Source organism: Molothrus ater, chromosome 6 (assembly GCF_012460135.2).
Source record: "Molothrus ater isolate BHLD 08-10-18 breed brown headed cowbird chromosome 6, BPBGC_Mater_1.1, whole genome shotgun sequence".
Taxonomy (NCBI): domain Eukaryota; kingdom Metazoa; phylum Chordata; class Aves; order Passeriformes; family Icteridae; genus Molothrus; species Molothrus ater.
The window spans coordinates 35875235-35978428 of NC_050483.2; the positions used below are offsets into that span (position 1 = coordinate 35875235).

At 37.5% G+C, this 103194-nt stretch overlaps 2 protein-coding genes across 6 annotated transcripts; one reads left to right on the top strand and one right to left on the bottom strand.

The window, feature by feature from the left end:
* Window positions 1-2580: 2580 nt before the first annotated feature.
* DTD2 (D-aminoacyl-tRNA deacylase 2) lies at window positions 2581-10130 on the bottom strand. Of its 5 annotated transcripts, none has more exons than XM_036385122.2 (4): window positions 10018-10092; window positions 9465-9546; window positions 4857-4926; window positions 2581-2932 (listed from the first exon to the last, which is right to left on the bottom strand). In XM_036385122.2, the coding sequence occupies exons 2-4, from the start codon at window positions 9474-9476 to the stop codon at window positions 2607-2609; spliced, it is 408 nt and encodes a 135-aa protein (XP_036241015.1). In that variant the 5' UTR covers window positions 9477-9546; window positions 10018-10092; the 3' UTR covers window positions 2581-2606. The 5 variants fall into 5 exon arrangements, with proteins under 5 accessions (XP_036241015.1, XP_036241014.1, XP_036241012.1 ...); XM_036385121.2 differs by having other exon boundaries at window positions 9976-10031; XM_036385119.2 differs by lacking the exon at window positions 9465-9546 and having other exon boundaries at window positions 10018-10130.
* Window positions 10131-23499: 13369 nt separating this feature from the next.
* NUBPL (NUBP iron-sulfur cluster assembly factor, mitochondrial) lies at window positions 23500-102713 on the top strand. Its single transcript, XM_054515234.1, is given in 12 exon segments — window positions 23500-23551; window positions 23554-23636; window positions 24487-24634; window positions 27210-27244; window positions 37985-38075; window positions 49730-49769; window positions 49860-49950; window positions 71180-71273; window positions 81985-82070; window positions 87567-87687; window positions 91638-91720; window positions 100241-102713. Coding segments are annotated over 12 exon segments (987 nt in total). The 3' UTR covers window positions 100304-102713.
* Window positions 102714-103194: the final 481 nt, after the last annotated feature.

A 103194-nucleotide genomic window follows, 5' to 3' on the forward strand; every position in this document is an offset into this window, starting at 1 on the left:
CACACATGCTCAGCTTCAACACACTGGGTGTGTGCACTGCAAACAAGGTCACAAAAACCTGATATTGCAAATTCCTGCCTGGCTGTTGAATTGGAGACATAACAGCATAAGGACAACTCCTCACTTTATAGGTTATTTCAAGGAAGTGCGGAATAGTAAGCATCTTCTAATGGACATTCTCTACGTATAGAAAGACATTCTCTAAGTATAGAACAGGATAATTATATGAGGTTTTGTCTAGTCATACTACAAAAACTATTTAAAGCAGAGTCAGGTCATCTGTTTAAAGCATATATTCATGGTTGAAGGGAATAAGCACTTGGCTTAGAAAAAGTAATTTTAATCAATTTTTTTATCAGTAGGGTCCAGCAGGTTATTCAGAAGTGGCTTCCTTCAGTAAATGGATTGTGAATCAATAGTAAATATAAATAAAGCAGTACAAAGGGAACAGCATTCAACAAGCTGCCAATACCTGGAGCAGAGGATGGCAGAAATCAGTATTCCAAAATGGATACACAAATAAATCAGAAATGGGCAGATAATACATAAATATCCACCTTTTTACAAAAATTTCAGAGTTCTGTCTGGCCCTAAGAACCACTGAAATGTACATTAGTTTTTATCTGCTTTATATGACAGACTGCTATGAGATAGAGTTTGGTTTGAAGTCTTTTTTTCACTAAACATTTTCAAGCTTATCCCTCTTAGAAACCTTAGAGTTCTTTAAATATAATTAATTGCCAGGCTGCCAAAGATCTTTCTGGAGACAGGAGGTAAATTAAAAGCTGCAGACTTTGTATTATGCCTCAAAGAATCAATTCTCAAGAAACACTAAATACCCACAATTCCTGTAAGGTCTGTGAAAAGTGGCATTACTCAGCACTTTTTAGAATTTGACCTCCAACAGAAAGAGGAATTACAATGTTTTTTCAAGCACGCAGATCATAATGAATTTGTATTAGTTATTTGCATCAGGACAATATTATTTAAATCTTGCTAGTAGGAACTTTGAACATGACTCATACTGTGTCTATGATAACTGTTAATTATTAATGAATAAATATGTCATGTGGGTCCTAATAGCTAATATTTCCAGGCCATTTGTGTAAATGGTTGTTTTCAACTGCAACAATGTCAGTTGCCAGGAATTCAATATCCCTATTTATTTAATAATTATTAAGCATATATTATGCTAACCTGAAAAAAAAATCATTACTCTCTTATCAAAACTGTAAGTTACTTATCTGTTTAGAAATGTGATTCTCATGGCATAGTTTGAGCCTACAGATTATACATTCAATGTCTTGTACAAAATGAAGATAAGGACAGAGCATTTGTAACTACTGGCCTACAATTTAGGATTGTCCAAGCTACCATACACACTAACCATAAGGTTTTACATTTCTTCCAGAGTAATTTTTTATTCAAATGGCAATTCTGGATAATTGCTGCAAACCATATAAATGTCTGATATCACTTTGAACCCTTCTGAACCATAATGCTGCATTAAAAAGAGAAACTTGATTCACAGGATGAACACATTTGTATCAGTTTTGAATTTGCCACATTTTAATATAGCTGTTCTGTTCTTACTGCTTTTCCAGACAGAATTTCTCATGATATCTTCTTAGCACCATCTGTTAATAATGTTTATAAAAGAACTGCATAGGGGGTCAGCTGGGAAGGGAGCCCCAAATGTACCAACACTGCCTATAAAAGGAAAGCTAGTCTCTGCCTAGCAGCTTCAATGGACAAAAAGCTGGAAGGAAGCAATGGGGGCAGAGGGAACAATGAAATGGCAATGTACATTGTACCATCTTTACTTTTGTTTTCATTTGAATGTTTCTGTTCTTTTCCTGAGGCTCTGTTATGAAAGAATTGAGTAGACAGCAAGACCACAGTAACAAGGACATAGACCAAGCTATAGCAGGCAGCCTATCACAACACATCAGAGATTTCAGAATGCAAACTTCAAGCAAGCAATTCAGTGATACTGCTGGTTTCTAGATGTGCCTCACTTATTCTTCCCTGCAAAGCCCATGATCAGTCCTGTACTGCCTTAAGTCTCCCATCCTTACACACTCCAGTTGAGGGGGGTGGACTTTCTTATTTAGTACTTACTCTCTAAGAGGCTAAAATTCGGTGAATTTGTTTTCAATATATTAGTTAGTTAGAAAGCATTGTCATTTTATAGATAGAAAACATAAAGGTAAAAATGGATGTAAGTACATCTAAGGTATTCTTTTTTATCTATAAACCACTTCTTCAAGCTATACATGTAATATTTTTTTCCTTATCTTTTAGTAAAAAATTATTGTATTATCCCAGTTTTGTTGATAAACATTTTGAATTATTGGGTCAATATTAACAAATATTTTAACCACACCTCAGATGTGTATGAGCAAAAAACACATACTCATTATAGCAAAGGAGTCTCAGGCATCCTGCTATTCAATAGTATTGGCAAAACCAGTATAGATGAGTGAAAGCCTTTTTTAAACTATCTCCCAAGGCAATCAAGCACTTTAATGCTTAGGAGAAAAAAAAAACCAAACCAAAACAAACAAAAGACACCAGTACTGTATTTGGGATACAATTTATTTTTTTCAAAATTCAATCAGGTGAGTGTAAGGTCCATTTGTATCCAGTTTTAACACCTGCCTGTTTCCATATGTGCCATGCTTGACAAGAACACCGGCCTCCATGCATTTGGCATTGGCAGCCAGTTCTTTTTCACACAGAGTCACAAACTGAGAATAAAGTTCCAACCCTTTTTCTTTTTCAATGTTTGCATGGTACTGCATCTTTCTTCCCTTTGGTTTACCACCTAGGGTAGCTTGTGGTATGATGAGTACGTCGCCTGGTAAATCAAGAACAGAGACAAACTCGCCGTTTTCATTTTCACTTAATTTAACATTCAACAGTGTATCGACTGCAAATAAAAATAAAATAAGAGTTAGTATTGCTGAAGTGAATTAAACAGGACACCATAAACAAGAGCCAACAAATATTTTGACAAACCACTGAGTAAAAGAAACTCTTTACTAATGAACTGAAACATGGACAATCAATAAATACTTAACCAACTAATACATCTGAGTATTGTGACGAATGTGAAGGATATTAATATTATATGTCAAAAGTTCTAGTTTTGGGGGAAGTGATTGGCTATCCAAAATCCTAAAGGTGATTCTAGTTGGACACCCCCAAAAGAACCCAGGATGCAATTAGTGAGCCTTCCTTAATTGCTTGATACTCAAATAGGCAGCATTTGCACAACACTCCACAATGTAGGACACACCATCCTCAGTGCACTTTGGAGAGTGTTTTGCCCTGACTCTCTTTTCATTCTGGTAGCAGCAGTTTGCAGCAGGACCCAGCACTGATCTGAGCTGAAGGCACAGCTCCACAGTTTGGTCTCAAGTAGAGCAAGCGTCCTTCAATGCTCCACTCTGAGACATGCAGCTACCAGTTTGTCACTTGAGACAGGAGGTGGGCAGGAAAGTCAGATGCAATTTGGCTTATAAGCCAGACCACAGAAACTTGCAAATAAAATCAATGCATTTACTAACTTTAGATTTTCTAGTGTTTCTGTAACAAATCAAATCATTACCCAACTCTGTAAAAGCTGGGAGGATACTAGTCACGCCTCCAAACCCTAAACATAAATGTTTAATGTTGTTAGAAGCAAAAACAGCTGAGTTGTGATTCAGGAACCAAACCCACACACTTAAACAGATTCAAAATATATTTAGGAAACAATATTCTCTAAGAGAGGCACTCAAGAAGGATGGTCCTAGATGAATCTCCTGACAGGAAACAGGACTTTCTTTTTCTGGCCTGAAAATATAATTATTGTCAAGTAACATTCTCAGGGAACTCTCACTAGCACAAAATCAATTTTTATATCATAAATATTTAGCATTATAAAAGGACTGTGCCCTCCAAGACCCAGAGAGAACGCCCCCCAGGAGTTGCTCTCAGCAGTTTTAATAACACCTGTACTTGTGCACTGTTGGTCTCAGCCAGCAGCCTGAAATAGACTGAAATAGTAAAATATTGTGACATAATCTTTAGCCAAATCACTAGTATCAGCCAGCCACAGAAAAGGGGCACTTTTATCTGGAATATGCATCATCACAGAATTTCCCAGGGGAACCAGTGCTACTGATGGAGGAAAGGAGGGAGAAGAAATGACATAAAAGTAAAAACAAAAAATAAACCAAAACAGAACCAAAAAAAATCAAGCCAAAACAGCACCAGGTAAAGACAGAAATTGCTACTATTTGACCTTATCCACAGCATCTTCTCTGCTTCAATGTAAATGTTAAAGTGCATGTGGAGAAGACAAGAATTGCAGACATTGCTGTTATTGCTTCTGAACCAGAAAACTGCACATGCTAACAGTGGATGTTACCACTGAAGTGAGATGGCAAAGACTGTTTCATTATCCACACAACTCCCTCTACCGGCTATGATTTGAAATATTCTGCACATATAGTGAGATCAGGCAAAACACTTATCAAATCAAGCCATGAACTATTTGAAATTCAGTTCTGTCCTGGATTGAAGTTATTGCCTGACACATGTAATATGTTAAACAGCAGGTGCAGCATTTTCTTTGTTTGCCAGAATGTTATCAGGGGAATTTGTTTTTTATGTTGGTCATGAACAGACAGACAAAGAAACAAGTAACTGTCAAAAGAAACAAGACAGACCAAACTCTTCTTTCAGCCAGGTAATTGAGTTAGAATAATGCCATTTCATGGCTTACCCAAATGGCTGCTACCTTCTCTGCCTCAACTGCTTTTCTTCCTTTTCAAACAATACAATAATGTATATGGATTATATCATACCAATTTTTGGGACAAGATCCTCATCAGCACCTTTGAAGAAGCATATGTAGATAACAAGCCCTCTCTGGATCTACAAAAGATTACAGAAAATGTTGTCAATGCTTCTCATTATCTACAATGCATGTTTATCATTAAAGCAGTATCCAAAATTACAAAACCACATAACAAAGAGTAGTTTTAGTTATTTAGTACAGCTTCAGACATTGAGTTGACACCCCACACTGTGGAAGATAAGATATATACTCATTATTTGCAAAATGCTTCTACATACAATTAAGACAATTTATTAGCTCCATGTGAAGCCAAATTTAGTTGGAATGTAGAGTGTACAGTATTAACATAGATGAGGTGGCAAGATGAATTAGTATACTTAAATCCAGCATAAGAAATAATTTAAGCTTTTTTCCTATCAAACTTACAGCTAAAATCAATTTTCAGTATGAGCTATGATATTATTTCCAATTATGAAACATTAAAAACACCACAGGACTTTGGTCAAAGAACTGAATTTTATTTTGATGTTGAAAGTAATCTAGTACAATATAATTCTGAAAAAAACGTGGAGTCTGTTAATTAAATATTTAAATATGATGACCAACAACTGTGAAGTTGTTCAGAATTTTATAAAGTTGTTCAAACTACTATTTATAAGCCTGGGTAAAATCTAACTGGCAAAATGGAACTTTTCAGCTGACTGGTATAAAGAAAGGGATATGCCACACCTTTAGCATTCAGAGCAACTACTTGTAAGAGCTACGTATTAGGAAGAATTAGGCCTCACCTGAGGAGAAAGCACAAGAAAACTCCTGTGTAGCTTTTCTGCTCACTTGGTTAGTCCATAAGGAATGCACATGCACCAGCCATGCTTTATTAAGCCAGACTGACAGGCTGTGCAGCCAGCAGCACCTATGTCTCATGCACGAGTGTACCTGCATGGCTTAACTTCTCTGGGAAAAAACCCACAGCATTCACAGGCAGACAGGATCCACAGACAGTATATAAAGAAACCTTCCCACTGCCTTGTCAAGAATAAGTATCTTTTTAATTTGGTTTCAGGAAACAGAAACGCCAACTTGTGAAATACCACTGAAGAGATGTTAAATAGATTGGCACAGGAAGGAGTTATTAATGCCATCAAAGCAAAAGGATAGAAAATGTGAGTAGCTTATAAAAAGTACTTAGCAAAAAAAATTTCCTCTATTTGTTTTTTCCCCAAATGATAAAGGTTTTTGGTAAAGAAATCTTAGCTATACACATGAGATTTTTGTCCCTTTGTTATTGCAGAGATTAAACAAAATGCTCAAGGCAATGACTGAGAAAAGCTATGCCTTCTCAACTATTTTTCTAGTGACTAACTTCTGAAAAAAGAGAACACTCTTCCTAGCCAAAATGTCACATGCTGAGAACTTTGAAAAGCTTCAAATGGGTTCTTTTAAAATACTTTTTTTGGTACAGTCTCACAGCAGTAACAATATTCTGCAAGCAGCTCATTTTAAAGACACAAAAAGTATGTAAAGTGACCCCTACAAGTCATAAGGCCAGACAGATAAAGTAAAATACGTCATTATTTTTTCCAGCCTCTGCTGTTATTTGATGTTTGTTTTTGAATAAACCATTTATCACAAGATGAGACACACATATTGAAGAAAATTAGAAGGACAGGAGGTTAAATTAGAAAACAATTAATTCAGAGACAAAGCTGAAAGAGGTTGCTTCTATTTATACTGCATGTTCATGGTCTTCTAGAACACTTTACAACCATGATAAAGTTGAAAGCTATGCACCTATTAGTAAGCTGAAACTTATGGTTTCAACTATGACTGAAAACTGTGGTTCAACACGTACAGCCATGTTTCAACCCCTGGTTAAGTCCTATTTTATTCTTTAGTTTTCTTAATTGAATAGAAGATGTAAAATTAAATGCAATTACAAGACCTAACCTAATAATAACATGTGTCAGACTGACCTTATACCAGTCTTCCAAGTGTCCTAAGACTTGTGCTCATTGTCAATGTAATGTGTAAACTTTCTGAACCAAAGCAAAACCATTGCCATTGCTGCAGCTCCTCTGTAAGCTATCAAAGCCTAGCTGACTGTTCCTCAGACCACTATTTAATGCACAAAAATTCAAGCAAAATAACACAAATAAGAATATCATAAATTCAACATGCTGGTGTGTAAACAGCCACTGCAAGGAACCTACTCAGTGACCGGACAGGAAAGCTGTGCTCTATAAATGCCTACATAAATAAACAGCAAAGCAAGATACTGTGCAACACTGGCATTTATTATATAGTGTCTTAAGAAATTATCAGATCAGGCAACCTGCTGAACCAGGTCATGAAGGGCTGAAGTACCCAGCCCCAATGCCATACAGACAGCCTTAGCAACACTGTGTCCAAATGCTGCTTTTTAGCTCTTTTGCAGGAAAAGACAAATAACTCTCACCCTCCTTACTAAATACATTCATCTGTATTTTTTTTCAGGATTTCATTAGCAAAACTGAAATACATTCTGCAAAATATTATCTCCACTTTTTACTAATTTTTCCTCCAAGAAAATGCAGTGGATAACAAAATCTTTTTCATTCTTAGAAAGTCAGTTTGTGAAACTACCTTACATAAATTATTCTGTGACATTTCCATTACAAGTTCAGATTTACTACCCTCTGGGAAGATTTCTTCATATTTCTTATATTCAGTGCAGCAGAGAGATGACATCATCTGCCACAGGTCACAGAACAAGTCTGTGCCTGGTATTTTGCACCTCTTTTTGCCATAGTAACCAGAAAACAAGTCAAAAGAAATAAGATAAGGAAAAGACAGTTTTCCTTGCATGATGTGTAGGCACTTATACTTTTTAGCTGAATATTCATTTTATGTTTCTTTTCTCCCACAGTTACGAAATACACCAAACCTTACTTTATTTCACCTCTACCTTTACAAGAAGAATTCCTTTTTTCTTCCTATTTTGCTGTATACATAAACCTTTTATGCAGGATATATAATCAAAATTCCCCATAAACAAGACATCCTATGTGCAGTAAACCTCAACAGGCCAAAAAACTCAATCATGAAAACACAATGAAGGCAGAGATTCATGTATAAAGTACACTCCTAACCTTTTTGAAGGTAAGGAACATCTGCTCTGAAGTTCCTAAAGTACCTACAAGGGTCTCTTACTGCTCAGAAGCTATTCAAAGCCACCTACAATATATGCCACTTAGATATGCTAGAAATGTTACAACGTGAGGTCCTACTTGTAATTGGTCATAGAACATCAGGAACACACTGGTTGATGTAAATAATAGCTGATGATGTCTGTACTTTTTACTTTTTTGGTTTTGCATTGACATGCAAAAACAGGGAGTAAAATTACCCTACCAGAAAATGTCAGCAGCAAAATTTCCTTCCCATAACCTCTAGTCATGGGAAGAGAAAAAACTAGAGAAAAAAACAAAACAAACAAACAAACAAACAAACAAAACCCAAAAAAACTTCCAATTGGCTTTTTTTCTGCATGGTGACTACTTCTTGTTAAAACAGACTTCTCTTAAAAAGCCCCAGGTACTCGGGAAAGATTTCCAAGTACCCATCTCAAATATTAGTAAGGTTCATGTCTGAAAAATATCTGCTGGAGACCACCCAAATCTCTTTCAGACTCCTTTAGTGATATCTATTACTTTCCTAGTGATTTTACAAATTAGAGAGATAAGCTACATAACCTCCTTGCAGCAAAGTTAATCATATCTCTCAACCACAACATGTACCTTTTAAAATAGTTTAAAAGAAAGACAGCAAAATTACATTTCTGCTTTTCTTTACTAGATCTACAATTACTTCTGTGATTAGCAAGCCAGAAATAGATTATTTCTCCTATAGTTAATTTATGCTGGGCTAAGTGAATTTTATTGTATTTAACCTTATACTGAGAGGCTAACAATGCAGTATACAGAGATACACTACATCTGTGAAACACAGTAGCTCTGAGATCACACCTACTTCCTCCCAGTAAAACATTCTGGCTTCCCAGACCATACTGCAGAAACTAGTTCTGCTGGATCCACCTGCCCCTTCTGAACCAAGAGAGAAATGTCTTAAGGCTAATATGAAAGGCAAAGAGTGTACTCTTTTCAGATGTGCTGAATGAATGCACAAACCCTTTAACCATGCTAGAGCTTTTACTTTTTAAAATTTATGGAAGTGACTGTATTAAGCCCCTTCTGTTGTAACAGTCTTTAAAAAGGGCAAAAGACCAAATAAAAAAACCCATGGGCTAAATAGTTGACAATGGGCAGAAATGAGTTATTCTAGTGTAGGTAACTCACAAGCAGTGACAACTACAGCAGGTCAGTGCATTCCACAGGGCAGCCTTCGTGCTTTGGTAAAGAGCCCTGGGCTGCATGCACAGCACATCGACCAAAGAGTCTGCAGACCTACCTACCTTCCCCAGCAGAAGACTGTGGGAGGAAAAGGGGTAAAATACAATGTTTTCCTTAACGTGAGTGGTGGTCTACATACTAAATTTCATTTTTAGTTAGTGTTCTGGAAACAAACAAACACACCAAACAACATCAGAACTCCTGCTGCCATAGTCCCATAGCCCTACCTCGCCTTTCATCTCCAAGTTAACACTATCTCACACCAAACAAAGCCGACAGCTGAGCCCCCCAGCCAAGGCTGTAGTGTTTCTGTGAGTGTATTTAAGAAAAGAAGGAACAACACAGTCAGAAGGGAAGCGTGTAGTCGTGGAGCAGTCATGATCTGAAGAAAATTCTGCCTGCGGAGGACTCTGTGGAGCACAGGGAGAGAGAAGAGCAGCAGAGGGAAAGCGCTGTGCGCCTCCTGCTGCTTGTCCCTTTGCAGAAAGAGCAACCTTTGCTGACAACCAGGGGGCGAGGAGAGCGCTCTGCAGTGGAACAAGGCCCGAAGCGCAGCCCAGCCCGGAGAAGGAGCGGAGGCTGCTCCCCTCAATGTCCGAACGACCCCGCCCTCCCTCTCCCCGCCGGCGCACACGCGCAGGGCCCGGAGCGCTTTCCCGCCGGCCGCCCCGCTCGGCTCCGCTCCGCGGGGGGAAGGCGCGATGCCGGCGGCGGGGGGCGGCCCGCGGCCCACGTTACCTCCACCCACTGCGCCTCGGAGCCGCTCTCGGGCGGCCGCACCTGCAGGCGGGCGGAGACGCTCTGCTGCAGCAGGGCCCGGGCCCGCACCGGCCGCGCCGCCGCCATGGCGAGCCCGCAGCGCTGAGGGCGGGGCCGGGTCACGCCTTTCCGGCACCGGCACCGGCACCGGCACCGTCTGGGGCCCGCGGGTCACGGGCGGCGGGGAGCGTGAGCGGGACCTTGAGCGCATGGATAAACGGGGGCTTATGATCTGCCCTCCCTATGGAGGCGGCTGAATACAAGCTTTGGAACAGAATTAAACAGTTTCTACAGGCTCTACTTACCGATGCCCCAATAGCTAGCAGGAAAGCGGGCTTTGGTTTCTTATTTTGATGAGAAATGAAAGATCTCCTTGTCTTTTGCTGGGGAAATGTTACATGCTTGTGATAAGAGCGGCATGCTGTATAGTTTATGCATGGGAAAGAAAGTCTGAATACTGTTTGTAATTTCTTCTGTTCATTACTTTTTTTGTGCTTCAGGTGGCTGAGATCATTCTATCAAGTTGGCATATTTCTCTTCAATGGTACTGCTTTGGAGCAGAGGGAACAGAAAACACAGTTAAAAGGGATCTAGATATCTAGTGATCCAAATCATCTGGGAAAAAGAAGTGCATAGTTTTGAAATGAGCTCCCACTGCTAATGGGAGAAGTTAAAATATTGCAAGTGGTTGTTTTATTATCTTCCAGGTTTTTGGCTACATACCCTGATACTCCTTGAACAGCTCCAAAACTGGAAGAGTTGTGTCTTTCTCCCATACATGAATTCTGAAAGAGACAAGTTTTGAACAATACTGCATTCATTCACATCAGGATAGAATGATATGGAATTCAGTATATCTCTCCAAATTAATTTTATGACTGGAGATTTCATTTTTACAACAGTGTTTAAAAATATTGTATTTTTTTTAAATAAAAAAGTTAATATATAGCAGTGTGAGTAAGAATCTGAATTTTAGTACCTGGAGTCTGTCATAGAGTGAGATTACCGAAGATCCCTATTGAACAGCAAGGGCCAATATGCACTTCTGAATAATCAGTGTTACACATAGGGATATATATAAAAGAAGATTCTTGATGTGTGTTCTTCTTGAGGTTGTTCTTCCCAAAGCAAACCTTCCTGGAAGAATGGGAAATTGCACTAGGTAGTGTAGGAGTAACTCATTTTTTGTTCGCTGTACGATGCTTTTAGTCAAACTTGGCTAATTTTATTTAAAGTACCTTCTGTTCGTTTACTTGAAAGCTGTATCCCCAGACTCATTAAGAAGAGTTTAATGAGGTAGAAATCCAGTTAAAATGAGAGGGTTTTCCAAATATATTTGTGATATAAATTGATTGTTAAGGAAAATGGATTTTGCTTCAGTCTGAGCAAATTATAATAAGCAGATTATGGAGGGTTATTAGTATATAAGGATATTGATTGTTATTTGGTGCTGTGCCATTATTTACACCAGGGTATGATGGAGAACATTTATTCATGTGCAAGTTTCAATACAAATGCCTGTGAAACATTGCATAGAAAAAAAGAGCATGACATCATTGTTTATGTATGGATTCTTGGTGGAATTATGTTGTATTTTCCTTGGGAAGCCAAGTAATTCTGTTGCACCTTGAATTTCTTAAATCTTACTGGCTTATTGTTAGATTAAGAGCCTCTCTTTTTAGGCCAAGGAATGATGGTAAATTTGTTGGATAAATTTTAGGCATGGATTTGGATTTTACTGTGGGTTTTATATTAAAAAAACCCCCACATCCTGACATCTAAAGCATATATCCATGCATAAAATATATTGGTATTTTTATCAGGTACTATATAAAGACATTTTTTCTGCATGTTTTGGATTTGACAGTTGTCCCAGAATATTTCCTGTATCCTCTCTGCTTGTTGTCACCAGATCTGAAAGTAGGTATTTTGAGAATGGCACCCAGAAGACATTTCTGGTTATTTTCAGATCATTTCTCTTTCAGAGGGGCAGATGGCAGTCTCACAAATTGCAGCGTAGGTGTGTTTTTTCCCTACCCTTTGTGGGAGTGGTTAAGTTCAGGGAGTGTTTGGACAACACTCTCAGGCACATGGTGTGATTCTTGTGTCCTGTGCAGGGCCAGGAGTTAGACTTGAAGATCCTGATGGGTCCCTTCCAACTCAGCATATACTGTGAATCTATCATATTTGGAACAAATCCTCTTGTCAAGAAGCGGGTGGATGCTGGAAGGAAACTCCACCTGTGTGGGGACTCAGCTTTCTCCTTGTCTTTCAGTACCAAAATGATCTCAAGCAGTTGAATTCTTCCCTGGGGATGGTTGTGGGGTTTGTTTGTTTGTTTGATTTTGTTTGGGTTTTTTTGGTTTTGTTTTTTTGGGGTTTTTTTTGGGTTTTTGTTGTTACTATTAAGTTTGGTGTTGCATACCATTTGGCAGTGGCAGGAGTTGACTGCACCTTTGAGGGGACAAGATGTATCTGGGATGTTTTCCCTTTGTCTGTGGTGTCTGAAGCGTGATCAGTGGTCTTTCATGGAGCTATCACATCGACAGAGTTGCCCCTATCTGTTTTGAAGAGAAACTATACAAAGCTGCAGCAATGCTTATATAGCAAAGATACAAAGTAGGTTTCTGGCAAGGGTTTTATCTTGGTAGAACTACCTCCTTTGGGACAGATGGAGCTGAATGGCTCCAGAGTGTCAAGGGAAGAATTAGAAAACATTTCATTTTCTCCATTGCCAAATTTGGAACTCTTCCCTTGCACAACAAACCAAAAAATTTCAATCACTTAGAATCATTTAGTAAAGAATCCTGGGTGGGAGCCACTACTGGTGTGAAGGGTGAGACAGAATGTGCCAGCTGTTAAAAGACTGCTGTTAAAAGACTCATCATCAGAGAATGGCCTGGAAAGTAGAATTTGCAACAATGAATTGCAAATTACCATCACAAGGTAAAGATATTTCCACAAAATAATTCGTAAATTGGGATTCATGTTGAAATAAAGTACAATTTTAATTTGGCTATGTTGAAACAATAGGTCAATCATCAAAGAAATAAAAGAAGATATTCTGCGTCTTTAGTCCAAGATGTTTAAACTGCCACAGAACAGAATGTTAGTGTGATTTGTTTCTGAAGTGATGTTTATGATCATGTGTCTTGAACTGAGTCAAGTCCTTCACTTTCTGTTAGAAGGTGACCTCCTTTTCTTCTCTCTTTCTCCCAATTTACTTATTTTGTTTCTCTTTTTGAGCTACTTGCCTTATCAAAAATAGCACAAATAGGTTCTCTGGCTGCTCCTATATTTGGTGATTATTTTTTTAGCCTATTTCTCAGTCTAGAGAAGACTAGACTGAGACCCAATTAAGCCTACTGCAGCATTGGAAATGTTAGCTGAAATGCTGATTAGCTGGAAGGGACATGGTACTGCTCAACAGCAGTGTGGGTGCACAGAGGATTAGCTGGTGGTGTCAGAATAATTTTACTTCTAAGACATGTTATGATGACTGTATTTAGTACTGACTTATTCAAAGTACTGTCCAGAGGTCAGGAGCATGTCTGCCTCCCAACCATCATCCTCCTTCCTCCAGAGGTATTTAAATAAGAAAAGCAAAGAGGGCATGAAGAATTTCCTTAGTACAAGTCAGACAGCAGAAACGAGCAGTCTGCCAAAGACCACAAGTATGGCACAATGCCTATGCAAAGCTACCAGAAACAGTCTCCCAGAGAAGAGATAGCGTGAAGACTATCATCCACTTGGCCTTCCAAACTGCCCCCCAGATCTGTTCAGCATTTGAAAGAACCATTGCAGACTTCTGGGGGAAGTTGATAAAGGAAGATGGTGCTGTAGTTTTTATCTTTGTACTTTATATGATACCTCTGAGGAAGGTCATGGCTTCTTCAACTCCAGTTCTGTAGCATCAGAATTGGTCCACCTCTTTAGCTCTTCCAGCAGAGCCAATTTAGTGTCCCCACAAATGTCAGAATTGTTTGCAGTGAAGGCTGGTATTCCTGTTGTGGAAGTACAGTTCTGTGATTTGAGCAGTTTTTATCTGCTAGTATTGTTTAAAGAAAGCAACAAAAATTTAACACACAATTAAAAATAGATTAGTGTTTTGTTTAGTCCTCCATACAATTACAAAACAGACACTGAAATGTGTTATAGCAATCAAAAGTTAATTAAACTTCTGAAAAAAATAACAGATTCAATGTGAAAGCTGTGTCAGATACAATTACTGGTTTTTATTGTGACAAGCGGAAATTTGCATCTATTAGGGGAAAAACGTAGCCAGATAAAAGACACACAATCTGCTTGCTTACTGTGATTGCCTAAAGCAAGTAAGAGCAGTGTTAGCTTCTTTCTCATTGGGTCTGTGACATTTAGCTACTCTGTTTTTTCCTGCTTGGGAGTCTCCTGAACCAAATCTTTCTCTGTATGATTGACAGGCATTAATGTTAAAAGGACTTCTGTATGGTGCTCCAGTGGAATCAACAGAGCAGTGGGGTGCCCTACCTGCAGTACATGCCATGGGCCCTCACTGTAACATGGTGGTGTTATTGCTTAGAAGCAATATGTTTATTCTTTATTTTCGTGGACTTGAGCTGATCCCATATGCCCACATGCTCTTTCTTGCGCAGAGCTAATCTTGAGTTTCAACACCTCACTCTTAATTCTGGAATTCAGAGGGAGGCTGAACAAAGTGATGAAGCTGACTCCATGAGGAGTCCCTCAAAGGTCAGCAGTTTTCTGCCTTACCATTAGGAATGGTATTGACATTCCTAACGGTTGATCCCTGCAGGTGTATCCAAATGTACTTGCTTTCTGATCTCTTGAGTTTGGGAACTGGGTTCTACACAGCAGGAGCACATGAAAACTACTTGGGTGTAGGACAGTACTGACTCAGTGGTGATGGAAGCAGCACCCAGCACTGAGCTAGAAAAGGGTAACCTTATGGTCGGAGGGCCTGGAGCAAACAGGATGGAAGTAATAGAGCTCAGTGACAGTCAACAGCTGTACAAGCTGTTTGCCATACCTGAGCAAGCTCAGTAGGGTCACCCAGAGCACCCCTGACCAGTCAAAGCCAGCTTCATCTTCCTGTGCTCTGTATGGAGCTGCTGACCACACGAGTTCAGGGCCTGGCACTGCTCTGGCAGGTGGGGGTCTGGTTTGCTTCAAGACCCTGAGCTAACCCATGCCTGGCTGATGTAGGTGGTCTTGCAAACTGGGTTCCTCCTGATGGAGGAGGTATTTAGAACAGGCACAACAGAGCACAGCTCCTACATTCTTTATTTTCCTACCATCAGTGCTGCATCATACTCCTCTAACCCTCCCATGTAAAGGAATTAATGTCCATTCTACTCATGTATTGCTGCATCACTGCTCTCTTCATCTTATAAACACGTTTGCAATAGCAATTAGTACTACAGAATGGGGTTGTGTTATTTAATCCCATTTTTTTTCATCTTCAGTGAGAAATTTTGATGATAAAATGAGGATGTTGCTGTAGACAAAGATGCGTCAATATCTTCTAGGATCTGAAACTTGAGTTTCCATGTTTTCAGTAGATGCCATGTGTAACATCACAGTATTGACATAAAGCCTCACGTTATTAAAAATGGACATGAAATGAGATGTGGCTTTTTCTGTTCCTTTCACAAACACTATGAGAGTCATTTATTATTCTCTCTGTACCTGGAGGACTCCTTGCCTCCAGTTACTGTTGAGTATGCAGGCATAATAAGGTTGCATGTCAATTTTTTTTTTCATTTATATGGATGACTTTCAAAGTAAAACTCACCACAGCTTCAGGCCAAAAGCTTTCTCCTTGAGTCACAGCTCCTATCATTTTTTCCCCTCAGGCATACTGATCCATAGCTAGTCAGGGAAGCATGCACACAAATGATAGTTCATTAGGAAATTCTCTGAATGGCAAACCTCTGAAGTCAGCCCAAGTGCTATTTGCCATACATCATGATAAAATTTGTGAGTTTGAGGAGGCACTAATTATATGCTTGGTCTGCCATTTATGAGTTGTTGGAGCTGTTGTTTCCAGAACACAGCAACCTCTTTCACAGCATATTTCAGCAAGGTTGCCAGAGCATGGTGAGCCAAGCAGGGATTGAGAGATTTTGGCATTTTATTCCTTTCAATGAAAAAATATTGCATTGCAACACAAATTGATACCTCACTTTGCCATAGTGCAACATCATATACTGATATATATAAATATATATAAAATGATCTATGATCAGTTGATCTATGGACTTTTCTTAAAATTATATTTTGGGAACACATTTCACTTAGAACAAATGGCAACTGTAAGACTTTCATTTACCATCAGCCTTTGGTTTTTAATGGTTTGTTTCAGTAATACAATAGTTAAAAAAATCCTTTCATTTTATATATATATATTATATATATATTCACACACACACCTTTCATTATTTTAACCCACATACATAAAATGTGATCATGGGAGGAAAAAGCAAATGCTTAATACAGTGAGCTAAATAATAAAAGATTGTAAAGTCTAATGAATATTCATGGAGTGAAATAAGATAATAAACATGTCAAGAAATGATGTGGTTTCCTGCTATGACTTCCAGTGTAGATTAACATGTTTCAAAGAGTAGTGTCAAAAATTGTTTGTTAATTTTTAATTTTCACACTTTCTCAAAGCACCAATTTTTTAAATGCATATTTCTGAATTAATTTAGGATGATAGTACTAATGTATTAGTAGATAGCTCAGAAGCATTGCAATGATAGGATTTTTCACATATTCTTTGATTGGTTTATGTTTTTTTTTAAGCTGCCAAAGAGTCATGGTTTCTTTCTTTTACAAAAGATGCTAAATTGCTGCTACAGAATGGAAGTGAAACACTTTATCTTCAATATTTGAAGTTATAAAAAAATAGAAAAATAGTTTTTGGTATAACATTTTCTTACAGAGCTTTTTATTTCACAGATAATTTTTGGAACTGCTGGAGGCTTACATTTTTATGATTAACAGAATAAAACAATTACTCTGTAACTTAGGATATTTTAATATCAATTACAGATGTTCAATCTTTCCTTGGATACTCTGTTGCACATAGGACAAAAAATAATCATGTCTTCATAGTAACAGTTCCAATAGGACCACATCCAGATTAAAAAATCCTTCATTTTGGTGCCCACAGATAAATTCCAGCATAAATATGACAAATTTTAGGTCCTGTTACAGAAAACACAGATCTAAATAATGCACTCTGGAGCTTGGAGAATTATCCAGCTCAGTTTCAGGTGAACCTCTAGGCTACAACTGTACTAAGAATCAACAGCAGGAAATACTCTTGGCCACTGCAACACACCTTTACTCCCTGATATAGTTTTGGCCAGGGCTTGCTCACTAAGAAAAATATTCTGTTCCTAGTTCAGCAGTTAAGAACCAGTTAAGAACCTCTGGCTCAGTGTAAAACCTTGAAGAGTTACATTCACAGCAGAGGATGAACCAGAGGATTGTGTTCCAAGAATCAGAGCTCTAGCTTCGCAGGATAGAGTGCCCTGCAGTTCCACGTGACAATGCTTCATACAGGGGGCACTGACAACAAGAAGTGTTCTTGGATCACACTTATTTTCAGCTGAGATTGGTCCTGGCACACAAACCTCTGGAGCAGGCTGCTATAATTGTGTAACATTGTCAGAATTATATAAGTGGTCCATACCTATCCCAAGTTCATTGGTGCCTTCTGAAATTGCACTGCTACTGCAGGGATTGATGAGAAAAGTATTGAATGGCTATGGAGCAAAACTGAACTGGCTTAGAACATTACCCAGATTTTAAAAATAATTACACAAAAGCTAGTAAAAATTGATATGTTTCAATCAGGATCTTTGATCAAATAAGATTGATTTGCTACATAAAATTTCTTTAGGCTCAGGGTTCTGATGTTAACAAAAATGTTTCCTGTAAAACAAGCTTGTTACTGAGAAAAATGAATGAAGAGCAGAATTAAAGTAATTTCAGAAACTGAAACTGTGAATGTCATTTTGACTCAGATCTGTAGTGTCAAATGGCTTACTGAAGCTTCTAGAAAAGTCACCATCTTTTTTTATTCTGTATTCGTACACTATCTAAAGCATCAGGACCCTTTCTACCCCTGAGACTTATCATAGCAATTTATCTCCATTACTAAAATAAAATATATGAAAGAAGAAAAGAGAAAAAATGCCAGTCTTCCTTCAATGTTGGTAAAATATATAGGAGTAGTTTCAAAACCTTTGTTTTTATCTTCAGATGTGGAAATACTGTTAATTTGTGTTAATTCCATTCATGCAGGGATCATCTATATATAAGGTACCTAAGAAAAATGACATGGCTTTGTTGCAGAAGGGCATATTCCTTTAATTTTCTGCACCACTTCCTAAAGGTTGGAAAAATTGCTGTAATATGAGCTGCATTTCCATTGTGATGTGACTGTTACTATAGAAAGCAATGCTAACCTAAAGAACTTGATGACTGACTTCAGAAGAGTCTAGTAACAATTTAAATAAGGTTTTCATCTCTTCTTGACTGTGAAAGACTGCATTGTTTAAAATTCCACAGGAAAGCAATATATAAACTAAATTGGTATCAGTTCTTCAATGTAGGGGTATTAAATATTAAGCCCCAAATGTTTCGGGGTGTGTCCTGCCTGGCTTCGCCTGGCCTCGCTGCTGGACCAAAGGCTGCAGCTGTGGTGTTTCACCGCAGAGATACCTTTGGCTGGCTAGGTGCTGCAGCTGCGCGCTCAGAACAAATCCAGGCAAAATAGGAACTCAGTTTACCTTTGGTGGAAAAGGTTCAGGTGACAGTGAAGAGAAAAGAAGCGGGTTCTGTCATAGAGTCTTTAATCCAGAGTTTTATTTCAGCATGGTAGGCCCCCAAACATAGTAACAGCTCCCAGACAGACACCCCAGCCACATGGTCTCGTGTCCTTTTAAGCCCCGGGGACTGGGGGAGGGGAGGGACAGGTGAGGGCCAACCAGGTGTGAGCAGGGGAAGGGTCCCAGGATACAGACACTTGGACAAGCCAATGAGCCCAGACCTGAGGAGCATCTGCCAACCACAGGATGCCCTGTTGGAATGTTAAGATTGATGGACAGCTCTTAGGTGGGAGGGGGAAAGGTTGGCACACCTGAGGGGGCTGGGACGGGTCAAACAGGAAACCGCACTGCAACATAGGGGGATAGAATATAAGTAAATAAAGGTAATAGAGAAAGTAATCTTACCCCCTAAAGAGTTGCAGCTGGGTTAATTATAAAAGATTAGGAGCAGGCCTGATGCTAACAGGCCACAGCTGTAGCCAATCGGAAGAGTGTTATAAAAGAGTGGATTGGTTGGTTGAGGGGAGCTGGAGTCAGTTGGCTGCTGCAAGGATGAGTCAGTGCCTAGAGGAGCTGCCTACAAGAAACATCAAGGAGGTACGAAACTCTAGCAATGTAATGACAATAGAATTCTTGTCCTATGATAACAACACTTCAAGATCTTCTTCTTTCTTTAGTGAAACTGAATGAAAGCAAGCAATTTCTTTTCAGTTTTAGATTTGGCAAAGCTTTCACGTTGGATGAAGCTACTTATGTGGTCTCAAATTTACTGGCAATACTAATAAACATGATAAAGAAAAGCTATTAAATTTTTACTGTTTCTTGTGTTTTCTTTGTGCTTGTTAAAGGTGTTGCATTTTCAAGTACTTCCACATAATAAACAGAAATTTCTTCTTAAACTAGGTAATATTTTATATGAAAACTCAGGTCAATGTGCCTTGTTTTGAATAGATATTTGAAATCAGAATCTGTTAAAATCCCTTGAGCCAAATTTACTTTGCAACAAGTTGGGCATAACTGCTTCCATGCAGTGATGTCAGTGATGTTGACTTTGGTCTAAGCCTAGCAGGAAAAAGACTTTAGAAGAAAAATTCCAGTGTATGACAGAGAGGTAATATCATGACACAGAAGAGTTCTCCTCATATATGCCTGCAGTTCTTTTCTCCTCTAATGCCTGAAATTCCCTATTTACACATTTTTGAGATGTGCCTTATTGATATATCTGGAGCCTGTTACCCCAGGTATGCCACCATGGCCTGGTGTTTCAGCATTAAGTAAAGCAATGTGGAAATTGGTTTAACTTCCATGAGGAGCACAGCAAAGATAAAACAAAGAATTCACACCGGTAGGCATTTTGGCTTGGATTATTCTGCAGCCTGATACAGTTTGTCAGCCCCACAGGAAAATGCTGTTTTGGCAAGAGCATGCTCCAGTATGGTCTCAGAGCTGCCAAAGGGAGGAGGTGGCAGCTATCCTAAGACACAGTGAGGCAATAGTGGCTGAGCCAAGAGGTAATGCTGAGAGCCCAAGGCTCATTAACCAGGGCAGAGCCCTGAACCAAGTAATTATCACCACATGACAAAAAAAGATAAAAAGCATAATTTTAAACTTATTTATCTTAAAGGTAACCCGGGCTGGCCAACCAGCCGGGGGGGAAAAACCCCAGAATCTGAGACTCCCATGTCACACACACTCATACTAGAATGCAGTGGTGTAACTCTGTGGCCAAAGGTTGCAGGCCTGGTCATGAAGCTAAAATGACCCCTTGGTTCTGAAGAATGTTTCTTTTGCCATTCTTTAATGTATTTTCTAGTTCAAATTGTGTCTGAAATAAATAGCTTATATGAGAATGAGTTTGCAGTTACTATGTTATTAATGTGGTACTATTTTTTTTGAAGTCACTTACACACAAACCAACCTAATTATCTACCAAGACATTTTTCAAATATTATTTCATTTTTAAATTTTGGAGTTATTTTGGCAACAAATCTTTCCTAGCTATACCTGCATACTCTTAATTGATTTTGGGTAGAGAAAGAATATATTTAAACACAAGGCAATCTAATTTCACACAAAAATCAGTTCTATTTTTATCATGTTATTGTTCAGGTTGAATAGCAATTTAGAGTCTATGAAAAAACTTCCTATGTTTACTTAGAGAAAACATTATCAATTTGCATTAAAATTAAATATTGTGTCTTTAATTTTGTTACACTTTTGAAAAGTATGAAGTGGAACTTGAAAGATGCTGAGATTACCTGTAGTTTTCATCAAGACTCAAGTCTGGCAGTAAAAATTTTGTTAATTTTTGGTTGCATTTTCCTAGACTCGTATTTTACCACTGTATGTTGTGCTGTGTGATGTGCAATAATATACCAGTCAAACAACATAGAACAATATTTTCAAATGTTAAAATTTAAATGGGAAGCCAAAAGCAAATGTGAGAAGTGTACAATCCATAAAATTGTCTTCACAATTAGTAGAAATAGAAACCCTACCCAACCAAACTGCAGTGTATTCCACTGAAGTTAAGGCATTTTGAAAATGTCTGCTGTATTGCTGAGTAAATGGATTGATTCCCTTTCTAATGGCCAAATACAACATTTCATACTCATATTCAATACAACATACTGCTATGTTAGCTACCCTGCTAACAGGGTAGTTAACAAACTAGTGCTAGTAGAAATTATTAAAACAAAAAATATTGAGGATTGTTAGCTCAATTTTAGCTTGTGCTAGATCAGCTTTACAAAACCCCACAAAAATATTTTCTTATTATTGTTGTTGGTGTTGGAGCTCTTGTCAAAATGAAGAAGTGAATTGTACGTTTTCCCCACGTTCTTTTCTCTGTGAAGACCTTGAAGTGACCCATATCTCAAGTGTGTGCCGAGCCGAGATCCCGCAGTACTGAGTCCATTGATGTGACGTGCATGGTATCTTGCACTTTAACGCTGCCTCCAACTGCTCCAGGCAGGAAAAACAATTATGCAAATTTCCTGCAATGCAAGAGGTAACATGATTTCCAGAGGCAGTGAAAAAAAGCCCTGGAGCCTGTATCATAGTTTCAAAACAAAGCAGCTTGTTGGTTTTCAGGATTCTTTTTCAGTTTAGTTTGACAGTAGGGTAAATGATTGGGAAAGGATTTGACCTCTTCAGGTGTCTGTAGATAGGCAAAATATGCTCATGTTGGTACATCAAAAATGTAGGCTGAATGAGAATCACTTCAAGGATAGGGAAAAAAACCCCTATTTTCAGCATTGTGATTTATGTCTTGTAGCTGAGCACTGGAACATGCCTTTGGAAATGGTGGGGTTTAGCAAAATGCTTGATTAGAACTTTTAATAATATAATTTATAAAGAAACATTTAAAATGGTGAAAATTCTGCTCACTGTGAAAGAAATAATAACACTTTAAACTGATGTAAAATCCTCTGATCCATTACATATTACGACTGACAGCAACAAATGACTGTCTACACTGTATTTTATATTTGCAAACTAATGACCTGAAATTGCTGAGATCTGAATTATTTCTATAATATCACTTGCTGAATAAGGACTGTTAATGGAATTTTAAGAGCAAATAATGTCAAACCAATCTAATTTCCTTCCACAAGGTGGTTACAAGGCTTGCTGGTGGGAGAGACGTGGGAGATGATGTGTCTTAAAACTTTAAGCAAATCTCACATGACATAAGGAACAGAAATGGGTTTTGATGAACTTTTACTGAGTGAGGATGGAATGGAAGAGCAAAACGATCACCAGAACAATGATCAGTACCAAACAATAGGACAAGAGGCAACGGGCAGAAACTGATGCACAGGAAGTTTCACCTGAATTTGAGGAAGAAAAACTGACCTAGCGCTGGAACAGATTTTTAAGAGAGGCTCTGGAGTCTCCCTGACTGGAAATATTTAAGAATCATCTAGATGCAATCTTGTGGCATGTGTTCTAGAATGACCCTGTTTGAGCAAGGAGGTTGGACCAGATGATCCACGGTGGTGGCCTTCCAACTTCTGAGATTCTGTGCTTTAGTATTTAAAAAAAAAACCCGACCAACCAAAAAATCCAAATCAAAATAAGCAAAGAAAGCACCAAACAGGTGGCACCTGTCTCGGCTACAGGTCTCTTTGTTCTTTTAGGTAACGATCTAATGGAGGAAATGGGATGTATTTATAGTATTTGTAGAGGACACAAACCAAGAGGCGACCGAGCTCTTGCCCAACCATTTTGCGGGCCAAGATGAGAATTCAGAAGGCACTGACGAGCCGAAGGAGCACTGCAGGGAGCGCCAGAACGAGCCTCTGCTGGAACAATTGCAGCATAATGAGGAATTAGCTCGAGCAAGTTTGCATTGCATGCGGTCACTCGGTGCTGATCCCGCGGCCCCGGTTTCCTTACAGACAGCGGCAGGGATCTGCTTTCCGTGCTGCTGCTTCCCAGTGCCGCTGCTCGGCGGGAGGGCGCGGGGCGCTTCCCGCAGCTTCGGAGCCGCCGTACCTCTCGGCGTCGCACCCTCAGCTCCGCAAGCTGCGCGCCGGCCCGGGGCTGCCGAGCCCACCCAGCGCCAGCCCCGGCAGCGGGCGGGCGGAGCGCGGCGCGGGGGGCGGGCCGAGGCGCGGCCGCACGGCGCCATCTCAGCGCGCCCGGGGCGGCCGCGGGCATGGGAGGCGCTGCCTGGCGCTGGGCGCTGCGCGCCGCCCGCCTCCTGCCCGGCGCGGCGGGAGAGCTCCCGCGGTGCGGCGGGGCCGCCCGGGCTGCGCGCTCGCCGCTTGCGCCGCTCCGTCCGCCGGCTCCGCGGTGAGTGAGGCGGGAGCGGAGCGGGGCGGGCGAGGGCCGGGCTGGGCTGTCCCTGTGCTTGCGGGGGCTGCCGTGGGGTGGCAGGCGGGACGATCTGTCCGTGTGCGAGTGCCCTGCCGGGCCGTGTCCTACGGCAGCCGGTTCAGCAGCTGAGTCCCTGCCGGAGGGGATGCGGTCGCTGCAGGCGTCGGCGGCGGGGCCCGGTCTGGGGCAGCGCTGGGCCGGGAGGAGAGGAAGATGGACGGTCTCTGCCCGCTTTTTAGCCGCACTCGCCTGAACTCGGTGGGAGCCGTGCGCGGTGCTAAGCGCCCGTGGCGGTAACCGCTGTGCCAGCCGGGAGCAGGTGGGACGCTGCCTGACGGGATGCTCGGCTCAGCTGCTCCGTTCGTCCAGCCGTGCGGGCCCCGCGTGTGGCTCTCCTGTGGCACGGCTCAGGGCAGGGACAGCGCCTGCCCTCAGCACCTCGGGCTCCTGCTCCTCCGCTCTTACTCGAATTGTTGTGCCTGAAACAGCTGTACCGAAAAGACCGCCAAGTCGAGTCTGTTTCACAAAGCTTCCGACTTTTAAGCAGCGTTTTGGTTTATTTCAATGCATTTTTTTTCCTTTGACTTTTAAGATCAAGCATATTTAAGTGTTTGTCAAAAAATTACGTGACTGGTGTTATTTTAAGTTGGCCCAGTCCTTTCCTGCCTGTGAAGCAGACTCCCTTTGGGAGAGCCCTTGTGCAGAATGCTTTTCTAGACAAGTGGTGAAAATTTCTCAGTGTGCACGTAGGTTTCCTCCTGTCAGCTTTCTCTGCGAGAACTGCGGGTTGGTGCACATGCATTCACTTGCTTTTTGGTTTTGTTAGTTCTCAAGCTCCGGGGATGAGGCTCTGAGGGACAAACGTGCGCGGATCCTGTCGCGAGGGCTGCCAAAGCAGAAGCCCATAGAAGGGGTTAAGCAGGTGGTGGTTGTGGCTTCTGGAAAAGGGGGAGTTGGAAAATCGACAACAGCAGGTAAGATTTCTTTATTTTTTAAATAATTTCCTTTGTGCATTTTATAGTATTTTGTATGGAATATTTAGGTGCTTGTGTCATTACCTTGTGATTGGGTTCCATAACACTTCACCTCTGACAAGTCCTGTTGCAGCCATTGGGAATTTACTTGGATACAGAAACCTTGGCTTTAACTTTGGTGTGAATTTAGCTTTGAAATTATATTTTTGTAATAGTGCAGCACTGTCCTGAGATATCAAGGCATCTTCAGAGGTGATGTAGGCTAAGGTGAAAGGGATCATATGCGAGTGCAACAACACTGTTCCTCCTTCCCTGGCTGCTTAGGTGTGCCTATGCAGTGCCTTTCTCTGTAGAGGATTCTGATATTTAGAAAGTTTCCAGATCAGGACTCTTCAATTTTCTCAACTACATATGTAGATGCTTTATAAAGAAAAAGTGAAGCAGTACTTAAAAACACACAAATTGCTCAGAGCTTTGTGAAGTACCTTGAACTCTTCTCTCAACTCCACTGTTAGATTTTGAATTAATTTTTCTCTAATTTTTTCTCTACCACCTGTTCCTAGGTGGTAGAATAAGATGGTATGTGGGTTACCAGTACTGCAGAAATTGATTTAAACTTAAATAAATGAGAGAATGGAAAAATAATTTGTCGTGCCAACATGTGCAAAAAAATCATTTATTGTGCCTTCTTACAGTGGTTGAGAGAAGAATGACTGATATCATCAACCTGGATATCTGCAAAACATTTGTCACTAACAAATGACATGACATCCTTGTCTCTGAACTGGAGAGACTGGGAGCTGATGGATGGACCACTTGGTGGATTAGGAATTGGCTGGATGGCTGCACTGCGTCCAGGTCTGGGTCCCCCAGCATAAGAAGGACCTGTGAGAGTGTGTCCAACAAGTCCAAATATGATCAGAGGGCTGGAGCACCTCTGCTGACAGGCTGAGAGATATGGCTTGTTTAGCCTGGAGAAGAAACTCTTAAAGAGTCTCTTCAGGGAGACTCTTTGAGAACCTTCCAGTAATTAAAGGGGGCTTACAAAAAGGAAGGAGTATGACTTTTTATATGGGCAGATAAGACAAGGGTGAATAGTTCTAAACCAGAAGTGGAGAGATGTAGATTAGCTGCTAGGAAGAAATTCTGTGCTGTGAGGGTGGTGAGACACTGGAACAGATTGCCCAGACAAGGGTGGTTGTCCCTTCCCTGGAAGTATTCAAGGCCAAGTTAGATGGGATTTTGGACAACCTTGTCCAGTGGAAGGTGGCCCTGTCCATGGCAGGGGTTTGGAGCTGGGTCATCCTTAGGGTCACTTCCAACCCTAACCATCCTATGATACTATGACACTGAAAGTAAAGTTCTTGGAAAAGGCCTCTGTAAAGTGTTAGAAATGTGTTTAAATATCTCTTTCTTTGTAGAAGAGTTATTCTTTAGTTGAAGGATGTCTGCTCTTCATCTCCATGTGTTGTGAATAACACATGGATGTAGCTCTTAATGTATAATTTTGGGGTTTGTAGTTCAGCCATGCTTGAAACAGACTGAGTAATAATTTCTAGAACAGACCAATATGATATCTGTACCAAAAGTAACTGTTCTTAAAAAAAGTGGTTTTTTTCTATTTAGCTATTGTCCATCCTATACACAGGATACACCTACCTGTACAAAGACATGCAAAACAGTTAAAACTTGTGTTTCTTAACCATCAAAAGGTATATCATTATAATACATAGACTGGTTGTTGTAGGTTACTAAAAATACCAAATACCTGTTCATCAATTGACAGTTTACAAAATGAAAATAATTTGAAAAGCAAATTCAGATTACTCTCTTCGTGTCTGCAAACAAATACCTGAATTTAAATTCTTGTAACTGGTATCTCTGTGTAATTTCTACATAAAATTTAACACATGTATAAATAATAATTAAAACTGTGAGTTTTAAACAGTTAAAAACAGTTAAAACTTGTGTTTCTTAACCATCAAAAGGTATATCATTATAATACATAGACTGGTTGTTGTAGGTTACTAAAAATACCAAATACCTGTTCATCAATTGACAGTTTACAAAATGAAAATAATTTGAAAAGCAAATTCAGATTACTCTCTTCGTGTCTGCAAACAAATACCTGAATTTAAATTCTTGTAACTGGTATCTCTGTGTAATTTCTACATAAAATTTAACACATGTATAAATAATAATTAAAACTGTGAGTTCATTCCTGTGCATTTAAAAGTAAAAAATCAGGGTTCAACAAGCATTAAATAAGATATTGGAAATGTAAATGAAGCATTTACATGTATCTGTAATGGACAGCCTTTTAAAATTAATGTTTTAATTAGTAATATTGTGAAGGATATTGTGAAGGAAATCTATATTCTTGTTTATTACCATGAGGATAAATTTGATGGTTCAGATGAACAACTGAATTTCAGATAAATTATATAAACAAAACTATTGCATGGCATAATTACTGAATGTTTTCTCTTGTTAGCAGTGATAACATTCTTAATATTTAGGAAGTAAGTTTTCCTGCACTTAATCTTTTTGTTTTTCCTCCTCTTCTTCCTTACAGTAAATATAGCCCTCGCCCTAGCAGCAAATGATTCGGTAGGTGAACATTTCATTATCAGCCTTAATGTGAAATGTGTGTCATAAATTAAGTGGTTACTGCTGAGGGCAGTTGCATACACTTAATGTAATTAATGCTTTTATTTAGTTAATTTCTATTTTTTTTGGTGGGCTTTTGAGCTTCTGTCAGTTTGTTTATAATTTATCAGTACCATGAATAACTTAGTAGATCTCATCCTGCTTCTGGGTTTGGCTCTGTCCTTTCCCTGGTGCGTCACTGAGTTGAACTGCAGTTCTGGAAGGATGTATAGATGTCATGGAGAATGCTTCTGTAGGTTGGAGACAATAAATAATTCTACCACTTCAGAACACTGACTTGAAAAAAATAGGAGTTTGTGCTGAATAGTGTCCAAACCATTTTTTTATAGCTTCACAGATTTACTGTTTCTGGAGAAATTATGTATCAAAATACTTTATAAAAAGCTAAGGTGAAAATCCCCCAAAACTATGTATCTTCCCTAAAGCTTGGAAGTAAAAATTTTTGAGTGATTTCCCAGCTCAGTATTACTAAAACTGTTGCCTGGACTATAAATAGATGGTAGAAGCCATTCAAGAGTAAAAACCACGGTGTTCTTTATGTCCACCTGCTGCTGTAGACTGGGAGTAGTTCCATTTTGCACGTTATTGCCACGCAGATAAACTCAGAAGCAAGTCTCCTTTGCAATGGGAGGGCTGTATGATGCAGGCTTTGTACTCATAAAACATTAAATACAAAGTATACTCAAGTACTTTAATCAGGCAAGTGTAGCATCTTCCTGTTGTAAAAGACAAGTAAAACAAAAAACAACAGGTAGGATTGAGGGCTACATGCAATCTGCAAACTTCCTGGAGGAATTTTGTAAAAGATTTAAAAATATTTCCATAACCTCAGTCACATTTAATAAGAAGAGTGTTTAAAGCTGTTATATGAAGTATGTACTCTTTGTGATGGCATCTGATCTTGTTATTTCACAGTCTTTTATTCTGTGTTTTAAATAGGCTGTTGGAATAATTGGATCTCAGAGAAAAATCTGTCATGTTGAAAAGCAGAACTGTTTAAATGGTTCCTTCTAATCAAGTTTAAAACATGGCATTTGCTCTAATACTTTTGCAAAAGAAAACCCTAAAAACAACTCTGCAATGTGATCTGTGTTGTAGATGCATGGAAACAGTGTGAACCAGTTGCACATAACTTTCTATACTAGCTTATGGGCTTTTTAGATGGTGTCTGATACTTCTCAAACATGCAGTTTTATGCATTTAAAAATATATTTAGATAAAGTATCTCTTTGTAATTCTGACGTACGCAAGTTTTGGGATTATGCCCTTTTTTAGGAGTTTTGATGTTACAATTATGTGGTGGTGTGTGAAGTTGGAGGCCAGCATCTGGTGGATGTTAAATAATGAAGAGCAGCTGGAATTGATGAAATAGATGTGAATTGTGTGAACTGGTGCTCACAGGTTAGCAAGCTGTTACTGTGGTGAAATGGTGCATTGATGTAGTTTCAAGTTAGAAAGTATGAAATTAAAGTGGATTAAATAAACAACTCTCTTGTTGGTTCATGCATTAATATATTTTTTCTTCTGTGGTTTATTTTCCTTAAGATAATTAAAGGCATGCATTATGTTTATTTTTAACCTTTGGGCTTGAAGTTGCTCGTTTGTTCATTTGTGTACTCACATTGATTTCATTAATTTTGTGAGATAAGGTTTTAAAATTAAAATCTCGGTGACCTTGTTCCAGACTGGAACTGTCCAGTGCTCTGAATTCTATAAACCATTGCAATTTTCAGTTTTGCAATGGTGAATGAAGTAAATAAGGAGGTTGTTTTTCAGAGTCCATTGGTGCCTCCTGCTGTATTTTATGGTGAATTTCTTTGTCCTCAGGTATGCAGCAATGGATGCCTTTATTTTACGTCTAGTGACTATTGATGGTGCCTCACCTTGCCATGGTTTTTGTTTCCTTCGTTGCTGTTGTAAGTTCGTCTCTTTCAGAAGAAGCAGTAATGATTGTTAGTTGATCAGAGCTTCAGAAGGTCCCTGCAATTTCATTAACTGCCCTTATGTCTCTTATAAACAAAACACAAATTGATAGAAACTGATCTTGAACTTGATGTACTGCTTAAAGGAGGAAAGAAAGGAACTCTGGAGGAAAATAGGTGACCATGACTATAAAGGTCTGTGCTTCCTTCATAGTCTGTGTTACAAGTTCTATGCTTGTCAGTGGTGTTCTTTTTCTAAGCTAAAACAGGTTAAAGACTATTGAAAACATCTGTTTTCTGGTGAGTGAGATCTGTGAAAGATGCTCTCCTTTAAGAGGAGATGGGATTAGATTCTTGCTACTTTCAGTGATTGCTGTGACATCTTATTGGTTGGTGTATCATAAGTTGGAAGATTACCAGTCAAAGTGTAAAGGATTTTTTGTCCTCTTGATAAAAGAAAACATCCTTCCATCTTTTAAAAATCTACCTTCTGTAGTGAAAAAAACAACAAAACCCCCACTGTTTCTACTGATATATGTATTTTAATTTTTTTTTTAACATGGCAGCTTTTTCAGTTATTGTAGTGATGGCCTGAAGTACTAAGCCATCAGCAGAGCCTTGGACATTGTCATGGTCACACAGTGTTGTTGGCAGAGCCAGGATTAGAATTTCAGTGTTAAACGTCTTGCATGCTGGTGCTCAGTCTGCTTTGCGTATTTTTACCTCATGGTTACAGGGTAAATAATTCAAGACAGAAGTTCATTTAGATGCCTAGATACCATGTCCAAGACAGAGTAGTTTGGTGGATTTTCTTTTTGTTTTGTTTTTTTTTTGGTTGGTTGGTTTTGTTTCTTGATTCAGAGCCAGGGAAGACAAGCAGGGCAGCCTCTTATGCCTTCCTAGCAATATTAGTTTTTTTGGTTCCCTGGGTTACCTGTTGTAGATGGATTAGTTAAGAAATATCTAAGCTCTTGGGCCTGTACCAAGGCCTATAAATCTATAGAGTGTTCTTTTTGTGTTAAGAAATAACTTAAAGTTTTACCCTTGTGTTCTATTGTTAATTGCTTGCTTAGTTTGACAGCTGATTCTTTTCATTCTTTTGATGCACCAGCAGTCAGTTGTGCTCCCCTAGGAGCACTTGGGAAGAATTTTTGGGTTTTGTGCCAGGACAATTCATATTCAGACTAGAATGACTATTTATGAAAGCTGCCTGGCCAGAGACAATTTATTGTAGTAGAAACAAGTTGAATTAATAGATGGCAGCAATAATAGGGTAGGGATTGCTTGTTTATGAACAGAGTATTTTAGTGAGCAAACACCAGCTGTGCATGACTAAGGATGGCACAAATCCAGTTGGGAGGCTGCATGCTTGTGCTGTCACTGTGAGGCAAGCTCCCCAGTCAGATTTCCTTTGGCTCGCCTTTTCGTTAGGGAAGATTTACATTTTCACTATAGTATGAAATGTTTTTTGTGTTGTGAAGGACAGAGGAGGAAGCAAAACCATATGGACCAAGTTAGCATGTACGCATAAGCAAGTGGCTTCTGCCTGCAGTGCTGGGGCACGTGGTGAAAGGCAGCAGTTTTCCGTATTCTGGCGTAGCGCCAGGGGGTTACTGGGTGGTGGTGCAGACCAGGACCAAGACGGGCAATGCACCAAGGGTGATTTTTATGCGGGGGAACGGATTTCCCTGTTTTGCCCAGCCGAGGCCGCGGTTGCTGCGCAGCGCGGGGATGGCGGCTGCGGCCGGCAGGGGGCGCGCGGGCCGCGGGCGCTGCGGGGCGGGCGGGGCGCGGGAGCCGCGCGGGGGTCGCGCCGTGTCCCCGCCGCTGCCGCGCTGTGCCCGCCGTGTCCCCGCCGCTGCCGCGCTGTCCCCGCCGTGTCCCCGCCGTGTCCCCGCCGTGTCCCCGCCGTGTCCCCGCCGTGTCCCCGCCGCTGCCGCGCTGTCCCCGCCGCTGCTGCGCTGTCCCCGCCGTGTCCCCGCCGTGTCCCCGCCGCTGCCGCGCTGTCCCCGCGCACCGCGCCTGCTCTTCTCTGGAGACACACATCTCACCTGGGTATCTGGCCGTTATCAGCACAGGCGGGGAATATTTCTATTTCTCATGCCTGTATAGTCAGTTACAGCACAGTGATGGTGTAGGTAGGAGCCGACTCTTCGTGTCAGCTCACTACTGTGGCCATAAAATGAATTTTAATTTCTTCAAACCGAGTATTTAATCAAAACCCACACATTTCAAAACTACTCAAAAACCACCCAGCTTACTTTTTTTACATTCCAGCTTTTTTTTGGTTGTTTTTGTGTTTTGGTTTTTTTGTTGTTGTCGTTGTTGTTGTTTTGGTTTTGGGGTTTTTTTTTTTGTTTTTTTTTTTTTTAATATTTGGCTTGTATAATTAAACCATTTCTCCCCAGGCTAATACCTGACTGCTGCATTCAGAGATGATTTTACAATGCATATACATTTCTTGCTGGTAAGGAAGAAATTCCATGTGGGGAAACAAATCTTGAAGAATTTAGGCAATAATGGGATCCTTCACTGGGTAATCATAGCATGAAGACAAGTTTTGAGTTGCTTTTCTAATTGATTGGGTTTGATTTCTAAGCATCTTTAACTCTGTTGCATAGAGAATCAGAAGAATTTAATCACTGTAGCTAAGGCCTTCATGCATGTTTCTTAATGCTGGAGATGCCAGTTAGAATTGATTTGATTCATTTGCAATGATAACTTAGCTTTTAGATTAATTGGAAAAAAATAGATAATAATCTCTAAACTTTTTGCTGTTTTTTCAAATAAAATTGAATAAAATTAAAAATATATTTTGAAATAGACCTCCTAAAATACATTACTTAAATCAGATAACTATATGCTTAATTTGAAGAAAAATTCCTTTTTTTTTTTTGGTCTGTTTTGAAGTTAAATACCGTTAGTCTTCACGTCATTGAAAGATACCAGAGAGACTGATGTAAAAGGTGAACCCTTTTTTATAAAAATGTTACATGCTGTGAAAGTGGAGAGGCATCTTGTAGAGATGTGGTAATGCTGGGGATTCTGTTTTGGTAATTTTATTTTTCAAATGGTTTTATATTGAGTTCTTTTTCTTCAGCAGGATGGATAATGTGCAGAAAGGCCAAACAAGGCTGAAGTACTGGTACGAAGTTGTTAAGAACATTGAGTAGGAGCTAATGCAGCCTGTTGTGGAAAGGAAGTGCTGGAGAAGTCCTGTGGCTGGCAGAAAATTGAAAACACTTCATATAAAGGACAAGTGCTTTTAAACCAGTAGCAGACTGAGTGTTTAAAGCAAGTTTGCATTTCTAGGATAGGGTGAAGAAACTGCAGTGGTACGTTTTTGGCTTTAATCCAATTTACAGCTAGGCAGTTAAATAGCATGCAGCTGAAAGAGTTAGAGAATTAAGGATTAAAAGATGGCTATTCATTGTGTCAGTATGTTAAATGAGGAATCCATAGCCTATCCTGATTTTAAAGTTCCCTTTTGTCCTATGTGTTGCTGCTTGCACTTTGGGATTAGCTCTAAGTCTATAATGACATTAAAAGGGTAAATTGAGAGTCCTGGTGGTGGATTAAGAGAACCAGCTTTAAAGTAACTGGCACCTTCACTTAGCAAAGCTGGAATTTCTGTCTCTGGAATGGACTACAGCACTTCTAGTGTAGGAAATTTTTCACTGTATAGAACAATAACAGCTCATTAACCTGTGCCTTTATCCCTCCCAGGCTAAACACCAGGGAACTGTGGTTGTTGACAGAGTTGACTTCAAAGGAAAATACTATCTACTAGCATCCAGTGGGGATACATATACCCTATCAAGTATGGGAAAAATTCTCAGAAAATAGCAAAAATTAAATTAATGCTGTCAAAGAGTCTTTGGATGTTTAGCAGTAACACAGGCTGTGTTGATTAACAGCTATTTATAGAAGCTTTTTGTGAACTGTTCTTTTTACTAGTCTTTAATCAGGTCTGTTCCTCAATAAAGCATTGGCAACTTGGAAAAAAGTGATATCACCAGATTCTCCACTGCACACAGAATTGTGTGGAGGGGTCCTTTGTGATATGGGAATGAAACTGGATGCATTTGGTTGAGAATTTGTTACTGGAAAATCTAATTGATTTTGTAGTCAATATTCCCTGAAAAACAGAAAGGGAACCTACATAAAGGAAGTGTAGGGAGGGATGGAACAGGTCTTAAGGAACTTAAGGCTCAGAGAGGTGAGAGGAGGAAAGATATGGATCATTTTGTCATTAGCATTAATTTATGCCACCTGAACAAGGATTATGTACAGTAACATTTGCCTGCCTAAGAGAACAAACATAATAGCAAGTCAATACTTTCTAATCTGCATAAGGAAAAGAAAAGGAGGCAAAATTTATTAGTTTTTTACATGATCTCTGCCTGCCAGGACTTTGGCCTTCAACAACTTCATTTTAGTTCTTTCCCCCAAAAGAATTACGACTAAGTTCAGAGCTTGAAAATCATTAATTTAGAACACTGCTTTCTTCCAAATCTCTATTACTCACAGGGCAGTGGCCAGGTTCAAAGACTAAGATGAAATTTAATTAGGTAGAGAATCTTGCCTGAGAAGGTAAAGGAGAAGATCTTTTTAGTGAGGTTATCTGTGCCTGTAATTTGTACACTGCACAAAATGAAGCTGTAGAATTCTCATCTCTCGGGGATATCTGCAAGAATATCTTCTTTGTCTATTGATGTAGAATTTGGTTTTCTTGTAAATATAGAATCTGTACCTGGTGACTTTGAAAACTAGTTTTTGATTCTTCATGTAGATGAGAGAAGTTTCTAAATTAGAATGAAAACTTCGCTGTATTTTTAATGGGTTAAGAGCTGCAGTGATTATGTAACTTATGGTACCTCATGAAGAATGTTTGTCAGAAATCTTTAGAGAGGTCTAATGGGCAAATTAAAATTTTGCTGAGAAGAATAATGAAGTGAAGTAGAAAGAATTACTTAGTCAATGATGTAAAAGTAGAAGATAAAGAGGAATTACAGTTCTTTATTCTGTAAAATTTTTTAATGTTCTTGAGGTCACCAGTGATCAGATGAGACCATGATAGTGCCAGTACTGCAGAAATAGGAAATCCTAGTAGTAGTTAGCCTGTGCTAGAGACTGTTTACCTACAGTGGGAAAACCTTAAAAGCATTGATAAGCGGGTAAATATTTGTGAGTTTTTAAGTAGAGCTTTTGCTGACATAGGAGTACTTTTGTATTTTCATGTGCTGACAATATATTTATTTCTGATTTCATAGTCTCTGCCTGCTGGAATTTTGATAAGGATCTTATGCTGCATGAAGAGGTCAAAGATACTGCGTGTGTTCGTATATTTTTTCAAAGTAGCTTCCAGTGACCATGATTAAACCATATGGGAATGGTTACATTGTCACTTGTATCTTTAGTGCTTAAGCTGCAGAATTTGCTGTAAAGCAACCAAAAATAAGGTCTCTAGAAAATATTTTCCAAGTGTAGTAAACTTGAAGATTGATTCAAACTTTCTTTCACAGCTGGGCAGGTGAAGGGAAAAGGACAAATGTTACACTTGAGAACAACTGTTTTGAACTTGGTTATTGCTATGCCATCTGGGGAGATGGAATGCAGTTTGTTTAATAGCACAGGAGAGAAATATGTTTATAAGGAGAAAATACAGCTGTGAGCTGGTGATGGAGTTGTGTTTTCTGAGTCCTTTTCCTGCCAGAGTGCCAAGGGAGGCTCTAGCAGTGGTGTGTGCTGCACTCTGAAAAACACTTAGTAGCAGGGGGACTTGTATGTGCTTGGGTGTGCTTTAAGTATTGCATTTCTGTCTGTGTAATGAGGATTATTTAAGAATAAAAAGATGCACCATTGGTATGAGAGGTATATGTATTTCAAAATATGTCAGAGAACATAAGAGGAATCTTAGAGGCTTTTTTCCCTCCTCATTTTTTTCCTAAGTTGCCTTTTTGGTTGTGCTTTTGATTCTCCATAATCTATTCCTTCTGTCCAGATGGTTTTCTTTACCTTGTGTGATGTTATGTTGTTTTCTTAGGATTTGTTTTAATACAATACTTTGAAAGATGTGCTGTTTTATATGAGGTTAGGTTGTATGGGGGGGGGGGGAACCAATTTATTAAAATCTAATTTAATTTTTTAATTATCAGAACTCATGCATCTGGATTATATTTCACACAGCATGAGAGGTATCTGCTAATTCTGATTAGCAGTTTCATGTGGTAGCATCCAGGTGTGTGCATATTATTTCTTCTCTTGGGGATTTAAAACATTGTAAATGCTGGAAGAAATGATCTGGACTGTACTGTGCACGTCTTAAAAAAATCCCTTGGTAGCTGCCATAATACTTTTCTGAGATAATTAAACCTTGAGTAAAGGGTTATTGGCATTCTAGGGATGTTTACATACTGCAAAAGTAGGGATATTTGGGAGAAAGAAGAGCATAGCTTATTAGGCCAATGCTTTCTGTGTAAGCTGCTGCTTCTAGGCATAGTGAACTCGACTTACCTGACGTGTTGAATTGCTTGGTAAAGAAAAAACCCCTGCCTTAGGCTATCTTAGATGAGGTTTTGTCAATGATTTAAAGATTTCTGAAAGACCTTTTTCCTATAATCCCGTAGAAAGCACCAGGCTTACAGGAACACTTCTGCTTTTGTTAACATGAATCGTAGAAACTTGAGAATCTGTTAATTATTCTTCTGTTTGATGACAAGAATTTAATTGAACCCTATCCATGAAAAGCTGTGCATGTCAGAAACAGGCACTTTTCTTACTTTTGAAGAAGCATGAAAGTTTTTTAGAGAAATGGTCAGGTTTATTGTATTAGCTTGGTAATTTAAAGTAGTAGCTGAATTTGTAAAGTCCTCTGGGATGTTCTTCTCCAGCACGGATCTATTTATTCTTTAGTTCAGGAAATTTTGTATACTTAGGTTGGGTAATATAGATACAGTAGATGCAGTGCTGCTGACTCCTGGGAATGTAGTGGTGAACACCTGATTATATGTTCAGGAGGTCATGAAGTCATTCTAATTAATTTAGGTCATCTTAAATTTTTATCCCTTTGTTCTGAAAGTGAAACTCTGGTGAGCTGTGAGATCATTGTAGTCAATCAATAGTCAGAGTCCTTGCATGAGGGGGAAAATCCTCAAGAAATTCAGGGGAAGTATGTCATCAGGTTTAAAACACTTTGTGGGTGTTTTAGTAATTACTTGCTTTCATTTGAGAAGGAATTAGGTGGAACAGCCTGTAGATGATGTTTTGATGCGTTTGATTATCTGCTGACACGGACTGAGTCGTGAATCTTTCTAATCTGTTAAAATCTGCATTTTGTACAAGAACAGAGAAGCTTTAATAGTTTGTTTTCCGTGTCTTCAGAGTCTAGCTTAAATATGGGTCTTTTAAATGGTTTTGAAATTGCAGCTTTCAGCAAGGCAAGAAGAAGAATTTGTTACAGTAACTCCTGAACTTTTGTCTGATAGTTTTCACAAGACATCATAAAGAAAAAGTGTTAAAAAAAATCTACATTAAATAATCCAAATAATTATATATGCTTTGCTCTGTTTTGTTAATAAAAAGTACATTGAATAACTGAATCCAAATTTTGTTGATTTTTGCAGTAAAATCTTATTTTTTAAAGTATGTAGTAGGTCAAATATGATAATGCTTTTTTAAACTTATCTTTCTATCTTTCCCATCAAAATTGTGATAGCAAAATGACTTAATAGAAGATACCAAATTAGGAGAACATCACACAAAAAATGAAATACACACTTTGAAACACTGAGAGTGGAAGTCTGATTTGGCTTTGTTGGAAAAGCTCCTCTTGCTGCTTTAACCTTTCAAACAAGCTCTTAAACATACTTGTTTGCAATTTTGCAGAATGTTGAATACAGTTAGCTTTCTATATTAGAGAAACTTGACATTCAGCACTTTAAAGGGCGTGCTCTTTACTACTTAATTTGCAGAACTTAGTAATTGGTACTATGTCTTGCCATCTGTAGAAAAATAGTTTATTTTCCACAAAATATGTATGTGTATCTATTAAAAAAAAGAATATAGAAAGCAGTTTTGTAAGTCTAGACTACATAGTTGAAATAATTTTTATTTAAAGTTTATTGCCTAATGTACCATATGTAGTTGAATAAGCCCATTTTTAGCCTACTTTTGTGTAAATGTATTTGATTAAAATGTTATGCCTGCTTAACTAGCTTCAGAGACTTGCATTTCAGTAACTTCAAGATGTCTGCAAAAGTGTACTCTGGCCATTTAAATGGAAGATAAAAATATGTTTTTTATGATTTTCACATTCTTTCTAATCACTAGTATGATTTAAATTGCATTCATTTGCATATACTTACCTCTTCTTTTTTGCTTTTTTTTGTTTGTGTGTGTGTTTTTTGTTTTTTTTTAACAATAAAATTTGATATCTTGTTTAAAATGTTAAGGTGTTAGTTTTGTATAAAACTACATGGAATAGAGAGAATGTTGGTTATAATGCTTATTAACATAAAGTCTGTGGTCTACAATTTAAGTAAGAAACTGTACAAGTAAGGATTGTCTGTGTGGAGAATCTAGCTCTTGTCAAGGCAACTGACCCAACTTGTAGACATCATTATATTTCCTTCTTCAATTTCTATTTAGAGAGAAAGGAAACAGTGATAACTGATGTCTCAAATCGAGCTAATAATGCAGAAAGGAGGACATTTTGACAACTACTTCTTTTCACTTCTTTTCTTTTTCACTTTCACAGGCAAAAGAAATTGGTTTGCTTGATGCAGACATATATGGACCTTCAATTCCAAAGATGATGAACTTAAAAGGAAACCCAGAATTAACACCAAGTAAGTGGAAGGGATTTTTCTTGCTGTCTTTTCTGTACAGGGAGGAGCATGGTCCACTCATGGATGTTTCCTTGGTGTGGCACAGAAAGGATGCAAACAGAAGGTGAAGACTGAGTGTATGTATGTATTTATTTATTTGTTTCTATTATTGAGGTTACTTTCAAAGCTGCTATGTACAACTAGGAGCATATTCGGAGTCCTATTTTTTGTTAATCTTGGTCCATGCAGTCTCATGTATTTTTACTAGAGACTCTAGGGAAGGGAAGGTTATTTATCAGAAGTTCTAAAATTGATATGTAGTATCCTACAATAGATAACTTTCACTTAAAGAACAAAACCCACTAATCTAGGGAAAGAGACACTAAAAAAAAAACCAGTAAGAGAAGGATCATTATGGTAGCTTGTTTGAAATGTCATTAAAATGATTCTGTTTGATTTCTCTTAAGCCAAATGTGCCATGCCACTTCACTAATTTGTATTTGAAGTTGTGCATTTAGGAACGCAGTGGTGGTCACTTCCCTAGCAGAAGGTGAAGACAGTAGATAAAACTCCTAATTTTCCTTCTACTTGGAAGAATTCTGGGGAAACATAAATTCAGGTAGAGCAGTCTTCAGAGAAATAAGGTGACCCAAAGTAGAAAGATCCCATCAAGTCTCTTTACCTTTCAGAAGTTTAACTTTCACCCAGGCCAACCAAGGATGAAAGTGAAGAATGGCTTTATCGTGATACCCTGTTCATATGATGTTTGAGTGTAAGGCAGTGTGTTTTTTAGGGTGGTAGGGATACTGGGGTGATATGGTTTTTGTAATACCTTGTTTTGATTATCCTGTGAGAGAGGGCATGTAGGTAAAATAATAAAAACATGTAACCAGATACTAAACTAATCACACACTGTAGCAGCTGGTTGATGCATTAAAATGTACTTGGATCCTTCTGAAGAAAGTACGGACTGGCCATATGTATTGTCAGGGAGGGATCAAGGACATGTACCAGTTCAAACAGGACATAGAAAGGCTTCAGTGAAGTCATCAACTGCAATGTTTGTGGGCAGCAATTGCTAGTAAAAGGAAAGTTAAGTATTCCTTCTGCTTCTTTTCATGCCACGATCTCTCTTTTTTTATCATAGAAAGGTTTGGGTTGAAAGGAGCCTTTGAAGGTCATCTAGTCCAACCCTCCTGCAATGAGCAGGGACATCTTCAACTAGGTCAGGTTGCCCAGACATCCTGATCTTGAGTGTTTCATGTCCACTACCACTCTTGGCAACCTGTTTCAGCATTTCACTAGCTTCATTGTAAAAACTTTCTTTCTTATATCTAGTCTGAACCTACCCTCTTCTAATTTAAAGCTACTACTTCTTGTCCTATTGCAACAGGCCCTGCTAAAATACTTGTCTCCATCTTTCTTTCAAGTCCCCTCTAAGTACTAAAAGGCTTCAGTGAGGTCTCCCTGGAGTCTTTGTCTAGGCTAAACAGCCACGATGCTCTCAGTGTTTCATCACAGGAGATGTGTTCCATCCCTCTATATCTACTCTAGAGTTGTTGTAGAATGTTCATTTGTAACTCATCTGAATTTGTGTGTGTATATGGGTATTATGGTTGTTGATCTGTATGTTCTCACATGGTATAAAGCATGCAGAATGAAACAGTGTCAGTATCTTTAAAGATTTGTTATTAAGCTTGCAGTATCAGCCTCTGAAGACTTAATGTGGCAAACTTAGGATTTCTTATATAATTAAAATTCTGTCTCCTTATGATTATGCCATGTACACTGGATAAAGAAAAGTAATGTATTTCCATGTACTGATGCACTGCATGTGCTTGTACAGACAGTCATCAAATTTAGTACTTCCTACATTTAAGAACCAAGCTTACAAATGCAGGTTTTATTTAGATAAATTCCTAAGAGAGGAGGAGAGTGCTTAGTTTTATTTATTGGATTTTTGTTATATCTTTTGAAGTCAAAAGGCTGCTGAGTGATAAATAAACAAATAACTGAGCCTTTTCATGTATCATCAGTAGGATTTGAATTCCTGATACAAATGGAAGTATTCTTGCATTCACTGATACTTTGAACTCTATTGAGGATGAATGTCATACAGGCTGTGTTTTCCCGTAATAGATTTTTTGCTATGAATTTTGTATTTGAAGTGCATTGTGCAGTGTGAACACAAAAAGGACTATGTTGTGGTGTTCAAATCTCTCTTTTCATTATGTGACGCTGACTTTTGTCTCCCCAATTTTTCCTCACTGTCTGAAAAATGGATTAGATAATTTAGAATTCCTTGGTCATTTTGCTATGTATTTTATCAGTCCATACCTAACTTAAGTCCGTGTCTTGAGCCACAAATTGCCCAGTCTGTTTCTTATGGTTGTAGAAATCAACTTGCTAGGAATGCTAGAACTTAAGACGGTATTCACTCTGATATTGAGCAGCTCAGTTTTGTTTCAGTGACTGAATATTTCTAATAAACAGCTGAATAGAATTCACTGTAAGCTTTGTCTTAACATGCTTCAAGCATTGTTAGAAATGCAGAATTCAATGTAATAGAAAAGAATTGGAAGATTTCCCTGAGCTGAAACTTCTGCTGTTGTCTTGTAAGCACTAACATTTTGATCACTGAAATCTATTCTTTCTACTTCTGTGTGGAATGTACAAGTAAATATCAGGATTTAAAGAACATAGCCTTTTTTTAACAGACAGAAAAATGAATTTGTATATTTCAAAAGCTTGACAGATGACACAAGTCTGCTGAGAAAGACAGTAATTTGGTATGAATAACAAGATAGAATTTGTATTTCAGGGATTCTGTTCACTACTCTGTGTATTTTTAACTATTGAGTTGATGAAACTGGCGAGTAACAGCAAGAGAAGTACTGTCAGAGATGGTTTAATTGCAAAGTAGGAATGACATAAGAAACTTTAATTAAAGTTTAATCAAGGATTCCTTTAATGTGTGACAGATGGGTAAGCTTGCAAAGAAGTGATCAATCATAGGTGTGTGTATATATATATGGTACATATAGAGGTGTATATAAATATATTGATATAAAAACATGTATGACTCTTTCATTTTGCTATAATGAGATATAGTGTTATCATCTGGTTTGTTACTGTATTTTCAAGAGTAAAACAAACTCTGAAGAAATACTGCATACCAAATGAGAGAGCCCAGGCAGTTCTGTGTTACAGAAATGCATAAACTATGTCTACGTAACAATAAGTCAGTTAAAGACATTTTTCATAACATAGCAGTAAAACAAAAAGTTTCAAGTCTTAATGCTTTCTTCAGTGTGAGACATGGATTTGAAAGTGAATCTGTAGACTAATCCTGGGAGGTTCTGAGCACTTCTGCAATCTTAGATTTCTGTTTCCTCTCTTACATGAAAAGGGATTAAGGATGCCCAGTACCACACACAGTAAGTCCATGCAGGAGTTATTACTTCTGAATAGAAGTTATTATCGTCATGCTATAATTTAAGCATTCAAAATGAATTGAGAGTTCTTAGTGAGGAGTCTGTATAAATGGAAGATACTACATTAAATTAATTTTGCAAACTGTAGTACATTGAAAAGTCTGCTAACATTTAATAGGCTGTCATTCAAAATACTTTAAATGGTCAGAGAAATGTTGGTTAATAAGTTCACCATTGAATTTAATTAGCTAATGGAGGATTATCTAACTATGAAATTAATATTACCATCAGCTACAATATATATGCAGGGCAATGCTAATAGCATAAGTTCCAAAAGTATTACTTTTATTCTTTCCCTAAGTAATTTAGTTAAAAGCAGTTTTCTGGCTTAGTGAATCACATGATTTCATTTTTTTCCTTTTAAATCTGCCATTTAAACTAGATGTCAGAGAGTAAAAACTATTATATTGCCAAAAAGCAAATTATATTTGCTATTTTGCCAGATAAAGTTTCTTTATTTAGTTTGATTATGAAGGTTTTGGTGCATAAATCTTTGACAGGTGACTCTACTCTTAGTATTTCAAAACTTTATTGCCATTTTATGATAGCTTCAGTGTCCTTCATTTCTTAATAAAATAGTATATTCAAAAGATCAGTAGTAGACATCTGTTTTCACAATTTAGAATAAAATGTAATTTCTTAGAGAAAGCTAACAGTGTTTGTGGCTGCCCCATTGAATCAAATAAAATTGCAAGAACTATAGAAATGGGCACCTGAATTTTTTCACTGGGGTACATTTGCATATCTTAAGACTGTGATAGCAGACTCTCATAACAGAATGTGAAAATTTAAAATAGTTTTGACTGTTTAAAGATGTCTGCTGGAATAGTATTAAGGGATTGTGGCGCATTCATTTGAGAGTCATAAATAGAAAATTGGGGGTAGACTAGTGAAATAGACAAAATATTACGTAGCATAATGATTTTGAAGAAATTTCTTGATGTTTGCTAAGGATTTAACTTTACATGTAAAGCTTGAAGTCTTGAAGTTGTATTTGTCATGCTTTATCAGTGGAATGACATCATGATAAATTTCTAAAAAACCCTACATTTGATTCTCTAAAAAAAAAGTATTTGTGGCTGATACCAGCTCTTGATTGGTGAGCAAATTATTTTTAGATTGTCTATAGTCTAATGATATGTTTTATTGATTCTGTTTTGAAAGTAGTCTGAACTGAAACCCTTTGTTTTACTTTTGATGATGTCTTACTGCAGTTTATCGGGATGGTGGAAGTACAATAGTCCCACGTGTCTTACATGTGACAAAATAATTAATGAGAATGTTGTAATTAATTGTGGATTGTATTTTTGAGGCTTTTTCAAATGTGATCAAGTAGTTGAAAATGAGAAGACTACTTGAATGTTTAATCTTCTATTCTGGACCTTGACTGTTGCCCTCAAACCTGTAACAATAAACCTCAAGGTGAATTAGTCCAGCTATTGTTGAGTTCACTTGTGGAGAAAATCAAAGACCTTGGAAGGGAAAGGAGATGGCAGATACACAATTCTGCAAGTAATTATTTATAGGCATACAGCTGTTAGCTGCTATTTAAAAGGAAAAAAAACCTCTAGGGAATTAATTTATTAAAATTTTATTCTTCATTATAAATAAATTCATACAATTACAAAAAGTATAAGATGAGAAATGTAGTGTAGTAATTAAAGCTTCTTACTGAGACCAGTCTTTTTGGATAAATGGCAAATGAAATTTTGCCAAATGCCATTCTAGTATAAATTACTGAAACACTGTAACCTGAAATAATACATTTGAAGTACTTGAAGGCAGATTCGTATTACTCTTTATGTTGCTAATCCTGTGGTGCAGTAATTTCAAATTATTTGAAGTGTGGCTAGCAGATACTTACTAAAATATAAAGTTTATTCTTAGAGATACAAATGTTTTTTTGGTTCAACTGGTATAAAAACTGGAATTAAATTGCAAAATGGCTTTGTTATAGGAACATGATAGATACTCTTTTCATTATACTTGCATAAATAAAAGAAATAAATCATGCTTTTGTAGACTGAACGTATTTACCTTTTTGCTTATTTCAGAGGAATAAATGTTTCCATTTCTCTACTAGAAAAAAAATTGAAGGAATGCAACTAATTCTGAATTTTCTCAATATTTTTACCTTGCAATTTCACTTTTGTGCTTTTTTTCCCTCCGTGGGCTTCTTGCTGTAGTTTCTCTTTCCTTCTCTGCAGTACAATGTAGTGGCTTTTCGTAATAGAGAAATGAAGCAGAATAGATCAAAACCAGGAAAAAAAGTGGTTTAATCCTTTCCCAGAGGCCAAAAATGACAATAAGAGTTGAAAAGCTAGCATCTCTTTCCATTTGCTTTAGCTGATGGTCATAATCATTTATATATTGAGTGTGATGCCATACGGTGTGGGATATCCCTTTTGTATCCCCTTTGTATCCCCTTGAGATCAGCTGTTCTGGTTGTGTCCCCTCCCAGTTCCTTGTGCACCCCCAGCCTGCTTTGCTGGTGGGATGGGGTGACAAGCAGGAAACACATGGACTGTGTAAGCACTGCTTAGCAGTACAAAAATATCCCTCTGTTATTGACACTGTTTTTATCAGAAATCCAAAACAGTCCCATACCATCTACTAAGAAAAAGAATAACTCTATCTTAGCCAAAAGCATGATTACACATAATTCTTTGAACATTTTTTTTCTCCCATGTTTTTTCACCTAAATTTCCTTTTTTTTTGGGGGGGGGAGGGTTGGGGCAGGGTCTTGATTATAGTATTTTACATTATTGAACCTAAAAAGGCTGAATTGACACAATTGCCTTGAGTTCTCTAGTTTTGCTTTGAAAGCAATGAAATCTTTAGTTAACTGGAATGTTTTTTTGAAGTTGGGTCTTAAATTAAAGCTGATGCATCTCTGCCCCTGGGGTTCCTGCTGCTCCCTGTTCTGCTCTGCTGTCTGACACCCTGTTATGTGACTGACCAGGGCAGTCCCCCTGTCACAACAGCAAGTCATTGCTTCAAATGACATGAGCTTTCCCAGAGGTTTTTGTGTGTCAGGACAGATGTCTGTCCTGTTAAACTGAACGTTGGGTTAGTCTATTTCATTCCTTGTGGATATAATGAACTAAAAGGACCCGCCTAAATTAGTCTAATAAATCTTTTGATCCACTATAAATAGAGTTTTTGTCTCCTTGGGGATCTGAGGGCATTTCAAAATGTGGGTTATTTTAGCAATCGTAAGGAAGACATTTGTGATGGAAAGTAATGGCATGATGCTTAAAACTAGCCCTATGTTTTAAACCTAACAAGTCAGTGCTGCCTTAAAATGTAACAAAGATGTTTCTAAATCACTGTGCTCTTTACTTGTGCCAGATTTGCTTTTGAAGTACAGTCTTCCAGCAAGCAATTAGTTCTTTTGCTTTTAGGTAGGACTGCTGAAGTCATATCTGCAAAACTGTTCTGTTAATGAAAAAGCTTTTACAGAGCCTTGTTTCCTCTGCAGTCTGTTGGGAAGAAAAAAACTGTAATGCCTTCCCAGGTAATGGGACTGATAGACCCTCTAAATATGAGAATCAAATCTCCTGGGAAAAGTTGCATTTCATTATGCACATATTTCATGAAATTGAACGGTGAGCATGGAATTATGCTCTTTAAGTCTCATTACTAGTTTGCTTTGGTTAAGTATTTGGGATGTCTCTGTGGTTAGATAACACTATTAGTGCAGCATGTAATGGGCAATCACAGCCTTCCTTGTGTGGAGCTCTTCAAGCTTAAAATACAAATTGTTGTATTTCTGGGGCAATCCTGCAAATAAACTTACAACACAGTGTGAAATCAAGCCTGAAGTCTCAATTAGTCTGTCACTTGCCATAGAATATTCTAGGCTTTTGGCATAAGCAGTTAAAACAATGATTACAGTTAAAGCAAGGATTTAAAATTTATGACTTTGACTAACCTTTGGTGACAGCATCCTTTACCCTCTTTCATAGATTGGTGTCACTGTTTTATTTCAAGGTACCTTGGGGCCCTGTTGCTATTCATTCCTCTCCTCTCTGTGGCATTTCTTTCCTCTTTACCATTCTGTGGGTGGAATTCACTTGCCTTTGCTTAGGAAACCACTGCTACTTTAGAGATGCCTGGAGTGTGGTGTCAGGCTTCTGGCTGTCCCTTCAGAAGGTATGTCTCTCCCTGTGCCCTCTGTCAAATCTGCTAGCCATGTACAAATCCCAGCTCCCTAAGGCATCCAGAGTGGCAGGAGACGTCTATGTTTACACAAGTAAAGCCCAATCACTTTTTACTCTTCCTGTCCAATGGCTTCCTTCTGTCTGTCTGTCTCCCAAACACGCCAATTTTCTCCTTAGTTCAGATTCTTGAAAACTCAGAGCAGCTTTTCTGCATTTGTGCTTGCTGAGCTAGTGAGCTCAAAATACATTTACTAGGGTGTTGCAGGATCCACTACATTGATATTTAATAAGCTGCCTTTGCTTTTTGTAAGCAGTATTATGCCTTCTAAGGAGGTGTAGCACAACATCACAATCTTGTGGAATAACACTCTTTACTTACCTGATGGGGTAGGAATGAATGTAAGCTTCTGCTTGTGCTATTGCTCAACAGACCACTTCCAAAAACTAAGCCAAGAGTTGGAATGGCTCCTTGTGTCTTAGCCCTGGGCTCCATCACATGTGACTGTTATTTGGGAAGACAGACACCATAATGTTGAATGTACTCCCATTTCTTTTTTGTCTCCCCAGCTTATATGGTGTGGGATATCCCTTTGGTCAGTTGTGGTCATATGTTCAGGCTGTGTCCCTTCCCAGTTTCTTGTGTACTCCCAGCCTGCTTGCTGATGGGGTGGCATGAGAAGCAGAACAGTTTTTGACACTGTTCTCATCACAAATCCAAAACATATCACCATGCAAGCTACTGTGAAGAAATGTCACTGTACTCCAGCCAAAACCACATACATACAGATATATAGATACATATATGTAATGTAGTGCTGTACACACCTTCTGTGCTCTACTGACCCTGTGACCCTGGCCATTGTTGAAGAGCTATGTCAGTCTTCTTAGAGAAAATGTGGAGTAACTCAGTTATCTTGTTAGGATAATCTGTTTTCAAGGCTGGATTTTTTTTGGGAGAAAAAGCTTAGTAAAAAATAATTAGAAAATGCATCTTCATTGATGTAATGAGCATCCATCTTCATTACATCAATGCTACTCTTCCCCATGTGAGTAACAATTCAATCTTCAGACCAGTCCCAGAACTATTTTAATCAGCAATCTGCTATAATGCTTTCGTGAATTTGCACATCTGCCTTTTCTAGTGCCCCACTTGTATTCTATCAGAAAAGGCATTTACTGACATGTCATTGGTGCTACCTTGATCTTACTGATCTGATTTTGTATGTTCAGAGAAAACACAGCAGTCTTTTACTTAGGGCCATCAAGCCTACTGGAAAATTGCAAACTAGGCAATTTTATTTATCTCTTGGCATAGGTGGTATGGTATTGCTGTATGTTGTGAGTTTAGGAGATCTGTTTTGTTTTGTGTTAAATTTTTGGAGCTGTATGGTAGGCTTCTGATAACAGAAAAGTGTACTCTAAAAGCAATGGGAATTAGAGATGTTACTGAGATCTCATTAAGCTAAATCTTCTTTACATGTTATGTTTTAGGAAATCTTCATGAGACCCACAGTGAAAAAGGAGGAAGGCCTGTTGCTTTTGATGAGACAAGGGTGATTACCAATGCCCACTGAAGCACTTTAGATTTGAGATTAGTCTTAAGAATGATTTTTAGCAGTAGGCAAACAGTGGGAAGCTCTGCAGTATTTTGTATTACTTTTAAAATATGCAGAACATTATAGCCAGAATATACAGCAAATTGTGAATTGTTCCTCTGCATTGTATAAATTTGATTAAATCTTGCTGCTCAGAGCATTTTATAATCTTTGTTGTTAACCAAAGAAAATAAGATGCAGTTTTAATAAGAGGAAACTGTGCTGTTGAGAAATAAACCATGCATATATTTTTAAAAGCAAAAGCCCCTTTTGCTGCTCTGTAGGTCAATGTTTATCTACTCACAGCAACTCTCCTGTTTTGTGAAGGAGAGAGAAATGTTGGAAGGTGTGTGAGCTCAGCCTGTGTACCTGATCTCTGTGCAGAAGGAATTGTCCATGCAGGTAGTGGATGTTGAGATGTCTCTGTATGTTTGACTCACATAGTGTAGAGCAGTTGGACTGAACTGAGTAGTGGCTTAGTATTTTGGTGAACTTCCCAGAATAATGCATCTTTTCCATTCACCTTACTCTCCAGTTCCTGAGCCTCATAATCGGCAGTCAAAGCTTGGCCTCCCCTTTTTGTTTTGTTTTGTCTTGTCTTAAAATTGTCCCTATTTCTTGATAAGAAATGAAGGAAACCTTGAGTCTGCAGTGGTATGCACTGTTGCAAGTACATTTTTCCTACCACTTCTTTTTTCCTACTACTTTTTTTTAACCACTCTCTTAGGTAAATGTGTAGTAATTTCTCTCAATACTTTGAACGCTTCAATTTTAACTTGCGGTGGTGTATATCTTGTTTAGCAGGACACCAAAACAGTGCCTAGATGTGGCTCTAGGCTGATGTTCCAATGTCATCACTCTCTTCATAACTAAACTGTCTTACTGCAGGGGGTGAAGTAAGCCTGTGCAGAGTGCTAGAAATGTGGTTAGACAGTATAATGCCACCAAAGTAAGTCCTGAGTCAACACTGAAGAGCTGCACAAGTCAAGAAGAGCTGTATGCACTGGTGCAGTGTATCAGTCCAGGCCAATCTCTTTTTCAGTAATAGCTCCCAACTCATTCCTGAATGCAGTAGTCATACAAGTGATTTGTTTATCTTCCTGTTTTGTTCTTTTTGATTTGTAAACCAAAACATCCAATTTATTCTCCACCATATTTCTACAAAATTACATGGCTTGAATGCTCACTTACTTGATTGCTTGAAAGCTTTCATCTGTAGAGTTTAGTTGTTGAATTTGTATGCACTTGGTTGTTATTTTGTCTGAATTTGGAGTTCAGCTTTGAATGCACTGTTTTTATTTTACTCACATTGTTTTTATTTTACTCACATTGTTTTTATTTTACTCTCTTTATGTATTTTACTTTGGGTGCGTCAAGGATTTCTGTCAAAATCTCCATTATAGTATATTTTCTATTGTTTAAAGTGTTCTTCCTATTTTCTGCTAGTCCCTGCCTGTGCATGCTCTTCCAAGGTATCAGCTAGACCAAAGAAAATGCCATTTATTCTTTTTTGTGAGTGTGTGTGCCATTTTGAGATAAGGTGTGGATTTAGATGGTAGAAACCACAAGGAAGAGTTTCAGCTTTTGTGAGATTTTGTTTTGAATGCCTTCTTTTTAATTGTTTTGTTTGCTTTCTGCTTGCACGCCCCTTTGCCAGCAGAACAATTACAGTATTATCTCCCTGCTTTTTATTCTTGACACTGGAGGCATAGGAATAAGATGTATGACAAGGACAATACATCTGCAACATTCAAGTAAGAATCTTTTGTTCCTACAGAAACTTTAGAAGTCCTGCAGATTTCTATCAGCCTGAAGAAATCTGGGACTAATTACCTGGAGCTGTTGACAATGTATAGTTTAGGGATGGTTTTATTTGGTATCTCTACTCTGGGGTTTCTGTAGCAGATTGAACAGAAGGAGACAAATTCCCCAATTCTCTGGTATGTTAGTGGGAATACTCTTCTGATTAATGAGATTAGTGAATAGGATAGATTAAAAAATAAGAATTAAAATCTCACCATGTTGTATGACTTTGGTTTTGTTCCAATATAAATGACTCAGCTTTTAGTGATTCTAAAAGGAATCTATGCCTTCCAGCACAGAGATTTCATAAAAATAGATTGATTTTGGCAGCACAAAGTGACATTATTTTATGGGCAAATACATTGTTATTCTGGCAAAAGATGAATGGTATTAGTAAAATGTAACAACCTAACAAAAAGTAGAGTCAGATTCTTGGGTAGAATAGATAAGTCCATACGTTTAATGAAGGGATGAGGGGGAAAAATAACTATTTAATTAGAGAGGGAAAATTGCTCTTAAAAGATTAAAAAAAAAGTGTAAGCTTATTTCTTTAAAAAAACCCCAAATACCCCAAAACCATCTCTCCTCCAAAAAAAACCCCTTGTTTGCTTTTGTTTTAGAAAATCTAATGAGGCCCCTTAAGAACTATGGAATCGCATGGTGAGCATATGTTTTTATTTAAATCAAGCTTCTTTTCAGATGTACTTGGTATTGTACTTTAAAGCTCAAGTTTCTGCTTTGTTGTTGCAGCATGTCTATGGGTTTCTTGATAGAAGAGACTGCCCCAGTTGTGTGGAGAGGGCTCATGGTAATGTCAGCTGTTGAAAAATTGTTGAGACAGGTAAGGCTTAGTTATGTATTTCTGCTTCAAAATAATCACTTATTTTGAAATGCATTTTACTGATACATGAGTGTCCATGACATTATTTTGTATGTTATTAGTGAGCATTTTTGTGTCTTGGTCTTCTTAAATTCAGGTAAGGGGGAAAGTTGATACTTCTGTGTTTACCTATGCCCCTCAAACAGAGCTGTTGTTCTGTGCCTTTGATGAGTGAATTACCCCAATTTGCCTTCCATCTCATTCCTTTTTATGTTTCTTTATGCAGTTGTTAAAAAAAGGCATTTTGAAGTTGCCTAAGGATTTGAATGTATAGATATCTATGCCTATCTGTATCCCCTTATGTGCTTGTTAATTCACCAGCACTAAGAATTCTTGGATGGCATTTGAAGTGACAGGTACAGGAAAATAATTATCTACAATCTCTGTGCAATGCAGATAGATTGTTAGTTAATAAATCTTCTGGCCTGTAGAAGTGGGATGACTTCTTTATTCTGTGGCAGATTTTTTTCTTTTATTTTGAAGAGATCTGTGGAGTGCTAATGAGACAAATAGGTGAAAAAATGCATTAAGGTTGCATGTTTAGACTTTGAAGTGACCCAGATTGTTCACAGCTGATGTCCAGTCGAGGAATCTACTGTGTACAGCCTGGAGGTTGTATCACAAGGTTTCTGTTTATCTTATTTAAATTCTTCCAAATACTGTGCTTCTTTAACAACTGAAAAGAATAATTTTTCAGCCTTTTTCCATTTTTACTGAATTCTCCTTTAGTATGGATTTTAGAATAGTGGCACTTACTGCTCTGGTGATGGAAACCATACATCTGCCAAAACTTCAGAACATCTTTGTCTAGAATTGACCTTTAAAAGTAAGGGGTATCCATGCCAATAGCTGTGGAGACCATTCTGACCTCTCTGTGTGCTGTGTTGCACTGGCTGGCTCAGGAAAACAGAATGTAAAACCTTGAAGGTAGAGTTAAAGTTAGCACCTGCTGTATTGGCATGCTCTGCCCTGGGAGAGTGGAGGCTGGCAGGCACTGCAGTGCTGTTCCTCAGTCCATAGTGTCCCAGCTGGGGAGTGTGTGCCAGCGTCTTGTGCAGGGGTGCTGGTGATGCTGTGTAATGAGCTCGCTGCTCCCTAGCAACCAGTGCAGTTACATGCTGGCCAGCCATGCTGTGGGAATGAGACAAGTCCATTAATGCTCAGGGCATCACTGATTTCCCTGGCAGTGAAACCTTAGCTGTGAAGGAGCAAGATTTTATGGCTAAATTTCTCCTGTCCACATGCATTTTGCTTCTGCATGATTACCAGGTTAGCCTGAAATCTGAGCTGGAAAAGTTTGCATCTCTTCCTTTGAAAAGAAGCTCACAGATCACAGGGAAAATGAGCAGTTCTGTCTGATGTCCAGAAAGGAAAAGAATGCACGTTCCAGACTGAGATGTGCTATTTTGTTTGTAAAAACTGTAATCTCCCTTCTGCAGTAACCAGCCATTCTCAAGAATGGTTAACTGCAGGACCAATAGTTTAATGACTTTGGACACCTAAACAAGAGAGAACTGCAGCATGTGATGATCCTTTTAAAGATACTATTGTTCTATTTTAGATTAGAAATAGTTTTGTGATCTGCTGATTGTGATCTTCAAAAATTTTTGTTTGAAGATCACAATTGAAATTTTGTTTGAAAAAATCTGTTCTGGTTGGTCTTAGCTATTAACTCCTGTTTAACAGGATAAAGTTGCTTCCAAGAATAAAATACTTCTGCTGGTATTTAACTGTCTAAAAACATATTCTTAAGAAATAGCTTATCTCATTAGCTGCATAGAAACCATTTAAATTAGCTCCCTAATCTAGATTTGTAGTATAATGTAAGTGTACAAAGTTCCTGTGCATTCAGACAACCTGCTAAAATACAAAGTTCTTAAAATAGTTAATTCAGCCTGATAGAAAACATAGATGTTCCCATACTTCTTCCCTAAAAGCAATGGTGGTATTTCGTATTTGTGTTTACTGTTAGATTGTGGAGAGGTTTTTTAGTTGTTTGATAGCATCAAGACTGTGCATTCACTCTGTGAATAATTTTGGATGTGTTTTCTTTTCTTCCATATGAACAAATCTGTTTTCCAGAGTTTATCATGCTTCTGATACTGCAGTAAAGCATTTGAATTGATTAGTTTCCAAATTCTGTAATGGGGACTTGTTACCTCATAAATATGAGTGCCTGTTATGAGTGTTTCAATGCTTGTCTTACACTTGGAACTTAAAAAAATTTCTGGAATCCTTACTCTTTTAAATATATTTGTTAAATATATACATAACGCTTTTGTAGATACTTACTGCATGTGATCTCCCTCTTTGTAATGCAGGTTTATTGAATAGTGTCAGACTGGTAGATAACAGGCAATATTAGTGAAGTAGTGAGTGGTAAGTGCTTGGTGTTTCTCTGGTTATGCATATCTCATGAGCAAGGTGGTTTTCTGCAACATATACTATTCTCCTTTAGCAGAATTTGGGGGAAATGTGCCTTACAATACCAAACAAAGTGAACAGTTTAGGATGCTGTATTACTTACATTACCTATATATTGATGTATGTGTATCAAATTAATATATAAATGAAAATATAGAGCATATTCTATAACAGAATAATTGGTCAATAGAAAAGAAGGAAAGTGATGATCTTAAGCTATTGAAAGAACAAGAAGAAATGCAGAAGGAAATTGTATTTCATGCGTAGTGAAAGTGAATTGCAAAGAGTAATGGAACATTTGATCTTTACAAACATATGCATAACTTTCTGTTAAATATATCTCTAGTTTATGTCTTGAAATTGCCCAAAATTTTGTTGTGGCTGACAAGTGACTTCTTTGTTAACATAAGATGTACTGTAGGTCTATTTACACTTCAGGATGGTCTATCACTTATCTGGGTTTTGACTCTTATTTCCCTGTCACAGTTATCTTCATGTAAAACATCTTTCACCTCTGTTAACACTTCTTTTGAATCTTGCTTGCCTGTAGGTGAGATAGAAGAGAGTATTTTTTTTTTTAGTTTGAGTTTTTAAAGATCTCTCTTTTCTCTGAAGGTATAATTACAGTCCAGGTAAGGAAGCTCTCCAGTGCATCCATGGTACTGAGCTTTTTCTCTGTGGTTTTCACTTCACTTAAGAAGCTGCCTACTCTTTTGTCTGGCCCCATTTACTTTGTTCCTTTACTCTGTGTATCTTGACTCAGTGTGATGGTATTTGGTTCATATTAAACAGCCTACCTCAAAACTCATCGTCTTGCTGTATTTGTTGTGGGATTGACTTATGATTAACCTTTAGGCTAAGCACAGTAAAGATACGATATTTTTTGAGAGTTGCCTAAAGCCTGCACTCGAACAGTAATGTGTCTGAAAAGCTGTTGAAATAAGTATCAAGTAGGTAGCTAAGAACCTTAGAAATAAAAAGATTATTTAAAAAAAAGACAAGGCAAGCAGAACTTGCTCTCTGATTTGAATTGCTTTTTCAGCAGGGATTTCAAATACCATTACCACTATCCCGTACACTCCATATGGCAAGTTCTCTAGCATTTCTAGCAAAGTTCCATTCTCTTTTCTGTCTTAGGGCATCTTAACAGTTGATGGCAAAGAAGCAATTAGAAGGCTGCAGATACAAACCTGCTGTATGTCTTGGAATGTGTTATGGCAATCATTCTGCCAAAGGCTCTGTGAAAGGAGAAGTCGCTGTGCTGACTGCCAATTTACTATCTGCTATAGTCATAGAAGCAATACAAATGGAAGGAGTTTCCTGTTTAGGGAGCAATCAGTAAAACTTTTAATATTAAAAGATAGCAAGTGTTGTTTTCTCTGATCTTGGATTCACGATCTTATTCCATGTATGTTACCTACTTGAACTATCAGCAGAGAAGGAAAAAAAAAATCAATATTCTGCACACAAGTCTGCTTCTCTTTCTAAAAAAATCAAATAAAAATGGGACTACAGATAAAATGCAAGTGCATATTTTGTTATGTAATATTCTCCTTGTATCTTTGTCCTATCAGTAGATAAAGTTATATCACTACTGGAAGCAAGTGTTGCCTACACAACATGGATTATAGATACCAGCAATTCTCTTTTGTGTGAACAGTCCCCTTGAAAATAGCCTAGAAGTCTGCTCTATTTTCAAGGCATGGATCTCAGGTTAATGAACACCCTTAATAGGATTTCTTACCCTGACATGACATTTTAACCTATGTTTTTGCAGGCTAGTCAGATCTTAAGAGGCAGGACTCTTGTATTTCTTCCTTATCATAGTTTTCAAGAGTATCCAGAATATTTTTTGCATCTTTGGTATATTATGGCTATAAATCAGAGCCTCAGTGCTGCTAAGTGTTTGTGAATCCTAAAGGTTCTGTTGATGTATTTGATAAGGATGAAGCCATGTTCCCAGAAAGATGAAATTTTTCCTGCAATGGCTTAATGCTAATGAGTCCCTAAAATGCTCTTATTGTCATCAAATTGTAATTCCTCAAACTCTTTCTTCCTGCTTATTTTAGCACCACTTCAGCCTCTGTTTTAGTCAAGGTAGGTGTTGAAAGAAAATTAAATAAAACAAAGTTTCACTGGGATGGATATAATTAGAAAGGAAGAATACAGGGAAGTTAGCAGATAGCAAATTAAATTAAACTTCCAATGCAGAGCCATTATCAGCAAAAGGAGGTGGAGCCTTGCACTTTGATGCTTGGACAAGCTTTATCCCCTTATATTCATGTTGAAAGCCATAAATTAAACAGAAGAAGGATCAATGTTATTTTATTAGCTAACCCAGGACTTAATAACTTAATAGGATTGTAGTCTAAAGATTCAGCCTTACTCTTAAAACAAATTGAAATCAGTTTGTGATTATTTAAGCTGTACATAATTTTGAAAATTTGGCTAGCAGTGAGGACTGTGTGTGCTTCTTTCTTTCAAAGCCAGCACCTGCCAGAGATAGTGATGGTAGCAATTATTATATAGTGGAGTGTGTGAAGGTATGTATATGTACTTGCACCTTTTTTGTAGCATAATTCTCTGATGCTCAGCTATCATACATAGGTAGTTGCAGAGTATATAATGTTGTCACTGTGAAGAAAATTAACTCTACTTCAGCCAGAACTTGCACACATACATTGTAGGGAATAGGGAAGATACAGACAAATGGATAAACAGTCTTTAAAATGTTGAGCAGACTATGAGTTGTGAAGTCTGGGTTATTTCAAGAGCCCATATGAGAAAGCTGCCATAAAAGCAAGCATTGTGTGAATAGGACAGTAAAAACTCATATTTAAAGATTTGGGATTAAGGTAACTTGGAAATAAAAGTAGTATTTAATTTTTGGAAAGCATATACTATGGAGACTAGATTGTTTTGGGTTTCTGATCAGTCTGAAGTGACTCATGTCTATAGAGGACATTATAGATACTCAATACTGTTTTTGTTTGAGTGGCTTTACTTAGTAAATTCTTACATGCAGTTGCTACTAGCTGAGAAGTGTGCATGTAGTTACTGGTATCCTTTGCACCATTACATTGGAGAGGTTGCAGGTACAGACTGGGGCCAGAATTTCTTTAGGTGTGGTTTATTTAGTTATATCTTAATGCTGCACTTGAGAAGACAAAAACAGGTAAGGTGTTGAGAGCAAATGCATTTATACCTGGTAAAATAGCTACCAGGCTGCCATTGGTTGTTTTACTGTGCATGTTCTAGGCAGCAGAATGTTCTGTATATGGTGTCTGTAGACATCAGTCCTGTCTTGTTTGGCATGTGTGTGCATAACACTCTTGTCTTATAGCTCAGAAATTCTTCAGCCTGTAAATTTTCAGCTTTGCACTGCCTTGTGTCTGTGTGTATAAATGCATTTCTTATAAACAGAACAATGTAGAAACTAGGGGAAAGCTTTCTGCATTAGGAGGAACAATGTGGATTTGTTTTAAAGCAGTAAACAATGAGAGCATAGTCACTGAAGTAGTTAAGTACTACATGCTGAGCCATCTGTCTGATTGGTTAGTATGGTTTCCTAGGAGTTGTCCTTTGGCTTCTGTTTGTGACCATGTATTGTCTTTTGCCTTATGTTTTTGGGACCATGGAAATTTTGTTGTGTTTATGCACTGTTCAGCACTGTAGTGAGTTATCATTTGTTGTGAGAGATGCAGAGACATACAAAGACAAGTATTTACAACTTCCAAATAAATATAAACATTCTTCTTTGATACTTTGTTATATCTATACAATAAATTTATAAGACCTTTTCTCTTTTGAGCACAGTACATTTTGTGTTCCTGGTTCTCACTGTCTGTTCATATGAATGACATATATCTGTTAAGAATGCCTGAGATCAGTGTAAATATATCACTGGCATTCACCATAACTGGTGTTCTTCAGGACCTAAATCTCTTTTGCAGATGCATATGCAATTGCTTAGCTTTTGATTGTACATGCTACCCTGCCTGTATATTCTCCAGCAAAGAGCCATCAAGGTGATACTGGGGCGTGGAGCATGTAATGTGCAAAGAGACACTGAAGAACTGGGTTTATTTTGTTGTGAGACAGTTCAAGGGAGATATGAACTGCTGTCTTGATCTACCTAGTGGATACATAGAGAAAAGATGAAAGTAAATTTTTTGTGGAGTGCACATTAATAGAACAAGATGTAATGAATGTATGTTGCAATATGTAGTAAGAAATGTGAGGGGGTGTTGGTGGTTTGGTTTTTTACAGTTAAAGCAATTGCATGTCAGAACAGGTTGCCAGGAGAGATCTCAAAGTTCTCTTTGGAGAGATATTAAGAACTCAGCTGGGCAAGAATCTGAGTAACCTGCTCTAAGTTGTTTCTGCTTTGTGCAGACAGAGGTCCCTGAGGTCTTTCAAACTAAGTTGTTCTGTGATTCTGGGATTAGTTCTAAAATTGGCATTCCAGTGCCTATTTGGCTGTCGGTCTGTAACTCCATTAAAGCTCAGAGAGAAGAAAATGGTTCTGCCTATCACAGAAATCATTGGTTAGAGCAGTCAGTCAAAACCTGAACTGAATGTAGGTGTCTCTCTAATATGACTGCCTTAATCACTCAGCGAGGGAGTCATACCATTAAGTGTTGCAGTCAAATGAGCATGTTTCAACATAATGACTGAGACCATCCTTTCCTCAGTACCATTTGTCTCTTTAGACTGTTGAAGTGCTGAGGTGGGGACAGAAAAGTCAAACTCAAATAGGCCTTGTTTCTTGAATGAGCATCCTTACTGTGAGCTATAAAAAAAATAGAAGAAATACATATTTTGTTTTCCAATCATACCTCTTGTTTTTATAGAAGTGCCTTGATCTAAGAGAGGTTTGAAGCATGCATTGATGTGCTCTCAGGCACTAAGAATTGAGTAGGGATGTCATAAAGAAGTTTTGCTGAAGACTGCTGAAATTTTTTTCATTAGCTTTAGTAGTGTCCTGTCTAGTATGCAGGCATGTATGAAACTCAGACTAAGAGATCTGGCTATTCTCTGTAGTGCATGGAGAGCCATACATTGATTTTGTTTCTTTCTTTGTTGAATCTTGCCATCAGTGTCAGCCCTGAGTAATTTAAATTCCAATTTGACAAAGAAAAATTCAAAGATGGTAGTAAAAGTCATCTTAAAAAAGCAAGTAGAATAAATCTTTTATGTCAGATTTTTTTAGATGAAAGGCAAGCAGGAATGAGCACAGGAGTGGACCCTGGAGACATGAAGTGAAGGCTGCCATGTTTTTAAGTGTTTTCTAAACAGGAATACTGGTGGTATTTATTTATATGGAAAGTTTCAAAATATGGACTACATGAGAAACCTAATGCTGCTCTTATTTTTTTTTCCTTTCACTGACAAAGGCATCTACTATTTTTTCTAGCTGCTATAGGTTAGATGCAAAAAGGGATGTTGGTATTGCTGCATTGAATATTGGATTGCCTCAGTGGTTGGTACCCTGCCTGCAGGAATAGAAATTTAACCCAAAGCCTGGCCTGGAGCTACTGCATACCTGGAGTGGTGGGAATACATCACTTGTCATTCCCAATGGTACTATTTGAGGGATTATTTTCCCCTCCTGGATTTATCTCCACACTCTTTGGCAGTATCTTAAGATAATAGGTGCAAATTTGGATTTTAAGAGTAGCAAGAACTTGTCATCCTTTAGATAAGTTTCTTAAACAAATTGGCAGAAAGTACCCCTTTTGCTGTGTTTCATCACTTACATGGTAAATGTCAGAGATGAAATTATTATAGTGTGGGCAAAAACTGTCTTATCAGTACAAAATTAGTGAGACAGTATTGGTGGATGGGAGGGAGTAATGAAATGGGAATTAGAATGGTACCTTTTGGGTCAGGAGGAAGACAATAACAATTTGATGGCTCTATTTTTTTGTAGCTGTATTTTCAGCGAATTGAAAGGATGCCCAGAATAGTAATAGTGAATCAATGGTGAATATTATTCTTATTGTAAATGTAAAGAGCAAGTGAAGAAGGAGCACTGCTGTGAAGCCAGATGAGTTTTTTGGTGTGGATTTTATTTTTAACACCTTTTGGTTTAGGGAGGGAGCTCTATCAAGAGATGAGCATTGAAGGCATTTAACTTGTATTATGGCACTAAATTTTCAAGACAGGAAAAGAGTGAGATGGTGCAATGGGAAATTTTTGCAAAAGGGGTGAGAAGCATAAATAGCTCTTTGTTTTGCAAACTTTTGTAGTCCTTTCATGTTCTAGTACAAATGTAAGAGTCTATGCACATTTGTTTGTGTATCAACAGAAGATACGTAGCAGAAATGTATATGCTTAGTGCAGATCAATACAGTATTCCTCTTTCTATATTTTGAGTTTTGGCAAATATCCATCCATCTTAGGATACTTGCTAATTTCAAAACTGACATGTGTTTCACAATATTCATGTGTTTATCCAATTTATCTCCAAGTAATTGAGGAAGATAGTCTGTAGCAGATATTTACAGTTTACATTTCATAGAACTAAACAAAGCTGCTATATGTATATGCTTATAGTATGAACAACAAAGATTGTAGTTTTTTGCATCTTTGCAGTGCATAATTCTAAAATACAGTACTTACAGTGTCAGTACAGTGGAAGATTTGCCAGCTTTTCCACGATTACAAAAATATTTATTCTCTTTATTTCTTCTGTTTTGAGATGCCTCAACCTAAGGTGGACGTGGAGATGGTTAGATCAGGCTTAAGTCTGTTGCCTTATAGTTTTAGCAAAAGGCAAAAGTTAATTAAAGCAATAGGAGTAGTTGCATCTTTAGGGAGTTGGAAAGCTTTTCTATTTTTATTTTTGTGATCTAGAGTATGAGAATGAAAAGATCCGGACATTTCATCCCTAAACAAAATCATTGGTATTATGTATTTGTTCTATTTAGAAAGATCCTTTGCTATTGGAGGTATTTTGAAAAGAAGAACAATACTCAGTAATAAATAGTGACTGAACTGCCAGTGCTAAAACTGCACTAGGATATGCCACTAAGACTGCATCTACAGCTGAAAGATGGTAAACAATAACTCCAGATGCTTGTGAGATTTTTCTTATGTCTTTAATAAGCTTTCCTTTAAATCAAGGAAGGTCAAGTTTCATTCTCTTGTTTTATCACTGAAATTAAGGAAACTGTTTCAAGGGCAAGAGAAGGTGACCCATTCATACCTTACAAAAAGTGTTTTAAAAATTCTTATATTCATTTTTTGTTATGTTTATTTTGCCGAGACTAAAGGACAAATAAACTAGTTTCTTCTCCTTCTGAACCAACCTAAATCAATGCAAACCTCTACACTAATTTCTACCCCATGGTTCAGCTGTGATGGTGATGTTTAGAAAAGCTTCCTACAGGAATTTGTATAATTGTCACTAATTTGCTCATATGTTAATAATCACCTTGAAAGGTCCTGTCTGTCCAGACAGAACTGCCTTAACCAGTCCCAATCAATATGTACATATTTAAAGAAAATGATGGTACTTCTGGAGATCAGAAGCTGAACGTTGATGCAGAGATCTACTGTACCCAGAAATGTGGGAGATGACAGAAAGCTCTTTCTTTCCATTCCTCTGTCCCCCACTTAGAATACTTCTATTGTCACCCTTTGACTTGTGTGTTCCTGTGTGTTTTGAGGTGGGTGTGACTGAACGAATATGGGCTTGATTCTTTTTGTTTCCAGCTGAAGCTACAGAACCTGTTCTCTTGCCTTTCTTTTTTTAATGAAGCAGGATCCATACAGCTCCCTGTTGCTTTATTGGCTTGCATTAGCAGCTGATATGAAAAGGGATTATAGTTGCTGAAAGGAATTGACAATCATAGAGAGAAGTGTTAAGAAAACCAGAAAAATCCAAAAACATTAGCCAACATCTTACTGCTGAACTGGAAGCATTTGCAGTAAATGTACTTTAAATGTCTTGGAGGATTAAAAAAAAAGGCAAAAAAAAGCCTAACAGCAGAGTGAGAATGTATTTACAGCAAACATTTCTTGGCCTGGTTCCTCAGCTGTCATGGTTATGACTGTGCAGTTAGTGCTGCTGTGGGAACAGGCTGGGAGAGTATTTTCTTTGCTCTGCTTCCAGTAGTCTCATCTTTCACACATATTACACAGGTATGCATGTGTCTGCTCTCCTTTGCATAAAACAAAACAAATGCAAAACATGCAACTGTTTTGCTGGGTTTGTTGACCAGACAGGAAGAAATGGCTGAGAGCTCATAATATTTCAAAATGGCTGTGCTGAGGTTAGACTTTTTATTTTTTCCCTCAAGGTTTTAAAACAAAGTAGCATAAGGTTTCTCTGCAACAAAGTTTAGAACTTTGTGCCTAAATGGCATCCAGCATCATTCTTGGAAAGAGGTAGTGCTTTCAGCATGATTTGAAGTGTTTGCTGAACAGGAACAGTGGTGGTAGAGGAGCAAAGGAAAGAGAAGCAACTGCTTGTTTTCTTTTCTAAATAAAACTTCCATTTATTTATGCAAACTTTTTTTAAAAAATAGGAGATGCCTAATGCTGCTCTTCTACTTTCTCTGTTCTTCTCCACTAATAAGAGGGTTTGTTCTTTGTTTCTAGCTGTTGTAGGTTAGATGCAAAAAGGGATGTGGGCATGGCTGTGCTGTGCCTAAAAGGCTGGTGCCTGCCTGCAGGAGTGAAAAGTTAAACCAAAGCTTAGCCTGGAGTCACTGCATACCTGGAGTGGTGAGAATACATCACTTATCATTTTCAGTGGTACTGAGGGATTACTTTGCCCACCTGGAGGTACCTTCAGACTCTTTGGCAGTGCCATAGTAGAATAGGTGCTGAAGTTTAGAGCTTGGTGTGGAATAAGTGGAAATTGATGGTGTAAGTCAGTGGGAGTAGGTTTGCCAAGTGGAATGAAGCAGTGCTGAAGGTGTTGAATGAGAGGGCTGTAAGGAAAGGCCTGTGCGCTCACTCTCTGTCCTGGATTTCAGCACCTAAACGTAACCTTATTGGACAGCTGTGGAGTGAAGATTTAAAGCCAAAACTGAGCATCCTCTGTTATGTGCCAAGATCCTTCTTTCACCTGAACTTTACAGGCTTATTCTCTGTTCATAGTAACAGCCTTGGAAGTCTAGAGGTGGTCAAGTTTGGTTATGTTAGCAGTTTAGCATTTAGGGCTGTATTACCTGCTACCCTGGAGAATGCCCTGCAATCCCATGCAGCAGTCATAACCCTCTGCTCTACAGCTAGAGATGCAAGATTCCTGAGGGCAGGACTAGGTGTGTGCAGGGGGAGCATGACCAGATCTGTGCAGATTAATTTCACCTGAAGCTTTAGCTTTCTAGGTGAATACCTTACCTGCCAGCCTTATATAGCATCATGGTGGCTTCTGTAGCTTTTGCATTTTTGCTTACACAGTTTTATCCAGCTAAATACCACCTGCCTGGGAAATAAAAAGTGACATCTTCCCATTCATAGGTAGGTTCTCCCATATGACTGTGATATTAATCAGTTACTATTATAACAGTAGAGTGACAGGCTCTGTGATTTTGTTTTTGGTTTGATTCTTCTATTTTTTAATGGCCACATGTGCTCAGCTTTGTGTTGGGTTCAGTGTTGCCAGTGGCAGGTGCATTTAGAGATTGCCTGCTACATTGGGCTTGTAAGACTTTCTCCTTTCCCATGAATGTGTGTATAATTAATGGATCCCAAATTGGCTTCATGTTGAAATTTTATGCTCAATGGAGATTTTCTATTTCCTTTCCTGAGCAGTCAGGATGTTTGGGAGAATGTGTAGGTGGAGCTCACCAAAGCTGCTTTTTGAGCATGTTTTTTTCCCGTTTTTCAGCCATTCTTTTTCATCTTTTTGATCAAAATAGAAGTAGAACCTTGCTACCTTGGAATATTGACTGAACTTTGACCCATTGTTTAGCATTACATGTTAATTTTACTTATTATATAACTATGAGTGTAACTGTATAAACAGATTTTTAAAATTATTATTGAATTAATATATGTTAAACTGATTGCACAGAGTTGTTTCTTTTATTTTTAATAATTCAGCTTGCATTCTGTCTGTTGGAAGCTGACAGATTGATCCTTCACTCAAACCATCCTCCCATATCTCTTTTGCTCCCAGAAAATAACTGCAAATATCCAAGAATAGCAGCAGGTTTTGTACCAGTATTCTTTGCAGAAAGTGGTTATTTCTCACATCCCAAGTGATTGACACAAACGTAAAGTAATTGTGCTTAAGGTACCAGAGATTAGTGTCATGGGGCTTTTTTCCCCCTCCCCCTCCCTAACAAAGGAAAAACTGCTTTTCTGTACTATTCATGAAGCTGTAGAAGATGTTTCACTTCTTACTGTCTTTTGCTCCATCAATAGTATCTTTTAAAAGAAAGATTATGTTCTCCTAGCAGAATGCTGCCTTTGGAATTCAGCTCTTACTAGGCAAAGTAAGAGCTAAAGTGGATTTAAAATTCTTTTTTTGATTTCTTTTTTTAGATTTTTTTGTTCTGTATTAAATAAGAACTGGGAGCTAAAGAAAAAGCTAGGAAGTGAATAAAAATAGGAAGACTCTCCATTGCTTGGCACTAATCTCTGGATGTCCCTGAGACTCATGGTATCAGCACCTGCAGCAAATGATTTTAATTAGGTTTAGAATACAAGTAACACTTTTATTGTTGGAGATTCATAACTGAAGACACTAGTGAATGCAAAAGCATTGTTCTGTGTGCATAGCAATTGTTCTGCCAATCTATAATTTCACACTTTAATAGATTATCTGTTGTCTAATTCATAGTAAATGCTCTTACTACTCCAGGAATATGACATTCAGCACATCTTTAAATTGTGGCTGTGGTATGTGTGTGACTGCAAAATGTGTATGGTTTTAAAATTTATTTGTTATTGTTTTTACATCTTATCTGTGTCATTAATGCCCTTTCTGTGTTCTGCTATTTGTAAGGACAATGTATATGCAGTTTTTCTTGCACCTTTCTGACCTAAAGGCAGTTTCTTTGACAGAGAGCATACACCAACTTTAGAGTTACAGATTCATGGTCATGAATCTGCTCTGTTCACTCTCATACATACTCCTGCTTACATTCTTTTCTCACACTCTTTCATCTTCTTCAATCTTCCTGTAGAGTTGAAAGGTTCTATATTTTGTGCAGCCTTGTTGTTACTTCTTGTTGGAAGTATTGATTTTTGTGCTTTGACATAATTCAAGCAGACTCTCCAACACTGGCTTCATTTGCAAGGGATGACTTTTTTTAATTCAGTGACTGCTGAAGTTATACTTTTGAATTTAAGTACAAAAATTTTGGAGGAAAATTTTAATCTATATTTTGAAAAGCAGATTCTTTAAAAAAAAGGAAAACAGCATTTTATTATGTAAAATTCATGTTTTAACTCAAGGCTAGTTCACTTTAAAACCTGATAACTTCTCACCAGGCAGAAAATTAAGTTCTATATTGAGATTTACTGTCTTTTGGCCTCTGTTCAGTGGTCTACATCTAATTGATTCTATTTTAGTTTTTATGTTGCACTATTTATGGTAATACTGGAGGGTTTTCTTCAGCAGCATTTTAATTTACTTGAATAACACCTATCATGTTACTTTCTTCAGTAATCTTTTTTCAGAAGGCCTTAGACTGGCCTCTGTAGAAGTTCCCCTTTCTGTACAAGAAAAGCATTTTACATTATAGTTGAGAAACCGTTTTCTGACATTTTTAATCTAATGATTTTTAGTTTAAGTGTTGTTTTAAAATCATTGTTTCAGTGATGGTCATTAAATGGTACCTTCAGTAGTCTGTTGGTACCCCAGTAAGGAATTTTCAATTTTTTTTTCTTATGCCAGAAAATGAACTGAAACTTAAGAAGAAAATTTTATTTACTTCTCAAGCAACTTAAGGAAGTTAAATAACGTACGAAGCAATTAGGAACATGGCTTTCCATTGCATAGTTTAAGTATTCAGTCTTAAATTATATATCAGCTTTTAACATCATTACAGAAGTATAGGCTGAAATGCATATGGGGAGTGGGCTTATTAAGCTTCTTCCTTTTGATATTTGTTGCCAATACTTATAATATTTCCTTCTGTTGTTGTTTTAGGGAAAATCTGATTCAGACGCCTTATATAAATTTTATGAGCTTAAGTTGGGTCCTGATAATACTGCCTTAAAAATGTGTTATTTGGCTTTGGGTTTGATAGCTAAGCAATGATTTTGCCTTTGTGTATTAGTAAGGAGAACTTAAAGAGAATTTGTGGTTTAGATGATGTTTTTAACATAGCTGTATCAACCTGGTGATTAGTTTAATTAGAAGATGTGATGCTAGCCCAGTTTCTTCTGATTTGTTGACCTTTACCTAACTTTTGTGCTTAGTTTTATTGCAAAAAGATGTAGGAATAGACACCCTTTTATTCTGTATTTCTTTTCCTGTTGTCATTATTTAGCAGCTGAACTACAGGCAATTCTGTACTGTAGAACTTGGGGAAAAAACCCCATGGTGTGTTTCTGAAGAAAAGTTTCTGCAAATTATGTATTGTTCAAGGGTAGAGAGAGCAACAGACCAATGATCAGTCTTAAAACCACGTAATAGAAGTTTGCTTTCCAAACTGTCATCTTTTAGAAAGCAGACTGTGGGAAATGGGAATCACACTCACAAAAGCTCTTTGTAGTAACAGCTCTGTAGTAACCTAGAGGAAGAGCCTTTTATATGTGGTAGTGCTGAGACAGTCTTCATCAGAATTACTCCTTGTCAGTCACCCTCAGAGATTATCCCCAGGCTCTTGTGGGTTTTCCAGACTGCCTCACGGCTGGGTTCCATCTTCCCTTCAAGCTGATATGATGTTGATTGGGCTTCCTGAAGAAGGTTGGTGTTGAGTGCCTTCCTGTCTCCTGGAACACCACACAGAGAATGACCTCTTTATTGTTGCTTTCTGGCAGGTGTTTCATTTTGCTGGTTATACAAATGAAGGTGACAGAAAACTTCAGGTTACTGTGTTTCCCTTCACTCTTAACATTATTAAAAGCCAACAGAGAGGAAGAGGAGGAGACCAGTTTCTGTTCTGGTTGTTGAATTGAACAACACTCAGGCATTCTTCCTAGATACTTACTTCTAAAAGTTACTCTTAACCTATATAGAGAGAGACTAGGAGAATTTTCCTTCTCCTTGTGGATGTCTTTGTAGCAAACCGTTCTTACGGTTCACCTCAGTTTCTCTCTGAACTTGGCACAGCAGACTGCTCATAAATACCTTAGAGGGAATTTGAACTCTTGCAGTGGATCTGTTTTTCATGGTGTCACATTGCAAGGCTTTGAGATTGGTTGAGCATCAGAGGACAAGTCAAAGGGGCAGTTGTGTTTGTTCAGAAAGTGTCCAGTTGTGTTAAGCACTGTGGCATATCCTGTTGTGATACTACCAAAGAGAAAGTTTCCGTAGGGGCTAAAAATCTTCTGGATTATGTCTGGGGGATGTCTCCTTTCTTTATCAAATACTTCTGAAAGTACATTAAAAAATTAGATTAAAATGCCATGTTTCATTATGCTGTTCCTAGATTATCTGTTTGCTTACACTGTGAAACTATTTACTTGTTCCTAATGTTTGTGTGTGTCTAAGCAGCATTCTGTAAGTAATTTTTCAAGGAATTATTTTATAATATTATCACGTTACCATATTAATTTTAAGGAATTGTTTTATGTTAAAATACATGGTTTTTATTTTAAATGCATGTTTTATCTTAACACATAAGTACATGTGAATAGGTATATAAATCTTCACGTAGGAACACAATTTCTCACCTTTACTTTGTTCAGCTGTCTGCCTGTATTAAATCATTAACATACACACAGAGTAGTTAGGAGAGGAGGATGGATCGGCAGGAATAGAACTTAAGCTGCCTGCAGTGTAGCTCTTACTGTTTTTCTGATACTGGTGTTCAGTTTGGCTGGCTGCTGCCAAGTCTGCACCTGCATAACTCTGGATTGTAACTCTGCATGTATTCCTCTTAATAGGAACAAATAAATAATACCTTCTGTTATTTACCAAACAACCAAACATGAAGATTACTTCAAAGTCATAAGTAGCAACCCCTCTTCTGTTCTAATGCTTTATCCTTTCTGCCTCATGCACAGGCTTCATTCCTCAGCAGAAATGTCATGTATATCTCTGTGTTCTACCTTGGGTTTAACTTGCTATTTAGAACCCCTACTCAAAATGCATATATGGTATTTTGATTGTGGATTGTCACATAAACAGAATGATTGATTAAAGTAATTTACATAGAAGCATTCCTGGGGTTTCTGAGCAAGGGAAAATACACAGAAGCACATGGCACTTAATTACTTTGCTTAACAATAAATGTCAAGTTAAACCTTTTTAAAAAAAGATGGATGCTGTGCTTAAGGAAAACGCAATTACATTTCCGTGCTTTGAAATGTTTTACACACTGTATACATTAGAGGGGCAAAGACATTAACACCTCTGTACATGCAAAGGTGCTGACAGATTTCGGATGCTACAAGGCAGGCTTTTGTAGCCCAGTCTGCCTACTGCTTGCAAAGGGAACTCATCTACTGTAATGTGCTGTTAATCTGAGCTCATTTTCCTGTGTGAAACCGCATTTGCATACACACACACTTCCTGGAACTCATGGAGAACATAAGGACAGTGGTCCCGAATTGGTAAATTGTTGCATATAAACAGGATTTGCATTCAAAGTAGTGTTTTATAGCACAGCCCGATTATTTGTTCCATTTTAATAATGTTGAATTAATGGCAAAAGTAGATTTCAAAAAGCCACTCCTGATTTTATGTTCCAGTTCTGAATTTAATTAAAAATGTCTTTCCCCTCTTTCTTTCTACTATGCTGCAGTTTGGTAACATACCCGTAATTTCTTCTTCTGTTAAATAAAGTGTACACTTCTATAACAAATTGTTCAGATTATATTCAATAATGTGTTTAATAAAAAGATTTTCATACTGCTGTATTCCTGTGGGAGGGTAATGGAGGAGCAACTGAATGACATCCAATCCTTGCAGAATAGAAGTAAATAAGAGGAAGTCCACAGTGAGAAATGGGGTTACGTGCAGCATTCCCGAGCCCAAGTCTGAGCAAATCTGTATGTCTAGACACTACTGCTCACTACCAGGCAAATAGACTAGATCAGTTCTTTCCAGAATTTTGGCTATATAAATTTTGGTGCAGTTCTTCCTTCTTGCCCTGAATTACAAATGAAAAACAGGAAAATGAAACTTTGAGGATAATTACTTGAATGCCTTCAAAATAAAAAACATGGTTAGTTTTGATTAGAAATGGTTTTCCAATCTAGTTTGCCACCTGATTTTCACCAGTTCAGCGCCACCAGCAGTAGCATGGCTCAGAGAGGTTTGTGGAGGGTAGTGCTCTTATATATTTAGTACTTAGGGACCTTGGCATCTTTGCTGTGGCTTTTTCTAAACTTGTGAACTTGACAGGCACAAAATCCTGTCTGCCACCTACTCTGCTCAGTAGCAAGATGTCCTCTCCACTTCTGCTGGAATGGTGTAGCTTCTCCATTTTTCTGTGATCAAGTTTGTAAGCAGTAAAACAGACTACACTTAATTTGATAGGCAGCTCATTTCTTTTTCTTTTCAATCCATGAATTTGAAGAAAATATGTGAAATAAGATGTTTACGCTGCCATAAATTAAATAAAGCGTTATAATTTAATTACACTATGTGTTAGCAGGGTATTTTTCCTGTTGCCTAGCAATGAGATTTACCATGAGATTCACCATGTGCTTAAGACTCCTTTATTAACTTCAGTTTTCAAAGGTTTGTAACTTTATTAAAAAATCATTATTTGTAGGACAATCCAGAAGGTGCACGCTGGCTGTTTTGGGGTCACTTACTAAGAAAGTTTGAGGCAGAAAGCTCTGGTGCCCTCTGATTTCTGATTTACAATACAGGGTAGATTTTGAAAGTATGTTATTGAGCAAAACTTTGTGTATCCCCACAAATCTGAATGTCTAGGAAAGGCTTTGAGCTGCTGGTGTTTGCTGTTACCTCCACTAATGTTGCACAACTGTAATGCTTGGTACATTGGGCAATCACATGGAACTTGATGAAGGAGACTAGTGCTTGAAGAGGTTGGAGGAGGAGCAAAACATTTGGGAAGGCTGAAAAGAAAAGCTCTAGGTCGGGCCCAGAAAGTCACTTTTTTTCACAGGAGGAGCCAGCTTAAATTTAGGGCCTGCAAGTATATGCAAAACCAGACAGCTTTTATTTAGCTTGAGGAGAATGCATTTTCCTTTCCAGTTACCTCTGATAAGTGTGGGATTTGGATTGTTTTGTACGACTCCATGAGGCAGTGCTGTACCTAAAAGGACTTGAATGTGAGCTCTTGGAAAAAATGGCTGAAAACTACTAAATATCCAAGCTTTTTTTCAAGAATATACCCAAGAACCCAGTGTTTTTGGCAGACAAAGTGATTAGACACTGTGTTAGAATAATAGTGGTGCTATGCCACTCATAGATTTGTTTCCAGACTGCATCTTGCTGCAAGGCAGAAAGCAAAAAACCAGTTTATTGATTCTATTTTTTAGAAGCATTTAAGGAAAGAGAATATGATTACTGGAATTGTATTATTTATTTTATATATATATATATGGACTTAACAAAAGATGCCAGAATCAAGCTTCATGAAGATGGTGGGGGGGGAGGAGGTATTTTGAATTAATCCATTATCCTTTTTAAAAACTAAAACTGCTTATGCCTACCTAGCATTTCAAAATGGTTCTGATTATTATGAAAGATCCAGATTTTGCATATTGAGATTTTTGCATGTTACTTACAGGAGATCTGTGTGTTTAGTTGCAAATCTTCAAGGAATGTGATTTTGTTCATTTTGTAAACTACTACATCTATATAATTTCAAATTGTCACCTTTATAATGGTTGATTTTTAATTAAGAAACATAGAAATTTGAAATTCATACCTGCATGTGAGCAAAGTAGTTTTTACTGGACAAGGAGGCATTAATTGCCACTGGCATTGATCTGGTGAATAACTAAGCAAGATTAGTTAAGAAAACCAGAGTTGAAACCAGACTTTTTTTTCAGATAAATGGCTTCTCTGCGCATAATTGTTTCAGTATGTATATTTTTGCACATAGATGTAGTTTTTCTTTGGAGATATATCATCTCAATATGATTATGAATGGTAATTGATTTTAATCTGCTAGATGTATGCAATTTTTTTTGACAAAATGTGGATATTATAAATGACATAGATCAGTATCAAATGTGAAAAAATGCAGCATTTGCTGTGGTTAACAGAAATGGCATTTCCTGTTTAGCTAGACTGGCTTAGGCATGGTTTAGTGTTCCTGCAGCCATTGAATAAAAAACGAGAAAAGGGAGGTGTGCCTGAGAGTCCCTAATTTAGACGCCTAAAGTTAGAATTTTCAGCTAAACTTTTCCATTTCTGTTCTCTCATAAATGCTCAGAAATCTTCCTTCTTCTGCCTTGAAAAATTCCATTTCTCACTGGAGTGTTTAGTGGGTTAGTGATCTGGATTTCATGTAGGATGTGCTTCCCTAGAAGATCATCATCCATACAAGAACTGAATGAAAACGAATGAGTATTGCCCTGACAGGGTCTAGTATTCCATGCAATAACTAGGGGACTGGCAAAGTGTTGATTATTTTTTGTTGTTAAAATGACACTTGAGGAAATGTGTAAAATACAATGCTCTAGTTTGGCATTTTCCTGTTTTAAAGCAGCTCATGCAGTTGTATCTTGCATATGTTTTATGAATCAGAAACATACCATATAATTCCATTATATCTGTTGGGAAATGTTTAGATCAAGTATAGAGAATTCCATTATATGTACTACTATCTATATACTATATTTATACTGTATGCTCCATTATATAGAGTAGGCCTAGGATAATTTCTCTTCTCATTAAGAGAACGATTATCTTGGTGCACTATGCTCTAGGGAGATTTTTTTGCCTTTCCTGGAAAATCTGTCCTTGTAAAAAAATGTAAGTAATCTCAGCATTCTCATAACAAGAGTCTAAAATCTTTAATGGTTGCTCTCATTTGATGTCTAACAACCATTAAACTTCTTAAATTTTGGAATGTTAAGAATGTTGTCACTCTGTATAATTATAGCTGGTGATTTTAATTTAACAAATCTGGGAAATTCTGTTTCTTTATTTTTCTTTTTCCCAACATCTCTTTTGCCTAGGGAAAAAATACAGTACTGATAGCTCTAACTTCATAACAACAAAACAGAAAAAAAGGCTAAATATGTATGTAGTAAATAAACTGTAGTTTCAACAAGTGATTAGAAGGAAGGAAGGTAGTCTTAAATGAATGGAAATAACTCCTAAGTGATATTTGTTGCACAAATCCCTTGTTTTTAGCCTGAGTTTTACCTAACATTTGCTTCTAATCCATGATTAAAGAGCTTAAAGTAAACATCTTAAGTTATTGCTAATATTTTGGGGGAAATACTTAAATAATAATTATGCCAATGAAGTGAATGATAAAGTTGCACTCATAGTTTTGAGGCATCAGCAAAGATGGTCTCAGGAAAATAAGGTCTTTATCCTGTGCTGAAGGTGTGACTAAGAGGGCATCTCAGTATTACTCTTTTAGAGGTCCTTGGTTCACTTGTTTACATTACAAGAAACAAGGACTGCACTAAAGCACAAAGTGCCCTAAATAAAAATGTGTAAATCTCCACATATGTTTATATTGTTGTCTTCTAGGTTGACTGGGGTCAACTGGACTATTTAGTGATTGACATGCCACCTGGGACTGGAGATGTACAACTGTCAGTATCTCAGAATATTCCAATTGCAGGTATGTATATTGCTTGATTGCTTCAGAGATTTGTAATTCATTAGGTTCGGTAGCTTTAAAAAAATCTTATTTTAAAGCACCAGTCAAAAATTACTTTTATTTTTCTTTCCAGCATGCTGAGAAGTTGTTTTATCAGTTGTGTGGTGTTGGAAACATTATCAGTGATTTTTAATATGTTATCATTACAGTTGTGTTGCTTTATTTTAAGCTAAGTTTTGAAAAGATGGAGAAGTCAGCTGTAACTCTTGAAGGAAAGACAGTCTTGCCAAAACCTGCTGAGTTTTGTAGTAGAAAATTTCCTTCTTTGTACCTACTACATAATAAAGAGAATAAAATAAAAGAGTGATTCATACCCATTTTCGTAGATACAGTACCTAGTAGGTTGCATGTGTCAATAGCAAAGCAGGAAGGCCTTTGACTCCCAGGGTTTTAAGCAATGAGGTGAAACATGACTGTGGCGCAGAGGTTTTTGCTAAGGTAGAATTTAATTGAATAATGTACATAAGGGCAGTAAAATTATGCAGTTAAAGAGTTGTGGCTTTATTAGGGGCTTTTTAAAGTACAGTGGCTATTGATAATTTCTGTTACTACATATATTATACATACTCCTGATTTAACATAGAAACGGTCATTAGACTCTTGATTTTCAAGGGATTGTTGTGCCCTTTCCCCACAGAACTCTGCACTGCTTTCAGGAATGTGAGTGGTTATGGTGGTGCACTGGGTCCTCTGGGACAGAGAGGTGATGGAAATGACTTTAATCCTCTATGTTCTTGTAAATTTTGCTGATGTCTGATTTTTGTTTGAATTCTGAAATGGCTTCACTTTGTTCCTACAGTTGTTCAGTTCAGCTTACTTTTTTCATCAATCCTAACTTCATAAAATTAGGAGTGATAGCATCACTTTACATTTTTATTTCCCATTTGTTGGTTTTGTTGACCGTGCTGAAGTTGACTCTTGCAGTTTAAAAAAAACAATGCAGTCTGCTTTTGATGAAGACAAACACAGCAGACAAAGAGTGATAAGATACGTAATTCCCTGTGTTCTTACTGGCTTGATGAATTTGTGATTTAGGAAGAGTTTTTTCTCTTGTTTATTGTGGCTATTTTTCACCCTCACTGGAAGGATGTGTTTTTGTGTATTACAGCTTGAATAAGTTCTTCTTTATTCTTCTTTCTTTCTTGTTTTGCTCGTTACTTGCTTTCTGTCCCTTCTTTCAAAGAATCCATCACATTGTTTAGCATGCTTTTATTTTCTTCAGCTAGGTTCCTTTCAAAGGTATGGAAGAGACTGTTACAGATATTGATGATCATATCTTTGGAGCAGTGTACAGAATTGTGATGCTTTTTACAATTCATATTTTCTAAGCACTCTGTCTTTCACTTTGGTACAGAAAGTATTTGGTGGTGTGCAACTCCGTTTCCTTTCTGGTTTTCTTATTCTTTATCCTTTGAAGATGCCTTGAACAGTCATGGTGTTAGTGGAATAATTTCTCTGTTTTTCCTCAGAGACAACATATGTATCTTAGTTTAGTAAATTTAAAGTGCATTATCTAATTTGCATGAAACTTGTTCTTTGATTTGCATTCATGCATATGTGAGATACTGTATTTGCATTATGATTCTTTCATTATTAATCTGTGGCTTCCTCGGGATAGACAGTGTAGAATATTTTAATTTTGCCTCTAAATAAATTTACAAAACCTGCACACATATATTATTGCCAGCCACTTATAGAATTTTCTGTGAGTGAGAGAAAGAGCCCTGGTGAAGATGTTTTGTTTGTGGCAGGTTTGCCCAGATGGGGCATGAAAAGCTGTAGCTTTGCAACATCTGAGCATAAGAGAGACACTGCTAGGATATGTGAAATGATACTGGATTTTAATTTTACAGGACTAGTATCTTTTCCTGCATCACAGGTCCCATAGCTTTCTTGAGTCAAAAGGAGACTAGAGGAATACTTAACAGGTGTAAGAACAATACAAGATATGTCTTATAATTCCAGTAGGCAGTCTTATAATTCCAGTCTCTTAAAGAGACTGTCAGCCTCAGGCAACCATCACTGAGGCAGCAGTTTTGTGTGGGTGCTTTTCCTTTAAAAGAAGGTGGAAAAGGAAACTACTGTGACTTTTGGTTTTATTAGTCTTAGTCACCTTACAAGGAAACACATCTTATTTAGTGTATTATTCTTTAATAATCTGTAACTTTGCTCATGTTGCAGTCATTCTTCAACAAACTCGTAGATGAGGAATGTTATAATAGCTTGAAAATGTGGTACCCATTTCTGCATAAACACCACTGCTTTCTTCAGATGCAAATTTGCTTTCCAAATAGAAATCCAGGGTCAGTCTGGAGAAAATGGCTTTGTTCTTGTCCATTGTTACTTAATCTGTATTGAGTTCTGCTTCCTTATTTCTTTATTTTTTTGTTCCACCTTTTGCATGAACAAAACTTCCCGAAATGGGTTCTTTAGCATGTATTGAGCATGCATGCTTGGCAAAACTAGAAACATCCTTACATGTTTTCCAGCTTTTTGAACATTTTAAAAACGGAGGGTTTAGCTGATGTTATCATGTTTGCTATCAAGATATAGTGTGAACTAATGATATTATAAAAGATGAGGCTTGTGATTCCTTTGCATTACCTAGTTGCTAAATTGATAAATCTAACTCAGTGGATTTGTTTGATCATTTAGCTAAAGGAGGCATAAATGTAATAAATATTATTGGAGATGGATAATTCGCCTCTATAAAGACTGGGAGACCAGTTTATTATTCTCTCCCTTCAGAGTGGGAGGGCTGTGTGGGAAGCAGCAAGAGCATCTCTGTTCAAGAGGCAGTCTCACAGCCCTGCACAAGCACTTGTGCCTCGTGGAGAAGCTGCATTGTGGGGGCTGACCATTAAATTAGGCTGTCTGCTGCCCTCTCCTTGTTAACGTTTCAGTGAAGTCAGTGTTAGTGAAGTGTGACAGCTTGACAGCTCTAGAGACTGATCCTGTCTCAGCTGGCAGAACCAGCTCCAGGTCAATGCTGGAATTGTTCCATTTGCTAAAGGTTTGTCATATCACCCATTTCTTTGGCTCTTGAGGTGCCATAGCAGTGAAAACCAGTAGAAGTGTACAGCTGCCCAGTGGGAAGCTGACTGAGACTAACAAATAATTTCACATCTTGCTGAACAATCTTTTAATAATTGCAGTAATGGGTATTCAACTGACTGTTTGTAAAAGAGACAGAAAGGTAGAAGGCTTTAGGTTTCATTTCAGTGCTCTTAATTTTCCCTCCTTCTGAAAGTAACTTTTTTCCCTGTACAAAGCATATGTTATAATCATTGTGATAATAACCCCTGAAAAGGTTGTTAATAGGAATAGAAAGACAATTAGTCAAGATAAGCAAAGGGAAAGCAATGTAAATACTATTTCGTTTCTCAAGTTCTATAAAAGCAGAAGCATTGTCATTGCTAGTCATACAGGAAATTACTTCTGTCACCTCTCATATTTAAAATCAACATAACACAGAGTTTGTACCATTTTTTAATTGCCTTATCCTAAAAATGGTGTAATTTTCCTGAATGTTTGCATCTTTCAGCAATATGTATGTCTTAATTATCTCCTGAATGCCTTTTTCAGGTAGAGCTGAAATATTTATTAAAGGAATTTTTATTACTTCAGATATGAATTTTCAAAGAATTCTAATTAATAGGATTTATTTTGGCAGCAGTGATTTAATAGATTGTTTTAAATAAAACCAAAAAGCATATTTTTGTCTCTACTGGTTAAACATTAAAAATCCTATTTCTATTCAATTTACATTGAATAGAAGAAAGTAAAGGGATGCCACCAACTTGAAGACATTTGGCATTTTTAAATTCTTTGTCATGTGACACACCATACTTGCAAATCAAATTATTTACTCATATTTGTGTCAGTGTCACACAGACCAGGGTGTAGTCTTGTGCACAACTACTTTATAACAGTGTGTGGGACTGAACAGAACCAGATCTTGGCTCAATATATAATAACATACAAGAACAGGGAGTTGCAGGTGATGAGTAGACTGTCTCTTCAGAAATGAACATTAAAAAAGTAAATGGAGAACTTAAAATCAGCTTTTAAAAAATACTGTTGATGTTTTGTAAAGCTGTGCATGATTTGGCATGGAAAAGAATTGTGACTTGTATAAGGGTGACTTTTGAAGTTATGTGAAATTGAAAGCTGAGTAGGTATGGTGCTGTTCTCTTGTCTTTTCTAAAGAGAAAAGATCAAAAAAAGCCCAGTGCTGCTGTACAAATTGTGTGTAGCATACAGTTTAAGTGTATCTGCATTCTGTCATTGCTCTTTGGATAAGTGTTTGTTTACCCCTTGTTGCACGTCTCTTACTTTGGTGCACACCACAGATGCAAGGCATCTGATCTTTCCTTTTGCTTTAACAGTAATACACAATGTATTGTATACATTGTTTCTGAGCTTGCTTTCTTCTTCTGTGGTGAAGGTACATAATTAGTTTCTGCAGTAAATTTTGGAAGCTGTTTTATGGGAGCCTCTTGGGTAATAGAAAATTTTACTTGATCTAATTCTGAATGGCAAATATTTTTAATATCAGATTTTGATGTAGATTTACTCTTCATTTCATGCTGTATTTTGATGTTTTAGATTGCTGTAGGAAAAGAAAGACAGGTGGGTTTAGGATAGATTGAAAAACAGAAAAAAACCCTGAGTTGCACCAGTGGGGATTTTCAAACAGTTCTTTGTATTTATCCAAATATAATTTGCATGTTGAAATAGTCTTCTTCTGTTGTCAAAATAAATGTAATTGACAAATGCAAATTATTGTCAGGGTTATCTTAGCTTTGGACACTCCTGGTGCTTCATTATGAACTGTCAGATTCAGTAGACTCTGTAAACTTAATTTAGAGGCCAAAATATAGTATGAGTTTACGCATTAATACCTCACAATCTTTCAATATAAATTTAAATTTCGTTCTTGGCTCGTGGAGTTTGATTTAACACACATTGCCTGTTGAAGCTGAATTGATAGTGTAATCAGTGCAAGTTCTTTAAATTTTATTGTTTCTGAAGAATAGTTTCCAGGTATTCAGGAAAAAATTGTGAAGAATAGAGGCTTTGCAAACTGAGCTTTCTGAGGTCTGGCAACAGTGGCTAAGTGTATGCTAAGTACTAGATCAACTGCAATTGCTTTGTTGGTTTTTAGACCAATTATTCTGAATAGGAGGAGTAAACTAGCCTAGTGTTCAGCTGACAATTGCTAAAGGTGAGAGAAATCCATATGAATAATGGTACTGTATTTTCTCCTCTAGCTATTTCTTCTGAAAAAATAAATGTTCAAATCTGCTTCTTACCATCCCCACCCCCAGGGGAAAAAAAGTAAACAACAGAATGGTTTGGGGATCTGATTTTGAAGTAATCTCACTGTTGTCTTTTTCTGCAGTAGAATCACTCTTTGACCCAGTTCTCCTCTTTGGATTGGGACCTCTCATTTAAAGAAAAAATCATATTCATTTATCAGAGAGACTATTTGGACTTTGCTCTTGCTTAGTACAATTCTCATAATAATCTAGATGTGATTGGCAAATGCTCTTGAAAGCAGGAGGTGGAATGGAGTTGAGCAGAAAAATGCTAATTCAGATAGCCAAGAAAGAGTGCAAAGTGGCGGTGTCTGTGAGGAATTAGCTTTTTGTTTCAGGCCTGTACTTTGCAGATAGTGCTTGTTCACAGATGTTATTATGAATATTTTCAATGTTTTCACTAAGTAAAACTTCATTGTAAATTGCGTTAGTGTGACATGTTTGCCATGACGAAAACCAAACATTTTACCACAGTGAGAGTTGTCCTTCCACACCTTTCCCCATGTGATCTGGTGTGAAATGGATGATATAATACTTACTGATCAGTATAGATGAGGGCAGTTTAGCTTTAGGGTGACAGCTTTATGCAGCTGACAGTTCCAGTGACCAGGAGGAAGAATATTGGTGTAAGATTTCTGTTCTCTTGTCATGTGGGCAAGTTGGTAGTGTCCTGATCTTTTATTACCTGCTTAGTTCTTGGGCAAAAGAGGATGTGTGGAAACATCCCCTGTCTGAGGAGCTGTTCAATGACTGCTCCAAGAAGAAGGTAGCAAGCAGGCTGGAGGTGTGATGCAGCCAGGATCTAGCCTTTGGGACAGTTCTGAGCTATATTATGAGGTTGAAGTGAGGATCCTGTAATGCAAAATCACACTTATGGCTTTTTTAAGTTGCTGTTCGTAATAAGATGCCACACGCAAAAGCTGAAGGAACTTCTTTATAAGGTTTATCCTAGAAGATGAACCATTTTCTAATGTTAGTTTATCTCTAATTGTTGCCAATTGAAATTACAGCAAAGACAGAAGTCTTTGTTCTTGAAGATTTTTTCTGCATCTTCAAGTGCAAAGATGTATCTGTAATTGCAGGCAAATTTAACAGAAGGTCAGAGGGGCTCTGAAGAGATCCACGGTAGAGAAGAGTCAGGTTAACCAGGCTATTTATGACTGGAAGACATTATCTAAAAGTTTGAATTTAATGCAGTGGAAAAGGTAGCAAAAGCTGCAAGAAGTGCGTAAGTGGTGTGATCAGATCAGGCCATCTACAGCTTTACTGAGGCCTGAATGTGGTTCCTTGCTAAGTGTTCAGTGGCTGTCAGGCAGCAGATACGATTATTCTGTGTCTTTATCCTCCAGAACTCTGCCAGTCTCTCTGGTCAGTTATACTTCACAGCTTTTGAGGTGGCACTGTTTGCTAAGAGGCTGATATAAGACATGGTCTAATAGTTGTGTGTGGTGGGATCCTTAATCTTGGATGAGAGACACGTAGCTTCATTCTGAAATCTATCTGTGAAGACACTGGAGGGGAAAAAGAATATATTAGGAGCATCCTTTTCATCCTAAGGGAGACCTTCTACACTGCAGCTGATGAGATGCTTTTTAGAGCTCCGTGTTTTTTGCTTGGGTACAAATTGACTATAGCTAAGGTTTGGTGACATTTCACCTTATGCTTTGTATAGGTGATATTTTCTATACCCAGAAATGATAGACTGTTTAAATGCTTGTAATTTGCTGAGCACCAGTCCACCAGAAGGCTACCAATGTGCTGTGTAGGCACATCTTTCTTTTACTGAGAATTAAGGATCTGGGGTTGAAACAGAAAGGGAAACACCAGTGTTACAGGGTATTGTTAGTTCTGTCTCTAATGTGTCCGAAGGATTAAAAATACAGTTAACATAATTTTTACTAACACAATCTCCTCTGGGGTGCTGAGTCCAGTTCTGGATCCCTCAGTACAAAAGAGTCATGGAGCTCCTGTAGGTAGACCAGCAAAGGGCAAAGACTAGGAGAAGGCAGCATATCACTTCTAAAGGTCCAGGGGCTGTTTAGCTTGGAGAAAATTAAGAGAACTGAGAAAACTATATCCATGTATATAGATATCTGATGGGAGAGTGTCAAGGATCTGGGCTCTTCTTGCTGGTACTGAGCAGTAGGAAGAGAGACAGTGGGCAGAAACTGATGTGCAGGAAATTCCACCTGAACATAAGTAGGAACTTCTTTAATGTGCAGGTGATTAAACCCTGGAACAGGCTGCCCAGAGAGCTTGTGGAGCCTCCATCACAGGAAGTAGTCAAAAGTCATCTGGACAGAATCCTTAGTAACATCGTCTAAAGGACCCTGCTTGAGCAGGGAGATTGGACTGGGTGATCTGCAGTGGTGCCTTCCAGCCTGACCTGTTCACAGATTCTGTGTGATTTGGTGAACATGCATCAGCTTTTTGTCAAAGGAAATACATAGAAATTAAAAAAAAAAAAATGGAATGCATGAGTAAGTAGATAAGTCAGTTAAACATAAATGTACTCTACTTAGATATCCTTAGTATACGCAAGGCACAGAAATTATTTTTCTGCACACAACCGCAAACACAGAATTTTTAGTATGTTCCGGTGTGCTATGTGATCAGTATTAAGGTTTCTGCAGCTTCTCTGTTCGATTTGTCAGCCTCAGTTTGTCTCATCCAGATACTTTTGTAAACATTGCACGTATTGCTTCAAGAGACATACTGTGTGCATGAATTCCATCGTATTTTGTTACTTTATTGATCAAAATAACTCTTTACTGCTTGATATTCCCGTTAACTGTGTAGAGTCAAGATAGCAAGGAAAGTGTAGGCTGCGTCCTTTCTTGCTTATCATTTGAATAATTTTCTGAATTAAACGTATGCAAACTTATTCAGGGAGGGGAGCACTGTGAAAAGTCTCATTTGCCATATTTGGTTGCTCGTAAAGGAAATAATGTTGCAAATAATTTGAATTCTTGAACTTCAGGTTGGGTTTGTTGGACTAGCAGATGTACCAAAGAAAGAGAGAAGACACTTGTTTTATAGGGTGTTGGTGTAAGTCGGTACAAGCTGGCTGTGAATAAATTTTGCCTGTAACTAGCTCAGAGTAAAAAGGAAAATAGGAGAGAAACAACTATTACACCCTCAACAGCAGCTTCTTGATCATGTTGGCTTTCTTTCTATGGAAGAAGCCATGGAAATTGTCCACAAGCATAATTTTAATTAATGTATTTCAGGAGCCAGAGGTTTTTTTGTACAGACAGTTGGTGCTTGTGGCAGCCCAAACTGTGCCATTGGGTTGTTTTGGCATTTTTGATTTTTTTCCCTTTGGATGAGAATTTGTTAGTAAAATATATCTCTCTGTTAAGCTGCTTGTGGTTCTAGTGGGTGTTTTTGTTGTGCATAGTCTGTCCTTCATGCCATGACAATTATTAGATTCTTAGCACAATCAGTAATGAACCAGAAAATGTAGACTTCAGTCTTCTTGACTGCATATTAGGTTCTGTGAAGATTCATGGAATGCTGAGCCAGCATCTTCAGAGAAGAGTGTGAGTAAAAGTGTGTATACATGCAAGACACGTATTTCTAATTTTGCTTGGAAAGAAAGCAGTAATGAGCATTTTTTTCAAGTACTGAAAGATTTTTGTTTTATAAATATGCAAAAATCTCAAGGACACTGAGTCTCAATTATTTACTTGTGGCCTGTGCTTTTAGGGAAAGGTGCATTCATTTTGTGGAATTGACCCTACATTTCAGTGCTGCTTATAAAGTAACCCTGTGTTTGGTGAAATGAGGAGCTAAGGTGATTTCAGTGTAACTGAAAAGCTTGCACATTATTCTTTGTGATGCCATTGGACACAGGCTGGTTTGGGAATATCAGCAAATTATTTGGATGCCAGAGTTTGAGCAAATAGGGAAATTACATTTGCTTGGTGCATTACATGTGCCATTCAGTTTTTGGACTTGTGTATAATACTGTGTAAGACAGAGATTGGCAACTTTTCAGGAGTGAGGTGCCAGATTGTATTTTTCTTTCACAAATTAGAGGTTAAGAATGCTGGCTGAAAATATTCAAACACGCTGTCAGGTGGTGTTTGGAAGCGGCTGGCTTTCAGCAGGCAGGATCCCTCCTGGCAGCAGGAGGATGCTGTAGGGGCAGGGCTCCTGTCCCAGTGCTGCCAGAGCCACGAGTGCTCTCACAGTGCCAGGGCTTCTGGTGCTCTGGTCCCTGCCTGCGATGCCAGGATTGCATGCCTCTGAAATCTACCCACCTCTTCCTTTGCCTTGCACACAGGGGATTGGGAGCTGCTGGCCCAGTAGGATCTTGAGTTCTCCCAAGCATCTTGAATTCTCTGTTGTAATTGCTGTTAGTGTGTAGTTTGACATATATTTCTTGTGCATGGTTGGCATAATGTGACTCTACAGAAATCTTCTTGTATTAGAGACTTTTGACACTAGATGGTCAATGTGAAACCAAAGCTAATCAATTGACCAGTAATGCTCCCTTGTACATTACATTTTTATAAAATAGGGACAAGCGTGAACAGTTTTTTGTTGCAAATTTTGAGGAAATAACATTTGAAACCCCATAGCAATTGGAAAAAGATGCTCTTTGTGAAGTCATGTAGAATATTCTGATGTGTGTGGTGGTTTTTCATGCTGTATTAATCAAAAAGTAATAACAGTGTGGGATAGTAACCTGTAGGCTTACTTTACTTTAGAATGTAACTTAGACAAGGAGCTCTGGCTGTTTTGTGTGCTTAATAACTCTCAGGAGTACTAATTATCAGGTAACCTGGAGCCACGTTTGAAGTGAGCAACACTCTATTCAAACCTAGTGCAAGTGTGCATCAGTTGGCCTCTTCCTTTGTGGTATCACAAATGCACTGGTGTCTAGTGTGACATGGTTCAAGAAAGTGTAGGAGGTCTGGAAAACAACAGTCTGATTACAAGCACCTGCCTCCTGGTTTTAGAACAAGGCTTATTGTTAAATTAAAAACTTATAATTATGGCATGGGATTGTTACTGTGTAGATATTCCCAGAGTACCACCTCTGCAATCTGTCAGCATGTGGATGGTTGTATGATACTAGATAATTTTTCTCATTTAGAAAGTATAAATGGTTTCTACATAGAAAAAGTTATGATGAAAGTATCTAAAATACTTTTATCACTTCATATCATATCTTAGTTATTTGGATCATTGTATAATAAAAAAACCTGGCATAATTTTCTTCCTTAAAAGCATATAACTGTGTGACTACTGTGAATTTATTAGCATGTACTAAATATTTAAAATATTTAGCAGAATAATTAATAAAATCCATTTTAATGGGATTTCATGTTTTCTTTTCCCAGGAGCTGTGATTGTCTCCACTCCACAAGACGTGGCTTTATTGGATGCACACAAAGGAGCTGAAATGTTCAGAAAAGTCCATGTACCTGTGAGTCTCTACATGAAAAATACCAGTAGATTTTTCTTTTTCCAATATGTAAAAAAAATTCCATATGCAGCAGTAGGTGAACATTCAGAAATCACTTGAATTTAATAAATTCTTGTTAAAAGGCTTAGATTACATCTTATATCTGTGTCAGGAACTTGGTTATACAGAAAGGGGAGAATTTTCTTAGGCTGAAGCCAAAATAATAAATGATTTGTTTTAAATCTGTTTGTTTAATTGTATGGAATAGATCAGATTGCTGAACAGAATATCTTAGGAAGTAATGCATGCCTTTCAGTCATGCTATGTGTCCTCATTACGTGTCCTCTTCAGCACTGTCTCTGTTGGGGCTTCAGATTTCATGGAATGTAGAGAAATCATTTATTGATTTTTTTTTTTAAGAAGCAAACTCAAATTTTGGTGGAGATATGCTTCTATCTAGTTACTTCGCCATTTGAAGGGCTCTGTAAGTATTGTGACAAGTAGAAGGCTGTCCCGTCATTGTTTTTCATGAGGTTTATAGTTTATATCTTAGCGTACTTGTTTGAGAAATGAGAAATCTAAGAATATCCACAATTAGGAGAAAATATTAAACAGGCTAACATCCTTGACTTGATATTTTCTCTGGGTGCTACAAGTTGCTAAGTAACTGAATGTAGTACTCTAGAATATATTTATGTAGAGATTAATTTTTAAATGGGCAGTTGATGAAAGAATATGATATGAAATGCTTCCTTATCATAAGCTGTAAGGAAAAAAAGAGGTTTTCTTGTTTACCTGTGTGAAGGTCACTTCTAGTCTTTCTTAAGAAAGGAAGTTTTTTTCATAGCTAGTGTTTTCATAATTAAAAAAAGTTGAAGTGAATGCTTTCCCTTTTTTAATTTACAGGATGGCTTAACAAAAGAAACACTTTGATGAATTCCTTATTACTATTATTTAAGCATATTTGCATCAAAATGAAAGCATTGTAACATTTATAATTTGCTGCCAGAAGGAAAACAAGAGGAATAACATACAGAACATTTTGTTTTGATTTTGTTTGGGTTTGCTGAAATGATGTAAAATGTTGTGGTTTTTTTTTCAATTTAAATTGTGTTCAAGTTAGTGCTTCACTGAATTTTCCTTTTGTTTTAATGAGAAATTACCAAGATTTCTTTCTAAAACTGTTTGGTTCAATGTCCTTTGAAGAGAATGGCATCCAAGAAAATCGTGTGTTCTAGGATGGGCTTGGCTAATACTGATTTGAGTAGTGGAAGATAAGATATTAAGTATGATCTGTTTTGGTTCATTGGAATTATCAGATGTTGTCAAATCAAGTGAGAAGTCACAATAAAGCTGTTACACCACATGTTGTGTTTGAATGCACTTGAACCAGTTATCAGGCCTTGCCTTTTTCATTACCCTGCTTCATTTTATTCTCCCTGCTTCATTTTATTCTGCCCTGTATGTACACGTATAAAAATATGTATAAAAATTGCTTGAGTTTTAGGCAGCTTTTGCCTATGTACTGCATTTCTAAATGTCAACTAAATATGAGGCTCTAAAGAAAGTGAAGTGACATAATTTTTCATGGACAACTTCAGACCTGAGGTGTATGTCAAAGAGCTGGAATCTGCAGGTCTGTGCTAAAATTACATATCCTGATTGCATAATTAACTGATCTTCAATCTTTCATCTTTCAGAAAGCGCTTGCAAAGAGCTGATTTTTCAAAGCAGCAGAGAGGCTATAGGTTGCTGAACTCTGAGTATGCTTTCCTGTATTTATTGAACTGTGGTCTCTCCCATGTACATACAGGCCTATATATATATTCTACCTTCCCCTCACACCCACCATTATTAGTTATGGAAGGCTCAGATGACATGTGTAGTATTACCACAGTAAAGTCACAGTTTTTAATGTTGTTTATTGAAATTGAAGTAGAATGACTGAAGGAACTAATGAAAAGCTGACCAGGAGACTCAGCATTAAAACCAGGTTTATGGGGCAAAATTAATATTTTCCATCTTAGGACATAGTTGCTAAAAGAGGAGTGACATCTCTTGTGCAGTGGAGCACACCTACACTTAGAGTGAAGGAGGAATTTGCAAAGTGTTGCTGACTCCTATCACAAGTTTCAAGATTCTTGTCTGTTATGCGAGTTTGGCCAGTGTTTTCTTGCGTTCCTAAGGGTGACTCAAAGTGAATAATTTTGAGGATTTAGGAGAAAAACTGCCTATTTCCACTTGCTGAGGCTGAGTTCAGTTCATTATTGTTTATCTTATCAATCATATCCCTGAAAGAAAAGACAGGGTTTTAGTTAAATCTACAATTTTCCTGGACATTTCCTTGAATTTGAAGGTTGTGCTGTGGATTTTGCAGGTTTCAAAAAAACTGCTTAGATAAACTCAGCTATGTTTTTCCTTCTGAGTTGTACTAAAATGGCTTATTTGCTATGTTCTTACTGGTGTTTCTGAAGCATCCAGAGTAACCAGCCACGATTATGGCTTCATGTTGGGAGCAGATATTAGAGACAGAAATTGCTCTTTACAGGATGAGAGGTAGGAAGACAGAAATATTGTGCATGTTCACTTGAAGCACTTCAATGCAAAGTGGCTGATTGACACAGGAAGTTGATGGCAGAGGAACTGTAACCCTGGTCACTTCAGTCCCCATCAGTCAGACCTCAGCACCAGCTGTCTGTCCTTAAATACAGTGAATGACTGCAGTGGGTTTCTCAGGAATTGTCTCCTAATGTAAATACAGAGAACTTTCATTTCATCACTGTATTTTCTTTAACTTAGAAGGTTGTATATTTGGGTTTAAGCATGATTTATTGTGTAACCAAAAGGTTTGCTGAGCACAAGAAGTATGTAAACATTCAGAAACTGTGTGCAGATAACTCCTAATGAAAGGGTTCTTAATTTCCTGTTATTTCTTGCCAGATGCTTCTTTGCCATTTAAAATAACGATTAGACTAAATGGAATGCAGCTCCATGCTGCTGCCATAGGTTAGCTCCTGTATTGTGGTGGATAAAAGTTTTCATGTCATTGCTGAGCCAAATTTGCCAAGCTCAACAAGAACTAGAATAGAATTCACCCACACTTATGAAATAGTTTGTGTAGACAGTAACAGCTGCTTTGAAGCTATTACAAGTCTATTATTTGAGCAGGAAAATTAGGGTTATTACTGACTTCATTAACCAGACCTATTGCTTTGTAGATTTAAAAGCTCTGAAGGTCATAAGGAGCTCCCTTCTGTAAATATATATGCAGAAAAATGCATGGTAAAAAAACACTTCAGCAGTAAATTGTGTATTTGGAAATATTCCATATTATACTTAGTATTTTTAAGTGGCATCTTCATATTCCAGATGGATGAATTATATATTATTAAATATGCACTATTTATTGGCTGACAAACAGGACCAACACAGAAAAATTAAAGTTATTGTGTAATAATGAAATATCATTTCCTTTTAGTAAGGTTTGTTTAAATGGAAATAAAAAAGGACAGTGTTTAAGGCCTCTAAAACTGGTATAGCATGAGTCCTGGCTGAAGGACTTCTTAGTTACTAGGTTATTAAAAAATGAACAAAACAGCTGTAATAATGCTTAACTATTCACAAAACAATAGTAGACTACATAAAATTTTCTTTGATAATAAATTTGCTGAATCATAAATGTTGTATGAGTACTTTGAAGAGAACAGAAAGTTCAAACCCCAAGATACCTGAAAATGAATTAAAGTATAAATTTCAAATTACTTCTTTTTTCCCATTTTCTTTTTTTGTACTTTCAAAAATGGCCTCCATGTATCCTGGTGAAAATAATATTTTTCTTTTGTCAAAAATATGTCTTTCAGTGTTCTTCAGTTTACCACGAGAGTAAAAGCTCCATGACTTGATTTTAGGGGAGAGCAGGATGAATGCCTGCTTAGAGGTCATCCATAGAAGGCTGTGGCTGTACAGCTCCTTTTTTACTGTCCTGCACGTTATACCCATGGATATGCAGTATTTAATGTCTCTACTAATGTAAGAACTGGATGATAAAATGACCTGTAATAATGTGCCAGTAAATAGAATCTTGTTCCACTTGCTTCTCTGACAGTCCCTGGGAGAGAGTAGAAAAGGGGCAAAGTCAGTTTGAGGTGTTAAATTGGAAGTAGGTAATTTTTGTTTCAAGCATATTATTTCTTAAAATGTTCCTTGCTTTAAACCATCTGAGAGTTTTACATAAGTAAAGGAAGATGTATAAGAGGTGGTATAGAAAAGGTGTTATAGGCAAAACAGGTGACCACCTTTTGATAAATTTCAGTTTATAGCTAAGGAAACTTATTATGATATTGTAAAGTAACATTTTTATTTTAAGTTCAGTGCCAGGAGTTGTACATTCACTTTTAATTAAATATATTTGTTGGTCGCACTGAACACTGCTGTTTCCTCCTAGATATGCTTCATTAGCATAGTGGATATATTTCTTCTCTAATAACTCTCTAATAAGAGACCACCTTGTTCAAGCACAAAACTAGAAGGTTCAGGAAAATGTAGAAGTACAAAATGCTACAAAGTAAATAGCAACATAAATTGTGTATTCTAAAACTCAGCTATAGTGTTAGTGACATATCTAGGTACTATACAAATCCGAAAGTAAAGTGTTGTAACATTGCATCTCTTAAAGCAGATGTTCTGTTCCTTAGCAGGTGGATAAAAACTTCCACCCTGTGGCATTTGAACACTGTTTTCGTCACTTCTGAAAATTTTGATCTGACTCAATGTAGAGTTTTGTTTACTATGTGAATAGAATGAGATTATTAGTGTAATTTCACATTGTGAAGGAAGATTTTTTTGTGTGAATGACTTGGCAAATTTTTATTTGATGTATTTTATAAGGATGACGTTAAAAACCTGGCATCAATGGAAGGGTACCCAGGATGTGTGTATTAGATTTTTATGCTATGGTTTTTGCCATTTAGTTTCACATAATTATTTCTATTGTTTGATCTTTAAAATGTGTTTCTGCTCTGCAGAAGAATAACAAATCTGGTCTTTTTGAAAACATTTCCCTACCGGATAACTTCTAAAAATGCCTTAAAAGCACGTCTGATTGTGTAATTTCTTGTAATGGTATGTTTTTATTTTCTCTTTCCTGAAACTGCAAAGGACAAAACTGTAAAACGCAGCATGAAAATTCTTCCAGTATTCAGAGTTTGAAAATGAAATACTAGCAGGGAGAGTTCTTGGCAAGTTAGGTTTGTGCAAGTACTTTTTGTTACAAATAAGGCTGGTAGTCTTCAAGAGGTATAAATGTGAAGAAATTGAAATAATGCCAGATGATGAGGCCACTGAGATGACTAATAAGAGCTGATAATGATATTAATGGGTCTGATTCCTGTTTTAAATAACCACTCTGTGTTGGTTCTTAGTGGATAATCTATATTATCAAAGATTAACATGGAAATACCGGTGCTTCGTTTGAGCAATCTTTCCTTTCCTTTCCTTTCCTTTCCTTTCCTTTGACAGGTTTTAGGACTAGTTCAAAATATGAGTGTTTTCCAGTGTCCCAAATGTAAGCATGAGACGCATATTTTTGGAACTGATGGCGTAAAAGATCTGGCAAAAACTCTTGGATTGGATATTTTGGGTAAGAATATGGAAATGGTTTTATTTTTGAAGAAAAATCTAATGGTGTGCATGAAGTGCTAACTGAATGATGAAACTGCATAATCCTAGATGACTTTGGATTCAGACTGTTTTCAGATGTAATGGAAGTAATAAGCAGTATGCTCTGTTCCTTGTCAGTCTTGTAATGGTGATGTTGACTGCATATGAAAATTCTTGAATTGCATCTTAAATCTCTGTATTTACAAACAATCCAGAATATGAATTGTTTTGATATCAATGTGCTATATAACCTGAAATTCGTTATGTGCTTGACTGTACAGCAATTTTTGCAAATAACCAGGAATTCTATTTAGTCTTAGGACAGAGCTAAACTCTGTCTAGTAATATCAGTAAATGTTTTCTCATTTATTTTGTTTAAATTATTTTTGTTTAAATATTGACTCAGCAGAGGCTTTGTAGCAGCCTTCTGGTGTGTAAATGGTTCTGAAAGCTGGAGACTTTTTACAAAGGCAGGCAATGATAGGGCAATGGAGAATTACTTTAAACTGAAGGAGCATAGATTTAGATTAGATATTAGATATAATATATTAGATATTAGAAATAAGAAATTCTTTACTGTGAGGGACTGGCACAGGTTGTCTAGAGTTAAGGGAGCTCCATTCCTGAGAACGTTCGAAGGCAGGTTGGATGGGGCTCTGAGATACCTGCTCTACTTGAAGTGTCCCTGTCTACAGAAGGGGGCTTGGAACTAAATGATTTTTAAGGTCGCTTCCAACTTAAATCATTCTATGATTAGCTATGATTAAGCTATCTGTCATGCCCGTAGGCTAAAATATACATGGATCTTTAAAATATACATTACTGATTAAAAAAGGCAAGGTTCAACCTGCGCTGTAAGTAAAGAATATAACACAGCGTAATTAAGTTGGTAAATGGGGTAATTGCATGTGCTAATGATGTGTTTCCATGTATCACTCTAATTATCTCAATGATTTTCCATAGCTAATTCATTAAGAAGAACCAGGAAGCTCACTTAGAAAGATCAACACAGAAACATCAAGGTCTGACATAGACTTGAGATAGCAAGGCAACACGTAATTAAAGACATGCTTTTGGGCTATCTTTTAGTTTTCTGAATATGTAATGAGTTGTGATCAGAGCCCAAGGGGACTTCTGCAGCCCTGGGTTATGTGGATGGATGCAAATGCTCTGCAAGCAGTTGAATCTAACGTGGATTTAGATACGCCGGCACAAATGATGTACCATGGCATTGGTCCCATAGGTGGTTTTTGTTATTTCCTAAGAGTGCAGAACTGATTGTGATTGGATTTAATTAGGAGTGATGTGAGAGATGTACAGATTTAGCAGGGGATAGATGAGATGTACAAAACAAAGCAGAGTGAAGTTTAACTTCTAACTGCCAATGCAAAACCAGACTAAGATTAAGAATAATGCCCCAAGGAATAAATTTTGAATTACAGTACTTGATCTGATTAGTATGCTCCTCCTTCCAGCGATGACCATTACATAATAATACCATATGGCATTGTAAGAATTACTGCTTACACATTTTACAGTAATCCATCCCAAATGGAAGTTCTATCTCAGTATTACTTGAATTCTGCCCAAAAACCTAGAGAACATATTTTTATATATATATTTGTAAAGTGCATATATTTAAAATTAGTAATTCTAAGTTTATTTTGCATATATTTTCTGACACCTGTGGCTGTTCTGTTTGTTTAGATAAGCATCTATCTAGTCCTTCTTGGAAACCCAACAAGATGTTTGTCACCCAATATTTGACAAATTCTCCAAGCTAATCCTTCAGTGCAGGATTCAAAAGTATCGTCCTTCCATTTGCTCAGAGTTGGCTGTCATTAGTATTACTGAGTACCTTATTTTTGTTTATGACAGAAGGCAGTTAGCATTTGCCAGGAGTCTTTCAAGTAAAATCCGTTATTTCATATACTTACGAATGTCTTTTATTTTTACTGTTCTTTAAAGGAATATGTGATAAGGTTTGTGAGAGAGACTTTGTGCTGCTGATTTTTCTCTCCCGGTCTCTGAAATTTTTTTCCTGAAGTTTGAGAGCTGTAACTGTGACCAGAAAGCTATGCCATTGGTATGCATGATACTGAGATAATAATTTCTGTGTGTTCCATCCTGACCTTTGCAATTCCTGACTTTTTTAACACTATCTGGTTCCTGACCATCAGCAATGACTGCCAGATTTTTAAAATTCTTTGATTTTTCTTCCTACAATAAATTTAAATTATTCTTTCTTTGCAATCAGCAGTAGTTGTTAATATCAGAAAAACTTGTGATGTTAAGTTCCCATCACATTGGGTAGTGAAGAATAGTGCAAAAGTTTTATCTTCCTCAAACCCATACCACCCAAACAGCTATGCAGATGGTTTTGATGTCTTCTGCTTAAATTATAAATTTGCAATTTTTTAAAATAATAATGCATTTTTCTTTATCTTCTGACTGCACTTCTGTTCTTACAAGTCCTGAATGCTCCTGTAGTACCAGCACATGTTTGTAAGTCTGAGGAGGAAAAGAGAGAGGCTGCTATTATGTAATTATTGGAGATTATTATTAAGCTGATATTGAAGAAGTATTTTTTCATTAACAAAACATCCTTAGGAAAAAAGAGAAGATTAGTCTCAAAGTAAAATAAGAGTAGGAAGTGAATGTCAGGGAGATTTACAAATTACTGTTATTCAATTAAGAATGTTTATGGTTAGAAAACTTTCAAAGGACTCTCTGAATTTTTTTAAAAATGAATGCATGAACAGACTATTATACCTAAATTTATTCATGACTGAAATAAGTAAGAAAAAAAAATTGAAGGAAATGGACTGTCATTATCCTAAATAATAATAAGGCTGTTCAAAGATTCAGCACACTAATCATGGAGCCAGAGCTTTTGTGTTTACTATTTGTTTGTTTTTGTTTGTATTCCTACTTGCTTTGTGTTTAGGTTTTTTTATTTCTTAAACTTTGTCAATTTTCATACAGTTTTTTAAACTTCTTCATTTTCTGAATACATTGAATCTCAGTAATTTACAATGGCCTTGATTTGAGTTAAATCAGGTTGCTAAAATGTATGAATTAAACTTATACGATTTCTGATGTGTCAGGATTGAACTAAGGTAGGCTATTTTGTCTTCATCTATCCATAATGTAAAGTGTAGCTATGTCTTCCAGTTAAAGAAAGTTGGTCTTCAGTTCACCTCAAAATTATTTATGTAGCAGTAAACATAGGAATCTCCAAGTGTTTTGTAGTGGTGAAATCTGTGTTGCAGAAAGTATGTCTCAGAATGGAACAGGGCTGCTAATTGATTCTCCTTTAGAGCATTCCTTTCCTCTCTGGCAGTTCCCTGCTCATTATAAAAGCAGAATATAAAGAAGATTTCTGTTGGAAAGAAGAATGACTGAATAGCTGTCCACCTTTTAATTGGATCCAAGGTCTAATAAGGACAATAACAAATGCTATTATTTGGAAATTAAGTATTCAAAGAAGTCTTTGAATAGTGATTAAAATCTTAAAATGGCACTGAAAAGAACTTACAGTGAGGAGATAGGCTGAATAGTAAATTGCATGATGAACAGTTGCCTAACACTCAGGCAGTTTATTTCACATAAACAAAATATTTTGTATCTCAGCCTGTATTTTTCTGTGTTTGAGGCAAAAAGCCCTTCCTTCTCTAATAAATGACTAAAGCATGGTCCTTTCTATTCAGAGAATGAAAAATCCAAAATATGTTTGGCATTATTCATTATGGATGTAAGGAAAATATACCACAGCCAATTTTCATTTTAAATGCTAATTTTTGGAGCTAAAGCAATTCAAAGAGTATAGTGAATGGGAATTAGATTTCAAGTTGCTTTAGGGTTATTTTAAGTAAACATTTAAGAAATACTAGGTCTTCATATATGTGTGTCTTGGTATTTTTGATGCAGGAGACGTTCCACTGCACATCAATATACGGGAGACATGTGATTCAGGACAGCCTGTTGTGATCTCTCAGCCTCAAAGTGATGCTGTAAGTTTGGTGCACTGCACTTAGAACAACAGAGAGCTCTCCTTAAAAGTGAATGGAGAGTGCTGCTTCTTATTGCTCTTTGGAAAGAAGTAGGTTTTTGAGTGAAGTAAGGAAATAAAGTAAAAGAAGGTAGTAGCAGTAAGTAACTCAGGCCCTTGATTTTTGAATGCTGGCCATCTGTTCTGCTTCTGTGGGTTTGGTTTTGTTTAATTAGGCTGAATCATTCAGAATAGAGAAGATTTGATCCAGGTCCTGGCACACTAAGAGGAGGTAGGTCAGTGTCAAGCCTCATGAGACCTTCATATTGTCAGTACCTGGGTTGTTTTCATCAGGAAGTGGAGCAATTTGCACACAAGAGGAAATGGATTTTTTCAGTTTATTTACCATAACATTCTGTTGTCACTGGAAAATGCAAGTTGGTGAGGTGGTGGGTGTCAAATATGCAAATCTGTAAAGAAAAGTAGTTGCACATATAGAATTTCATTATTGCTGATGGAGTAAGATTTCCCTGTCTGCTATTTTCTTTCTCTGATAGAGTTTGTCTGCCAGGCTCTGTAGGGCAGGGTGCTGTACACAGTATATGGCATAATGCAGCCCCACTCTCCTCTGCTGCTTAGAGGTAAAGATATATAGTGAAAAAAATTATTAATACTGATAACAGATAGTAGAATCAATTCACAATAAGGTAGACTGTACCTATGGAGCATTTGAATGCTCGTAGCTTTTTCAATATCATGATTGAAATGTGTTTTTTCCTTCACAGTATTTTAGAAGAAAAAAAAAAAGGAGGAGAACATTAACATTCTTAATCCAATGTTATTAACATACTGAACAGGATTGTGGAAGACCAGTGATAGTCTTAAAATTGTAGTTTTGTTCTGAAAGAGAAGTGGCGTGTTGACTTCTAATTAAATGCCGTGTTTTTGCTAGGTTTGGGCAAGGCCCATGCTGTGGAATAATGTAGTGATCTTGAGTCTAGGTCTATCTGAAAAGGAATCCCTATAATCCATATGGTAGCTTCTTTCTGGGAAGTTTGATCAGCAATGTGAAGTTTTGAATGGATGTATGGCTTTGGTCAAAGCTGAAGTAAAACAGCTGGGAAGCTAAGGTGGAGGGCTCACAGTATCTGAAATCTGTAATAACCAAGAGTCTGTAGCCTGCTGGACTATTGAGCCAAGAATTCAGACATGTATGGGATAGCATTCTGAAAATAAAAAGGCAAGAAAGTCTGTTGTGTTGCCATCTGTTCCTCCTTTAACTATGTTCTTGATAACAAAAGGATGGGTTATAATCACCATTTGTGGCAATTAAGTTAAATATGCAGAGGAATAAAGATTGACAAATATGTGTGACTCTGGGGAAAACTCTTAATATCCTTCTCTGCCTTTGTGTCTGTGAGATAATAGTTCTCCTCAGAGAATATGTTTTAAAAATGTTACAAATCTCTGTAGAATGAAAAAGAACTTTCCTTCATCCCTGCTTTTCTTCTCATTTTAAAGATAGAAAAAATATCATTCTCTTATATTTTCAAAGAAATATTAAATTCTTAGCACATAACTGATGGTGGGAGAAGGCATATAAGGTCAGATTCTAATCTTTAATACATGACAGTCATCACCATGTTTCTCAAATAAACTGAAATTGTGGCTATTCATGCATTAACAACTTTTCGGATAGAGAACAATGTCTGCTGAATTTCTCTGCTCCCGTTGCTTAAATGTGCAGGGGATTTTCATACAAAATTCTATGCTGATTTTGTTAGAACACACTTACAAATCAAATACAGAATCATAGACCTGAAATAATACCTTGCAGATTCAAACAGTAGGGAATAGGGATGGTGATTGACTTCTTAGAAACCCAGCATGTTGTCACACCTTTTGAGCTCTTTCAAGCCTAGAATAAAATGGTTTCTAAAATATGTCAGTTAATACATTTTTGCTTACACATCTGCCATGGGGTTCATCTTGCCTTGCAGATATGTAAAAGTATACCTCTGACTTTACACTAGAATTTCAAAATGTCTAAGCAAACTTGTCTAAATTTATTATTTTAAAGCTTAGATGTAGTTGGTGGAAAAGGGGTTTCCTCTTCACAAATGACAAGGAAATTACTAAGAACTAAAAAAGGAAATTACTTGTAGAATGGAACATGTGTGAACTTAGAAAGTTCTTCCTTAGGGAAGGCACAGAATACACAAGACTAATCTGCTTATGGAAAGTATTGACATTATAGCTAAAGGATAGGAGGGTTTGATGACTGGAGTTCTCTTTTGGTGAAGCTTGAGGCAGTCCCCTGGGAGAAATAACAGTGCTGCTAAAATTCTTTTGCTCTTGATATAACATTGTCTGTGATAGTGTTGCTGTCAGCTTAGTTGTTTAAATTGTGGCTTTTTTTGTGGCTTTTTCTTAATACTCTTCATTGATAAATTGAATATTGTTGTACTTGCATGATCAGCCTAACTCAGCAGCTGAGAGTGACCCAAGATCCTCTACAAGAAGCTTATAATTTCTTTAATCAACAGTAAAGGCTTACCTTCTGGAGTGAGACACTTGTAAAGATTAATTGAGCATTTTTCTCCTCCATCACACTGTGGAGGTGGATTAGCTGGCCCAGGCTCCATTTTGTTGCTCACTCAAACAGATGCAAGAGTCACTGGACAGCAAAAACATGTAAACAAAAATCAGGAATGCTGCTAAAATGGTAGAATTGGGGGAAAAAAGGCAGGGGAAAAGGTAGAATAGGGACAACTAATGAGGAATCACTGAAACCAGGTAAAATTGATCATGCTCAGATGTACTGGATCTTCCTATGGACCATGGGAAAGGAGCCAGCAGCAAAACAGGTGTTTAGAAAGGCATCCTGAAGCTTGCAGGTAAGCAGATTAGAGGCACAGCAAGAGATATAGAACATGATTAATTGCAGTGGAGTTATTCTTCCATCAAAGGAGCTGCCTAAGTGCCCAGTGAACTCTCCATCACACTGGGAGAACGATAAATAGAGGTTCCTGAGAGCTCTTCCTTCTGTGAGCATAGAGCCCAGAGACTTAGCTTGTGAGGAATTCCTGCTAGAAACTTTGGGTGTATCACAGCCTGCATGGCACAGTGGATTTATCAATACCTTGGCAGAACAGACAGGCTGTCTGTGATTGTTGACCACTAAACTCCCACCTGTCACCTCCCACCTCAAACAAGTACAAAATACATTTGTGTACCAGTATGTCCATTCACATCCTACATGTGAAGGATTTTGAGTCCAATAAATTGCACACTGATTTATAAGGGAAGACAAAAAGCCCAGTCAGGTGGAAAGCAGGGGCACAAGGTATCAGCAGTCTAATGGAACAGAGCAAAATAAGTCTGGTTAATCATCCCTTTTCAATTAAATCAGAATGTTACAAACCTTGCTGTGGTGTCATCCAAACAGAAAGCTCAAATTTGTATTCAGAAACACTTTGTCTCTAGCATGCTTATGAAAGGGTGATATATAAGTAGGGTAAAAACATACAGCCTTTTAAAGATTGCAATAAGTAGTTGGAGAAAAATTTAAGTACTGGTAGCAAAAAGTCATAGAATGCTGTTTTGTGGTTTAGTTGTCATCAATAATTCCATTTAATGAGTAGTCAATGCGGGGTGTGATATTTTAAAATTAAAGCAAATCCTAAAGAAGGCTGCATGGTATGATTTATAATATGCCTTTATCATCAAGGCTTCCTTTGAATCATCACAGTAGCATTTGGTACATGTAGGTTCAAATCCTTCATTCAGGGTGTAGACAGTACAATGCATCATCAGATCCTCATTTATGGTTCTGTCTGCTGAAGAAAAGGCTGAGTGTAGGATAGTCTGTTTGAAGGATGTTACTATACTGCATTTGATTTGCAGGGTTCTCTTTGGCCATGTTTTTTGGGCAGGATGTGTATTTAGATGTCCGTAAAGGCACCTTGGCTTAGCAGTATTACCCAGCTGGGGCTGTCCCTAAGAATGGTTTGGCTGTTACTACTGCTGATATATAGGATTAATAGGAAGTTTCCCATGAGCACTGAGGATTTTTCTTTGAGATTTTAGTTTCATAAATCCAGCTTATTTACTAGTCTCCTCCATTTCATGTTACAATGTATGGATTGACTTTTACTGTCTCAGTAAGTTTGCCTTTCTGACTTGAGACTTCACTGTAAATTTGGCAAGAGTTGCCAGTACATGCAAAGAAGAATCTTATGGTGGGGCTGCCCAGAGGAAGGACTGGTAGGGAGTGGGATAGTGTCTGGACCTCTTGTAGCAACCAAGAATTTCTCTGGGTGACATGAAGCTTGTGCCTGAAGTAGACTCATTTAAAGCTGCATTTGTCATCATGTTTTTAGTGCCAACTGAGCTGACCACAGTAAAATACAGACATTGGAAGGTATCTCCAGTCATGCACTGAAGGCTGGAGTTGTGTCAAAGTAACAAAGCAATTTCCATGTTTCCAAATTAAATCTATTCAAAAATCTGATTGAACTGGCAAATGGAACATGATTGTGCAGAGAGTGCTAAGAACCAAAGTTATCAATGACAGGCTGGCTATGCTTATTTTCATGTGGATGGTAGCTAAGACTGGTATTTGTCCTTGTGATAGTCACTGTTGGATTAGTTGCTCATGGTGGCTAGTTTCCTTCAGCAATTAATAAAATGTAAGCCCTAACAGGTCAGTTGAGCAGATTTAAATTCCTTTTCCTTCTTTACAGGTATATTAGGATCCACAGCATTTGATGTTCCAGACAGTCAGACTTGCACAGATTCTCTTTTGGATTGCTGGGCTGGATAAAGCAGCCTTAATAGTCTTGGAGTCTTGTAGTCAGAAATAGACATTAGAAACCATGTCAGTACTGGGATTTATATCCTTTTGTGTATGAGGCCTGTCACTGAGTGATGGAATCAGTGTGTGTTTCTGAGTTGCTGGTCTGAAGTTGTTTGTATGCAGTGGTTTGGATGAAGGAAAATGTGATATCAGCTCCTACCTGCTTTTACTTTGTTGATTATAAGTTGAGTTCTGTGTTTGTGTGACAGTTGCACCAGGTACTGGCAGGCACTGTAGTGAGCTGTTGGCAGGCTGAGATCTGCACTCCAGTGAAAGCAAGCCAGCAGGTCAGGCCACACCACTCCAGTCCATGACAACAGGGCAGAGTCAGCCATGACCTGTACAGTCTGCAGTAATCTTAGCAACAATGCATACTTCCCTCATGGGTAAGATTTTTAGGGAGAATGAAAGGCCATAACTGGAAAGGCTAATATTTCCTGCAGGGCTTAATTAGATGAGCCAGTAAAAAGTCTTCCAGTTTAAATCTACCCATCATGTATTAGGCCATGATAATACAGATCTGCTACAGAGTGATGAATCAGGATGGTCTGATTATTTATGCTTAGTAGGACTTCTCACTCCATTTCCTGGTGAACAGGTTCTCTGTTTCCTGCTCCACCATCTATGCTATCATCAGTCACTTCATTATCAGCTGTGCCCTTGAGGTCTTAAGAACTGTGCCCTTCTTGCACTGTGCCACTGTTTGAGAGGTGAGCAGTCTCTCACGTGGCTATTTCCTAGCTTTTTTTTTTGACTCTGTGAGCATCACCTTCCACCTCTACCTCTGCCTGCCCTAGTGCTGCTCTCAGATCCCATTGAGGCAGTGTTCATAATAAACAAGTCTGGTCTGGGCTTAGGGCATTCTGTCTTCCTGTGTGCTTCTTCATCCTCATGAAGTGGGAGGAATGATAACTGGTATGTAAACATAAAGTTGTCTGTCAGCAAAAAATTGGTTTTAGAAAATCTATAAACCATTCATTTAGAGCTTTTAGATATGAAAGGAGTAACTGACCTGAGAAGTTTGCTTTTATCCTGTTAAAATGAGAAAGGTTATAGGTGATGAATAGGAACTAATCCTTTACTCTTTCTCTGCTGTTTTTCCACCTGGAAAGGAACTAGCAAACCCTTTCTGGTTTCATTTGCAGCCCAACTTCTTTTGCTTAGTAATGATGGATTAAACAGCTGAACTGAGCTGTGCTCTCTGTCTATGGATGGCACAATGAAAAGATCACGAGTAGGAAAAACTATTCAATATACATAGGGTTGTTTTTTTGTAGTGCATATTCACAGTCACCGAGATTCCATTTAGACCTTTCAGGTATGTTGATTGATAGTCAGGTCCTCACTCATGGCTAAATCATTTGTTCAAAGACAGGAAACCAAGGCTCAAAACAGTTGATTTTTGCCAAAGCCAGGTGACTGGTAGAGTTCTGTAAGGGCACACATGAGATACTGGTCTGTTCAACAGACAAAGTAGTGATCCAGGAAAACAAAAAAACCAAAGGTGAGCAGGCTAGACACTAGACAGTGTTTAGTAGTGCTGGAATGCTTGCTACAAAGAGCTGCATTGGGACCCTCCTGTTGCAAAGTGGTGATCAGCTGCTTGGCAAATGAGGGTCAGTGTACATTAGGGAAGTGTTGCTCAGACACTCATTAACAGCATTTTGTGGGAAAAGTATCTAAAATCTATTGGGCTGTTGGCATAAGGTAACATTTATACAAGCAGTTGAGTCTGCTTATCGTGAATTTGTAGTTCTGTGTACAATTTGGTCAACTCTCGAGCAGGCAAAAAGGCTGGGCAGTCTTTAGAAGGGGCCAGGTACTGTATGCAGGTTATTAATTGGCTCATTAAAATGCCTGAATTGATCTGTGCAAAATGGGAGCTGCCTGCGGGACTGTTCCAGGTAGTTTGAAATTCCCACCTGGAGTGCTCCTGCACCAATTAGTTAAATACTGAACTGCAAAGGCAGCTTGACTTCAGTCAGTCACCTCACCTGAGGTGGGTCCATTATCTTGTCTAGGCGAGTAGTTAGCTGGGGGGCAGCTGGAGCACCCAGGGCATTAATAGGCGAGTGAGGTGGGTGTTGCACACAGGCTGTTACCCAACTGCACCGCGACTGTAGCCACCGAAGTTTGAAATTCCTGATTGTGAATTAAGTTCTAAATAATTCTGTTGTTCTTGCCACAAAGTCATGTACGTGAGAGAAAACAATTCTGTCTTGCTGTCTGCATTCCTTACAAACTCAGAAAATTCGGCTTTAGTTTTAAGGAGATGTGAGCATTGAGACTGTGAGGTGGAGAGGGTGAGTGCCAGAGAAGAAAATCCTACAAGCCCGGAGCAATCCGTAAAAAAGAGGATACAGACATGAGCAGCATGGCCCTGCAAAAGGCTGACACCTTGTTCAGAGCAGTGACAGTGAGTGCTGGTGGCCCTGGTGTGACAGACAGACCGTCTCTTCCTGCCCCCCAAGCTCTGGGCTGGCTGTGTCAGTTTGTTTGCTGCTTTAAAGGCTCATCAGGGGTACAAGGACTAATTCATGGTTAGAGCCATCCTACAGGAGACAGGAGAAATCAGTGTGCAGATTTGTCCAAGGAAAGCAGGAAAGGTTGTCCATGTGGTCTGTGTATGCAGACTTAGTGGAGAAGATGGAGTAGGTTGGCCACTGTCTTGCAGAAGAGCAAGCTCAGTTAGGGGACTTTGCTGTGTACTTCACAGAGAATGTGATGCACCAGCTAGAATCTGAAGTACGACAAATTCAAATTATAGAAAAGGTGTACATTTTAACAATGGAAGTAATCAACTTCTGGAACAATGTGCAGTGTGTATATACATACACACAAAAATACTATTTTAATTAAGTATTCTTATATAAATGGTTGAGATTTTTAAAGATGTTCCCTTTTGACTACAAGTTGTTGAGCTTGGTACAGGAATAATTTGATTTAATTCTGGGGTTTGTTCTGTGTTGGACTTCATACAGTGTTTTTATATAAGTCTCTTGGCATAAGATTTGTTAATTGATGGTGGACTGATCATGGTCCTAGCTGTGTCATGGGTTTTGGAGATGTTAACATAAGTATGCTTACTTGGGTTGCTCTCCATAGTCAAGGTGTCTGACCAGATGCCACAGGCTGGTGTGAAAGAGAGCTTTAACTGTGTGGATTTCAATGTTGCAGAATTAGTTCTTTCCAATACCTACTTCAGTCTTTTGGAGAGGTGTCTTTTTTTAAAAATACTTTAAATGTCTGAATAGGAAATTCCATAGTGATAGTCAGGTCTGTAATGAATAGTTTCAAAAATTTTTTTTTGAATGCTGTTGTTTTCTCTGATTCTCTATCCTGTGCATCCTGGTTGTCAGGATGAGGGAAGTTTATAATTAATAGTACCTGTGGGAGTAAAGAATCTGTATCTTCCTCATCGCTTCTCTTTCAGAAGACTTTGCTTGTTGTTAAAGACAAATTGTTTAGTTAAATTTAAATTCCCCCACCAATATTTTTCTATAATGCTTGTGCTTAATCTGTCTCTTAATGCATTGTTTTTCCTGAACACAGGCTAAATTTAACCCATTTATTTAAACATGTTTGATTTTCTCTTTGTGTGTAAAAGAACAAATACTTAATTAGTTGTGAAATATTCCTTTCTATAGAAAATCTAGTGCTCAATGTATGTTTCTGTTTTTGCAGGCTAAAGCCTATCATAAGATAGCTATGGAAATATTAAGAAGACTACCAGTACCTCCTGCTTGAAGCATTTGCCACTGAAATTTAGCAAGAAAGTGATCTTTGATGCCGCAGTGCAGAAGAGTCCTGTTACCTAAATACATGGAGGCTATAACTTAATTCTAAGAACTTCTTTAGGAATTAATTTACCAGAGGTTAAATTATGATTGTGATAGATTACTGTTTTTCACATCGTTGTTTGGCCATGTCCAAAAGGATTCAAGTATGCAAATGATGATAGACAGTACCTAACTGCTGAATTGTAACATCATCAAGCAAGAGGGGAAGAAGTACATTTTTTCCATGTGCCCTATTTTAAAGTCAAGAATGAAAAACAGCCTCTCTGTGCAAGGAGAACGATGGTATGCCAAGACATAAATTTAATTTTTTAAGCAGGATTTTCAATACTCTAATTTCCTTCAGTTTTTGTTCAGATTTTTACATGGCTGGCTATCAAACTGACCTTAAGTTCTGCAAGATTTTAAGAAGCAAAATCAGTTCTATAACTGTGGTGCTTTTCTGTGTTCATCTTAAAAGAAGATTAAAAAAATCCACGTATACTCTGAAGAGTTCTTGTGATGGATGATGAACAAATTCATTCATTATTGGATAAAGTTCGATTGTGAGGCAACTCAAATTCAGTGGAGAATGGATTACGTGACCCTGAGGCTTATTTCTCTACTGTTTTACATTATAATGAACCCAGACAGAAGACAAGGTAACAGAGGTCTTCACTGAAAACCAGATGTTTTTCCTGAGCTCAGTTTGCCACAGAATGCAAATGATCAAGATAAATTAAATTTATGATTGCCTATTCCTACAACAGTGCAGCAACTTGGAATTTGAATATAAAGATGTATTTTTGAAGTAAAGAAATATTTGGTCTTCAAACTGCGTGGCCTTCTGGTTTATTTTTTCATTGCCTGTGATCTTTGTGTTGGTGTGTGGAAGTGAAAGATTATGCCTTCAGGGAATGAGTTTTCATTTACAATTAGATCTTGGAGCTGACATTTAGGCTTTTCCATCTACACAGTCGAGTATCAGTATCTTAAACGTACATTGTAACTCTACCAGAGTGAAGTTAACCACACTAGGGAGTTCTGCTATTGACCTCTGAGGGATCAGCTTTTTCCCTGTATTCCAAGTACTTGGTCAGGATTTTGGATGTAGTTTTTTCTTATTGAAGTGATACAACATAAAAAAATGGTGTACATTTACATTAAGAATATTTAAGTAATATTCTTACCCAGAGTTTAGATGAAAAATCTAGACACAAGTAATGAGTTGAATTTCAAACTTAGGTGATTTTCTAAATATGTAAATTGCATAGTCCAAAACCGTTGATTTTTTGCATCAAGTCAATCTCTGAACCTCCTTCCCTGCACCTTCTCCCATGAAATCTCATATCAGTGGTCAACTTTTTCAGTAGCATATTATTGTGGTCTGTAGAATTGAATACTCCGTTCCTTTCAGTTGTCTGATATATTTTACAAAATTCAAAGCTGTCTTAGTGTTCTGCCTATGAACACTGCTTAGTGTTCATACTTTATTGATAACATTTTTTTAAATTAAGTTTTGTCTCTGCATCTTTATTAGCTTTGCTTTACATAGCATAATTGTTGATATACATGTCTGTAAATAATCCTGTGGTGGTTCTGGCTAGTATAATCTTATATCTCAGTGGAACAACTGGTACTTCTGACTGTTTTTTAGCAAAAGACAATGATATAATCTGAATGTTAATATTTGTAATTCTCATTCTGTTAAAAAGTTTTTGAATGTCTGACACCCAGTTCATGTTGAGCCTGGATGAACAAGCAGTATACAGATAAGTGGTTGTTCAGCTCCCCTTTTCTTTCTTATTATTTCTTGGGTTAGTTGAAGGATGAATTTTGCTTTCAAGTTTTCTTTTATTTTACTTCTTTTTACATTTTTCCCCTTTTAATTAAGTACTGTTATTTTGCTCTGTTGAATCTTTCGGTTGCAGAATTATTTTGAATGCCTTTGTCAAGAAACTATGTTACAATGATTAAGCGTAGTTTCTATGCCAGGCTGAAAATTCATTTTAGTTAACAGTTTTGTGGAAGGATTGCACAATGTAGTTGATTTATTGATACATATATATATATATATATGTAATTGTACAGAATTGGTAGGGCATTTCTGTGTTTAAGGATTCCAACAGTCAACCTAAATTTAAATTGAGATCATATTTGCTTGATTTTCCTCATTCTCATGAGTGAAAAACTGTTTCCTAGACCTTCTCCTGCAAAGTAAATGAAGGGCACTGGCAAAGTGTTATTGCTTCTTAATGTTATGGAAATACATATTTGTATTTTTTTATTATGTTGTACACTATTGAATACATAGTAATGAATTCCAGTCAACATACTACATTTGAAGTTGTATTAATAAAATCATTGATGGAGGTTGTGAATGGGAGAGTCGGTTGGATCAGTTGGAGATTTAGCAGGATAAGGTGGTATTTAACTGTAGTTTATAAATATAAATTATAGACTTGACACACAGTGCTGTTTGCTCTTTTCAGCTCCAGTATTTCACTTCATTCTAATTGATATTCCCTAGCATGCTAATATGTTTTTGTTCTAAAAATGCTAATCCTAGCAGGAGGCCTTGGCTTTTCCAAGCTGTATGGGTAGATGCTCTTTGCTCACCAGCAAGGGAGAGTTACTGTGCTCCTGGCTTACCAGCACAGAATTACTGAAGTCTGTAGCACTGTGAGTTCAGTTGCACACTGGAAAATCCCACAGAGGAGGAAAGAGAAAGAAAAGGAAGGCTAGGGAGGCATGGGACCAAACAGGCAGGAATGGGGACAGGGGCAACTGTCAGTCCAGTTTATCTTCTGTGTAGGTTAGCAGCAAGATTCCCAAGACTCCCAAGATCCTTCTGCATTGCTG

What these genes read in the sequence shown, in the direction of transcription:
- DTD2 (XM_036385118.2), bottom strand. Translation starts at nt 10,083, where the DNA reads ATGGCGGCGGCGCGGCCGGTGCGGGCCCGGGCCCTGCTGCAGCAGAGC. An exon ending in CCGAGGCGCAGTGGGTGGAG is followed by an intron (nt 4,927 to 9,975) that starts GTAACGTGGGCC and finishes AATCTTTTGTAG; the next exon opens with ATCCAGAGAGGGCTTGTTAT. An exon ending in GGATCTTGTCCCAAAAATTG is followed by an intron (nt 2,933 to 4,856) that starts GTATGATATAAT and finishes TTTTATTTGCAG; the next exon opens with TCGATACACTGTTGAATGTT.